Here is a 119022-nt window from a genome sequence, read left to right on the forward strand (position 1 = left end):
AGCACATTTATGAGAGGGGAAGCACATCACATTCTTCCACATCTTCTGGTGGATGAGGGTGCAGACATTGAGGATGGCTTGGGCATGAGAAGTTTGACTTCTGTCACAGTAATGAAGGATTCATTTGTCCTAGCTGATGTGACTATGAGCACAGAGTAGATAGTCAAAAGTCTAAAATCATAAGGTTTTGTCAAAAGGAAAATTCAAGAGAAAGTTGATCACTCAATTTAGCACTTTTCAATCATCTGTTTTCCTTGGCCTTGGATGCACATTATGTCACACACATTGAAGAACAAGAGTTTGATTCATTCAACCTATTTTTCATAAAAAGAGGATCATAGAATGAAATAATTAACATAATAAAATAAAACTTGCAGGTTTCTTTTGCTTGTTCAGAAGAATATTTGGAATAAGTTGCATAAGTTAACAAAAAATGGGTAAACTATTGAATTTGATCATGATAAAATATCTTAAAATGAATCTAATATTAGATTTCGACGAGAGCTCGATTTTGGTTCATATAATCTCCTAAGTGGAAAGATTATAATATCCTTATCGAATCATATTAATAGGAAGAAATCATAATGGATTTTGATGAGTATAAATATGATACATTGACTTGGTGAGGTTAAATTAGGAAGACGGGATTAGATGTGTCTACTACTATAATTCAATCTGTATCAACTCAATGAGTCAATTATTTTCATTGGATTGGATCATATGGCTTTGTATGATTCACAAATTCATTTTCTACAGTGCACAGGATTGGCAATCTGAGGCTAAGCAATTGAAGCACCAGAAGGGAAGATCCTGACCCACAACTCATGCAGGAAAATGAAGAACCTATCGATCAACACAAGAAACGAGAGCAGAAGCATTTGCATTTGCAACTCAATCCATAATTCGATTGGCTTCAGCAAGTACAATGTTCTCAATATCTTAATCGCTCCACCATCAGTCTTTTTGCACAGAAAACTATCATCAGCTCACTCACAGAGAGAGAGAGAGAGAGAGAGAGAGAGAGAGCATGATTTCTCATGATTCACTGTTTCAGAGCATTTGGAACTCCTTCCTTTCCACTGTGCATCATGGAAGGCTCCGCCAGAGCAAGCATGCGCAGAGGAGAAAAGGTGCAAGGCAGCAGCAGCAGCAGTTCCCACACCGCATGCCATGGCATGGCTTTAAGGCTGCATGTGGCGGACAAAGTGGGGCTGTGCCATTCCTTCACGCCTACACCGAAAGCCATAAACAACGGCAGCAGCAAAAGTTCTCAGGATCGCATTTGTGCTCTACAACATGATGAGAGAAAGTATCACGAAAAGGCATGCAACCAGTGAAAAGTTGTGTGAGTCAGTCAGGACCCTCCTCGTCTAATCTAACCCAACCTTTTCTTTTCTTACGGAAAAGGTGTTATCTGTAGAAGCTTGAGTTTAATTAAGATTAGACTATTGTTAGTGTCATTTCTGATCATCCGATATGTCAATACATATACTTAGTTCCGATTACCTTTCGTCACAAGATCACTATTTGAGATGATAAGATGTTTCATACTATCGACCCATAAAAATTTGAGTCGAGATGTCATCGGTAAGATCTCTCGGAATGCTCAAGTTAGAATAATAATTGATGATCAAGTATATGAAAATATAATCTACTCAGTGTTTTCTTTTTTTTTGGATGATTATTTCATTTCATAGTGGATAGTTTAGTAAGATCGTATGCTTTACTCAGTGTTTTTTTTTTCGGATGCTCAAGTTAGAATAATAATCGATGATCAAGTATATCAAAATATAATCTACTCTCGGTGTTTTTTTTTTTTTGTGGATGATTATTTTATAATGGATAGTTTAGTGAGATCGTATGCTCTACTCGGTGTATTTTTTTGTGGATGGATAGTTTAGTAAAATTTGAGTAGGTATTATGCTAACAGTGATATGACATTCGGGCATCGACTTATCATTATCTTTGTATTGAATATAATGTAGAGTTTGAGTTTGGTTAAATAATAAGGTAAACCATAAGTCGATATGTCATTGGTAAGATCTCTCGGATGCTCAAGTTAGAATAATAATCGATGATCAAGTATATCAAAAATATAATCTACTCTCGATGTTTTTTTTTTTTTTTGTGGATGATTATTTTATAATGGATAGTTTAGTATGCTCTACTCGGTGTATTTTTAGTAAGATTTGAGTAGGTATTGTGCTAACAGTGATATGACATCCGGGCATCGGCGTATCATTATCTTTGTATTGAATATAATGTAGAGTTTGAGTTTGGTTAAATAATAGGGTAGAGATAATCAGTAAACCATAAGTATTATAACTATGATTGGTTAGAGCTCTATGAACAGAGATAAAATCCTCTCTCACCATAGTAAGGTTTGAAATTGGCATCTCTATGTAGGGCATGGAAGAATGTGGGTGGCTCTTATTACTGTCAAATTAGGCTTCACAGATCATTCCAAAATTTTGAGACAAGTAGTGAAACAATCTTTGTCTAGATATCTTTTTTTGGGGCTGCAGAAGGCCCAAATCAATCTTCTGTCTGTCAATCGAGTCATTGAGCAACTTTCCTCTGTTTCAGACTGTTCATTCAATAAAGCAACTATTAATTTGACATCGAAACAACATGAACATAAATGAAGTAGATCATGTCTCATCTGTATACTCTTTTAACTTATTATTGATTGGCAATCCTAAATACCTGCAAAAGGCATACTATGCTATCTAAAATACAACTCATTGTCATTTTTCATGTAAAGGGACTCAACCACAACAACTTAGGGTCCACTATTTGACAGCTATCTGCATCAGTTCATAATGGATTATGGTGAAGAGCCAGTCTGTCTTGTGTCTATTGTTTTTTGGATGGAAAAAAGATTTTAGACTGCTCCACTACAGCTTTAGATTTGTGACTGTTCCTCCAGTGCAATGTGGAGCCAGTGGAACTATCAACTGTGGATGTTCTGTATCCATTAGGTGGAGGTAGGTGACTACTGGATAAGACCAGCACTGCTTGCATCTAATTTACATTCAGTGACTGCAATATGATGTTCTCTTCATGTAAGGAGAATCCAAGATTTTTAAAGCTGGTTCAGAATCTTCATTTGTCACACTGGAGATCTTCTCAGTTGCTGCATTTGTTGTCTCCATTCATGTCAAGATAATGCAGCTTTCTAGGGCTGGTTTAGAACCTGCAGTTGGCACACAGTAGAAGGAGAAAGAAAGTCAGACTGCAGGGAGAAGATAAGATGCAGAAAGAACTACTGATCTTGACATGGTCTGTCTTCTTCTTCACTCAATGTTCTGCAACTCACAGATGGAGAGGATAAATTTGTTCATGCATGTGGCTAGGTTGTTAGGTGGAGCTCATCAGCCACTGTGGCTACTATGTCTGTAACCAGTAGCTAAAACTGCTATGCCTTCAAACAAGTTGGACCTTGAGGTAGTTGGTCATATAGAGAATGTCAAGTTGATGATCCAATGCATAATGTAGCCTAAAGGAAGTGGCAGATATGTCTAGTCCTCAAACCATCAGCCACAAAATAATGACAATACAAAGAATCTTTAGTACCAAATTGACATTTTTATCTTCACCAATGGTTGAAGCAACCCATTGCAACAGCTAATATGAATCAAACAGACAGCCTATCTGCTTTGAGCTTAGCCATGGGCTGCTACCATTTGCAACATCCATGAAAAAAGCTCTGAACATCTGAAGGCTGGGTCAGAACCTGCATGTGGTGCAGTGCAATTACATTACAACAACTCAGTTAATACACCTGTACAAAAAGTTGCAGATGCATGTATCCTGTGAAGAATGTTTTAAGTTGCCTCTCATATAAATGGATGTTAATTCAAGGTCGATAATGAAGACTTACACTGGTCTCATTGAGAAATGAATTTGTACAGTTTGTGCAATCTCCAATATTTACAAAACAAAAGGAAATTGTAGAGAGTGTTGGACAAAGTTTGTTGTTTGTATTAGTCAAGTGTTTGGCTCTTCCTTATCCAACAAAAGAAACAAGAGGACCTTGTCTTCTACTTCATCAATGTCCTCCCAACTCCCATATGGACAGAGGACTGTGTGTGCATGTGGTTGTTTAGATGGGTTTGTCACCTAATCACTGCTGGGTTGCACGAGGGGCTGGCAATGTGTGTTCAGTCATGTTGGGAGGTTGAGATTGTTAGGTTTAAACTATGGACACAGTATCAAATAATGCTTGAAAATGTAGCCTAAGGGAAGAGTAAGAATGCCTACTCCTCAAAGAACATTTAAAATCACAACAATAGTGTGTACCTAATTAATCCATCGCAAAAGAAAATAAAAAAAAAATGGAGTTGGCACTTTAATTTAGATTAAAAAGTTCAAGTTGTTAAACTGTTGATTAGAAGAAAACATGTAAACAGAATAAAGGTGATACTCCCAAAATGAACACCCTTTTTTTTCTCTTGAGCTTTTGTTTAGACATCATTGTTTTATGAGTTAGCATGGGTTGCTCCCATAAGATGCTTTTCTTATGCTTTGAATTTTCTCTTTTTAATCAAAAAGCATAAAAGGACAGCAACAATAATAATATCTATGTTCCTTGTTTGAGCTCTCACTCAGAGGCTAGACCATCTCATAAAACAACAAAAGGGCAATATTAATAACTCAAGTATTGCAAAGTATATTGAGAAATATGCTAACCTAAATATATTTATGGAAGGACTTGAAAAATAGAGCTTAAGCAGACATAAATGCATGTGAAGACGAAGAAGCAGAAGCCATGGAGACATATCAAGATCTGCAGCCAAATTTGCTCATCCAAACAACATGATCAATTGCAGAGTAGAAAGCATAAAATAAGATAGCTAAGAAGACATTGATTTAATGTCAACGCAACATTAGTCAAACTGAGATAAAACAAGCATCATCATTCAACAAAGTCTTACATACCCAACACACAGCAATTTTAAGCAGCAGCAGAATTTGGATGACAAACCCAAACAAAAAAACCAGAGTCTTATAACCCAAATCCTCTCCTTTCCCTTCCTCAAACCCTCACACCAAGATCAGATGACAGAGTATGGTGGCATCACCCACCACAACTCTTTACAGATCTACTGCTATTCCCTACCCAATATAATTAATCATTTCAGAACAGGTCAGTCGACAGTGATTAGTACCAAACAGCGCACACAAAACCAGCCACTTTAAGGTGACAGCATGGCCCATTATTTACGGTTTTACCATTATCAGCAAGCGAGAGATTACCTCGCCATGTCCTGCCGCTGCTCGCGCAAGTAGCCGAGAAGCGTCTCCGCCTGCGCAACATCACAACAGTATGTGTTACTTTGAGAGGAAGAGTCGTGGGGGAGGAGGCGGCGGCGGAAAAGGCGTACCTTGAGCTTGGCGCGGGCGGAGCCGCACTGCGAGAGGGCGACGAGCGGTGGGATGGCGCCCTCGCGGACGAGAAGGCCGCGGTTCCGGGGGCTGTCGGCGCAGAGCAGGAGCAGGGCGTGCACGGCGAACTCCCTCCCCCTCGCCGGGCCGGCCTCGATCGCCTCGACAAGTGTCGGGATGCCGCCGGCCTCCACGATCGCCTCACGGCCCTCCGGGATGGCCGCCAGGCTTCCCAGCACGACCATCGCCTTCTCGGCCGTGCCCCCGCCGGGCTCCCCCACCATGCCCACCAGCGGCACCGCAGCCCCTGCGCTCACCGCTCGCTCCTTGTTCCGCCGCGTGGAGCACAGCTTGTAGAGCGTGGTGAGAGCGTCCTTCTTGCCCCGGCTCGACCCACCCACTAGAAGCGCCACCAGCGGCGGGATCGCCCCGCAGGCCCCGATCGTTGCCCGGTTCTCCTCGATCATCGACAGGCTCAGCAGCGCACACGCCGCGTTCTGCTTCGCGGCCGCCGTCCCAGTCCGCATTGCGTAGACCAGCGGTTTGATCGCGCCTGCCGCCGCGATCCGGCCCTTGTTGACCTCCTCCAGCGAGAGGTTCAGCAGTGCCGTCGCCGCGCTCTCTTGCGCCGCCGGATCCGTGCTACGCAGCAGTGGAACCAGCGCCGGGATCGCCCCCGACGCCCCTATGAGCGCCCGGAAGTCGGACCGGTGCTTCGCCAGGAGCCGGATCTTCGACGCCGCCACGCGCTTCGCCTCCGCCGACGGCGACCCCAGGCCTTCCACGCACGCGCGCACCACCGGCTCCACGCCATCCAGCGACGCGCTCTCCAAGATCTCGGGCGACGAGCCGATTCCTGTTCCCCCCAGCGCCTCGATGCCATCGATCTCCGGCGACGCAGTGCTCCGCGGCGCCTCGGATCTGGGGAGGGAGGCCAACCTCTGGAGCTCGCCGGAGATGTCGGAGCCAAAGCTGGAGCAGTCCGAGAACTCCCGAGAGATCTCGAGAAGCTCCTCGGTGGAGGCGGCAGGCTCAGCGACGGAGGACCCTACCCCGACCGCGAGCTCCCGGAGCTTGAAGTCGACGACGGAGTCGGTCAGGTTCTCAGAGACGGCGGCGGAGGAGGAAGGGGGCAGGGCGGGCGGGGCACCGGTGGAGGGACGGTGGTGGAAGAGGTAGGAGCGCACCGTGCGCATGGATCGGCCATGGTGGTAGCGCGGAGCCCTCCCGCACTGGGAGTCAGCGAGCGAGACCATGGCAAAGGCACAATCTTCAGTATCTTACACCGATCAAGAGAGCGCAAAGCGGAGAGAAAGATTAGAGGGGAATGGGATGGTAACTCGAAGGCGAAGTAGAAGAAGCCATGGGAGAGAGGAGGCCGAAGGAGGTCAGTTTGGTAAGTGGGAGCGTTAAAAGGGGGAAGGTGTGGCCTCGAAAACGGTCGACGACAAGTTCGTACGAGTGCCCAATAGAAGGAAGGGCCCACCGCGCCTTAAACTTCAATACAAAAATGCTTCGTGATTTGAGTCGTATCGAGTTCTCAGCGCGGGCCCCGCACCCCCTCTCGTCGCGGTGAGGCTGGTAGTTTTTCGGGGTGTGGGATCGGGTAACTTTGACCGAGGAACGAGGTTAAGAGGTGTAGCTTTGAGTCGGTGGGACCGTCGGATCTGAATCGATCGTCAGATGTGCGACGCGTGTCGGCGGCAGGAGCATTTATTCGCAATGGTTCCCCTCGCCATTTCCACCCGCAAGTTACAGCTGGAAAGACGACAAGCGGTACAGATGGCACGTGTAGTCTTTTCTTAAAGACAGTTTCCACATAAAATAAACTCCGCAGGCTACTTAAGTATAATAACAACGCCTAATCCGACTTAATCTATCGAGCTCGAATGTATAATTTGAACCCAAAACTATCAATTCGACTTGGTTCTCGAACTGGTTCGATCGAGTCAATTGAGTGATGGCCTGCTCAACAGTTGTTGGATAGAACCAAATCTACACAACACGATCGAAATGTACCGCCGTAACAACTGAAATAAATTTGATATATATATATATATATATATATATTGGAATCCGAATCCTAAAGCACCATCATGCCTTGGCTTTGACGACCTGATGATGGCTTTCAACGCCGCCACCGCCACCTTCCCTCGTCACCGCGGCCTTCTCCTCCTCCACCTTCCTGCAGAACACCACCCACGAGTTCACCTCCAGCGCGACGCAGACGCCGACCAACGTCGACAGCGCCAAGCAGTAAGCCAGCTTCCAGTAGGAGCGACCGAGCCCCATCACCTCCATCCCCTGGAACACGTTCACCACCCCCAGCACCGCGCAGCCGTAGCCCACGAAGTGGTGGTACGACTTCCAGTACTTGCGGTACCTGTTCGTCGTCTTCGGCCGGAACAGCAACGCCGCCGACTGCAGCCCACCCGCCACGAACGCCGCCACCCCCAGCCCCCGGTGCAGCCCGTACTCCACGCCCGGCGACCGGCTCCCCAGGATGATCCCCATCGCGAAGCCTGCAGTTCCCAGCAGGAACCCCACGATCTGGGTCGCCGCGTGCGCGTAGAACCACGACGGCCCAAGCGACGTGCGCTGCCTAAGGTAGCGGGCCACCGCGACGCCCGCCGGGAGGAGGAACCCCCACGACGCGGCGTTCAGCGCGGCGTGGGCCGAAGGGAGCGCGTCCGGGGCCGGCGGGGTCACCTCGCTGGCGGTGGACGCAATGTCGATGGTGGCGCGGGAGGCGAGGTCGGAGGGTGCGGTGGGGTGGATCGTCGGCGAGTACCCCTGCACGTAGAGGCCGCGGTTCCACACGTGGTGGAGGCGGGTGCGGTTGGGGGAGAGCTTGATGATGGCGAAGATCTGGACCTCGGCGCCGGCGCGGGCGGATGGGGCGCCGCGGAGGACGGCGGAGGAGGAGAGGAGGTGGAGGCCGAAGGGGCGGGACAGGAGCGGGGCGCGCTGGAGCTTGACGGAGGGGTCGAGGACGAAGGGGAGGAGGAGGAGGCCGCCAGAGGTGGGGTCGGAGAAGGCGACGAGGGCGTGGGCGCCGGTCATGGCGGGGGAGTCGGGGTTGAGGCCCCACGCGATCCAGCCGGAGGGGGAGATGAAGGAGCCGGAGAAGGCGAGGTCGAGGGTGGCGTTGAGGGGGTGATACGTCCACGCCAAGGAGGCTCCTTGAGTGGGGAGAGTGACGCACTTGTTGTAGCTCTTGGCGAAGGTGGTGATGGTGCAGCGGGCGGTGGCGGACGTCACCCACAAGCCAAGGAAGAGGAGGAGGAGGAGGAGAGAGGGAGACATAGTGGATAGAGAGGAGAGTGTGAGATAGAGGAGCGAGGAAAGGTTGGGGGAGTAAGACAATATGGTGGCGGTGGTGCAATGTTCGCTCATGCAAATGTGGTGCTTTAACTTTGAAGGCAAGGAAGAGAGAGGGAAATGTGGAGATGGGGGAATCAAAGTTTGGTGCGTGCAATTGATTTGGAGGTGCAAAAATGATGGGTTTGAGGATTAATGGTGGAGAGAATGATGGGTGTTTGTATGCTTGCAATTTGGACTTGGCTTTGAAGCGAAGGTGGTGGTGGTGGAGATGGACCCCAAAAATGATCGATTAATATGGAGGACACAACTCGCTCAATAAGGAATATTGATGGACGGACCTATTTAGTGGTCCATATGTATGTATGTTGAAAGAAGAAGAAACAATAGAGGAAGAGGATGGACGACGAACGACAAGCATGAGGGTGACGAGCAGTTGTCGACGACTAACGACCATGTGGTCGCGAAGCTATTATGGTGTTTTGACACATGTCCGTAATCCTTGTACGTGAGATGAAATAATAGTACTATTAGTATTTGATTCTACTATTAGTATTTTCATTTTTGTTTTATTTTGATTCTACTATGCAAGCAAAGTTTGAGAAAAATAATATAAATGACTAGTGGTTCTCTTTGAGGCATGTGAGATGCTGAAGATTCAGGCAAATAGAGAACTGGAACGAAGCAGACATCATATGGTGGGTTGGAAAGCTTCATTACAATTGGCAAAGGGAAAGATCTCAAGAGATCCATACATTATTATATTAATTGTGGGCATGATGATGATCACATCCTCTTCATGTGATCTTAAAGTTTGGCTTGATTTTGTTGAACTATATATGTTTCATAATGATGACTTCATCTTGTAATGCATGCTCATGATCTTGGCTGGATTTCATACTTGCTAATAACTTAATTTTCCATTGTTATTGGCTCATCATTTGCTAGTTGGTCTTTTAATTTATCATAGCTACTAATTATACAAAAATAATATCTTATGAAAATTAAATAGTGATTTTAATATAATATACCTCTAATTTTCAAGTTTATGGCATGCATGCAACATGTAAACTCAAAATACATGCATGCTATTTCCAAGGGGTTGAAAAAGAATACACATGTATATAATATACATAGAACAACCTCAAATGAACATATACTTCAAGTTGGATGGGAAAGATCAATAGTTCTCTTTTAATCTATGAATTATGCTAATGAAAGCAAGTGTAGGTTTGGTAATTTTGTTGTCCAAGAATCAGTATATTTCAGAAATTGATTTCTTTTTTGCTGCACAATAACCAGCATATAGAAATTGATGTTTCTATAGGTTGTCCTTTGAGCATTTTCTTGTTGGTGGATAATTAATATGTACAACAATCTATCATACCATGAAGGCGATCATGAAAGCAATATGGTTCAAACCTGAGTTATTAACATCACAAGTAGAGTTTGAAAGATGACACAGCATGTGAAGAACCCTATCAAAAGGTACTCTCTTAGTTAAGAGCTTCTATCTCCCTGATAACTTGAGCTTTGTCTCCTTCAAATTGCTCATCTTCTGCATAAAATGATGTCCAAGAAAAATGATTCAGGAACTGTACCCCAAAAAGTTGCTCCATGTTGATGCTTAGCACACAAAAAGTGAATAATAAATTGTCTACAAAAAAAAAAAATCTTGGAGATGACTGTCATTTGGATTAAAAGTCTTATTAAGGATAAATACAAAAAGATACAGATATACATTTATATACCATAGATATCGGAAACATACGTCTTGTGATGTAATCAAACCAAAAAACAGAACATGTAAAGCCTCCAGCGTACCTTTGTCCAACTTGATATCTTGGAGTAAGCGAAGAAGCTTCTTTTTGTTTGTTGTCAATATGCTTATTATCTCAGGAGGCTTATTTTGATTAGCAACAAATAACTGGAATTTGTGGAACAATAATCGAACAATTAAGAAGATCTTAGTGAAAAGCAACAGGATGCCCACAAGCAAAGGAAGAAAAAGTTAATACCTTAAATACATGGAATGCTTCTATTTGGATATTCTTACTTGATTCCTGACAAAAGGGAGAATTAAAATTAAAAATTTTCAGAAAATAAGGGCTTCTCAAACTGATCTATCTAAAAGCAAAAGATGATGTATGTAGTCATGCAGTTGCAGGTGTATGGTCCTCAGAAGTTTGGTTTACGATAGATCAAAAATAAAATTTCGGTCATGACTGAAAGTATATCCATAAAATTCAAATAAGAAAATACTACTGGATGGTTCTACCAGCACAGCGACAATTTGAATAGCATACACAAAGTATTTAATTCTCCTCAAACTCAAGTAGCAAGAATAAGACGGAACAAACATCGATTACAAGTTAATCACAAGCTTCATGCATAGTATGTCTTGAGTTTTAAGATGAAAAGCAAAATGCTTCATGAATACCGTCTCTCCTAAGGTTTTCCCGCATAACATCATCTCATCTATTTCTAACTTTTAACAGGATCACGGGGATCAGAAAAAGATCAAAGTTTACATTGAAATTGAAGAGACACTAAAACCAGTTGATAAAGTTAAAGGACTACATTCTAATTCCTTGATGTGATAATGTTTAGACTTTTATTTAGCGATGATATATTTATGTTACTGGTTAGTTGGAGTATTTTTTTTTAAATATCACTTATAGTTCTTTTCTGTTCTTAGACAAGGGTGAACAGCGTAGAACTTATATGACAAGTTTATATCACCGTGAATAATTAACTAGTACCATTCCTAGAGTCTTAGACGCTTCAAATAAATTTTTGCTTACTCTGCCTTTTTCTTCTAACCAGTAATCATATTAAGTATAAGAATTTGTAGAGAGAACATTCTCTGGTTGAGTAAACATGCTCAAAATAATATATAGAGAAATATTAGGAGTTATACCAATTTTGTTCAGAAAGAATCAAAATGGACTTACCCTGAGGAGATTCATCAGAATCATAAGATTGTCCTTTGAGCTAACATAGCGGACCATAACTGCAGAATTTGACCGATCCAGTAACATATCACCCAAAAGCTGAGGAAAGAGGACAACAGCAAGTGCTTCAAATATTAGATTGCTGAAAATGCTTCAAGCAAAACATAACTGAAACTAATCATCACGAGTTGGGGCCTTTTGCAGGCCCTCAGAACATCCAATTGAACAGCCATACAACTGTAAAAATCTCTAATGAGAATAAACTAATGCCATACCAAATGTCAAAATGATCCAAGGTAAAGTACTTACCTTGACAGCTTGCCTTCTTGTAATGTAATTGGGAGATGACAGCAATCTTGAGTTAAATTCTGTGAAAAACTGGAACAACAAGAGATAGTTTCAAGTAAAAAATCGTCATCCAAAATAACAGGATGCCTTGCAAATGGAACCTTAAAGGCAACTTCGGTAGGATAATCTATCTTAAACAATCTCAGGATAAAATTCAGACCTAGGAACTAGTGCTTCCACGAATTATCCACCAGCAAAATGGGGAAAAACCTCCAGAACAAAATTTCACTTACCCATTCATAATTTTTAGAGAGATATTCTGCAACAGTTGATTTGTGCCTTGTCATTAGCTCCTGTATTACAAAAACATCGTTGACCAGTTTACTATAAAACAAACAGCATGACAAAAATTTTCATAAAGGACAAGTTGAAGGTCATCTAACAGCTTATGAATCAAGAGACAAAATGAGACATTTTTATGGGGACATGACTAAGAAAATTGAGATAAAAAATTATTAATTGATTTCTGTAAGCAAACATGTTCTATAATTCTCTGGTCAATCCATGTTAGTCTTAACACTCAACTACTAGTGGGATCACCAATATTTGTTTACTAGTAGAAATAAAAGCATAAAGAATAAGTATAGAGTCAGGAGTTGAAATGAAACATCAAAAACTTAATTTTCACTAATAACAGAAGTACAAGAGACATATTTTATTAATATAAATTCACCTGCTAGTTTTATACAACTTATATCATTATTTTATGTACTGAAATTAGTTTATTACTTTTAAACTTCAGATGGGTTGACCCAGACCCAACCTGAACCAGACGGCTTTAGTGCATGTTTTACTAATCCAATTATTTTTTGTCTGCAAGCATTCTGATCCAAAACTTATTGTACAAGAACCCATTCTGATATGTTTGCTCAAATTTGACACATACTAGTATCATGCAGAAAATGGAGGAAAAAAACTATGTTGCTCATGAGCATTTTTATAAATATAATATTAATGTTAAATGTGCCACAATCAACAAAAGTTAGCTAGGAAGTCAATCAAATGGATATCCTTGAATAGTTAACTACCATTAAGAAACATAAAAAAATTTATAGCTTGTATAAGTAAATTGACCTTAAAAGTTGCATAAGCATCCGATGCTATGTCAAAATTCGGAAGCTGGATAAAATCAAAGAATTTCTTCATGTGATCGGACTCCAAAACATACCTGCAACAATAAAATGAGGGATGAAGAGTTTAACTTGCAAGTTATTTTTTTATTGAAAAATTCAAATTTTGAAAAAGAGATTCTAAATCATGTCATAATGATCAATTAGCTCAACAAGCAGATAATCACATCTGAACTACAACAGAGAATAGCACTTCTAAATGCATTGAATGTAGTTGTAAGCCTCATAATATTAAACTTCATCCAACAATTTGAACTAACAAAAGAACTAAAAGCCAATAAACATGGTTGAAACATGATTTTTTTAAAGAAGAATTGTCAGTAAATTTGCAGAGGTGTGAGAGTGCATATGTAATAGCCATGATTTTAAAAACTTAAATGATCATGAAATAGCTCACTAAATCTAGTTCTCATAAGCAGTCCACAATCTTTTATCATTTAAAGACAATACATATCCAAAGCAAAACTATGTTCACCTTACCTCTCGTAAACTCTCTCTCTGTTGCATTAGATAAAAATTTCACATGGTTATCAATAATTTTTTCAGATTTCTTTCAATCTAAACTTCCTAATGTACTTAATCTAGAATTAGAACTTCCCATTTAATATAAAAATTTTAGGCTTATTACTCCAAGTACTCAAAACTGAATACACAAAAATCTAAAAATCCAGTGTTGCTTAAGATTCTATCAGCCAAAACAAATATAACCTTGCTCGAAACTTGGACCAATAACAGAATAGGAGGAACAAAATTGTTTCACCGTTTGTTGAAATTAAGAAATTTCTAACAGTGAACGGATTGTTCTTTTGGCCAGACATTGTTACATTAAATCACATATTCATTGAAACATACAATTGACTTGCACAACCAAGTATGTCTTACAAATTTCATAATGTTACTCACTTGATGGAGATCATTCAATGAAAGTTATGAGAATGAAGAACTAATAGCAATAGAATTCTAGTTGAATACATGACCAACCATAGGTAAGTTCAAGCCTTCACTTCAATCATTCTTGATAACATTCAAAGAAAAATAACAGTACGTTGAAAGTTCATATGGCTAGCAGTACAAATGAAACTAGGTGTCTAATACACTGGTCCAACTGATACATACCAACCAGTATTTATCAATCCAACTAAGCACAAATCACAGACCATATAGCTAGGAACCTCACAGTATACCACTTGAGTCCTGGTACCCAATTGGTCGGACAGATTGTCAAAACCTGTATTGAATTGGTATTGAAGACATAGTATAATACAATCTGTGTGACTTTAAAATGACCAAATCACCTTCTAGTATCAAAAAAACTTGACACTTGGCTCCTTGCTATAACATCCTAGGTGGTGTCGGTTTGAAAAGGTCAAGGACAGAAGGCAAACAGCTAAGAGGAATCTGCTTAAGATTAAAGCTTTATTCTTAAAACTTAGTTCCACAAAACGACATGTCATCCTAGGTATGAAATGGCAAGACACACATATTCAAGAACCTGAGGATAACCAGGTGGCTATTAAAGTCCTTAAATTCATTATTCATGTTTCTTCAACGTTGTAAACAAGATAAATTCAAGTCTTCAACTACAAGCACAAGAAAATGGTTATAAATTAGAAAAAAAAATAATTCAAGTGACAGGAATTTGTAAATATCCAACTCAAGCAAAAGTTCCTGTGAAATGAAGGAAAACTGTCTAAACTTTCTTAAAGTAGATTCCATTTTGTACTTAGAAATGCAACACCTATATGTATGGCTTTACACAGAGCACAACTACTCTATCAGATAAAAAAATTACATTGTTTGATGCAAGGTTCGCTGTACCGTACCGTACCAGTGTTTCGACCCGGGCTCGGTACGGTATGATACCGGTGTATCGGGCGGTACATCAAGGCGTACCGAGCAGTACGCCCTGGTGTACCGAATAATTTTTATTTTTTCATATTGTAGCAGTGCTACAGTATAGTACTGTAGTACTGTAGTGGTACCAGGCGATCCGCATACTGGTAACCTGTCGGACAGGTATGTACCGCCTGGTACGGGCGGTGTGCTTCGGTACGGCAAACCTTGGTTTGATGTGCATAAAGAGTGATACCTGCAACCATCACCTTGAGGTGCAACAATTCAAATGGAATCTTTTGCATGACAAATGAAACATAGAAGTCAAAGCATTCAGGGCATGTACCTTGCTATACTTTGATGCCGAATGCATTCTCTGAGCATGGCTCCATAATGTAAAGCGATGTCCATGTCTTCATACCTGCATAAGTAACATGTTGATGTCTAAGATCATGAAGAAAGCCACAGGAAGAAAACAAAGCCAAAATCCAAAGTTGCCAGAAACTACATAATACTTCATAACAATACGGAAACAAGATTGCTGAACCAAGAATAAATCTGAAGCAAATTTCTAAATTCAACTTATACTACCATAAAAAAATGATACACATAATTCTTGTTTCCTTTGTTGTCATCAAGTTATCTGCCCCATCTCTTGACTGACTTTTGCTACCAAATCATATAAATTTAGAATAAACAAATCTTACAAATTATTATCTAATTAACTTGCCAGTTCAGAGTACTAGCAATAATATATATGTATTGTAAATCAAGAACATAGAGTACAATTTTTTAAATTAGGACAAGATCATTATTACTCATGACCAAGTTCAGGAAAACTTTCTTTCTCTTCACACAAATTTAAATTTTCAAGTTCAAATTAGATATGTAAACATCTTCCGTTTGTTACCATTGTTCAGTCAAACATAAAACTTCATAAAAGAATTTAACTGGAATGCTTGGATTCCTTGCAAGGTTTTTATACATTGCTACCGCTTACACTGTGGCACTGAGAGAAGATAACAGGTACTGAGAAAAGATAAAGTTCATCTGCATATACCTAAATTATCAACATTTGAAATCCAGAGATTTTTCAAAGATATGGATAGGTAAACATATTAATGTATCTAATCAATAACATTATCCACAAACATAGAAACAAGAGAACTCCAACAGAAATAAAGCATAATAAAGCACATAATTGTACGAACAAAATAACAGCAAGTTCCAGTAGGTTAAGGATGTTAAATGATAGGGAAAAGCAATGTTATGTTATATATAACTTTAAATTTACCCAGAAATCAAAAGATCTAAGAGATCTTTGTTAGCTTCCAAATACTCAGATGCAATCAATCGTGAATGGACCTGTTGCCTTTGCAAATTTGCCACAACTTGAGTAGCATCTTTACGACCCTGCAAAATCTCATCAGAAACCAGAATTCAACAGCCAAATTACAATCTTATGAGTATGTTCAAAATGTGTCATTCAACAGACATTAGAAGAAGAAAAAACAGAGAAAAGCTTAACAAGGATAACCCTGGCATCTGTGAAGATTAATAATCAAAGTCGATTTGTGACTGACATACTTCTAAATTGAACTTTGGGAGACAAATTATTAGTAGACGTAGGGTGTTCTCTCTAAAGAACTCCTGAGTTAATTGCGCACAAGCTTCGGCAATTGGCTCCGATTCGCTGTTGCCATAAAGAATAAACTTCAGCTCCCGTAAATTTTTACATAATTCTGCCATCTGCTTAAAAAGAGTTGAATATAAGATCAATATTATATGCCTAAAGATTCAGCAAATAGTAAATGATGATAAGAGTCATTTAAGATGGACAAATACAAATTTTTAAACAAAAAAATATACAATCATTAAAAAGATGGAACTTTATGCAGAAAAAAAAGATACATTCCTTATGAAAAAGGATGTATTTCTATAGAAACTTAACTAATTGTTGTTGGTGAAACTACATTCCTAAAAATGGGATGCGAAGGTAAGTGCTCCAAGCTCATTACTGAAAAGACATTAGAATTCTTTTTCGGTTCATTTCCTCAGTAAAGTCAAAGAGACACCTAAAGCATAAAAGACTTGCTATCTCACTATGTAACTAGGCCGAGATTCCATAAGGCAGTAAAGGTATTTCTTGGCAACTACACTATTTTTGCTGCAAGTATTATCCAACCACTTGGTAAAGAGATCAATTATAGGAGTCCATATTTTTCATACAACTGTTGTACTGTGACATTCCAAGTTTCCTTATCATACACCAAGAGTACATCTTTCTATATTTTTAAATAAAAGGAAAGAAAAAAATATGATCATAAATTAAATAAATTTTAGTGAGAATCAATCATTCCAAACAGAAAGATGCTTCGTTTTGGTTTTGTTTGCAATCCAACTAAGCCATAGTCGCAACGCAAAGGCTGTCTGATTGAGCACATATGTGTGGGTAGGTACGAACAGCACATACTATTCCAGCCAACGAGCCAATGCCTCCACAGGTAAAACCGTAAAATAAATTTCATGTCTATACAAAAGAGGTTTTAGTCCTCTACATCGACAATTGCAAAAAGGCATATAAGTCATATTCTGCTTCTCCATTTGGATAACAGAGATCAGATTGCTCCAGGCATTCCCTTTATACTAATAAGAAATCATCCACATAAAAAGGAAGGGAAAACAGAACAACAAGGCTCAACAGAAACAGTCATAAGTGTTACTTCGGCTTTCTTTCAGCACATCACACGACAAACAACTTACTTTAAATCAAATCACATTCCCCAGTGCCAAAAGTATTCTTGCATTTACCAAAGGATATTCATTTACAACTAAAAAGTCCAAGTTTATAATCACAAGTGGGCCAATGGAAGTCAAATTCCCCACAGAGAGGAAAAAAAGTTTCAAACTTCATCCGAAATCCATCGAATAATCAACAAAACCAATCCGGATCCAAACCATCCAAAAAAAAGCAGAAAGGTTTCGACTCATCACCTTCTCCTGCCGCTTGGCGTCCTGGGAGTTCCAGTTGAGGTCAACGTACACGAGGAGGTCTCGCGCCTGCCGCACGACGTCGGCGGGGGTCCGCGGCTTCGACTTGAAGAGGCCCTTCATGGTTCTCGCGGGAGGCAACGGCGGCCTCCGGAGGAGGCGCGGCCACAAGATTGCGAGGCACCCCCGCTTGAGGGTGCCGCCGCAAGGGCTAGGGTTAGGGATCGTGGGGGTACGCCGGGGGATTCGGGAAGGGGGGCTTCGATCGCACGATGGTTCGGCGGGGGTTTCTCTTCGCTGGCGAACAGTACCAACGGGCAATGACGTCCATCCAAAACCGCAACAAACCCAACAAAATTAAATAACATTAATCTAAATTACACGTACGTCTGTCTTCTCGACGGTTCCTCCGAACTAATTATTATTATTATTATTATTATTATTATTATTATTATTATTATTATTATTATTATTATTATTATTATTATTATTATTATTATTCTTTGATAAATAAATAAGTAAATAATAGGAAAAAAAATGAGAAATACGAAAGCGGCGGAGATTTTAAGAGGATAGCAAGACGGCAACTATTTATTCTGCATATTTTACCACCCATGTTATTGGCAACTACATGGGCTCCACAGTGAACAGTCTCCAGACATGAAACAAGTCACGTGGGTATGGAATGATGGAGGTGCGGGAAGACTTTCCCTTGATGGCCGTTATCGGTCACGTGACGGCGAGGAGATACGCCCGACCTATCGCACCCGCCTCATACCTCTGTTTATACTTAAAAAAAATTAATTTTTTTATAATTATAAAAATAAAATAATTATATTCATTTATTCTGATATCATCGATCTTATTGATAAAAATATAAAAATAATAAATAAAAAATAACCGGGGCTTGAATATCAAATCCATTTCGTCAATACAACAGGGGCAATAATAATTAGAAACTTAGATAATTGTGTCGATATGAATTATTCCAGTTTCACTCGCTAACGTGAGTTCGGCATGGTTTCATAGCATATTTCAAAGACGCTTAAAGGAGTATATTAAACCAAGTCGAGACAAGTGCTTACGGATAAATGAAACACGTGATAATGGCTCAATATTTCAACAAGTGATGACAAACGGTGATACTACTTGGGACTATAAATGGCTGTTATGAATGAGAAGAATAATGATAAGAGATAAGAGTTGATGCAGAGCAAATATAAAACGACTCTCATCTTTCACCATCACTCTCATCCTTAATGCCATCATCGTCTATTATCATTAATTAAAATATTAAAAGTATATTTTTGATCGTTATTTTTTATTTTATTGATAAAATCGATATTGTTAAAATAAATAAATATAGATATATCACTTTTATAATTGTAGAAATTTCAATATAAATTTTTAAAATCTAAAGACTAAAATGAGAAGTCTAACTACGTAAAAATAATTTATAATTAGCCTTGGATTTAACATAAAAATAATCTATAATTGGCCTTGAACTTAACACTAAATTTGTTATAGAAGGAGATATGGATTTAACCATATCTCCTCCAAATTTGTGTGATTCGTGACGAAGAACTAATAACATCAAACATGAACCTAACCAAACACTAAAAAATCCTACAATAAGTGATTTGGTGAAGGAGCCAAACAATGACCAAACCATCATGCCAAGAACAAGCACAATATTGTTTGATTACAGCATGTCTCATCTGAATTTTGGCTAAATTTCATCACACAAATAACCTTAAACCTGTCCTACATAAATGATTTAGCATTTAAAATGTGAATCCACCAATTTGCAAGGACAACCAGCTTTAGTGGCTGACATGCATCAGTAAGCATCTGAACAACAAAATCTAACACTTGAGAGTATACAAAGTGGAAGAAGCAGAAACTCGGTGGAAGGATTTTGGACCATCCTGCTACATTATTAGGTTCTCATCAGCATCTTATAAGATGAGATTTACAATAACTAGCATATTATACATGCCCAAATTTGTAGCAGATAGAATCACACAGACAAAATGCCCATCACACCTATTGATGGATCAAATTACCCGTTTTGTTTCAGAACTTGAATTTCAATTGATTGATATCTTCAGCATGCTCATGAAAATAACAGGTTGATCAATGGACATCCTAAAGCATGATTTGTTGTGCTTTAGAAGCACGTAAAATTGCCTCCAAAGATGAAAGTACAGAGAATGAAAATTATTTGAAAATAATGGCATCACGTCCTGGTCCGACACCAATGTAGTGAATGGGGACACCAACAAGCTCTTCTATCCTCTCAACATACCGCTGAGCAGTTTTGGGAAGGTCATTGTAGTTCCGAATGGATGAAATATCACTTTGCCACCCAGGTAACACTTCATATTCAACCTACATCACCCAATAAAAACAAGCAAGAATGGCAGTTATTGCAATGCTCAGCACCTATTTATTAAATTGAGTACGGTCGATACTTCAAAATGACCTAAATAGAAGACAAAAGTAAATTCAAAACTTGCCTGTATTTGCTCCAGAAGGCGAAGATCTGCAGGGAATGAGGAGACCTTTTCACCACCATTTTGCATATAGGAAACACCAAGCTTGATTTCTGAAAGCTCAGATAGCACATCAAGCTTGGTGAGATTAAGAGACGAAAAACCATTTAGCTGGCAGCAATACTTTAGTGCAACTATATCAAGCCAGCCACAGCGGCGAGGGCGACCAGTAGTTGTTCCAAACTCCATCCCAGTGACCCTAAGAAGGTCACCATCTTTACCTAAAATTTCAGTTGGAAAAGGACCAGAACCAACTCTGGTCGTGTAAGCTTTCACCTGCACAATCATTAAAATATGAAGGATAAAGCAGAAAAGGGAAAACCAATTGGCAAAGGTGAATATATATAATTCTACTTACAACACCAATTATGTCATCCAGGCATCTCGGAGCTATTCCAAGTCCTGTGCATATTCCACCAGCTGAGGGATTTGAGGACGTCACAAATGGGTAAGTCCCAAAATCAATATCCAACATAGTTGCTTGACCACCTTCAACTAATATTTTCTTCTTTTGCAAGATAGACTCATTCAGGACATGTACGGTATCAGCAATAAATGGTTCCAATCTCTCCGCAAATCTCTTGTACCTCTCAACTTCCTCGTTAAACATGTCAACACTGTACTTAAATCCTTCAAACCGAGAAGCAGCATCCCTCAATAAAGTATCAAGCTTCTGAGCAAAAGTATCCATATGTTTGAGGTCACAAACTCTTACTCCATTTCGGATAACCTTGCTTGAATAGCAAGGACCAATTCCTCGCTTTGTTGTTCCAATAAACGAATTAGCAAGCTCTGCTTCTCTAAGTCCATCTACAACTTGATGAAAATCAAACAACAAATGGGCACGATCTGACACCAATATTCTTCCCTTGCAAGAGATTCCATTAGATTCCAAACCATCAATTTCTTGAAATAGCCCAGGAAGATGCACTACCACCCCATTACCAATTACACATAGAGTTTCCTCATTAAGGATTCCTGAAGGAACAAGATGAAGTGCAAATTTTTTGCCCTCAGCATTGTAAATGGTATGTCCAGCATTTGCACCACCCTGATGCCAAAAAAAAAAGGCCATAAGATAATTGCTGAAACAATGAGCAAGCAATTACCATTTGTTGGCTTCAAGGGTTCACTCAATTGATCATGGATAATAAAAAAACTGGATTTAAATTATCTAAAAGTTCAGAAACATGGAACACTTCAGGAGCATATGAAAAAAAAAAGATTAGATTAAACAATTTCTGTATATTACCTAGCCAACTAGATATAATAACTTATTTTCATTTTTGGCTAATCATGATATCCAATTAACATGAAGTTGGATACATGGTCATGCCACGCTTATTAGCACATAATCTAAGCATGAAACCATAAATATGATCCTTAATTAAACTTAGAACATAACATCTTTTAACACCACACAATTAATAGAGTAAAAGGGCTTGAAAAAAAAAATCAGACTGAATCATGTATATCTAAAACCTGACAGCCAAGACATACTGGAAGTATAAAGAACAAAAGTCAGAACTAACAAGGAACAAAGGAAATTGCCAGTTTCTGTTCAGATGATGGCAAAATCGGTATAAAATGAGAATGCCCTGAGTGATCAGTATACGACTGGCTGTTATACGACAATCAACTTAATCTGTTCTCCTTTTTTCCTGGTCATCTTTAAGTCTATTCACCTAACAGTGCTGCTCCTACAGATCTTTAGTCTATTCACCTAACAGCGCTGCTCGTAATTATCTCTGTATATCTCTCTTTATCAATCAACTATACCAATTAATTGGCCCACAAGTAGAACCCATTGCTACATGGAGTATATGACACAGTAAACCTAAAAGCAGGGACATACAAAAAAGAAGCGAGCCTGGATGTTTACCATATTTGATTGTGCACAAAAAATAATTAAATTCTTCACTTAAGACATATGTATCTACTACATTCTAATTATTGAGATATAGGTATATTTAGTTTCCAAGAAATTCCTTCGTATCAGGGGCATCATTGAAAATATTTTCATATGTTAATTGAATGGAGAAAACAAACTGATGTTACCAGTACTGAGAGAGAAAGAAAGAGATACAAAACCAAGTTATATACCAGACTTTTGATGCAGAACCAGTTATACATTATCTAAATGAATTCCAGAATTAATCAACCAACTGTAATGCTAAAAATCTTTAAAGATAGACAAATGTTACACTAAATCAAATTGCATGTCATTTTCTTCAGTTCTCTTGGAAAAACAGCAAGGAAAAAACATATGACAAACAAAAGATAAGAGTACATGGATCAGTTTGAGCAGAGAGAGAAAAGATTCCTTGTGCATGTTATACATACGCACCATTCCACCACTCCATTAATCCCACCTACCAATATGCACTTACTGCCCCATAATGTTAACAAATCAATGAATATCAACAATATTCCTTGATCAAGAAAAGTACTACAAGAAATAACCTAACTTCTTATCATGATGCTATTAGTTTCTATCAGACCCTTATACAATGGGACATTTGCCCCCATTCGATTCACCGGATGGAACAGCTATTCCTCACATCATCCCTCTCTTATCCTCCCCTGCATAATAAATTTACTCCTGCCCCTTGCTTTCTTCATCTTTTCTCTTTCCTTTTCCCTCCCAACTAACAGCATGTTGCAAGCAACCAGGTCAACAGTTCTTAAAAATGATTCTTTAATATTTCATAGTCTATACTTGTTAAGTTATTGATTATATTATTTCCACAGGGCCTAATTTACTGCCAGACTATAATAAAATAATTCTTTAATATCTAGCTTGTATGCTGTGCTGAAAAAGTTATCAGTCATTCTACTTCTATAGGGTCACACAATAATGAGAAAACATATTGGGTTAGATGATTAAGCAGTGTCCAGCTGTTTTGGATCATCTATTTGTTTCTTCCATCCTACTCTCTGCTAGTGTCAGCACCATACTTATTAGACTTATCTATTTGACATGACAAGCAGAATAGAAAAATATCCATGTGAGAACCATCTCTCTCTCTCTCTCTCTCTCTCCCCCTCAAACACACACACACTTTCTTCATACTACTTGTTTATGTAGCTAGAAGATAGATCTCTTGATAATTAATTCAACTCCAACTAAAACCTCCAGACTGAATGATAAAGTTGATCTGGTATCTGATTTGAAGCACGGTTATACAGTGAAAGATGCTCTCTTACCTTTCACCCTGGGTCACTTTTTAGATTCCAATATGGCTGGATGACCAGCATAATTCAGCTGGACACAGTCAACTATCTGAAAGCATGGCCAACCTCGGCTCTTGGCTGACAATGAGTTCAGCTGCCAGTGCAAGGTCAGCAAATGCTCACCAGGTCTCCCACAGTGGCTGCCTCATGTGACATGAACAGAGCACACGCCTGAATTATCTAATGTATCTTATGTCAAGAACAGGTCTGAGTAGGGCTTCTAGGTCAAACAAGCTAAGGCACTCGACCACTAGACAGAAGTATGGATTGAGTGGTAGCAGCCTCAACTAATGCTAATGCAATAGGCTAGGTGCAGAATAAAAGTACCATTCAGGTCAATGACAGTTTAGCAGTATTACACTTCATGGTATTTGACTCAATTGGCATAAAATTTTCTGCGCTCTTTTTCCCTGGATATACCTCAATATACATTACCAATTCCCCACAAAACACCATCTGGCAGTACTTTATGCCATGGCATAATTAAGCCAAGTGTCAGAAACACATTGGAACCTTCAAGAGGCTAGAGATCATAATGATATCCAGATCAACTGTATCTAATGTTTTCGACCAAAAGCTATTATAGACTTGACAAGTTTCATTGTTGTCTTGTAAGTGCAAAGAATCGTCATGAGTCTGTATCAAAAATGCCTTGAGAGATGGATACTGAAGCATTTAGGTACCCTATCACAGATTAGGACCAGGAAATAGCATTTATCAAAAGCACTATTCAAACATTCAGCTACAATAAAAAGTATGAAAAAGGGTCTTTATTGACCAATTGTTTGAGGCATTAATATTGGTTTGAATTAAATTATGGACTACTAATGGAAGGTACAACAGAATAATCCAACTCCACAACCAATAGACCAATGACAAGCCACATATAAATAACACAGAGTGAGCAAGTCAAAGGACCTCATATTTATTTAACATTAACAAGTTAAAATTGGTGCACATGGCATGCAAAAAAAAAGCAACAACAATAAGAATTGCTAGGCATATCATGGCTGCAATCCAACATTAGAAGGATAATGAATCAAATAAACAACCTCGAATTACTAAGGATAATGGCTGCAAGTGCATAGTTTATTCATGATGATTAAAACAATCCCTTTACCATTCTCTGGTCTTCACTAATATATGTTCACCAGGTTTATACCTTTTTTTGATGGGTCTAATTGTGCAAGCGGATCTGTGTCCTTTCTATCTGATTTCAGCAATCTTGTTTCTGCCGTATTAACCAACAAAACATTCATTTGATGATGAAAATACACAAAAGGAAAATGGGGACACCATGAGAGAAATATGGGAAGAAAAATGAACAGGCTTGGGAGATTACTTGGCACGAATGACTGCATTAGTTAAAGAAAAACTTAGTGACATCATTTTCTTGATAGACTCTCGGTGTTAGTTAGTCCAAATCAAATATTAATTTCTGCATGCCTTGTAATCAGAATGAAAAAGGCGAGTAATGATAAAACCCAACAAGACATTTGGCCTAGCCATAATATTTACACCTCAAACAGCGTAGCAATTTCTTTAGCTTGCAATATGCTTGTCTTAGATTCCTGAAACTCACTTGTGATGCATTAATATTTACGCATCAGGACATCTGGAAAATATCCACGAAACTAAACACAAGCAAATCTAAGTACTATAAGACACAAGCAAAAAATAAAGTTCCAACTCTTGCAATAACAGTGCTGCACTGACAAGAACAAAAACGAAAGAAAAACAAGTAAACAATTCAAGCATTTAAGTACATAGATGGAGAAAAAAGACGATTGTTTTCTCTCTTAAAGTGAAAGAGAGCAAAAATTGCCTGACATCGAGCGACGACATCGAAGTTCTTAGCAAGAACATCGACGAGCTTCCCCTTGCCCTCGTCGCCCCACTGCGTGCCGAGCACAGAGGCGACCTGGCTCAGAGACGCGATCCTGTCGACCTGGTCCATCTCCTCCACGGCCGAGAGGGAGGCGGCCGGCGCCACGACCCTGGCGGCGGCCCTCCGGGGCCACTCCAGACCACGCGAAATGCAAAAAGAGGAAGCACCGAGGGGCCTCCAGTTCCGTCCGCCGCCGCTGCAAGGTGGGCAGCGCCGGCCAAGGGCCGGGCTCGCGGGACCGAAGGCGACGGAAGAGATGGTCATGCGAGCTGTGGGCGGGAGACAATGGGTACAAGAACGGATGCCGCCAGGGTTGGGAAAGTTGGGCTCTCTTATTGATACTCGTAGGGCAAAGATATGGTGAAAGCGGAATGGATTCGGCGGACAGCGAGCGGAGATCTCCGTAGTCCGGTACAAGTACGTCTGTATTCAAAATTTAGGTCTTCGTGTGTCGGGAATGAAGGCCCAATTGGGACGTCCACTAGTATTGATGGCCCAACATAAGCCCAACAAAACATAAGGGCTATTTGGGTCCATCACATGAACTCTATTTTTTTTTTAGTTACAATTAATTTTTTTTTATCAAATTATTAGTTTTAATTGACTCATTTAGTATCATAAAATATTTATTTTTTTTAATATATATTAATAATAATATATATAGGTGTATATTTGTATATATGATAAATATTGAGGCTCTTATACACAATATAAAATCAGTGGTTCTAGTTTGAATCATTAAAATTTTATTATAAATAATTTAAATATAAAAATATAAATTTTATTTTTAATTTTTTTAATAAAAAAATTAAAAATTATATTTCAGGAATAAAAATTGAATTATCCAAAGTCAATTTTAAATTCTGAATTTATTTTTTTAAATCTCCCAAAGGTAGGAATCGAAACTGAATCATCCGAGTCAATTCCGGTTCGATTTAGAACTAGTGAATCGCAATGCCGGTTCGATTTCAATTTTAACCCCGGTCGGTTCAGATTCGAACCAAACAATGGTCGGGCCTGTTGCCTTTGTTCTTTCCCTATCCGTTTGTCTCTCTTTATCTCCGTTGAGCACACCTTCTTGGAGAGGATCCCGAGCGGCTTGGCGACCGCGATGCGTAGAGCAATGGCGACGCTACCTCTGCGACTCCCCTGCCTCCCGAAGCTTGTCCATCTAAGAACCCCGTTTCGCTTCCCCTTCCTCCCTCCTCGTCCTCCTCCTCCTCAAGCCTTCTTCATATCGCCTCGGGCTTCCTCGATGTCTCTTGCTTCTTCTCCTTCCTCATCTTCCTCCACTTCTTCTTCTCTTCCGGTCCTCACGTTGCCGCCGCCGCCGCCTCCTCCTTCCGGACATGCTCCGCATCTTCCTAGCGTCTCCTCCGGCGCCGTGGATCTCGAGCCGTACGTTGGATGCTCGATGCCAGGGAGGCGGCTCAGGGTCGCCGTTCTCCTCAGCGGCGGCGTCGACAGCAGCACCGCCCTCCGCCTCCTCCACGCCGCGGGGCACGACTGCACCGCTTTCTATCTCAAAATTTGGTTCCAAGTATGCTTTTTTTGTACCCTTTAGACGCTCTTCTCGAGGAACTAACTTAGGATTTTAGGTGTCTAATTACTTAAGTTTTGAATCTTGTAGTTCCTTTCTAGTTTGCACTTTTCACCTTAGTTTTCTAATAGTACACACCGACATAATCGCAAATCGAGGGCTAGCGATGATTAGATTTCTCAAGCGACAAAATGTCAGTTAAATAGGTGGTCTGGCCATTAATTGCTCATCGACATTCAAAAAAGTAGTCAAATGGTTTTTGATTCTCTTGTCAAACACGGGGCCAGTCAAGTGTTTGTTATCTGATATCCAAAATGTTGCCTATGCAAGCAAGTTTTGTTCTTGTGATGGTTAAAGTCGGTCCAGTTTGGTTTTGTAATCGTAATTTGACAGTACACATTACCAAAGTATTGTAGAAGACAAAATTTTGGCAATTAAGTTTTGCAATTATTATTTTTTATGTAATAGGCATTCTTTAGTCTAAATGAGAAACTCAATAGCGTTACTAATACTTATTTTGTAGGAAGACTTTCAAAACTTTTGGTCTGAATGCCCATGGGATGAGGATTTGAAATATGCAAGAGCTGTTTGTGATCAGGTGAGATGCATTTTGTTATGGAACTTTGTCTATCAAGATCAGCGGTTGTTGGTGTACCCCAAATTTTTATGAAACTTCAGTTTGGTATATTGATGTCGTGCCCATCAACCTGGTGTATTCTCTATATCTTGAATAGTAACAATTCAAGGCTGCCCTTTAGCAGTTCCAAACATTTTCCTTTAAAGAATGCCTATCTATAAAATATATGGATTGCTATGCTTAAGCTGCACTATTTAAATCAATTGAGTGATTTGTACTTGAACTTCCTGTCACCGAATGCTACTTATCTGTTGCTACATACATAATTAATGAATGCTAGAAACCAAATGCTACTTATTGATTGCACCTGAACTGCAACTCTAGTAAACAATCCAGGAAGGTAAGAAGATTTGGTATAGTGAATAACCTTAGTTTTCAACATTGGTGCTTTGCAACTATGATATAGCTAACTTATTGTGGTCACATTTTTAAGGACAAGTCTTGACAAAATATCATAAAATTTGTTTATCCTTTGGTTTCTTTTCTCGATTCAAAGCAAAACTATTCCGCCTATTTGTGCCTCCTTCCTTATTTGGACATGATTCATTCACTTACTGTAATCAAGAACCATGTGATCCTAGGAGTGTATTTTGATTATTTTATAAAGGGCTTGGAATTATATGATATCTTCCTCTTATACAGGTTGATGTGCCTCTGGAAGTGGTCCATTTGTCAGATGAATATTGGAACAATGTGGTAAGATGGCCTCTCCCTGCAGCCATTAGTTAGTATCTATGCTGTTGAGAGTTCATTTTTATGACTATTTATTAAACATGCGGTCAAGGAAAATAATGTTTCAAGATAATGAATTATTTTTCTAGCGAACATTGAAGTGGTGAGGGTCCAAAAGAATATTTGTCTTGTTTATTACCTGAAATGTGATCTTTTTCTCTATTGAAGTTTAATGTTTTTGTTGTCTTACTGTTAGGTATGTCACATTATCAGTGAGTATCGTAGTGGCCGAACCCCAAATCCTGATGTTCTTTGTAACACAAGGATTAAATTTGGTATGTTTCATTTACAACTGACAACTTTTACGCTGTGGAATTTTTAGCCTCATTTACAGAAGCCCTTTTCTAACTGATTGTTTAATTGTATAAAAAAAATTGTTCTATGGTTTAGGTGCTTTTTTGGAGGCCATTGCTAGTATGGAGTTTGATTATGTTGCTTCAGGACATTATGCTCATGTTGTTCACTCATCTTCAGAAGATGGGCCTTCCATTTTGAAGTTGTCAAAAGATTTGGTACCATGCTCAAAATTTTTCTTTCTTCATCTGTTCACTTTTGTCTTTGAACATTTGTATGACAGTATGGCTTCAGTTGATTATCATTTGATCACTAGATAAACATGTCATTGGTATACTAAGGTTATAAGCAACACTTGCTATGCTTCAATTTTTTTTGTTTTGTAACCAGCTATACCACAACCTACAAATGCAAGATTGCAGAGCATAGACACATATCCTAAAGGATATACTGGTTAAGACTAAGAAGTGCTTCTTCTGCAACTTGAAGTGTAGAAGTCTCCACAAACATTAAATGATTGTTTGGCGCAGGACTCTTTGGTTGCAATTGAGCAATTTTAACTAGAAATTTGAGCTAGAAATCCTTTACATTTACGTAGCCTTGGCACCTTTAAGTGTATTTTGTTGTTTAGTGGTCTTTATCATCTTAGAATTGTTAAAAGTTGTTTGATAGAAGTTATTGCACTTTGTTTATTCACATGATTTTTATTGAGATCACATGAATAAGCAAACTATCATATCTGATGGGACTAAAAATAAGGATGTATCTATTTTAGTTTATGATGCAGATGTATCTATCAAAGCTTCAAACTGGTTGATAACTGACTTGTTTATTTGTGTGATAGTCACTAAAAGCTGATTAGGTGTTGCTCAGCTCCACCATAACTAAACCAAGGATGTTGAACATTTGAAATCCAAAAAAAAAAACATAAAATTCAAAATTTTGCTAGTGCAAATGACAATATTAAACATTTGCATTATTGTCTTATTTTAATTATGTTTCACTTGTGCTATTTAAGACAAGGTTAGAAAGTATTGATCGATAGTAGTATATTTAATTTCTCCATTAAAGAATGAAAAAGTTGTGATTAGCAGCATTTAGATTCTTTTTAGTCTCTTTTTCATCCATTTGAATTAATTTGATTACGTACTTAATACTGCAGATTAAGGATCAAACGTATTTTCTCTCCCATCTTTCGCAGTCCCAGCTCAAAAGGCTTCTTTTTCCACTTGGTTGCTTGAGAAAGGTTAGATAGCTCACGTTTTCTTGAGATATGAAATAACAACATCCAACATTTTTTTGTTGATGTCATTGTATAGTATTTACAATTTTCCAATCTGCAATCCCTTAAATGTGTGATGCACCTTCATGGTCAGCATGAAGACTGAACTTTCCCACTTTTACTGTTTTGTAACTTGTATTCTGTTGAATTAAACAGGATGAAGTGCGTAGGATAGCTAATCTTATGGACCTTCCAAACAAAGATAGGAAGGACTCTCAAGGAATATGTTTTCTTGGAAAGGTAACAATGCCATACTTTCATATGCTGTATTAGTGATGAACTTTAGTTTATCTTGAACCGGCATTTATTGACATCATATTTCACGGATTTTTCATAAGAGAAGCTCTAGAATTTGGTGTCTGATTAACCATTTTAAATGTAGGTTAAGTTTAGTGAGTTTGTTGCAAAGCATATAGGGGAGTTGGAGGGTGTATTGCTTGAAGCTGAAACTGGAGATTATCTAGGAAATCATCATGGATTTTGGTTCTATACTATTGGTCAGCGCCAAGGCCTGCGGCTTTCTGGAGGACCCTGGTTTGCAATTTTGCTTAACATACTTTGTTTTGTTGATGACCACTGTGTCAATTTAGTCTCTGGAAAACTTCTGTTGTATGCATTGAACTTATGATAGAAATGTTTGTGGTTCCTGTCTTCCTGACCTTAAGAACTCACTATATTAGGAAATTAAACAAAACTATTTGTCATCAACAAGAATTAGTATGTTTAATTGGATAATCCAATTACCAAGATTACTTACATTGTTGCAGGTTTGTTGTTGAAAAGGATGTGCGGAACAATGTTGTTTTTGTATCAAGAAACTACTTTTCGTTGGATAAAAGACGGCGTACATTTCATGTTGGATCATTGAATTGGTTCAGTGGTGCACCTCTTGAAAACACTGAGCAACTACAGTGCAAGGTAAAAAAAATAAAAGAAACAAACAAGAACTGGTTTCTTACACCTGCATCGTTATATTGTTAGATTTGGTTGCTTCATACATTGTATGCATGTCTTTTCTGTTTGTAGATTGTACAAGAAACTATTGTTAGATGATCAAATATGATGGGTTGCTTTGTGTTCCATAGTATATGGTATTATTTTTGTGAAGTTTTTAATATTTTATCTAGATTCTAGCATGTTAGTGTTCAGTTCCCTGGATGACATGGTATACAAATTCCATGTTGTTTGATTTGATTGGAACCTTTTCTAGGATGGTAGGGAAGAAAACCACGTGGTCTTGTTTAGAAGTATTGATAAATAAAAAACATAGTAATGCAAGTATGACACTTGTTTCCAGATATCCTTTGCTTTATAAGATAGCCTTATGCATGGTACAGGTACATACATAGTCTGCTTTGGGGGTCACAAATTGACCTTTTTGCATTGAGCTGGAAATGCATTTTAGGGGAAAATTAGACAAAATAAGGAAATAAAATCCAGTTTATGTATGCATATTGACCAAGAATCTTAATCATCAGGTTCGACATGGTCCTGGTTTTTATGACTGCAGCATTATGGCAGTGCCAGGGATAGATGGTGATGAAGATAATTTGGTGGTGCATCTATCTGAAGATGACCAGGGCTTGGCTGCCGGTCAGTTTGCAGCTTTCTACCATGGTGATGTCTGCATAGGTTCAGGTGTTATTATGGATTCTTGGGATGAGAAGTGCTTCCCCATTTGTTCAAAGGCTTTGGAGACTGCAAGGATGGAAGATAAGTCAAAACTAGGGAAACCGGTCAGGATAATGAACCTGGATACCAGGTAGAGGTTCTACTGAGTTGATCGATGTTCTATGATCCGGAGATTGCAAGCATATTACAGAATAGCTCAGAATCAGGTATGGACTTTTGAAGCCCAATGTTTTCATGTTTCGTTTGAGCTTGCGTCATCAATACATATCATTATTTCTTAATTTCCTCATATTTCTTCAGCAAGTAGGGAGTTGTGCTCAGGGAGACAAACATAGCCTCTTGTTGTAGCTGTTATATGTCATGTCAGTTGTCCACAAATCATGTGATATCGTGGACTAAATCAACCGTAGATGATGGTAGACTGGAGGCGTGGGAAAGAAGAGGGTGCAGATGATTTGGAAGTATCATTTCTGTCGCCGAAAAATGTCTACTAACGAGTCATGGACCATATCTTGGTTATTTATTGCCTAAACTGGTAATTGCAATCGGAAAATGTGGTATCGGTGACACCTCTTAACTGACCTTGAGAAGAAGTGCTCTATGGAAACTTGCATGTTTTTTATGCAAAAACCAGTCATGCATCCTAGAATGGCTGTTCAAATTGTGTTGGACTCAGTTGAACATTTGATGATGCTATGTGTCAACTAAGATGGAGTCTCTCATCAACAGGAACTGATCGAGGATTGATACCAGCAAGCATCTGAAGCAGTTTGTGACCTTGTTAGAGTCTCTTCACCCAACCAGGAACAGAACCTAACTTTGATCTTCTTTGTTCATATGTACAGTACAATATAGTGAACTCCATGCATTGTTTGTTTATTTAGGGATGACCTGACAATTAAGGCATGCCATTTCTTCTTTGCATCTGTCTGTATACTACAAAGGCCATATGCTGCCTCCTTGTGGTGTGCCACCAAAATAAGAATTTCTATTCACCAATCAGATGCTTTTCAGGTTGAAGAACATTTTTATTTTATTTTATTCTCTAGTTGATGCAAAATGCAGGAGAACAAATAATGCAGCAAGGAGGACAAATTATTGGTCATGACCTGTTCTTTCTCTTCCGAGTAAGACATAAAAGCTGAGATCAAAACCATCAAATCACAAGAAGAATTCAAGTGGATTCATTGATCATTTTATTTGGGGAGGAAGATTCAAATCTTTCTCTCTTTTCTTTTTTTCTTCTTAGTGACCCAATTGCCACAAAGTCAACAAGCATAATCTTTTATTCATTAAAAGACATGTATCTTCAAATAAATTTTGCATCACAGACACACAATCAAGAAGTTCCTCTAAGAAATGACAATCTTTCTTACCAACACCGCATATATTATTCCTTAAAAGACCTTAAAATTATATATATATATATATATATAGGAACACAGTTCTACCGAAGGCAATACGATACAAGAACGAGAATACGACGAACACCGAGCCTGAAACGTAGGTAAGCAGAGGAAGAAGACTCCGCCGCCTCCCTCAGCAGCGCCTCGAAGGCCTCCATGAACGGGCTCAGCCTCCGCAGCGAAGGCACGTACAGCGTCAGCGGCGCCGCTGAGAGCGCCACCGCCAACAGCAGCTGCAGCATCTGATGCTTCAGGTCTCCTCTGCCACAATGCCCGCAGCAGCAGCACAACTACACTGCGAACGAGCGATGGGACTCTCTGTCTCTCTCTCTCTCTCTCTCTCTCTCTCTCTCTCTCTCTCTTATGCGGATCGGCGGAGAGAAAAGGAGGCAGCTTCCGGACGCCCTCAAGTTTGTTAGGTAGAGAAGAGGAGATGCTTGGGGATCAGTGGAACTCACGTAGAGAAGTATGGAGGCGTCCTCAGGTTTGGTAGGTAGGGGTTGACTGGCAGATGCCGCAGCACTGTTGAGGATAACATGTAGCTTTAACTATTGAATGAGGAACTGACAAAGGGTTGACTTCAATGCCTGGAATTCAAGCGCAAATTGTTGCCCAGTATGAGAATGCTGTGTCCAATCATAACAACTTTAATTGTCCTCTTTTTTCTTTTCTTTCGCCATGCACACTAACTAATACTGTCTATTGATAATATAATTATCTGAAACCATGATCATTGACCAAATTAAAAACCTTAATTATAAGTATGATTCATCTTACCAATCCATATGCATGCAATAAATCCAACAGGAAATTTCCAGGATCACATATGCATGAATAAAGATGTGAACATAACCCTGCTTGACTTGTAACTCATACCTGAATCATCTAAATGTGAGAAGGATATCTAAACATGCTGAACAATACTGATATTAACTACATCAGATAAGTCGAATACTCGAGCATAAACAATGTGACTTGTATCAGAGAGGCATATAGAGGCCAAAGTCAACTCTCCTGCAACTTGGTATGCATCCATGAAAATGATTTGTTGGGCCATAAAACATGCTCATAAATAATATGACCTGTGTTCTCCTCTTGAGAGCGAGGTAAATCTACTAATGTCAACTCATCATCCAGCAAAATTCGCTAGCTGCAACACCATTATAATATTCTCAGAGACCAGTCGTCCGCGACGCGAACATTGGGTTTCCTGATAGTGAGTGCAACTGGCGGCGACGCCCTCCGGAGGGTGAGTGGACCAAGTTCGATGTTCGTTTCATGATTCCCTGGTTCGACCACAGCTTTTTTGGCACCGGATGGCAGTCCGAGAAGTATAATTCTCTCCACAGTGCAATCTGTGGAAAATTTCTTGTCACCTACGTTGGAGGGGCGAATGTCTATCGACGTTAGCTTGCGATCAGCGAATATAAAACGCCGATGGATGTATGCCCCCTGCTCAAAGTCATAGCTTTTGCCATCATCGATGTAGAGCTCCCCTTCGGCAGCGAGTGAACCATTAAGGGCTATTACCTGCTCACACAAGATAGCTCCATATATCACTTGCAGAAAATAGATTGAAGAGTGTACTAAGTTGATAAGATCATGATGGCAATACATGAAGCAAAATTTAAACTCAATCATTCCAACTTGAGAATGTTATATTTTCCTTTATGGCATTTACTATAGCAATAGCAAAAAACATCATAGGGACACTAGAAACCTATGCAAAGGAAGCTTGTGGTTTTCAAGCCTTTAAAACTCGTGTAAACTAACCTATTTTTCCATCACAATTTGCAGCCAACCAGATAAAGGACACATAAAGGATTTGGCAGGTAAGAGAGAGCATTTCATTCATAATAAGCATACCAGAGTGTAAGGGTCGTTCACCATCTGGGTGGAACTGCGCCTAAATCTGTCCTTTCTCGGTATAATAGTACCTGCTCTCTGGAAACTGGGTATGCTGTCCTCTGAAACAGCCAGTTTGTGGGAGACACCTCCATCAAACTTGACTCCATTTCTCAAGTTAAACCACGATGCTCCAGCAGGCAAATAAACTGATGCTGACTTTTGATCCTGTCCAGCAACAAAAGAAGATCGATTCTCCTTAAAAACTAATGAAGGAACAAATAAAAGAACTTGTAGGACACATACAGAGATAAAAATCAATAGTACCTTTTCATAAATCCCATGGACTAACAAACTTGAGCCAACCAGAAAAGCTTCACCATTATCATATGTTTCTTTGTCAGAAGGAAATTCCAACCACAAAGGGCGCATAACAGGGATGCCAGTTACAGCAGCCTCTCTGAATAGTGTGTAATAGTATGGCAACAATGAGTATCGAGTGTGTATTGCCTCTCTCATCAAAGCAGTGTTCTGCTCTCTGCATTGATTAGACAGAAAAATCATGCACTTTTGTGTAAATATATTTCCATAACAAACATCATATACTGCACAAATCTATGATACATTACAGATATGTTGCTGAGGTGTCCATTTTAGGATGCTACTAAGAAGACATGAGAAATCATTAGTAAAGAAGTTGTTCCATTTATGAGTTAATTGCCTTTAGAACTAGGAACCAAAACTATGCAAACCATGACTCCAAACTAAGGATAGGCATTATTCCAAACAAGTCTATAGAGAAAAAAAAAGGGAAATCATAACAAAAATCTTTTAACAAAAAAAGTTATGCAATTGGACAGCTTCAGATATGCCACAGGAGCTGGTTACCATGATGTAGGGCATACAAAAGCCCTGAATGTAAAAAATGCTCTTTAACTGCTACTCGTTACAAGAAACAATTAGGTACTACTTAAAGATCCTTAAACCACAATCGAAACTCAAGGAGTCTCCTTGATGTCCACCCTCCAAATTTGGTATAAAATTTCCCAAGACAAATTTAGGTTAAAAAGCAGTTACCATGTAAAGGAAAATTAGCAAAGAGGAAATTCTACCTTTTTGCTTGCAACTTAAACTCATGCAAATAAGAAGATACTCTCTAAAATTCCTCTATAATTAGGCTAGAAGAAGCAAAAAATGACAAGATTTACCACAGGGACCGTGGTTTACTTCAAAGCGCTGACAGAAGTAATACAAACCCCTATCCTACATATTTCTGCAATTAGAGAATTTGTCCTATCTCATTAAATATCTGACAACCGTGTAAGCAAGAGATAGCTTCAATGCCAGGCCAAACCAGAAACAACATTCATCCATCATTCACAGAACAATACAATTTTGTGCATATTATAGTATCTAAATAGCAATGATACATAGTGCACAACTTGATTATAGAAGCCATTTGCACCACCATTTAAGGATGCAGCGATGACAAGACCACCATGGTTCACCTCAAGGCGTACCATTGTGTTATCTTCAAATATCAAGCCATGGGTTAAGCTTTATCCATTGGATGCACCGGACTAATTGAAAAGTGTGGATCTATTATTAGATTCTACATAGTTCAATTTAGCTTTCAAACAACGAACTGTATATTTCTTAGAGGTTTAGAAGTATGGCACATGTAAAAGGGAAAGGAAACCTTAGTCATTTGATTTTCTAATGCTTATAACATATGTTGATCACTCAACTAGCCAACAGAATGAATTTTCATATAATCAGCTGCATTAAGAGTTGAAAATTCATCATTTTCTCTTCTTACCTGCATGTAGTGTATGCTATGTACCACACAACCAACAAAGTGAGTCCAGAAGACCTATATCCCTTCTGTTCTTATTCCCTCCTTCTGCTCTCCCTGTTCTTTTTTTCTTTGTTTCCATCGCTGCTATTTGTGAAAAACATGAATACAAGTTAAACCATAACGAATCGCATTGCCCATTTAGATCATTTTCCTCATCTGCTAATTTTTTTTCTCTCAAATGGTAACAAAGTTAATCCACTGTATATTATAACTAGGATCAACACTCCAATCTATCTGGTTGATATAACAGCAGACCCAATTGACCACTTCCAAAACCATAAAGCATCGACCTCAAAGCCCGTTTTCTAGGATCCGGTGCAGAACCTGCCACACCCGTTTTTTACACTCAGGTCCATTCCTTGATTTTTTCCTTTTATACCCTAATTGAAGACATAGCTTAAACACTTCTGCTGCTTTCCTTGAAGTTTCTAAGCCACTGGATAAGAACCCATTTACTATGGTTTGAACCTGGTTCCATCATTTATCCTCAGTAGACCTGAAGATTAAATCCTGCTTAAAATGTACGTCAAGGCTAGGCTAAGCTAGTGTCATTATTTTACTAAGTATAAAAACAGCATTAAAAGCTAGGCACAAAAGAGCCTTCTACTAAGTCTACCTGAAACTAGCCAAACTGCAGCATACAGCATATTAAGACAAAGGGTTAATAATGAAGGCAAAAGAACACATCACATGAAGTGACAGTGAAAACACCATAAGCATTTGACTCATCAGCTGTATTCATGTTGGCCGAACAAGATAGCGACTCTGAATACTGGAGCCATAAAAGGTCACGAGAATCTCCAAGTAAGTGCAACAGAAAGGAGCATGAAACCCTAGCATTTCAGTTGCTTAGTTAATATCTATAACAGAATGTATAACAAAACTAGCTTAGTTATCACAAATAAATCAAGTATGATCAGCAGACAGAAATCCTGCAATTAATATAGTATCTTGGTTGTAGATGAAGACAGTAATCATGAATACCCAAATAGCCAAGGCTCTCGTCTCTTGGTGTCATGGTGAGCATGAGCTCTAAAGAATGGATAATAAGCACCAAGCTGGTACCATCGGACTAACAAGTCATTTTCTGGGTTGCCAAAAAACCCTCCAACATCAGCACCTGTGACATAAGTTTATTTTAGAAAAGCATCCAGGTAAACATGCAATACACATCCATAACCAACTATGAAAATTTACTCACCAGAAAATGACATGCCAGCAAGACCAAGGTTTAGAATCATTGGAACCGAAACTCTGAGATGGTCCCAATCTGCAGAATTGTCTCCAGTCCAGATTGCACCATACCTTTGGCTTCCAGCAAAAATAGCTCTCGATAAAACAAACGGCCTGTCTTTTCCATTACCTCTCTTTAAGAGACCATTAGATGTAGCCATATGAAAATAGTAACCATATGCATTGTGTAATTCCCTGTGCTCTACGCCTCCCATGTGTATAGCATCCCTGGGCATGGTTACCTGAGAAAAACTGATAATTATTGCTTTTCAAGAGAGTTTAACATACTTGCGAGGGAAAAAAGAACTTACTCTTGAAGGTAGAATTTGAACATTAGTTACTATTTAGAACTGAACAGAAAAGGTCATTTCACAATGATGGTTGATAAATTAATCTTTAATGTGGAACTCAAATGGAAAGGTTATGGATATCCAGTGAAAAAAGTTCTTAGGCCTTGAAAATCTACAATAACACGAAAAGTAAACAATAACATGAGTATTTTGATGTATAGAGCTTCCAAGTAAATGCTCCTTTTTGTTAATTTACATCCTATTTAATCAATCAGCATGAAAATCAAAGCTAGAGTTGAATAAAGACTATGTGGCGCATCATCTGGAAAGGTGAACGTTCCTCTTTCACTGCAATTGCAAATTGAAATTGGTCCTCCAAAGTAAAACTGTGGCTAGATATGTGAACATACAAAATTAATTACTCATGCACAAATAACAACTAAAAGCTACTGAGTTACCAGAATCATATTCTGATTTAAATGTTATAATTTCAATGATCTGTATTCTGTAATCTACGATGCTCCTAATGCATAGCCTAACCTTCCAGAAAATCTCCATAAAGCACTTTGTCAACAGCAGAAACTAGATGTAAATGTTGTATATTTTGGACAGAGTGGCTGATCCCCTTCTAATAAACGTAGAAGGGCCACAAATTGACATTACCTCAGGACCATTGAAGACCGAAGGCTCGTTCATGTCATTCCATATGTACAATGATGGTGTTGAACCTACATATTCCTTCAAAGAGAATTTCTCAGCCCACCACTCTCGTATCTCTGGATTCAACATATCAGGATAAGACGAGGACCCTGGCCAGCACCACCCATCAAAATCCTTCCCTGATGCATCTTTCACATAGTAACCCTTCTCGGTCGCTTCTTTGTGCAAGTAAAATGAATCATCCCGCTTGATATGAGGGTCAACAATCGTTACCATGTGCCTCCCCTTGGCAGCCAACTTGTTCTGCATCTCCTCTGGGTGTGGGAACAACACTCGGTCCCAAGTGAAGTATCGCTTCCCATCAGCATGATCGATATCAAGCCACAAGACATCATAAGGTATATCATGCTCATCGAACCCAGCATCCACAGCTGCAACATCCTCCTCGTCCCTGTAATTCCACCTGCATTGGTGATATGCCACTGCAAACTCCTGCGGCATCGCCTGAGTCCCGGTGACCGAAGCGTACTGCCGCAGCACATCCTTCGGACCTGGACCGACAAAGAAGAATGCATCCACGACTCCAGCCTCGCTCATCCAAAATGTGTCGACCCTCCCTGCGTTTGGCGCGGCCGGATCATCCCACCCGGGGGCGAGAACATCAATTTGCATCTCAGCAGCGTTGAGCCAGAAGAATCCTGACGTCGAGCGGGTGCCGTGCGAGAGCATAAAGGGGATGGATCCGTAGATCCCAAAGGGGGAATCATGGAGGTACTCGAAGACATCGAGGTTGAAGAGACGGTAGGGTTCGGATTCATCGACTCCGGGACCTCTAGTCGGACGGAGGGATAGCGACGTCGAGGCATGCTCCGGGATCCCGTAAACGAAATCTGCGCCGTGAAAGGAAACGTCGAAGCTTATCGACTGAGGACCGTGAGGCCGCGAGTCGGTGTGGCTGCGAAAGTTCTCCTCCCAATTCTCGTCATCTTTCTTGGCCCTCAACTGCTCGAAATCGAACAGCCCGTGAGAGTTGAGCGAGAGGACGGGCTCGCCCCCAGATCCAGCGCGACGGACGACGATCTGGAAGGGATCGTGGCGGAGGACGCCCTCGAAGCCGTCTGCTAGGTAGAAGGAGGTGGCGGACGCGCCATCTGGGGAAAGACGAGAGAGCCAGAGCCGGCGGTCGTCGAGGTTGGAGAGGAGGACGTCGGGGAGGCGGAACCGGCGCTTTGTGGTGGGGGCGGAGGAAGGGTCCTCGTCGATCTCGAGGCGGAGGATGCCGCCGCGGTATACGGAGAGGCGGAGGAGGAGAGACCGCGAGCTGGCGTCGTCGCCGTCGGCGGCGGACGGGTCGTCGTCGGTGACCTGGCGGAGGGTGGGGGCGGGGACGAGGCGGGCGGAGACTGCGCCATCTGAGAGGGAGACGTCGGCCACGGAGAAGGAGGGGAGCGAATTGGGGGCACGGCCGCGGGCGCGCTTGCAGAAGGGGGTCTGGCGGCAGGAGCGGAACTCGTCCTTCTTCCAGGCCGAGGTCAACGAGGCCAAGAAGACTAAGAAGATAAGAAAGATTAAGGCGTCCGGAGATCGGCGATTCAATCTACCCATGGTGGACGGGCAGCGGAGGCGGATGCGGACGCAGAGGCGGCGACGGTGACAACAACGGCGGCGAGACCGGAGGATTTATTCCTCTGAGAAGGGTTAGTAGTCTCGTATTGAAAAATGAGCTTCAGTGGAGATGGGAACTTGGAGAGGAACTGACCGTCCGATGTGCTTAGAAATGTTTCTGATGTGATTCTATGGGATCTACGGGTTCAAACTCTACACGTATGATTCGGGTCGGACCTCTAACCGAATCCAATGATTGCAATACCCGAACCAACCGGTCCTTTTCTATGGGCCGGATTGGGGCTTCGTGTTGCTAGAATTGAATTGAAACCAAACCCAAAGTTGATCTTGATTGAACGCAAATCTAGTCCGACCCAACCCGGCTTGATCGTTTGGTGCACATTACTTGTAATATCAAATATTGCTAGCTAGTTTAAATTTAACGAAATAAAATATAGAAATTTGAAATTTATTTTATATTCTTGTTATCATAATACTAAATATTAATCAAAAAATTAATTGTATGATCTAATAGTCATTATAACGAATATGTACATTATAATTTTTAGAAATAAATGAAAAATACTCATTTTGAAGGGATATATATACAACTTCAGTTTTTATATTAACAATATTTAATTATTTATTCCCTGCTGTTATTGGAGAAGAGTAACGGGCCCCATCTGGGACCCGCGTCTGAAGGACGACTCGGACGCCCTCTTCCCCATCAATAAACGACAAAAGAAAAGCTTGGTGGAGCGCACGAGACTCGTTCGTGTCCGGCTCCCTCGCCATGCAGTAGCCCATGGTGGCGTCCGCCTCGCCCGCTCTCTCCACCACGCCTCATCCTCGCTTCCACACGTCTCACAACAAAAGCGCCCTCCTTCGACCTCCATCTCTCTCGACGCAGACTCTCCTCTCTCTGTCACCTCATCCTCACCCTCGCCGGTTCTGTCATCTTTCTCAGCCCCGTGCTGGTGCCCGCGGCGCTGGTGGTGGCAGACTTCATGAGGACACGCTTCCCCGGCCGCAGCGTGCTGTCGTCGCTGAGGTACACCCTGAAGCGGGCGAGAGGGTGATGCAGTCCAACTAAACCATGCTGAGGATGGCGGACGCCGTCGAGAGCAGGGACGAGACGGAGAGGACACGAGGCAGCGGTGATTAGAGTACATCTGCTGATGTTAATATAGTATCTGGTTGTACATGGTTTGTGCTGAGTAATCTATTTGAACCAAATATTTGTTTAGATTCTTGCAATAATAATGATAAATTTCGTCCAGGAGTGGGTTTTCGGATGATTGTTCATAAAACACACGTAAAAATAAAAATAATAATAATAATATTTATGATGGAAGAGAGATATATTTAAGTGCGATTTCTATATATCTAAACATATATAAATATATATTAATGAATTTGACATATTAAATTGAATTTTCGTCAATGAATAAATATATCGAATATATGTCATAATTCGATTTACATCCGCACCAATCTGAGAGAATTCTCTCAACCGTTGGATTCTCCAGTTCTCACATCTGCATCGTCAACTTCGGATCTGGGCATCGGACTTTAGATGGAAATGATCCGATAAAAACCGGGTCCGTCAATAACTGGAGTCCGGTCACTTCAGCCTCGCATTGGCTAAAGGGCGTCAAGGTCGTTCTGGCACATGCGGCCCACGTGACATCTCCGCTTTGCGCTCTTAAGGGTTTCTTCCGCGCCTCCGCCGCCGTCCCGCACCTCATCGCAGAGCCCATTCCTTCCTCTGCCGACGCGACCGCACCTGCTCCGCCAATGCCGACGGTGAGCGTCGGAAGGGACCGCCTCTTCGCCGCCCTCGGCAAAACCTACAGTAAAATCTCCTCGGATCCGTCCTCTCTCTCTTCCCTCTTTCTTTATCTATCTCGCTTAATTCTCATATCTGGCGATCGCAGCGCAGGAGGAGTTCGAAGCCCTCTGTTTCGAGTTCGGCATCGAGCTCGACGATGTGGTGAGCGACGAGTCTTGATCTTGTCTCGTATAAGTTGGTTCCTTGTGCATTTCGTATCGTTTGTTGCTATAAATGACATCCGTTCCCTTCCTGCAAAGACTACGGAGAAGGCAATTATTAGGAAGGAGAAGCATCTCGAAGATGATGATGCTGACGAAGAGGACGAGGAGGTCATATACAAAATCGAAGTCGCCGCCAATAGGTAACGTTGGACTCATTTTTTGCTGGCTCTGTGTGGTGTCTGGCTTTTGATTTTGGTATGTGGATTAATTGGTATCTGTACTTAATTTGGCTATTTTAGATGGAAAACACGAATTGTTTGGATATCCTGGTTGATAATTTAACTAGATCTTGAATTAATTGACATTCAAGGGGTGAAGATGGTATCATGTTATTGTGCTATCGAAGAACCTTTTGTTGACAGTTATGGTGCATCATATGAAGTGCGTTCAAGATGTTTTTTTTGTTAATACTGTCATGCTTATAACTTGTGCTGTATATAGTATGTAGCCTTTAGCTGATAGCCTGATGCAGTGCATTCAATAAAAATGAGTTGCAAGTGAGTCCAATGTCATAGAAAGTCCTTGACTATAAATGCTTCTCTGATGGAAATAAATGTAGCTTTCTTCTGAAATTTATTTCTGATAATTGATGATTTATTTGTAATATTGAATATAATATAGTTTCCATCTTCTCTTTTTTTTTCTTTTTCTTTTTGACATATGCAGATATGATTTGCTCTGTCTCGAAGGGATTGCTCGAGCTCTCAGAATTTTTATTGGAAGTGAAAAAAGTCCTCTATATACAATCTCTGATGTCCCACCTAAGTCTATGCTTAGAATGCATGTTAAACCTGAGGTAATTACTTAAGTGACTGAAGCTAGCTTCCTAGAGTATATGTGTCATGTTGTTGCACCACATAAAAATGCTTCAATGTCAATGCCTTTTCTCATTCATTTGGCCACAAGAAAAAAACAGGATATTGACATGATGCTCTGGTTTAATAGACCTCATTGATCCGACCATTTGTCGTTTGTGCCATTCTAAGAGGAATAGCCTTTGATGAAGCCAGATACAACAGCTTCATTGATCTTCAAGATAAACTCCACCAAAATATATGTAGGTAATATCTTTGTTTCTTGCTTCGTTTTCTGTTTTTCTTGCTCTTCCTGTTGGTACATGACATCTGCATTGGTTCTCTGGTGAAAAGTTTTTTCTTTTTGTGATACCAGGAGAAGGACCTTAGTTGCTATTGGAACTCATGATTTGGACACAATACAGGGTCCTTTTACATATGAGGTAAATGTTTATAGATATGCATATTTAATCTTTTAGTGTCTTACTAACATTTTGTGCATTGAGAATATGCCATACTGTTGATAATGAGTTTGGATGCATGTGGGGTTATCATAGAGAAAGTGGACTAGGAGCAAAACTAAGTAAAGATGTAAAAATATTAAATTTCCATTGTGTTTAATAGGTCTTGCTAGTAGACTCCACAAGTTATGTGCTAACTGTTGCAGGTTAATATCCTTGTGGTTTATATTAGCCGCTTTGCGATGCTAAATATCTAGTTAGAATTTTATTAGATTGCATGACATGATGGATTTAAATTTAATGAGTTGGACTTCTTTACTGTTCACAGAGAAAAATCAAGTGAGGGTTTTGTTGTGCATCACTGATTTCTCTTCAGTATGGGCACTTCCATTATCTCACAATTTTCTTTCTGCTTCATCTTTTCAGGCTTTGCCACCTCAGGAGATTAATTTTGTGCCTCTAAAGCAGGTAGCATACACATTTATTTATGATCGTTGGTACTAAGAGATGGAAGTATTAGCTGTTGCTTGATTGTAGCTATTTTGGCAAGATCAATATGCAATACATTATAAGTTTTCTTAGCATGACAATTTCTCCCATTTTCTAAATTTGTCAATTATTAAAGAGCCAATAGCCATTGTAGTTATCATTAGGTACTCTGATTTAATACAAAAAACCTTTTAATATTCATGTGCCTTGTGAATACAATGTTCTAGTGCTCAATAACCAGGTTGGCACTGGGTGCTATTGGTATCTGCTGGTGTGAATTGGCCCATTTCACTGCAAAGAACTGCTGAGTTTGCGTCAGATTCATGACTCTCCCCAGACTGCATCAGTATTGCCTTATATCGGTCTTGGAACTTGATATTGGCACTTACAAATGCGAAACTTCCAGACATGTTTTTTGTGTTACACTGTGTAGGCTTGGTTCGTGAGATCTCATTTCTTGCTTTTTGCATTTATGTGATTTGTTTCATGTATCTATTTTTTGTTTTTCTTGTTCCTTGAGAAGAACAACAATATTCAAGGAAGCGAGCAACAGGTCTATAAAGCAAAACATGCCCCTAAAATATAGTTACCATGCAGCTGGTTGATAAGCCATATCTTCGTTGTCATCTTGTGACTAATAGCATCAAACTGCGGGACTTTGAAAGATTAAAATCTAAAGGTTTTCTACCAAGAGGATGCTTGGAGTGTTTTCGTGGACTTGGCAATATTTCTTCTCTTGGCATAAACTCTAGTTTCAATTAGTTTACTTGTCAGCATAAGAATACCATTCCTTTATTCAGCTCTCCTCATTAGGATTGATTTGTGTACTTAAAACTATCCTCACTTCTTTTCTCCAAGTTCTTTTTGCTTCTTTGGTCCTTTAGTGTATTACAAGTATAAAGTACTTTAAATGGTCACCCTTACTAGATCAAGATTTTCTCGTCTATATAATGACAATTGTTTCTAGTGTTTGTGGGGACAAGTTTTAAGTTATATTTGCGGTGTCATCTTACTGCCATACGCAATTTGTCATTTCTAATTTCGTAATCATACCTGAAGCTCTTTATGTTGTCAAATGTAATTTTTCATTTTGAATAATGCAACAGTGCCTGTCATTTTTTTATGCAATACAAGCATTTTTTATCTGCATCCAGCAATAATTTGTTATGCAAGATTTGTGAGTTACACAGTCTTTATTTGTTTCTTTTCCCCTTGGCTATTTTAGGTGAAAAGCTTCAGGGCCGATGACCTGTTAGAATATTACAAAGTAAGTTCTGTTTATCATTGTATTCTCACTTGGTCATATGTCTCAAAGGAAACACAGATCTTCGTTTTGAAATTTTTTTCTTATTATTTTGGCATACCATGTATCAATTGGCTTCCAATTTATGATTTGTTCTCTAAATAAAAAAATTGTTACACCCTGGATGCAAATGCTTTTAGTACCAATAACTTATATCTCCAAACATCTTTGCAGTCAGATTTGAAGCTGAAGAAGTACTTGCACATAATTGAGAATTCTCCTGTATACCCTGTGATATATGACAGTAATAGGTAAGGCAATTATTTTGCTAGGGACTACGCTTCTTTTATAGCTGAGCGGTTATAAACTTGCTCGGTTATTTTTTGTCAGGCGACCAATTCTGCTCATGGCTTTTTGTATTTATCCTTGTTTTTCTCACTCTTTTGATTAACTTCCTTGGTGTAGAATAAATACTACAATGCTATCATTAGCTGGGTTACCGTGGTGATTTTGTGTTTCTGTCTTTTTTTTTTTAACAAGTATTGACCTGCTTCTTACTAGTGCATTATGTTTTCTGCAGAACTGTTCTGTCACTGCCACCAATTATCAATGGTGCACATTCAGCAATCAGCCTAAAGACAAAAAATGTGTTCGTTGAATGTACAGCCACTGATTTGACAAAGGCTAAGATTGTTTTGAACACAATGGTAGGCGGTAAAAAATGATTTAAAAGCTAATGTTCGTTTGTTAATGCATTACAACTTGAAGATGGAATGATTCTGATGATTATGGCTTTCTTGTATTTTTGTAGGTGACGATGTTTTCTGAATATTGTGAAAATAAATTTGAGATCGAACCAATTGAGGTGGTAAACTCTGATGGCAAGTCTAACATCTACCCCGATCTTTCAATTATGAAAATGGAAGTCCCTCTGTCTGACCTTGTTGATCCAATTGGTATCTCACTTGATGCTACGGAGGTATTAATATCTGCTGTTTATAGTGGTATCTACTTTACAAATGTGGTTAATGGTCTTGGTTGGATCTGATCATTTTCCAGTAGTCTTTTCTTGTACATTTTTTTTTTAATAATTTGGTTAATATATTTCTTGTTCACTTTTCTTCAGAATGGTTAAAATGCACCTTGAAAGTATTTTTATCTTGTGTCTGACAACAAAATCATGGTATTTTGTTATGTCACCATACTATTTATATGACACCCTCTTGAATTGTTTTTGCTATAACTTAAAAAATTAGATCAGCTGTTTGTTCAGTCTGTAAGTGCTATGTAGGTGATCCAAGGCAATTTGTTAATCTTTATCTGTTGTCAGATTTTTCTTGGCTTAATTCTTTACAGACCATGTTGGGACTTGAGTTATGGAGAAATTTTTTAACCAATTGCACAGCTTAAAATCAGTTTTGTCTTTGTATAGTAGCTAGTAATTGCTCTTTTTAGCTGCCCACTATCAATTTAACAATCATTCCTATGCTCTAAGTCAGTCTTATAACATATTGTTTATTCTTGGTCAAGAAAGAGTCTTTGTTACTGTACATTTAGATCCACTATTTCAAGAGTATGAGCTAAAGTTTCCAATTTAAATGCACAAGCATTTCTATGGTGTTTCTTTTATTTTCTCAATGTGCTTTTGCCACGAGGATGGCCATGGGCATGTAAGCATCATCATGATTTTAAGTATTCTATATTCATTTTTTGCCTTTCTTCTATGTTACAACATTTTTAATTTGCTTTATTTTTCTTTATGATCATAATGCTGGAACAGGAGTGTGCTAGTATGCGTATGTACTGCTGAGCTTGACAGTTGTCTTCTGTTGAAAAAAAAAAGTTGTCTTTTGGTTTGGCTACTCATGTATGCTCAAGACTAATCAATGAACTTGAGATCCCTGAAATTTAGCTTTCCTTCATTTTAAGGTGCACTATAAACAAACCTTGTAGCTGAAATATTGTCTGATGTCTATACAGCATTTTGTAGATTGCGATAGTAACTTATAGCTTGTCAATTGGCATGTAAGATAGGTGACTCACAAGTTATCTGGCTCTTTCACTTTCTTGTGCCTTTATCACTCAACATCATTAGCCTTAACTCATCTTTGTCCCTTTATTGTTTTGTGATTAGCAAACCAGGGAAGTTCTCCATTATGAGAATGACTCAAATAATTAGACTTAAATATGTGACAATACTCGATAATTATGTGATGTTTACTTTTGGTAACAGCATTCTCATATACAACTTTTGGAGATGTACAATCCTAAACACTTAAATGTGGCAGGTTGTAACCTTATTAAATAAAATGCAATTGCAAGCGGAGAAGTCCTCATTGACTGGTGGAGAATGTAAAATTTTTGTATCTGTACCTCCCACTCGAAGTGATATTCTACATGCCCGTGATGTGATGGAGGTGGGGTTTTACCTAATCTTGTAGTTATTATCAACTTGCTAATAGTATTTGATTGAAGTTTTTTCTTTTTGGTTAATTTTGCTAGTGTTTTTTTTAACTTATAAATCTTTTTCTGTTGTACTTAAAGGATGTTGCTATCGCTTATGGGTACAACAACATTCCAAAATCGAAGCCTAAATGCATGACTACAGGAAGTCGGCAGCCATTGAACCGTTTTTCTGATAAAATCAGAGCTGAGGTATGCATATAACTCATGTTGTAATCTTGTTACTACTTAAAGTAACTAAATATGTGTTTAAGGTTTGTTTAAGACCTATATTAGCTGACTGATTATAGCTGTTATTGCTACCATTATGTGAACGAACTAGTTCTGTGCTTTAACTGCTTCTAACAATGGTCAAATATTCTGATACCACTACAGACAGCATACCTTGCAAATTGCTGATTTAGAATTGAAACAGCATATTATATGGATATATGTACATGGATTCAGTTACTGGTGTATGCCGAGCACATCGACCGATATGTACCAATCAAATCTTGTGCTGCTCTGTGATATACCAACAGTACCCGAATAATATTGATCTTTTGCACATTTTGTATCTTTTCTTCTATCATGGTTTTGTATTGTTCCCATGTAGCATACTGATCCATTAGATATTATACCAATATATGAGTCGTTAGATGATATTCAGGATCTTTGTAACAAGATCTAGAATGTTGTGCTGGTACACCCTGGCCGCTGCTACAGCACATTGATGGCACACTTCATCATTATATTACATGCATTATTGGTCATCTGACTATTTGATAAGTGGCATGTGGTATAATTAAGCACTTTCTGCCAGTGCTGTGCCATATTGTGTACCTGCCAACATTTGTAACTTACCACATTGAACCTTGATATGTGTAATACCTGGACATTTTTAAATAGAAATTGAACAAGTATTATGTATCATTCTTGTTGTCTTTTTTAGCTAGTTGAGGCATTTGTTGCATCCATACTTCTAGGTTATGTTATCACCTCAGATACTTGTAAAGAAATTCTTCACAAGTCTAATAATGTTATTGTGTATTTCATAAACTCAGTGGAATTGGTGTTGATCTTTAGGTTTCTAGGGTTTAAAGAAATTGCTCAAGTATGTGGAACATATCCAGCAGTTGGATTTCTACCTAAAGATGAAGCTACCAGCATTCCAATAATGTACTTTTAAGTTTTAACTGTATCAAATTATCAATAACTTATTAATGAATGCTACATTGTTGCAGCAGGTTTTACGTCAATATGTTTTTGGGGTAGTACACCTTTCATGTAATAGAAAACATCTGCATACTGGTTGATAATTTCTGCTTTTGAGTATGGAAACAATGTGTATAATACAATGGCTTGAACTTGTAAATATCATAACCTAGGTAGTCTAGGTCCTCTAGGACAATTTGTTAAAGTTTCTAGATGGTGATACATACGGATTTACTGCTTTGAGTCATGCATTGATTCTTCTCATTATTATTTGTCTTAAAATAATTGTATTTTTTGGCAAATAATTTTTTATTTAAGCTTACTATTTAAATAATTGTTTCTAGTACATTTCCTATGCTAAGCCACCCATGCAAAGTGATTTGGCTTTCATAACATTAATGTTAAACATATTTCCGTCTTCTGTAGGTTGCCAGGGCAGGTTACATGGAAGTGCTAACTTGGATATTGTGCTCACATGAGGAGAATTTTGCAATGTTAAGGCGGAAGGATGATGGAGATAAAGCAGTTGTCATTTCAAATCCTCGTTCAGCTGACTTTGAGGTTTAACTTATACATTAAGTAACTAATGCTTTGCTTTTAATTGCATTTATTTGTAGAATTTGTCCATATTATGTGAACCTTATGTTCCTTAGAATCTACCGCTGTCTATCTTTTTTGAACCAACCAGTCATATTTCGTAATGTGATTATTATCTACTCTTGTATCAGTGATTTAAAAAGCGCTAGGCGCTAAAAGGCGCCAAGGTCCACAAACGCCCGAGGTGCTAGGCGCTCGCCCAAGCGCTCGCCCGAGCGAAGCGAGGCGCTAAATTATAAAAATATATAATATAATTATAAAAATATATAATATAATTATTTAAAATTATCTAAATTATAAAAATATATAATGTAATTATAACAATAATTTCAAATAAATAAAAATTAACAACATTAAAATCAAAATAATATATTATTAATCTATTAACAGAAAATTAATCATTTCAAAATTCAAATAAACTTAATATTAAGAGTATACTGAGCCTGATGGAGAAACGAGGAAGCAGCGGCGAGCGGCGGCAGCGGGAAAGGGAAAGGGAGCGGAAGGCGTGAGCAGCGGGAGGCCTCGAGGGAGGCGCGAGCAGCGGGAAGGCTCGCGGGAGGCGAGAGGGCTCGCGGGAGGCGCGAGCAGCGGGAGGGCTCGCGAGAGGCGTGAGTAGCGGGAGGGCTCGAGGGAGGCGCGAGCAGCGGGAAGGCTTGCGGGAGGGCGAGCAGCGAGAGGGCTCGCGGGAGGCGCGAGCAGCGGGAGGGCTCGCAGGAGGCGCGAGCAGCGTGAGGGCTCGTGGGAGGCACGAGCAACGGGAGGGCTCGCGAGAGGCGCGAGCAGCGACAGCGGCGAGCAACGGCAGCGAGCGACTAGATCACGATCGGGATCGGGATCGAGAGCGGCAGCGGCAGCAGGTTAGTGTTGGGTTAGGGTTAGGGTTGGGGTTATATCGGTTTAGTTGGTTCGATTGAACCAACTAATAACCGAACCAGGACCGAACCAGACCTAAAATTCTGGTTCGATCGCCTTGGTTTACCCAGGCGCTCGCCCGAAGCGCCCAGCGCCTGGGCTCGGGCGAGCGCCCAGGCGGCGCCTGTTTGAAGCGCACCGCCTGGGACATTAGCGAGGCGCTCGGGCCTCGCCTCGCCTCGCCCGAGCGCCCGAGCGCCTTTTGCAATCACTGTCTTGTATGCATCTTTGAATGGACTCCTTGATACCCAATGCAGCTCACTTGAACCTTAGGGTCTCGTGGATACCTATGTGCTTTTACATCTTTATTTCCTTTTGTCTGAAGAACTCTGCTCTTACATTTATAAAATTCCAAGTTTTGCTACCACCTTTAATATCTGTTTCATCACCAGATAATTTGTCCAAGCTTGTTTTTCTTTTCATCTATAATTGTTGAAGGCTTGAAGCAATCTACCTTTTTTCTACATGAGGTCATGTTTTCTCTTATGTTGATGAAGTCTGTAAGTTAATTCTTCTCTCTTAATTGGTTATTAAAACAATGAATCGATTGTCGCAAGTCTTGGTGAATTTTGCTTTAGCCCCAGGGGCCTTTCAGGTGTATGATACCTGTAACCTGCCTATCGTGGTTCATGTGATTTGCTATTCCACAGTTGACTTTCTGAGCCTATATATCACTTTCTTATTTCTTTACTTCATGAATAAACAAAAAAGTTGCAGGTTTTTCTCCCGGGTAACACGACCATATATCATTTTATATAGTATAAAATAATTCATTGTCATTGGCAAACTAAGACTTTCTGTCACATTCTAGCTTAAGATGTCTAATTAAATCTAGAATAAATTTAAAGATCAACTTTTTTTATTTCTTTATTTTTTTTCTTGATCTTAGGCCTTGATTTTAATGTGTACATAAGAATAAAGATGAGAATTGATGATTTCAGCGGTAGAAAAATATAGGAAAAGGTGCATGAACTTTGAGGTTTTTCTAGAAAAAAGTGGAACATCTTGGAATCACTGTGTATTACTGTCTTGTGAAATTGCAGCAGCATATAGCTACTCTGAATTTATGATAACCTGCAGACCAATGAACAGCTGTGTTATTTTGGTGTGCGCTATGGACTTTTAACTACAGGAGCAATTGGGTTTCATATAGTTGTGAATGCTATTCATGATTGATATCTTACACAATAGTGATGCTGACAAATCACTCATTTTCTCCAATATGTTGATGTACTATTTTCTATACTTTTTTCATCTTTTAATGCATGACATGTCAAAAACCTTTGCAGTGTGGTCTGAGATTACTTTATTAGCTCCTAAGTAGTTACTTTCTTTATAGTTTTGTATCATATTTTGCTTATATATCTGATTGCTAGTTTGGAATTTTTTGCAGGTTGTTCGAACAAGTCTCATGTCATGCTTGCTAAAGACTTTAAAGCATAACATAGATCACCCAAGACCCATAAAGGTACATACTGAAAATTTATTAAAAATTCTGTGTGGCCTAATGTTTTGCTGGACCACCTTTGTCTGAGTTGAATATCCCTCCATTTCAATTATTTCTTTGTAATTTGAGCTGTTAGAATTTGTTAGGTTTTTATATTGTCAAGATACTGGATTAGTGATGATATTGGCTAATTGAATAGAGAAATTCCTTTAGATATAGCATTGTTTCTTGTCAAACTCTCAATTGTGGAATTTTCATTTGGATTAAACATAACTAGCGCATTCTATGTATTTTGTAATTTAAAAGAAGTACCATGGTTCAAACATATCTGACACATGGCAGGATAGAAATTGAAGTCAATTGATTACATCGTGTTTGTTGTATGTCCATCTATGATTACTTTGCTGGCATTTTGACTATTTCTCTTAAAATACCCGTTCACTAACTTTTTGCTGATATTTATTTTCCAGTTTCATGATGAAACACCTCTCATATGACTAGAAGCAAGCTTTTCTTTTTTTGTGATATTCAGTAAATAAAGACTGCTGTATGTGTTCTATATGAATTTTTGCCAATTTGTTGCTGATAATTGTAAAGGATGAAGGTGCCCCATAGCTATTGTAGGATTAGAATTTTATGAAAAATTCCTTTCGACATGTTGTGTTACTAGCCACGAGACTTCACATATATATTATTTAAGATTTGTGCTTGAACTCGTAACCATGGACAATTTATTAATTCTTTTTTTGTGAGTAACTAATCATGTCAAGGCTTAGAAATTTGGCCATTATCCAAGTCTTTTTTTTCTTTACAATATTAGGGGGTAAAATGCTAATTCAGATGTTTGCATCTATGATTTTATTATTCTCGCATTTTGAACAGGAAACAGTTATCCTTTGTAATTGACCGAGTATAGTCTTGGAGAACATCTGCGGATAGAATGTTATATTGTGTTTTTGCATGTAACTAATAACTCTGGTCTCTTTCTTGCATGAACTTGTACATCTTTTGAGTCCGTTATAATCACAAACCATATATATTTGCTGTACTCTGACTGCGAAGCTAAGCTCTGGTTTTGATTTAGATCTTTGAAGTTGGTGATGTTGTTACCTTGGATGGTGATCGTGATGTTGGTGCAGCAAATAACCGTCGACTTGCAGCATTGTATTGCAACGTTTCCTCAGGCTTTGAGGTATATCTCATATAATCAAAAGCATTTCATTGTCAAACCCTTCTGTAAATGGATGAAAGTTTGTCTTGCATATTAATTAAAGTTTTTAGGTTCTTTAGATTAATTTCTTAAATGCTTTTAGTATTTAAATTAGATTTTGCCACTTTAGATGATTGCTTCTTTTGTAAATGAAAAAGATGAAATTTTAATTTATTAAATTTATTTGGAAATATACGTTATGGCATAAATAATCTTTGATGTATGGGATAAGATGTTCTATCCTAATAGTAGTAAATCTAATATGGGCTGGTCTGATGTCTGCCCAGGTTGTAGTTGAATTTATAAGGCAATCTATTAATTTTTTCGTGACCAGTTCTTAACACGAAGCAAAGCTTGATTCATGTCCTGCACAGTACTGCTGGTGTGTTACTGATGCAAGCCTCTGTTTGCAAAATTACGGACCTTCACTTTCATGCATATATAACCTTTTGCATACCATGTAAATACTCTGTTCTACTTCATATTTATTATGAACAAGAAACATACATGTAACCTGCTTCATTAGAATCCACCAGATTTATTGGCTGAATTAAATCAAAGTTCATCCCATCCATCAACATTTGTTTTCTTTAGTTTATAACAATTGCATCACATCTGCAGGTCTCAAATCTATTTATGATTGTGAATAGAAGCCTAAGGTCTGATTTCTGATATCTGCATAACAACATTCTCTTTTGATATGAATGTCCCTTAAAGTTTGAGCTTTTGTCAGCTACACAATATTTTTTTCTTTTTCTGTTCTCTATCACTTGACCTCCTAAGCACTTTTCGGAACCCATAGTCACAAAATCCCTATTTCTTCGTCGCTTGTTTTTCCTTCTTTCATTTTAATGGTAATTAACCAACATATTCTATCCAATATAAGTAGAGTGTATGAATGTTTTCTGAAAAAATGTTGGCAGCGTTATCTCATATTGGAATATTTTTAGTATTTGTTGATAAACTATATAATAAACTTGTAAAGAAAGCCAAAAAACCTGACCCTGATGGGATAACTGACTTGTAACTTGACTCATTAACTTTGTAGCACGTGAACCATTGACTCAGAATACTTAAACCCAAACTATTGGTAGTAGACCCATCTAGCCCTTATAAATCCATTCAGATCGTTTCCTACCTGCAACGTGCACTAAACCGGTGTTATATGTGTTGTTTCCATTCAAGATCTATTGGCTTATCTGAATATCAACTTACTGTAGGCTGAACTCCAGTTTTGGGTTTTGATGGAAGACCAGTGATGTCAGTGTGGACCAAGATAAGCTATTGCCAATTTTAATACACGTGTGCTACATATATTCTTTTGATAGGCCAAATTAAAATATTGCTGTATCGATGTTGCTAACCTTCTCTGGATGGCATATCGAAACCTCGTAATATTCATATAAAAGATCACAAGTAAGAGTTATACAGGCAGTTAATTACAGGACCAAATTGTATGAAGCTAGAAGATTGTATTATAATGTAAAGATATAGTTGACCTCTCATTATTGAAGTACCTCTGATGAAATTGCATGTTAGCTGTATTGCATATAATATAGTAACAGATTTTGTTAATTTTAATGATTTATTTACTTTTCACATTATGAGTTCTCTGTTTGTTTGAGTGACTGTATCTTTATCAAGCATGATTTGGTAAGGAATTATAATGCACACTAACGATGTTAAATTCATTATGCAGGAAATTTTGGGATTGGTGGAAAGAATCATGAAAGTTGTAAGAGCACCTCATCTGCAAATTTCTGAAAATTATATTATTCCTTCAGATGTAAGGATGTGCTTTATGCCCTATCATTCTCATTTTTTGCCATCACTGTGAGATTCTTAATTATATGATTACCTGGTCACTGAAGGAACCGGAATATTTTCCAAATAGACAATGCAGCATCATATTGAATGGAAAACAAATAGGCAATTTTGGGATTGTTCATCCTGAGGTACTTTGCAGAATTCCTACATAGAAAACTGATATCTGCAGTGCGCTATATTCTTTTTACAATTTTCCATTGTGTTATTTATCTTTTTCTTTGTGTGTGGGTTGTGTATATATATTTATTCATACAAAATAGTTTATAGATAATCAGGAAATCATGATTTGTTTACTTCTGCATCTGGCCTTTACATAGATATGAAATTGTTATTAGGATCATCTTAAGCTCTCATTTCTTGCCTTCTAGTTTATGAAAACTCAGATAGTGATGTTATTCTTGTTAACTTTCCCTTGGATAACATAATATGTCAAAAATTTTAGGTTCTCTTCTGGCACCAGCTTATGGTGATTTATTTTTATAAGCAGGACATGCTTTTTAAGTTTAATATTATTGCCATGTGTTTTTTGTTGATGAACCCAATCTAAGCACCATTTAGTGGCTAAGGTCCATGTCTTACTCTAACTGTTCATTTGAGCAGATTGCAGGACTAATCCTCTAGATAAAGAGGCAAAGTGAGTTAAAAGTCATTTTGAGTAAGCTGTACTAAGATCAAAATTATTAAGCACTAAGTAGTAGAGAACACATCATGGACGTAAACAGAGAAGATTTTTAATTAGTGAATGGCAGTTGTGTTGCCTCATTATGTAAATGGCATTACAATGTTCCCATTGTGCATAATGTTCTGATCATGAAACATCACTTTCTCCAAGCCCAGTAAATGGGGAGGGTGCTCTAGGTAGCTGGGGGAGTATTCTTGTGTCAGTGAAATGAATATTAAGCTTTACCATGTTAGCTGGGGGAGTAGTTGATCTTATTTATAATACTGAAATTACTGACAATACCGGCCCTCGATGCATCGATAGTGCTACACTACATTTATCGTACATTATGCTCCAGCAATCACTACTACGTGTGCATTGGCAAATAGCAGGCACACAAAGCATGTGACTATATTCTGTTTGATATTCCTTTCCTGAAGTTACTACAGAGTATGTATGCTTAACATTGATGTATGTGGGTATAATATTTTGCAGGTTTTGAAGAAATTTGGTATTCCAGACCCTTGCTCTTTCTTGGAGATTGACATCCAAGCTTTGTTGTAGGGTAAAGTATTTAAGGTACAAAATGACATGATCCGCTCATTCTTTTTATGATGAGTTATCTCAGTTAATGAATTTGGAGAATGCTAGCAAGAGTCAATACTATTACTTGTGACAAACTCCAGGCTTATTACAGTCGAATGCATGTAATTTGTGTTTAATAGTACTTTCCATGCCAATCTGACTGCTAGCAATTGGTAATTTTTGGATTGCTTTATTGCAGTGTATTTTCAAGCTTTATTGATATTGTCTACGTTACAAACATTTCATGTTACTCTTTTCCACTTATGCATGCCTGCTATGTGGTTTTAGAACTCATGTAGAATGAGTTATGTATATGCTGGTAGATTCGGTTTTATTCTACCAAGGTTTTAAGATACTGGTCTGCATTCAGTTGCTGTAATCTATTAGATTGGTACGGTACCATCTAATATCATTGAATGAAATAATATAAATAAATAAATAAATCATATCATGTATCAATATTGGACTGTACATTTGAATGTCCGCACTTGGTACTTGATTGGGCCGATAAAACTAATAACTACATAGTAGTAGTGCCATTGGTGTTTAAAACTCTACATTTCAGATGAACAATTGTCTCAGTATGTGTTGGGAGTATGCTAAAGGAGAAATAAAATGTTCCATAAAACATTAGCAAGATATATTGCAATCTGTGATCTATGGCACTTTTTATCAGCACAGAATCCAATCTGTTACTTAGAGATTCCATCATCTTTATGGGAGTGGGAATATTGGAATAGCAAAGATTCACATAGCACAGGAACACAAGGTCATGGAACAAAGTCAGATTCCAGGTGGAAGTAACTCCAAATTCATGCATGGTGGAACAAGTAATCTTGGGAAGCCATCCTGAGTACATGAGTTGTCTCATTCCCTACAGTCTCAATCCAGATACTTTATTCTACCATGAGCACCCAAACCCTCAACCATTGGTAGAATCATTCCTTGGCAACTTAGTCTGGTTTTATGTCCACATCCCCTTTAAGAGGGGATGGGGATGATGAATCTTCCAGCAAAAAGAAGCTTTCAATTCAGAACTCAGCTGAACCCGTACGTCAGTGCCATGATTCACAGGGAAACTTTGTCGATGCAAAGCTTTCAATCTCGACTATGGCAATAAAGTTGTGACAAGGAAACTTAATGTGTAATTATAACTATAATTACGACTTAGGAATTATAACCTAATATGTGGAATTATAAGTATAAGTCATGCTCACTTAAAAGAAAGTAATGTTTAAGAACTTTCAGAACTCAAAGGGATCATACCGCAGCTTTGAATAAAATAATGCTCGTAATCCTATCCTAGAAGCTTACCAAGGTCAACTAAGACAGCAACAACAAGCACAATACTTGATGCAGTTTAAATTGTCAACAATTAAGTAATCTCCTCCAAGGCCTTGCAGGAAATTAAGGTACACCACTAAGGTTTTCAATATTTGATTAAGACTTTGCATGCATTTTTCTAAGATGATAGAAAGATAAGGAATCCCAATTATAGAGACAAGCCAGCAAGCATGTTATAAATGCACAAGGACAGCCTTTCAGACAGTGCATAAGAAAGCACGAAAGCAGAAACATACAAAAGAATAATGGATTTGATAATGGCAGCAACAAAGTTCAACCAAATGTTACATCAGATGGAGAAAATATGCACCAGTGGTTTGATCAGAACAAATCACCAAGCATCTTTTCTATTAGTCAAATCCCCAACAGACTCAACCCCACTACTGACCCAATACAGTAGATACCATGACAAACATTCAACAGAAGTTAGATGAGTTCATTGCAAATAAACAATATGAACTTTGTTTTTAGATAATAATACTAGTCAAAGGTGGGAAGTAGAGAAAACTCAAATTGTAGGGGAGAAGTTCACCTGGGCAGATCTGGAATGACACAGAGATGAGCTTTCTTTGATGTTTTGGACCTTTTAGAACTCTGCTATTGTAGTAATAACAAATCCACTTCTAAAAACCAAATGAATCTCTGATGATTAAACCCTTCAACTTCTTTCCTCTGGTTCACCTTCCCAACTAACCAAAAAAATGTTATTTACTTTGGTCGTTAACTACTACTACTACTACTAGCAGTTCAGTGAATAACCAACTCTTGTTGTTAGATTACCATTTGATCGAGCTGCAACTGATCGAGCCAGGATCCAAGGAGCGCAGCTTGATCAAGGTCATCAGATTGACCATCTCGATTCAAACCTTCAATTCCATTAGCATGCGGCGAGCTGGAAAGCCCAGCGGGAGCTCCTGAAGCAGCGACCACGTTCTCGGTTGGGGAGTCTCTCACCAAAGAATGGACCCAAGAGAGATCGGGCTCCTCACCAGTAGCTTGCAGCTCAAACGACGATGGTTGCCTGAGACAGCCAAGCTCTTCGCCGTTCACTTCCCAGTCGAGCGACGAGGTAGGTGATGCCCACTTTAACCACGAATGGTTAACAGGAGAACCAACAACCGGGGACGTTCCGGAACCGGCATCACGAGAGCTCAGGCTTCGCAGCATCAGCTTCTGCTTCTCTCTCTGAGCAAGCAAAGATAGATGAGAGCTCACTGGAGAGATGGACTCCATGTTTCTTGGAGACATCCTGACAGGTGAAGAAGCACCGAGGGAAGCCTGCAGCAACACAGAGTGTCCTGGCACCTGCTGGCCATCCATGGATTTGGGTGAGAAAACTGTGTTTATTGGTGACAGCAGGCTCTGCTGTTGCCGTTGAAATTGATTGAGAGCAGCAGTGATGTGAGATGGCGAAAAGATAGCCCCCTGATCCGAGTTATACTTGGGAGATGAGGTTGGCTCAGCTGAGAAAATGTCATCGAGAGTGAATGCCTTTGCTCGAGCAATTGGACTTCCCAGAGATGAGCTCAGGCGAGAGTGGCACATTTCGTTCAGCAGCTGGTGACCATCGCATTCAGGTATCGCAGAGAACTCATCCACGGGCATGTCCCGTGCACTGAGAGACGCACGCAGCCTGCTTGACTGGAGATTGCTCCCGGGAAGATGCACCGCAGGCATGTTGGAATGTGCCCATGAGAACGAAGAATGACCGATTCCATTGGCGGACGGGGACATGGGTGGCGTAAAAGGCGACATCACAGAAGAGACCGAAGACGACGACCCAGGCATGAGGCTCAGCGCTGCAGCCATCTCCATCGCAGCAGAGGCCGATGACAGTGGCGACGGTAGGGCAGAATCGGTGGCCGTGTGAAGCGGCCGGAGCTCTTCGTTGGTGTGGGCGAAGAAGCAGACACGGCGAGAGCAGCTAGTCCCGTCCTTGCATGGCCTCGTGCGGTACTGCGCCGGGTGAAGCCAACACTCGAACACCCCGTGCGCATACTCGCACATGTCGCCCCTCCTGCACGCGCCCTTCCGGTAATCGGGGCATGGAACACAGCTGTAGTGGTACTTCCTCGGATCACGACGCCGGGCATTCTCGCCGGGGTGGACGAACGGGCACTCGGTCCAGTCATGGGAGTACGCCCGCGAGCATGGCCGGACTTTGAACGAGTACATTCTGAACTCATCGGTGGCGTAGATGCTATTCTTGATGTCGGGAAGCGATGGGTCAACGGGGTACTCTTTCTTCTCCGGCACTGCAGGCGGCTGAAGCTCCGAGGCTTTTGTGGTTATCGACGGCGATCCATCCGAATCGAGGGAGGAAGATAACGGCTGTGAATCCGAGTTCGATGGCCCCGTAATCACGTGAAGGGCAGCACGACGGTGATCTCCATCCGAACCATCACACCTCTTCCCGAGAAGTTCTTCCAGAGCAATCCTCACGTCAGGCAGCTTCGGAGGCACGATGACCACATCAGCGGGCCGGCGGCCGTTGGCATCCACCAAGTCGGGATCGGCGCCAGCGGAAAGCAGCAACCTCACGGCATCAGCAGCGTCGGGAGACCCACCCGAGGCGGCGCAATGCAAAGCCGTGGCTCTGTCACGGCCGGAAGCGCGGTTGACCAAAACGGAGGGCGAGGAGAGGAGGAGACCGAGGACGTCGAGACTGCCATAGGTGGCGGCGACCATCAGCGGGGTGTGGCGCTCCAGGACCATCCTATTGGAGCCCTTCTCGCGGCCATACCAGAGGCAGACCTCGTCGACCGCGGAAGGGTCGCGGTCGAGCGATCGCCTGAACCCACCAGCGTCGTTGTTCGCCGCGAGCTCGAGGAGGCTGGAGAACGAGTCGTCGGTGATGTAGTCCATCACTCCGTTGTCTTCTCGCGAGGCTGGAGACGGCGACGAAGGCCCAACCCGCTCCGGGCCACCGCACATGCTTCAGCCGGACGGAGACCGCCCTGTGACGGGATTATAAGCAGACCGACCACAACCTTACCGTATAGAAAACTGGAATCGAAGAGATAATCTCAATAGCAGAGTTGGAAAGATTAAGATCAGAATGGAAACAGCGAATTCTTGGATCAGAAGAAAACTAATTTCCGATTAGAAAATAGCAGCCAAAACTAGCAAGTTCTCGAAAGCCTTCCAAACCAAGTCCAGATTTGTGGTCACACAAACGCTACTATATGCACCGAAGCCGACGCCATTGACTATAAAGATCACAAGAATAAGCCTCAAAAAGCAGAGAGATTCGTTGAGCTCTCACCGGTCGCTTTGGTGGATGAAGAGCGATCGACTCAGACTCGATCAAGATCAGCCTCAAACAACGGCGGCGGGCCTCCACACCACCGCCAAACCTCCATCGCAACGAGTCAGTTGCGATTCGTCGACGAAGAAGGAGACGGAGGAGGAGAGAGCAGGCTGGTAATTGGAACGAAATGAAACGCTCGTGGGAAGGATGAAATGAGAGCGCTTAAATTTGGGGAGGAGGCATTCACCCCGCCATCTTCTCCTTTCGGTTCCCTTATCTGCTACCGCAGTCGTAACGGACCGCACTCGCCCGGAGATCACCGGATCCGCGTATCTCGTCCCAGGCACCAAAACAAAAAACGCCTCTTCTTATTGGTGAGACATAACGGGCCCCGCCGGAAAGATCAATGAAAACCCTGGTTTTGGCGGATGGTGACTTCCTTGACTCAGGAATTTGCGGTTCCGGACGCGACACAGCGGTCAAATCGGGCTCATAGCGGCTCAATTCCGGCGGAAGTATGTAGACCGGGAATCGTGACAATGCTGATATTTTCACGTCGGATGCAGTATCCTCCATGTACGGGCTCCCCCACCCCGGCGTGACGCGTTGTAGCCGGTACCAGTGTAAGAGGGAGTGAAAATATCAGCCCAGCATGGGGGTTTTATGGCAACTTAAATAAGCGCGTGTCCTTTTTGCTATTCTCGAAATTTCCAACGGGTAGAGTTTCGGGGATATGTTTACATTTCTCTAACCCCAAAACTTGAAATTACATACGAGTCCTCCAAACGAGCTCTCTAGGAGAGCGTAGTAAATGAGTCAAAGTGGAAGGGCTAGCGTGTAATTTCGCCATGCCTTGGCCTCACGATGAGGACTCCGAGATGGAGTTACGCTGTTGCCCTTCTCGTTTCGTAGCGTTGGAGCGGAGGATTTGGGGAGGAAAGCAGGGGCTTGTCGGTCATTTAACATCGCAAAGCACCGTAGGCCTGGGACGAGGCTAGGGAAGCGGATAAAGACGCTTCAACGCCCCCTTTTAAAACGGTACCCGCCGCACGTACCGCTGGGGATGGCGTGGGGCCCACCTGTCCGAAAGCAGAAGAGCGAGGAGGTACGTAACCCGGCAGGATTCGGGGGAGCACTTTAAGGCCAGGATGAACCCGCGAGACAAGGGTACCGCCGGTGGTTTCGCTTGCCGCCGCGGGCATCACCACTCGGCGAATTGGACGGTGATGATGAGTTGTTTCGCGGGACGAAATGCCATGAGATGCGTGCCCACTCACACGATTATTCTAAATCCACCCTCGCTCGGGATTATCCAAATGTCCATCCAATCATCATTTATAATCTCACTAAATTATATTTTTTATGTGAAAACACCAGCATTAACTTGAAAGAATATGATAAGGTTCATACTTAGTTTTCATTTGCTTGATTAGGATTGGTAACGAAGGTCAACAATGTTAGACAACAAATATGTTGACTGTGAGTCAGCACAGCTAAGTTCAGGGGTCAATATCGGAAATTTTCTGCAGGGCAATTCAGATGATGAGGTACCTGAGCTCTTGGGAAGGAGTGCTGATTGACGTTGGTCGGGATCGGGGCTGATTGGCGACTCCTTGATGCCGGGCGGATCGCGCTCCCGTGTCGAGTCCCTCACCGTCGATGAGTGATCGCCCTCCTGCAAAAATGGCCTCTACCGGGTGGTATCCGACCGTGGCTCCTCTGACGAGCAAGTTAGTAACGAGAGATATTACTTTTTTCCTTCTTTTTTTCTTGCATCCTCTTGGCCGAAGGGCGACCGGGGCTACTTGGCGACTCCTTGGTGTCGGGCGGATCGCGCTCTCGTGTCGAGTCCCTCACCATCGATGAGTGATCGTCCTCTTGCAAAAATGGCCTCCGTCGGGCGGTACCCGACCGTGGCCCCTCCGATGAGCAAGTTAATAACGAGAGGGATTACTTTTTTCCTTCTTTTTTCTTACCTCCTCTTGGTCGGAGGCCAACCAAGGGTTTTATACTATGGCGCGAGGGCTGATGGTGCGTCGATTCGACGTCGCTGCTGCTGACCCCCGAGAGATGGGACGACCCTTCTGATCGGCCGTCGTTCCGGGACGCGCAAAGCGACGTCAGACGGCACCGCCCTGAGCTCCCGGGACGGGACATGTGACATATCTTCTTGGTACGAGCTCCCGAGATGGGACGGGTGGCGTAGGGCTCCGATTTGACATGCGGTGTCAGCGGTGAGGTGTCCAGGCCGCCAAAATATATCATATCATACAACATAAACTTTGAGCCTAAATTTCTTTCATATGCCTTTTGTGGATCCATAAGCTTACCAACTTTGAATCCTGGATTCCACCTAAATCTGATATGTTGATGTCGCTACTAACTAATTCATATTCATATATAAAAGTATTTTTGCATATGAATTTTTTGACCTTTTTACGTATGATTTTGACTGACTATGTTTCTGATAAGAGTGTCATTCATGTAAAAAATTATTATTATTACATTCAATAATGTATATATGCTCAGAGACCTATCAATTATACAATAATATACTATGCTTTAACGAAGACATATTATTCATATGTTATGGTGCGAATATAACAGATCAATTTGTTGATCGTAGATGATGATATCAAAAGCCAACCATTGGGCCTATGAAATTGCTAACTTTGAGTTGAACAATTCAATCATTCAAAGTTAGACATTTTAACCATTCAAACATATGACAAAGATAATCTTATGAATAACCAAATTTTAATTGAAATAAGATGTTTAGGAATTAATGGTCAAATTGGGAGACCAAGAATTTTCAATATTTCTTAAAGTCATGAATCAAAGTGAAATCTTTCACTCACATTATTCTTCCTCAAGAACCCTTTTTGAAACTTTTTGATCCTCTAGTTTGAAGTATTCATGTGATTCATGGAGTTCAACTTGGCTCGAAAATAAAATAAATAAAAATTGGATATAAAATAAATGCAAGTGCAGGAACTGCTTACTTTAACTTCCGACAATCTTCTTGTTCCCTTGGTCCACCATTTAGAAGCTTTCCTTGACCTCCACTGTGTTCCTGGAAGAACATCTTTTAATGCTCTTCCTTCCTTTCATAACACCTAAAACTGTTCAGGTAGGATTCTTAACAAAGATAAGAAAAGATGGGTCAGATTGGTATGGTCGTAGCCAACTTATGGTCCCACCTATAGACGTTATTCCATCTCTCTTTCAAACATATGTGAGAACAGTACCTAAAAGGACTAAGAACGTTTGGTCTCAAATGATAGCAATTACCTGTTGGAATAATGACTCCACATGTTTTCTTTGGCAGCAGTCTTCTCACCCTTTGGATGCATTTGACATCACAAGAGACGGTTCCGGTCATTGTTAACAGGATTAGGCTTCGAGATTTCTCCTCCTCCTTGCTTTTATATTCATTTTGTGGTTGGAAAGTAAGCTGATGTACTGCAAAGGAAGGCTACCTGGTCTCTTGCATCATGGTGAGCAATACATGAGCCTTTTGATAAGATGGAGATACCCAAGAAAACAATGATACAGGATAACTATGGAAAATAATGAATTGTTAAAAGAAGCGAAGCTAGATCAAAATGACCGTCATCTGTCTATGACAAGGATGGCATGAAACATAAAGAACAGGGCATAAGTGCTTACCTCAGTCACCCAATCTGTTGATAGGATCTTGATAGGATAACCAAAAGCTGTCCTACAAGAGTTAGGTTGTGATGGCACATTCTGATAAATCAGAGTGTGACTTGTTCCTGCATGAAAGGGAGATTAAACTTTAAGAAAACAGGTAAGACCGAATGGTTTGGAGATTTATATTTAAGAGAACAAAGTCAGATCTTCTTTCCCGTTTGTTTAAAGGGAAAGAAACTTCTTTGTATGCTACTCTGTGGTAGAATATGTGGCATTCATCATCTGAAATGAATTCCTGGTGACTTTTACACACCCATGGTGAACATAAATGACTTCCTTGACCCAGGACTGAAAGGAAAGTTATGAACATGTACCACACTAAATAAAAGTTATTTGTTCTTGTGACCAAGCAATAAATGACTTTAAAAGAGTACCGAGTGCTTCTTGTTTATGAACTTCATTTTAGACAGGATCTGCAAATCATAGCTTCAAATGCTTTTGTTCTGCATTTGAGCCATCTGTCTACAGTTCTTGCAACTCAGGCACACACAAGCCAAGATTGCATTAAGTTCTAATAATAAATTCATTTAGAATACTTGCCGAAAGTTGGAATGCAAAAAAAATATCAATTATACATAAGCATATAAATCAATGTTTGCTGCTGAAAATAAACCACTTTACCAATAATCATCTAGGGGTTTCTCAGTGGCACCTTGCTATTATCTCCTATGTTCATCTCACCTGGTTATGAATAGTAAACCTACAAAATAAAGTTTCTTTTAGAATCAATAAGATTAGGAAGTTCTATTGATTCATGAGAAGATGTTAACTTCGTTTTGGGAGAGAAAAACACAATATTACTTAAGAGGGTAATATACTCAAAACAAAAAGAAAGAGGAACTCGTGAATTCCTCCATTATTCTTTGTGATTTGCACATTTTATATAGTAACATGGACCAAAGATCAAGTAAATCAGAGAGTCCCCAACAGTTCGTTTTTTGGAAGAAAAGTGGTAAATGAACTTAATAAGAGTTCACACAAAATATCAGGAGGTGGATTACCTCTCCAGAATATATCAACTACATTTGTCATAGCAAAATTAGCCAACTTATGGACAGAAACATAAGAATTCCCGGGGACAAAATGCCATCCAGTGACACTCGGGTGCCAAGGAATACTAAATAGAAAAATATCTTGACAGATGTTTCTCGGGTGCCAAGGAATACAGGTGGGACTGAAAGCATGTTGAGGAGAGTCTGTGAGCCAGATCTAACCTGTATTTTGTAGTAACCTTCCTGATGGGGTTTCTGTATAATCCCCAACAGTATGTTATACAACATATGTACTGCGATTTGCATACGTGACACAATACAAATCCCCAACAGTATGTTATACAACATATGTACTGCGATTTGCATACGTGACACAATACATAGACAGCTGGGCTATTGAAGTTGTTTCCTTTGGCTTTTTATTAGACAATAGCCAATAAATTGTGCATTTCAGGTTATCATCAATATCATCTAACCATTTGAGATCTTCGAAATCAAGGTGCACTGAAATAGTTATATGAACCCAAAGACGGTAGAAGATTATACCAATTTCATTTGGAAAAACATTCTGATAGTCGACCGTCTGGCATCAAGTTCATGCATGACCAGATGACATGAAAGGATGCAAAAGGCCTGGAGATTTGAGAAGATTCCAGCAAAAACTTATAGACAAGGTTTGCTGAAAACAGTGGTAATCACCAGGGCCCTGAAGATTTCTGTTGGAATGTGTTCTGTAGAACCTTGTTGAGGGGATTTAGATAAGTTGCCAGATCCTCACACTAACTAATCAGAATCATTCCTTTGCCCAGATCTACACATTATGCCAGATTGAACTTGTATGAGGAATATATCCATTTTCCATTAGCTCGTCCAAAGACAGTTTGAGTTTTGTGTACGACATCTCAAACTGAGAGTCTTGTTTGTTCCCTGCAGTAAAAGATTGGACTTCATTTTTAATGTTTATCCAACTGTTACCTGGAGTCTTTTCTAAACCTTTCTCCTTGATGTCTGCTCTCAAGATAGTGACGTATTCCCAATTTCCAGCTGCAGCATATATATTGGAGAGAAGTATGTAATTTGCAATGTTCATTGGTTCTAATTCAATGAGCTTTTCACCGATTATCCTCGCAAGTTCCATGTTATAAAACATTCTACATGCGCTCAGGAGAGCTCTCCAGAGACTAGCATCTGGTTCCATGGGCATTGAACAGATCAGTTCTTTGGCTTTATCAAGGTTTCCTGCACGGCCAAGAAGGTCGACCATGCAAGCATAATGAACAACCTCAGGTGGTACATTATAGTCCCTATTCATGGAATGGAAAATTTCCCATCCCTTCTCAATCATACCGGAGTGACTGCATGCAGACAGAATAGAAACAAATGTTACACGGGTAGGTCTCTCTCTAGCACTAAGTAATTCACAAAATATCCGAACAGCATCTTCACCTTGGCCATGGATTCCATATGCTGCAATCATGGCATTCCAAGAGATGATGTCCCTCTTCAGTAGGTTTCTGAACATCGATTCAGCACTCCTTATGCTTCCACATTTTGCATACATCGTCAGAAGAGCATTTCCCAAAGAAGTATCAAGTGGCAAGCCGAGCTCCCTTCTTACAATGTATGCATGAAAGCCTTTTACTTGCAGAAGATTCCCCATTTGTGCACATGACGGAAGAACATTGATCATTGTACTTGCATCAGGTTTTGTTTCAAACTGCATTCGATGGAAGAGAGTAAGAGCATCATTCGGTCGTCCATTGTGAATATAGCTAGCAATCATAGCATTCCAAGATACTAAATCTCTGTCAGAGTGATTCCAAAATATATAAAATGCTGCCGATTCTTGTCCACAGTCCATGTACATATCTGCAAGTGCAGTGCACAATGATGAGTTGACATCAAGCCCATGCCTTATCACATAACCATGAATAGACCTGCCAAAATTTAAAAATAAGTTGTTTGTGCATCCTTTAAGAAGAGAGACCATAGTGAATGAGTTTGGTTTAGTTTCGGTTTGTTGCATTTTCCCGAAAAGATCCCAAGCCTTGCATGTCAGCCCATCCTTGATCAAAGCCATGATCAATGCGTTCCAAGAAACTGCATTTGACTTATCCATCCCATTAAAAATCTCTTGAGCAGATGTGACAATATTCAAGTCCGCATACATAGACAGCAATGCATCATCTATTGAGGTATTATCTGTCATCCCACTTTTTATAGCATAGGCATGCAATTGCTTACCTCTTGCTAAGCAGCCACACTGAGCACATACAGAAAGCATTATACCAATGGTGACCATATTTTCTCCTATACAGTCACACTTCATCCTGCTAAACAGAGCAAGTGCTTCATTGAAACACATGCAATTCTTGTATGCAGAGATCATAGCATTCCATGAAGCAACATCCCCTGTTAGCCCTCTTTCAAAAACTAGACTAGCATGTTCACAATATCCACACCTACCATACATATTGATCAGTGCATTCCCCACAAACTTATCTACAGAAAAACCGTATTTAATAACTAGTTGGTGCACTTGCTTCCCAAACTTTAAGCATCCGAATTCCCCACACGATTGCATGACAGCTAAAAATGTCACAGAATCAGGAGCCACATTGTCTACTATCATATGAAGAAAGATCTTTAAAGCTTCAGAACATTTTCCAGTCTGGAAATACCCATCTATGATAGCATTCCAACACACAGTGTTCCTTCTCTCCAATACTTCAAATACATTGTGTGATAACCACATGTCAAACCTCGAATAGAACCCAATCAAGGAAGTCCCAACATGAGGCTCCAGTTGAAGAATCCCACTTCTCAAACTATAGCAATGTGCAGCCTGCCCAAGCCTGAACTCAGACAACTCACGACAGGCTAATATTAGACTAACCAGCGTGACCGAATTCAGCCTCAATCCATCTCTTATCATCCTAAAACACAACAAGATCGCGTATTTGTACTGAAAATTGGCAACACACCCAGAGATCATGGCATTCCATGAAACCAAATCTCTCTGCGTCATTTCCTCAAATACCTCGAGCGCATCATCAACTAATCCGCATTTACAGTACAAATCCACGAGCGCAGTCCGAACGCGCAGGTCGTCAGCTAGTTCTGTCCCAACTATGCACGAATGAACTCGTTTACCGAACTCGACATCCTGCAACCTCGCGCACGCCTTGAGGACGACCGGCAGTGCGACCCTGTCGCGGTGGGCGCCCGAAGCTTCCATCTCGGCGAAGGTTGCGAGGATGGCCCGGTCATTTTTTAGCCTGACGTGGTGCTTGAGGATCGAATTCCAGTTACCGGGGTCTCTGCTTCGGATGGGGGGAGACAAGCGATGTGGGCTTGGGAGGTTCATGAGGAGAGAGCAAACCATCTCTGATGCACGTGTGGCGGGAAGACGAAGGCCGTTAAATAGTTGAGTTGTCACCACTCAATATATATATATATATATATATATATATATATATATATATATATATATATATATATATATGATATTTAGTGAAACACCAACAATGCTTAATTTAGTTTGAAAAATAGCTTAAATAAATAATACTAAGTCAAATAATAGTGATTTTGAAAATATATTTTGTGAGGAGTAGGCTATGGAGAAGTCACCATGCAAAACGTTAATCAAACCTAAAATGCTCGATTTGTTTGCAATTTCACAGCATTTTCCATCACAGGTAGAATGATATCCATTTCTTTATGGGATTTTGGTTTCACTAGCTTTTGAAGATAATGCAAATCCAAATTTATTTTTTTAATGAAATATTAATTGTTTTATGTTTTCGGAAACGGGAAAATTCTCATATTCATCTTTGGGAATTTTGTTAAGGTATTTTTGGCAATTCAATTTATAATCCCTGATGTTGGTTCTATAAGTCCTTGAGGAATTTTTTGAAGTTTTATGTGAATAATGAGGAATTGGCACCATATTGTCTTATAACTAGTAAACAATCTTTCAGTACAAGCTTAAGCAATCTTGAACAAAGAGGAAAGGAGAGAGAGGAGACTGGATGCAGTTGCAGAGAAGTAGAGGAAGAGTGTGTGTGAGATTGACTGGGAGTGATGTACCAACTAAAGCTTGTGAGTAGGAATCTTCATCCACATTATTGCAGTTTTTCTCAAGAAAGAAAAAAATCTAAAGCCATCATACATTGGATAGTTTTGTGAATGCAGTTGTAAGACAAACTTAGCCTGTGATACACAGAACAATTGGGAGTCTTCAGGTAGCAAAAAGCCTTGGTTCTTCCATAAACAAGTCATAAGCTCAAGTTGCATATGTGATTCAATGATATTGTGGTGCACTTCAGCTTGCAGATATAGCAATTGCTCAGCTGCACTCTGAGATGCCACATGCAAGACATTGACACTCGTACAGTTCCATTCAGATAAACGTTGCAGCTTCAGATATTGGAAGATCTTTTAACTCTACCAACATTTTTACAGTAGAGTCAATTCATTTAAAAAATAAATGCGGAAAACAGTTTGAACTTCATTTGGCTCTATCGATAGCGAGCCAGAGAAATGATCATTGGTTTGCATCGGTGAGCTCATTCACCTTTTCCATTCTGCTGAGCAGCAACATAATTGCGGATGACCTCCATGGCCAGCTGGTGGGCACTCTTGTTCTGCAGCTTTGCAAGATTCGCCATGGCTTCATACGTTTGCCTGTCCGAGAAGATTTTGAGATTGAATCTTGATGATGATGATTCCCCAGGACCTTCCCACTTCTCGACCAGCTCTTGAAGTGTATCAAAGCCCTAACGGAAAGACAGAAGGTCAACCATGTTCATCACCGAGTGTTGTTAGAGCTGACATTCATATATTATCAACCATGCTCACCATCCGAGTCGTGAAGTCACCAAATGATTCATGCCGTTGGCGTTCTATCCTCCAGTTGTAAAATAGCGGCTCAAGAACCTTCTCTAAATCTTGGACCTTCACCTTATTCATGAAGCTTTTTGCCAGTCTGGTCTGATTAGGTGTGCCACCAAGCCAGATCTGATGTCACAAGTAAAAAGCATCAATAAGCATTTGGTTGAGCACAAATAAAATTTATTTAGACAGCTGCTAAGGCCTGTAAGTTCTATTATATCTCAATATCAATATTTCGTTGCAAAGGGTCAGTTTAACTCCCAAGATCATGCATTTACAGACTATTAAAGTGAAGATCTTGCATGTATTTGTGCACTTGAGGATGTCAGGCTATGGAAACCACAAGTACATAAAAGGTTGAATGTGCTTTATTCTAAATCTCACCCTAGGTGATTGCTAGTTATATAATTTTCCATAAATTGATTCTTCAATCTATGATTCCAAGCACTGCTGGTTGAAAGAAGCTTCAATCCACATTATTACTACCATTCATAAAGGACTTAAATCACCTGGTAGCTGTTGGGACCATCTCCGACAAGTCCTAGCTCGGCCATGTAGGGTCTGGCACAGCCATTAGGGCAACCAGTCACCCTTATCACAACTGAATCATTGTACTTGAGGCCAACCTGCAATAAAATGTTTCTGAATCACAGTTCACTCAGAAAATTTTCAAATATAGCAGTTTGCACATTATTACAACAAATTGGATAATAAACAATGTGGTGACCTTGTCAAAAACAGCTCGAACCCTTCTGAGAATATCTGGAATCCCTCTCTCAGCTTCTGTAATTGCTAGTGGGCAAAGTGGAAGAGCAGGACAGGCCATGGCAGTTAAATTGAGACGATCAATATATCTGGGTAGCTGTCAGTATGATAATACTTAGATTAATCAGGACACCCAACTAACAGTAGGATCAGAAATCATCTTTTGCATAACAACCAGAAACACAAGTCATTTAGAAAGTCAGGCATTGAGACCTCATATCAGATTTAGCGCATTAGATTTCAATTCGGTTTAAACACCAAACACAGGGGGTCTCACTAAAGAAAGAAATAAGCTATACAGTAGATCAGCCATTTTGGTTATTCTTTTGGTTATACAAGGTACTAGATAAGTATAACCTAATTTTTGAAGCTGCAGAAACAAACAAGCTATACCAGTAGACCAGCCTGGGCAAGAGCTATGGAGATGGGCCGTCTCCATGAACACCGGATGTCACACAAAATCAAGTTCTGGTTAGGTGTAATGCGAACATTCAGATTGTACTTCTCAATTACTTCTCTCAAAGTTTTCTTCATTTTCCCTCCTATACGGCCATTATCAACACTGAGTCCACAAAACATAGCACCATTACCCTGCCATGAAATGCTCCAAAAGATCATAACATTTTCATTAAAAGACAAAGCTGAAAACACATACATATGGCCAAAAATGATATTGCAATTGTTTAGAACATATCAAAACTAACAAGAACTAAGCAAAAGAATGAGTACAAATCCATTAGATGTCTGAAAGCAACCTGTTCATGCCATCCAAGGTAACTCTTAAATTCCCACTCCGGTAATTCTCTGAATGGTTCAAACTTCTTACCATAATACTGCTCAACAACACTACGGAACTTTTCAATTCCCCATGCACTAATCAAATACTTCATTCTACTATATTTCCTGTCATCCCTCCTCCCATTTTCTCTTTGAGTAACAACAATAGCCTTTATAGCAAACAAAATATCTGCTTTTGGAACATAACCCAGTGGCTCCCCTAGACGAGGGAATGTGGTCTCAACCCGATGAGTCCTTCCCATGCCTCCTCCCACCTACAAATGTAAATTTTTTGAACAAATCAAAATTTCTAATCAAGAAACTTATAAACTAACACTTGAACATAAAAACTTTTTACATAGATGTTAAAGCCTCGAGGTTCTCCATCATCATCAGAAACTAGTACAACACCAATGTCATTTGTTAGGATATCAACTGAGTTATCTTTTGGTACAGTCACTGCAATCTTGAACTTCCGAGGCAAGAATTGGGTGCCGTAAATGGGCTCTGGTAAGTCTGGGAAATTTGTTCCATGGGAATTGTCATTACGAGCTTTTACTACCTCTGGAGGCTCTGCTGACATAACTTTTTCACCATCTACCCATAAATCATAATATGCACCAGACTGAGGTGTCAAAAGGGTAGCAATATTTTCAGCAGTCTCCTGCGCAAAGACATACTCTTTTTTGGCATATGGTGCTGCAGGAGCTAATACATTTCTGTTCAAATCACCACATGCACCAAGAGTTGATCCCATATTCTTGATGATGGTACTCATTACAGTTTTTAGGTCTTTCTTCAGGATGCCATGCAACTGAAATGTCTGCCTAGTGGTCAAGCGAAGAGTACCAATTCCAAACTCATCAGCAAGATCATCCATAACCAGGTAGAGCTTATTTGGGACTTTCCCACATGGATTTTTTGTACGAAGCATAAACTGGTAAGACTTTACACCACGTTCATCCCTATTTGTCTGTTGATAACTTCCGTGAAACTTGATCAATTGTGTAGCAGCTTCATTTATGTTTGGAGCTTCTGAGAGCAATTCCTCATTTAAAGGAAATCTAAGAAAGTTGCTTTGCTCCTTAAACAATTCAACCTTGCTTCGCTTGACCGCAGTATCTGGTTTTGTAGGCTATAAAAAAACCAAAAAGGATTGGCATTATTTAAATGAGAAATTAAGTACAGGTAATATACTCTAAATTTACATTAATCAAATATCATATCTGCAGATGAATTAATGGCAGGTAGATTACATTGGAGAAAATGTACCAAATCTCCCAGGTCAAAGCATCGAATGATTTTGTACTAGAAAGAGATAAAGAGATACCTAAAAATTACAAAAAAACAGTTGCAGAGTTGAGAATTATATACATACTGCTTATTCAAATTGTAGCCCAGCTCGCAGGTCGAAATATCGAATAATTTTCTTTACTAGAAACTAGCAAGAGTTAAAAGATAATTTCAAAATTAGAAAAAAACCAGTTACAGTGTTGAGCATCATGTATATACTTCTTATTCTACAAGACACTGCATTTCTTTTTAGTTATTTCAAAACAACTGCTACTTAACAATATTTACATACTTTTTTATTTTTCCGTCATGCATAGTCTTGTAGGACACTAACTGAAATGCCCATGATTTTTTCCTTGTGATGTTATAGAGTTCCATCATTAGGCAATGCTAAAAACAAGCTACCTTTTAGCCATCATATTAACATCAAAGCACTAACAACTTTGCAAAACTAAACCATTTGAAGCTGCATCTATATCTGCCTCATTCAACATGTCCTTTTTGACTCTAATGGCCTTGCCTAAATTCTTTTAGAATGAGGAAAAAGAGGACTCATACAGCTTGCAGATGTGTTTCACAGAAATTAAGATCAGATTTGGGATTGGCCCGATCATACATTAAGGCAAACTTGCAAGATATCCAATCACTCAGCATGCATATGGACCGTGAAATACGACAGATGTAAAATACGGCAGCATCATGATAGCTGATGATAAGCAGTTGAAGAACTTTACAGCAGGTTTAGTTAATGGTTGATTATAGGAAAATTAAAGAAAGTAGAAAAAAGAGTAAGATTAATCATCTACAGAGCTTCAACAACATTGAAGAAGCTTCAGGTAAAAAACTCTGCTTCACAAGTTTCCTTTTCTCTTCTCCCAGTTCCCTCTCTCCGTCTCCCAGATCCCACATTGATACAAAAAAATCGCTGCCCTAGCTACCAGGTCAATTACCAACCGAAAATACCTACACGAAAAATTTAAACCAGAAGCCTGTTACAGATAAGATGGGCATTCAGGAACCTGACATCACTTTCTTAATTGCTATGTAAAAGACTAGTTCATGTCAGAAAACACGAACATTTAAAGATGCAATTTGCTATCCTACGATAAAGGGGGAAAATGCTTGTTTCTTAAGAACGAAACATAAACGTGATATGGCATCACCATAATTTCCCCCTATTGGTTATTCAAACCAACTAAAACGGACAAAAGACAACCAACATCCCACCTTTGGGTTACCACATCAGGAAGCAGAAATAGATAAAATGCAAGAAGCAAATAGAGCTCACCGTGGAGACGGCTCTTATAATGGAAGAAAAGCCCGACGAGGACCCGATGGGCAGAGCCGGGAGCGGTCTCCCGAAGGGAATCAGTCCGGAGGACCTGAGCCCCCGAAATCCACGTATCTGGACCCTCCGATCGGCCCCGGCTCCGATCCCCCCCGCCGCTGCCGAGGCCGCCATGGCCGCCGATTGGCAATTCAAATCCTCTAAAAGACAGCGCTTTCGGGACGAGGAAAAACCGAGCCGAACAAGGAAGTGGACCGAGAGCAGTGTGGCGCTAGCCGGGATTTGACGCCGTCGAGCTTAGACGCACCGCCACCCGCCCACCTTAGGGAAGCCGAGTCCAGCGGTAGCCACACGTAGAGCGGCGGATTATTCTCGAAAGCCCACAGGCGCTGATATTTTCACGCGCTGTCGCTGTCGCTCGTGAGCTGCGAACTGTTCGATATCGATCTGTAAGCCTCCATCTGAGCTGGTAATTCGGAGTGACAATATCATAATCCGAATCTGACTGTTCGATAATTTAGGATTTATTAACTAAAAAGTACTTTTTCTTACCCTGTTTGGTACTTCCCAAACATTACCTTTCTCCTTATTGGAAGGAGATTGGGCCCCTCTATTTCCGCTGACCAAGGCAAGTAGGAGAAGAAACTCGTGTGTCTTCCACCAAATAAGAACACCGTTTTAACTATTGAATATAATTATGTGGTTCATAGTGCCAAAAAAAAAAGTTATTTAACCTCTTAAAGAACATAATCTAAAAATATAGTTTATATAACGATGGATGACAGAAAAAATCTAGCTCATCTTTCTTTTTATTCCATAATAATTTTTTTAATGAAGCATTCTATTAGGATTAGTTGTAGATTATCTTATATAATTAATTATATTTAATAATCTTATTTTTATACTTAATTCTTATATTTATAATATTTAATATTATTTCTTCTCATATCGTGAATTCTACTGGCGAAAATACTATATGTGTTCAGAACCTTTTAATATTTTTATTAATAGAGTCTATCATGTGAAGCGAAACGAGGTTAAATATTTTATAATTTTTAAAAATATAAAGATTAAAATGTTAAATATAATTTTTTATACTTGTTACAGTATTTTTTAATAATATCATAAACTAAATAAAATACTAATTTATATAAATTTTGTAATGTCATATTTTTTATAATATTAGAAAAATATTGTAATATAGTATAAAATATTATAAAATAATGTTTTTATTTTCAGCAATACTAAGAAGATACTGTAACTCATATTATAAAATAAATTTTTATACTATAAATAAATCATGATTATAAAGAATATTTACTATATTAAATTTGATTCAGAGTATATCGTCCATTAAAATTTTATGATACGGTGGTAAGCGATATCGCTTATCTATGATTGGCAAAAACTACTTACCGAATCAAAAATATGTTTTATTTCAGTTGTTTCTTTGTGTTGGATCGTCACAGGACACACTGGTGCATGGAAGGACTGGTCGATGGGGAATGTCAGGAAGAACAGGAGCATTGGGATCACTTGCATGTCAAAGCAGTGTTGTTCTCCGTGGTGTGATCCTGTTCCCCGATGGTAGGGTCTCCCATGACACCCCAAACACAATCATCCACGTTGAAACCAAAAGATCTCCTTTTGTCACGCCTGCAGGAGTGGCCTTTAACCTGCAGATCCTCTCTCCCCTTCCTGTCCAATGAACTGGCGACCACGATGATGAGAACCTGCACAATGTCATGAGTATATGCAGACACGTTGCTGTGAACGCCAGGGAATCCAATTCAAAATCTAAAGCAGAGCCCGGCACCACCTTCCAAAGTTAAAGGAGGTCAAGAAAGCCAGCACTAGTAGACATGGAAGATGAAGAAGACGAATGAGGAACAACAAGCAGCATTCTCTTCACAACCAGATCGATACTGCACACAGGGAACTGAAAAGATGCACAAACTCGGGCTTCTCAGCTATAAAAAGTAGCTGTGAAGCATAAAACAAGCTCACCAAACCCTAGAAAACCAACCTCAGCAACAAAGACAGAAGGGAAAGATCAATGGCGATGCAGTGTTTCGGCCTGAGAAGGGTCTACAGTGAGATCTCCCGTAGGGCGTAGAGGAAGAAGAGATCGAGGTCCGGCGAGGTGAAGAAGGGGACGGGAGGTGTGTTCTCGGACCAGCGCATGGCGGTGACCCGTCGCTTTTTAGGCGCCGGTGGGCAGCTGAGGTGCTCCGGTATCCGGGAGGTCTTGGCCTTTGGGGTTGAGGATCCTGCAGCTGCGATGTCGATTGCTCTCTTCTCTTCCAAATCCGACATGGCTTGTTTCGAGGAGACATCATCCGTGGGGCGTCGTGATGGCTCCGAGTTCTTCTGCTGACGTCGAAGTCGAGGTCGCCAGCAAGCCTTTCTTCTTCCTCTGAAGGCTGGAGCCATTCGAGAGCTGGCCGAAGCCAAATGACATAAGATCCAAAAGAGGAAACCTTCATTTCCGAGATGATCAAACCTCAAGAAGACAAAGTTCAAAAAACCATGCTTGAAGAATAGAAACACAAATCAATGATTGTGGGTTTGAGATGAGTAGAACATCAGCTAAATCTTGCTACAGTTCATTAAGAAACATATCCTCCAACTTTTCAGAAGCTAAGAAAAGAATTGTTGACACAAAGTACTTCCTACAGAGCGAGAGAGAAGTTAGTAAAGACAATCACAGTGAAGATAGATCTTGAAGAGCTCCTGTCAACAAAACTCGACATCTGTCTTCTGTATCCAAAGAAATTGCACAGAGAGAAGAGTACACACACAACTCAGAAGCTAGCATACCTCTGAAGGACTCGGGCGCAGCACACTGTCAAAGAAGAGATCTCAATTGATAGCCTCGGAGTAGTTGATCTCAAGAAGATACCCAAAGCCTAACAAGCTTTGGGTGAGCTTGTGAAGGATGTGTTCATGGAAATGGCATCTTTTTGTGGACGGGGAGGGAAGGATGCCAAGTGTGGCAGCGGTCTCCTCCACCGCAGGTGAAGTTACCTCAAAGAGATTCGATTTGAGCTAATATATAAAATATGTATTTAAAATTACAAAAAATAATATTACCTTTTTTGTCTGATTTTAATTCCGTGCCTTAAATATATACATATCTATAATATTGTTGGTATATATATTTTTGTCCTTGATTATTATTTAAAGATTCCATCTCGTTGCTTGATCGAAGTTGATGGGTCCAATATACTATCAGTCACATGCAAAATTATTATATGGGTCCCCCAAAAACAGTGAAATGGAAGTCAAAGTCAAAGTAGATGACGTCGATCAAAGCTGTAACTCCATTTTATTTTTTTTCTTTATTCTTATAATACGTCGAAGGGCCCACAATAAGATGGTTAAAATAGTGTCGGTGGGCGTAATCGATTACTAATTTAACGGATGATTAATGCATGATTGCATCCACCCGTTTGTGCGTGTCGCGACAAGTGATCAATACCCAGTTGTCATCTCTTCGTAACACACGGGCATTGCGATTCAAAGATACCCGCGATGCTCGTTGCTGGAGCAAGCAATCGGGTCCCATTCCACCACCACAAGAAAGAAGGGTACGGCGAGCGGGGTTTCGAACGTGGTGTGGTTCGAAGTATTTACTGATATCGTGGCGGATCGTCTCCAACGCTGGCTTCATCGGTCAGATCCGATGCCGGCATCAGAGCCATCGGTGATTCTAGCTTCGGTGGGACCCACACCACTTCGAACGCCCAGGACCGTCCGATCGATTGGTGGAGTTGAAGACGCGTCCGCGTGATAGCAAACGTATTCTAATAATTCATCAGCGTTATTGCTGGATCGAGCGGCCCGGGTCCCACGCATTTCACCAAAGGAAAGAAGGGTAGGCCGACGGGGTTTAAACGTGGGGTCGTCGTCGCGGATCATCTCCAACTCGATGTTTTCGTCGGTGACATCCCATCCCGGCATCAGAACCGTCCATCCTCTTACCTGGAGTTTGGCCCAACGGCAAAGACCGTCCGATCGATTCCTTTTCCGTTCCACTGCTTCTTTCACCGCAGTGGGTGGGAGTAGCAGCAACGTCCTTTTCATAGTAAACATATCAAATCAACTCGGCGTTGTTAAAGCGTCGCTTTCGCCCCCTTTCTCTTCTCTCCTTAATTGCTCGATTACTAGTCGGTGGTGATAGGGTTCCTTCTTGAGATATCTCCCCTCACTCCCCTTCTCTTCGTGTCGGCAGTGTGAGGGAAGACCGATTTGGTGGCTCTTCGGAGCAATCCGTTCTCAAAGGTGAGTCCTCTTTCTTTTGTTCTCGACGAAATGCCAGTTTTTGATGTGAATGGCTCGTTCCACCTATAGATCTACTGATGTATTGTTGGTGTACGTTTAAGATTTATGAGATCTGGATGTTTCATGCGGACATTTCTATGGGTGATAAATTCCATGTGGTTTTGATAGGGGCAAGTTGTGGATCGGAATCCATGCGGTGCATTAAGCTTCGATCTGTTAATATTTGAGCTGTTTCTTCTCGATTCGATTAAAGTTTGCACTTTTTGGTTGAGAAGCCTGCCATGGAGGTCGATGGAGAGAAGGGGGTACGTTTCTGCATCAGAAACATGATTGGTTCAAATTGTTTTTTCTTTTTTGACCGAAATGTAGCTTGTTCTTGAAAAGGTCTCCATCTTTAGATTCAAAACATAATATTTTTTCGCAATCCATGGTTGAAACTGTGTTAATTTTGACTCGTCTTGACTTGGATGAAGAAGCCTGTGAAGCACTCCGGTGGCCAGGTGTGCCAGATCTGTGGCGACAGTGTTGGTACAACAGTGGACGGCGATCTATTTGTCGCCTGTGATGTTTGTGGGTTTCCCGTCTGCCGTCCCTGCTACGAGTACGAGAGGAAGGATGGAAACCAGTCGTGTCCCCAGTGCAAGACGAAGTACAAGAGACACAAAGGTTTTGCTTTGGATCCCGATCTGCATTAATGTGTCACAGTTATTTAAATAAAGACCAGATTAAGGATTTTGGTTGGCTCTTTTGTTTTTATTGCGACATGTAGGAAGCCCACCTGTTCGCCAAGAGGAGGGGGACGATGGCGATGCTGATGATGTTAGCGATTTCAATTATCCAACTAGCCATCAGGATCAGAAGCCAAAGATCGCTGAACGCATGCTGGGTTGGCACATGGGTCATGAGCAAGGGGAAGATGTCGGTGCTCCAAAGTATGACAGTGGGGAGATCCCTCGGAATCACATCCCTTTGCTCACTCACAGCCAGGGGGTATGCCTTTTTGATTTAATTCTCTTAAGATCAGTGTCTCTGTTCCCCTTACGTGAAGATATGTTACTATTTTCTTTATTTTCTGCAGCTCTCTGGAGAACTGCCAATGTCATCACCTGATCATATGATGTCCCCAGGAGGTGGTGGAAAGCGTGTGCATCCACTCCCTTACCGCTCTCGTATGTCACTTATCCTAGGTTTTGTGGTTGTTATGTTGAGTTTAATATTTGTTTATGCATTGCTAGTCCTGATTCAGATGTTAAATTGTTGTCCTTTCTTATTTGATCAGCTAACTCGTCCAGAGAATTTGGCAATGTTGCCTGGAAAGAGAGAGTTGATGGATGGAAGATGAAACAGGAGAAAAATGTTGTGCCAATGACTAATGGTACCAGTCATGCCCCTTCAGAAGGCAGGGGAGGAGGTGATATTGATGCGACTACTGATTACAATATGGATGATGCTTTACTGTGAGTTATTCTCCTGTTAAAGTTTCTTTGTTGAGTGCATATGAGCTTAATATTTTCTTTCTGAATATTGTAGTTGACTTGTTTACTAGCAGATTGATGCTTTGAATATTTTTGTTGGAATCCTTGGTAAGAAACAGAAGAAATGTTCTCAAATATCGTAAATGTTATTGTAATGAGATCTGTCTTGGTTCTTTTCTGTCTAAGTATATTTTGCATCCTATGAAAATACTCATTGCACTTCTCTTTTCTTATTGACTAATGGGTGACTAACAAAAAAAATGACCCATGAACAACTATGTTGGTGTAAAGGCATAAGAATTAGTCCTAAATACTGCATTCTTTAGTAACTGCAATAATAATTTTTCCTCTCTCCAGGTGTCCAGGTGGCATTATATGGTAATTAGCTAAATATTCATCCAGTTTATCTGTGTGGTCCATGTAAAATAAAGTGATTTTTTTTACTGATTTAGCTTTCTGAATTTCACAATCAACACACACTTCCAGGCTTCCAGCTTTATCCTTGTCAGCTTGTTCATTTTGGACTTGTATGACTGTTTTTCCTTTACTACCATCGTGAGTCTGATTATAACACCAGCTCTGTTGTGAAATAGTGATCTTCTATCTTCTTTGACATTCTAATCCTAGTTCAACTTAAATCATCTTAAAGGGGATCCTTATGAACATTTTGGTGGAAATGTCTAGCACACAATGTGCAACATCATTTGATGCTGTTCTGTATTCTTTATTTGAAAATAAATCATTTGCATTGAAAGTTGGAAATGAATCCAAATAATTTTTGGAAAGGAAACAAAGCCCTTTGTTTTTCTAAAATGTTAAAAAGTTTACTTGCTTTCGGTTCTGTAGGCTCTAGTTCCAGAGACTATTCTACTTTCTATTGTTTTTTTTTCTACTTTCTGTAGTTTAAATGTATAATAATTTAACAATATTCTTGACTCTGTTTATAGGGCCACTGAAATTACCTGAAACTTTTTTATTTTAACTGTAAGCTGTCATTGCTTTTATTATGCAGGAATGATGAAGCCCGACAGCCTCTTTCCAGGAAAGTATCTGTTCCATCTTCCAGGATAAACCCATACAGGATGGTTATTGTGTTACGGCTTGTTATTCTCTGTATTTTCCTCCACTATCGTATCACAAATCCTGTCACCAATGCCATTCCTTTATGGTTGTTATCTGTAATCTGTGAGATATGGTTTGCTATATCTTGGATATTGGATCAGTTTCCCAAATGGTTTCCTGTAAATCGTGAAACTTATCTCGACAGACTATCAATTAGGTAATTGCTTCATGGTTTCTTAAATTTTCTTGTGTAGTTTAAGTACTCAGACCAGTTGTTTGCTAAACATCACTTGAAACAACAGATATGACAGAGAAGGTGAACCGTCTGAGCTGGCTGCTGTCGACATTTTTGTCAGTACTGTCGATCCATTGAAAGAGCCTCCCCTTGTCACAGCCAACACTGTGTTATCAATTCTTGCCGTGGATTACCCTGTTGACAAGGTCTCTTGCTATGTCTCTGATGATGGTGCTGCTATGCTGACATTTGAAGCACTGGCTGAAACTTCAGAGTTTGCAAGAAAATGGGTTCCTTTCTGCAAGAAATACATTATTGAACCTCGAGCTCCTGAATGGTACTTCTCACAGAAGATTGATTACCTCAAGGATAAAGTTCAACCTTCATTTGTTAAAGATCGCAGAGCAATGAAGGTGTCTAGTCTTGCATAGTTTCAAACTTGGATTTTTTTTTTTTCTGTTATCCTTTTGCATGTCTTCTGACCAGCAATTACTTCAATCCAGAGAGAATATGAAGAATTTAAGGTCCGCATCAATGGCCTTGTTGCAAAGGCACAAAAAGTTCCAGATGAGGGATGGATCATGCAAGATGGCACACCATGGCCTGGGAATAACACCAGAGATCATCCTGGAATGATCCAGGTTGGTGGATTTCTGTAACAAAGAACATTTACAAATCTAGATAGTAGACATCTTAGATATTTGGCATGTGGAAACACATTTTCACATTTTGTGCATATTAATTTCAAATACATCTTGACATTGCCCATTGTGATTTGTTAACATTTACTAAATTGGTTGACTGCTGTTGCAACATGTTCTTTTAAGATAATTTTTCTTATCAGAATCATCTTATGTCACTCAAATTATCAGGTTTTCTTGGGTCACAGTGGAGGGCTTGATACCGAGGGTAATGAACTACCACGATTAGTCTATGTATCTCGTGAGAAACGTCCAGGTTTCCAACACCACAAGAAGGCTGGTGCCATGAATGCTCTTGTGAGTAATAAATGATTCAGCATATTATGTGAATCTGGCGTTTATTTATTCTACTAAATATTTGTGTAGCTGGACAAGGACATCTTTGTCCATTGTTAATCTTTAAAACTACTGTGTAGGTGCGTGTGTCGGCTGTCCTTACAAATGGACCCTTCATGTTGAATCTTGATTGTGATCACTACATAAACAACAGCAAGGCTCTGAGGGAGGCTATGTGCTTTCTTATGGATCCAAATCTTGGAAAGCAAGTTTGTTATGTACAGTTTCCACAGAGGTTTGATGGTATTGATAGGAATGATCGATATGCCAACCGTAATACAGTGTTTTTTGATGTAAGTGCAGATATATTTCAAAGCTTATAACATTTCTTACAGCTTGTTGTTGATAAGCCTTAGCATCAACTGGGCAATTTAGTCTTTACAATGATGATTCTAGTGAATATAACCAAACATTAGAGATAACACTTGATAATATACAACATTATGATGTGGCTGTATAAAATGCTTCCCTAATTGGCTGCATAATAAATGGCATTTTTCTGCACTTTAATCTATTCCTGAAAGTCATTCTGATCCAAGTAATTGGTCCAAGATTAATTTTAATGCTTCAGGTCATGGTTAACTGTCTTAACTCATGCGATGCTTCTGAATATCTGAAAGCAGAACTGCATGAATGTTAGTGTTATCTATCCTAACCATTGGCTTCGTCTGTCCAGATACTTTTTGTATTGAAACTCAACTCTTCTCTTGCAAATACTATTTTAACAGACATGTCATGGAGATGCCCCAAAACATGGTTGTTCCATACTTTTTGAAAACATGAAACATGTTAACTCACATTGGAGGTCAGAAATTGGTTAAAAAGTTTTAGTGTTACTAATAAGAAAACCCTTTAGTAGTTTTGGTGTCATCAAAAGGGAAAAGATACTCTACATTTTGGACCATGGTTGTGACCATTTGGATCCATGTACTCTTACCCTAGAGTCCAAGACATTACCTTTGTTCTTTTGTTGTTCAAACTTTTAGCATCATTTTGATATTCTTGTAAGTAGTTGACATTGCGGAATTGATAACTGAAGATATTGAAAATTATGCAATTTTAAATCAAGATAAATATGACTTCAGAATCAGCCTCAGTGTCTTCTGGCTGACTTATTTTCTGTCTCTTTTTATTGTAATTCTTATTTCCAATGTTCTTTATTTATTATAGATCAACTTAAGAGGTCTCGATGGTATCCAAGGCCCTGTCTATGTGGGTACGGGATGTGTCTTCAACCGAACTGCATTATATGGCTATGAACCTCCTATCAAGAATAAGCATAAAAAGAAGGGCTTCTTCTCTCTCTGCTGTGGTGACTCTCGTAAGAAGAACTCTAAATCAAGCAAGAAAAGTTCAGAAAAGAAAAAGTCAAGCAAACATGTGGATAATACAGTGCCAATATTTAATCTAGAAGATATAGAAGAGGGTGTTGAAGGTAACTCGTTTTGTTATTGCTGTTTTGAAGAATACATGAAACTTAATAATTAGCATTATTTAATATCTGACTTTGGAGATCTTGGGACCCTTGTTTGTAGCAATTTTATTTAGCCCTTCGGTTGTTTGATTTCAGAGCCATGAGATAAACTTTTGGTTTAGGAGGGAAATGAAAAGCTATCTAATTTGTCTCTCTGCTTAGTAGCAGCACAAGGCAAAGAATATTTTTCAATATTCTTATAGTTTATTTATAGTTATTTTTCAACTAACATTAGCACACAGTGGTGACAAAATTCCCAGCACCAAACTGCTGGCCTATACGTGATATATGGTGTACGTTGAATGTTGAGGATTCATATTGTGGTCCATGACAGCAATTTATCAATATATATTGTTAGTGTAGAAAGGATAGTATAGAAAGGTTTCGTTATATTAAGAGACCAAACAATCATACCTTTTATTTGGCAGTTCCACAATATTTTAATAAAATACTGCTGAATAGCGACTATGAGCACATTGATCTATCATGGTAGGGTATAAGGACAAAGGGAAACATGTATTAATGTGAGATCTCGGTACCCGACTAGTGATATTGCTCTCAAAAGAGCATAAATGCAGGAAAAAGGTTCATGTAGCTGATCCCAAGTGGCTGGATCCTTATTTGTTTTTGTTTTATGAGATCTCAATACCTAGACTTAAATCAGAAGCAACATTATATATTCCATGTTACCCTCTTTGCAAGCTAAATAAGTCATCTATCTGCTGACACTAAACTCATGGCATTCTGTTTATTCTGAAGAGTATTGCATAATTCATGAGTTTATTGTATGCAATAGCCTTATTCTAGTGGACAAAGTACATCTTCGAAATGTTCTTTATCTGCTGAAACTAAGCTTCTTGTTTTCTTTTTAAATAGGTGCTGGATTTGATGATGAAAAATCACTGCTCATGTCACAAATGAGCCTGGAGAAAAGATTTGGCCAATCAGCTGTATTTGTTGCCTCAACATTAATGGAAAATGGTGGTGTTCCTCAATCTGCAACTCCTGAGTCTCTTTTGAAAGAAGCCATCCATGTCATCAGCTGTGGCTATGAGGATAAGACAGACTGGGGTAGCGAGGTCTGCATATGGCTCTTCTTTATATGTGCTTTTCTTTTACCCTTCAGATACACTATTGTGCCTTACCTTCTTCTGAATGCCAAAGTTTACACACATTAGTCAGTCAAAAGTATTTAAAGTTCGATCAGGAATAATCTCTTCACATGAATGAGACCTTTAGAAAACAGGAGTTCTGAAAAATAAGCATTGACATCATTTTGGTAATTGAAACTGACAATTTAAATGGGCATTAGCTAGATTACTATGACTTGGCAAATCCATTCCCTTTTAACATCGAAAATCTAACAGTTTGGAGCATAATCACAAGAAGTTGAACTTGGCATTAAGATAACGGTTGCATCTTCCACAAAATACAAATAACTTTTAACACACAACACCTTGATAGCTGGCTTGAAGTAGATGCACTGTTTATCGAGGCTGCTGCTTGTACAAAGTAATGGACTTTCCCTGAACATAGTCTGCAACAAGATCTCAAGGTGGTGTGGCTGAAGATTTGGATAGAACCTGAACATAGTCCCCACAAGGACAAAGTATTTGGATATAACCTTTAAGATATCTTTTATTTCTGAATTTTTGTGGTGTGGCTTAGGAATGCTATAATTTATGTAAGTGCTAAGGTGGCATGGGCTTCTGCATTATTTGGGGACTTAGTCAAAAGAATCAAGTTACTGCTTTCAACCAAAAGAAGCCACCTGCAGAGCATATAGGATGCTTGTTTTCCAGTGTACAATGAAATGAAATTCATAGATTTTAAGAGGCCATCAAAACTTTGTTGTTTAATTGTATTTTACTCCACAAAAATTGGGAACTAATGTAGACCCTGACATTCTTTAAGTTTGGCACCTGGTTTCCCCCCTTATCCATACCAGTGATGGCTATAGGCATAACTTAAGTGATTGTTCTCTTGTCATAACAAGTTATTTCTATGAGCTCTGCAGTTTAGTCTTATGTCCTTGTATTTTTTTTATTTTTTTTATTATGTCCTTGTATTAAGATGCTGGATTTTTATCTGGTACCGCAGATAGGGTGGATTTATGGTTCTGTGACAGAAGATATCCTGACTGGATTCAAGATGCATGCTCGTGGTTGGAAGTCAATCTATTGCATGCCTAAGCGTCCAGCATTCAAAGGTTCTGCTCCAATCAATCTTTCAGATCGTCTGAACCAAGTGCTTCGATGGGCCCTGGGATCCGTTGAGATTCTCTTTAGCCGTCACTGCCCAATATGGTATGGCTATGGAGGGCGATTAAAGTTTTTGGAAAGATTTGCATACATCAACACCACCATTTATCCACTCACTTCGCTTCCCCTCCTTTTGTATTGTACGCTGCCGGCCATTTGTTTACTTACTGGAAAATTCATTATCCCTCAGGTAAAAACATCTCCTCGTTTAAGTTTTTGCTAATTCTAAAGATCAATAGGTCCATCACCCTCGAGCCATCTTTTGCGGCTGGCACTAATGTTTGAATAAGATCCATCATTGAATAGCATTATGCAGTATGCACATAAAGTCACCTGCATGTTCTCAGACATTTCATGAACTTTTTCTCTTTTGGGATAATATTTTTTGCTATAGGCACAATTTTTCTCTTGTTCAGATTCTTAAAATTTGAAACTATTGAAAATTAAGATTCTTCTGATAATAGCCAGATGAAGCTAAGCATGCGTGGTATCAATATCAACTGGGCACTAACCAACTTTATTTGATTGCAGATTAGCAACATTGCAAGTATCTGGTTCATCTCTCTCTTCCTTTCCATTTTTGCCACTGGTATTCTGGAAATGAGGTGGAGTGGTGTTGGGATTGATGAATGGTGGAGGAATGAGCAGTTCTGGGTCATCGGTGGTGTCTCAGCCCATCTCTTTGCAGTGTTCCAAGGTCTACTCAAGGTTCTCGCTGGTATCGACACCAATTTCACTGTTACTTCCAAAGCTTCCGATGAAGATGGTGACTTTGCTGAGCTCTACATGTTCAAGTGGACCACCCTCTTGATACCACCAACCACACTTCTTATCGTGAATCTGGTCGGTGTGGTCGCTGGTATCTCCTATGCCATAAACAGTGGATATCAGTCATGGGGTCCCCTCTTTGGGAAGCTCTTTTTCGCCTTCTGGGTGATTGTTCACCTGTACCCCTTCCTCAAGGGTCTTATGGGAAGACAAAACCGCACGCCTACAATCGTCGTGGTCTGGTCCATTCTCCTTGCTTCAATCTTCTCCTTGTTATGGGTGCGAGTTGATCCTTTCACCACTCGGGTAACTGGACCAGATGTGCTGCAATGTGGTATCAACTGCTAGAACGTCGATCATGATGTTCACTTATATCTCTTTTATCCGGAGACTGTTATTACTGTACAAGTATGCATGTCAAATATCTGAAGATGTATGCCTTGTTTGACCTATTAAGTTATCACTTTCATTTTTTTTAGTTTACTACTTTTCTTTTTGTTGGTGGCTGTCTCAGCTGTTGAGATAAGTTTGTATTTGGCATCGATATAAAAATCCACTGTTTGCTAAATTAAGCATTACAATTGAAATGGATTGAAAGGCCTAATGTAGCTAAAGCTTGTGTATGGTCTAAATATTTATTTTCCTTTACCCCATTTTGTGCTAATCTTTGTCATAGTGTTACAGATCTTTGTCATAGTCTAATCACTATCTGGTATCATGGTCCTCACTCTTGTCTTTTCCTTGAATGTTGCATTGTGTCAGATTGGGCTTCACTGATTCATTTAAGTTTTTATTTTTTTAATGCTTCATGCAAGTATTGTTCTGAGAAATGTCATAGGTTTTCTGTATGCATATTCTGATGGTAAATCAGACAAAGTTACTCCATCCTCACAGCCTGAAAAATCAAATGCAGAACCCAAATGGTTTTGTGTTCTTGCATCACCTTTCCAATCTTCTCAGCCAACCCTACTAGGTGACTCTGGAAGTTATCAAGCATCTGTCTAAAAGTTGGTTCTCATGGATTACACAGGACCAACATGTCCAACAAGTTTGACAACCATAACACATCAATCACCATAAATTATGTATTAATCCTTTCTTTGGTTTTTAAGTTTTTCCTCTCTCTCTCTCTCTCTCTCTCTCTCTCTCTCTCTCAGATGGGAGAGGCCAACTTTGTCCATTCTGGTACTCAATCCAACCATAACATATCAGCAAGTGGAAGACTGAGAAAGCAAGAAACATGTACTTGACCCTATCTTGAAAATTTTCTATCAATTAGTATTTTGTTATATTAGGTTATGTTCATATAATACTTTGTTACTTATACAAAATTTATTGCATATTTCATGAAATGCAAACATCTCTTTGTAATCTCCCATCACATCACATACCCTCAGTTAGCTGTATATTTCCTCATGGAACATATCAGAAATAGCAATATATATATGTATATATATATATATATATATATGTATATATATATATTTATGTATATATACATAGCCTGTCATATATATAGTACATACTGTTACCCATTGAAGTAACAGTAGGCTTTAATCCATTGAACTACAAACTTGTAATGCTTAAATGACATTGTAATGCTATTTACTTGTGGCATGTAAGTTTCCAGGTTCTGAGCATTTAATCTCTCACAGCAGCAGCAGCAGCAGCAGCACCAACAACATTGCTTCCTGGAACAAACATATGGCAGGCTAATTCTGAAGCCCTTGCCAACTAAGAGTAGGAGAAAAGCCACAAGAACTGTGCATCTTCTTCCCTCCCTGAAACTTGTACCTAAAGAAGAACAAGAGGCAAGCAATAAATGAGATATGGGTTGGCAAGTAACCCAAACACACTTGCGTTTCTTTCTCCTGTTTCTCATCTCCATACCCATGATCATGATTCTGATGATGATGATGGAGGGAGGCCAAACTTATGGGTTGAGTGAAAACTAATCCTTCTCTCTCTCTCTCTCTCTCTCTCTCTCTCTCTCTCTCTCTCTCTCTCTCTCGCTATCTCTTCACCTAGACAAGCAATCCTCTATTTGGCGCACATTATAAGTACATCTTCAGAGCTCTCAAAGCACCGAAGTGATTTTTCTTCTGTTCCTACTCCAAAAGCTACAAATGAGCGAAGGAAAGCTTCTTTGGCTCCTCACTCTCACCATCTTCTTCCACAGCCTCTCTCTCCATGGCAATTCAGAAGGCAGACTTGCTTCTCCATCAAACTCTTGCTTCGTCGATGATGCTGAAGAGTGTGATGCCACTATACATGGCTTCAATGGATCGATCGTGGGGTTCCCTGGCTCACTCTTTAGACCTTTGCCTTCTCGCGGCGTCTTCAACGTGGAGGACTACGGCGCCAAAGGTGATGGAACGGATGACAGCCAGGTATCAGAATTCTATAAGATCTCTTCCCGAATTCTTGATTCCAAGAGGCCATCTTTGGAGTGTCGCACTTGTGGTAGGCATTTGGAGAGGCCTGGAGAGCAGCTTGCAACTCCTCTTCCTCGGCTGTTCTGCTGGTGCCGGAGAACAACAAGTACATCCTAAAGCCAGTCGCCTTCTCCGGCCCCTGCAGAGCTCATATGACGGTCATGGTATCTCCATAACGATGCACCTCCTCTTCCATCCACAGGCATGTCTCTGTCTCTCTCTCTCTCTCTCTCTCTCACCGTCGCTAATTCGTGTCAGATCAAGGGAACACTCGAAGCTTCTTCGAACCGATCGGACTGGAACGTAGACAACATCAGACACTGGATCCTGTTCGACGGCATTAGGAACCTTGTGGTACGAGGCGGCGGAACCGTCGACGGCAACGGACACGTTTGGTGGCAGCACTCCTGCAAGCGAAACACGTCTCTGGTAATCACGGTTCCAACTTGATAAGCTAAAGCTCATCCGAAGAAGATGACTCGCTGACTTGGGTTCTTCTTCTCTTCTTCTTCCAGCCTTGCATTGATGCGCCGACGGTAAGTAGATGATCCAACACAGCGGTGTGTCGACAGCTGGTCTTCCTATGGGCATCGAACTCATACTTGTGTTGGGATTACAGGCCTTGTTCTTTAGTTCCTGCAAGAACTTGGTAGTCGAGGACCTCGTGGTGAAAGATAGCCAGCAAATGCATGTTGCGTTCCGGAGATGCACCAACGTGAAAGCTTCCAAGCTGACCATCTCCGCCCCTGAATCCAGTCCTAACACCGATGGAATTCATGTCAGTGGCACCAAAAGCATCCTCATAAAAGATACCATCATCGAAACAGGTAGAGAACCTGCAGACCCATACCAATCTACAGAGACAGGTCAAAGATCATCGTCGTCATCATCTTAGCACAAAACTAATCCGCAAAATGGTGCAGGGGATGACTGCATATCGATCGTATCGGGGTCGCGAAGAGTGATCGCGACGAGAATAGTGTGTGGACCAGGCCATGGAATCAGGTGTGTGAGACTCTTAACTTCAACCTGTACAGTGTTCATCATCTTCACATGAGCACCACCACCACCTACTTAGCTTGCTTTAAGCTTGGAGGAGGGGGTGCCATCTAACACAGGCTCTGCTGCTGCTTGATCTGGTGACCAGCATTGGTAGTTTGGGAGCTAACAACACCAGGGCACACGTATCCAAGGTGTTGGTGGACAAGGTCATATTGAAGGGCACCACAAATGGTGTCAGGATCAAGACATGGCAGGTAAGAAGAAGAGGGAGAGCCATAGCTTAGAGATAGATATGTTACCTGCATCCTCCTGGCATGCACTCATCTCTGTTGCTTGTCTTCTGCATCACATCATCCGACCTCTGAAGCTTAACATCCATGATCAGTGACAAGGTATATATGTGTTGCCTGTTATATGCACATCTTTAAGCTTGCAAGTGCAGCTCTCTACTCTCTCTGTTCTTGGAACTGCTTGAAAGGAAAAAATACATACAAAACAACTTAAAATAAAAGGCAGAAATTTATGATAATGATGGAAAACATATTGGTAATAGGGATTTTTATTCCATCAGCAATGAATTATGCTGCATTTTGATTAACCAGAAATACAAAGGTGAAAACATCTCATGTCAAATGATGGGAAACTTTTTTGTATGGTGATATATAGGGAGGGCATGGTTATGCCAAGCACATCATCTTCCAGAATGTATTCATGCATGATGTCCAAAATCCTATAATCATCAACCAGAACTACTGTGACTCCAGAATTCCTTGCCATGAACAGGTAGGTACTTGTACAACTCGACATGTATATAGATGCACATCAGGTAGCAAAAGAATAGCTGATCATTTGGTTTAATGCAGAACTCGGCTGTGGCAGTGAGCCGTGTGCTTTATAGGAATATTAAAGGAACGAGTGCTTCGGAGTTGGCCATGGAATTCGACTGTAGCAGAAGTCATCCCTGTCGTCACATAGTGTTGCAGGAGATCGAGTTGGTGGGAGAAGGTGGAGGTCCTGCAGCAAGCTTATGTAGGTATTTCAAGTGGGAAGAGATTGGGAAGATCATTCCTGCTCCATGTGCCTGAAACATGCAACAAGCAACATCAACTTGACATTCTAATTTGGCTAACCTTATTGTAGAAGAAACATTTGAGAAATCATTGAAACATATAGTCAATAATACATGCTATTTTTTCCCAGAATCGAGGGGAAAATGAGCTTCTTTCTTAAACCAAGTTTCCTGTTTCTTCCATCTGATATACGCGCCCAGTAGACTTTTAGAGAGAGCCATGCTAACAGTATCAGTAACATGGATGAGAAAAATCATACAATCAATTCTGTGTCTCATAATATCATATCCATATGATAATATCACGATAAGATTGTTCCTCTGCAAGAGGAATATGAAGACACAGACATCTTGGAATATAATGAGAAGTGGCCAAACATGTTTAGCAAATACAGGAGGAGAGCATCAGTTGCAGTGTTTTGCATGTTTGAACAAAAAGATAATATGCTCAGAAAAATTGACTATATAAAAGTAAGGATATCATGAATCACAAAATTGTCGCAAGAAGTCCTCAGACCACCAATAAGGAAAATTCAGCAAAAAATAATAGCACAGTACACCGAGTCCTTAACACTACTATAAAGCATCCTACGACGCCTCAGCTCTCTGTGTTTTCAATAAGTATTGCTTTGGTGGGCTTCGCAAGCAAGTCCGTGTACTCCTGGAAGGGAGATTTGCTGAAACGAGTCTCCATCCAGAAATCTGGTGTCAGGAATCCGTAGGTCTTCATGAGACACTCAAAGGTGGCCTGCGTAGAAGTAAGAAAGCTTCAGATTACTTATATAGAATGTGCAATGTGCATACATACAAACATCAGTAGTTACTGATAAAATCTATAAAGACCAACTCATCAACATATATAGTCCATTTGATCCCAGAACATCAGGAGATTCCAGCCCCGATACATCATTTATGATAAGACGCCAAGCATAGAAAAGAAAGAAAAATCACTGAACAAGCCAGAAGACTTATTGTATTCCTGTAGTTTTCCATATCTAACTAAGTTTAGCACTTCCAGGAACAACATCAATCACCAAAAGTAAATCTTTAACACCACAATGAAAACAAGCATATTAACCCATTATATATATACATGATACCAAACAGAAAGTGAATAGTAAACATACAAATAACTAAATAAAAATAGGAATATCAAATTGAGATTTCAGGAACATTACTAGAAATTATAATTTCTATCCTTTTGGTGCATTTTGATTACTATTATTGATCCGATAAAAATCTTCAAACTAAGGGAAGGTGCTCGGTACAGTAGGATCGCCACGAGCAATAAGACCAAAACACATGCATCTCAATCTACGTCAGTTTAACAGTATTCTTGTTAATCCTAGTATCCTACTAAATTCAATCAACAAGCCTAAGCCCCTCTGCTCCCAGCATTTCTTATGAAATCCTAAATTTAGCTAAACACCATCAGAATCAAAATCCCACCTGAGACTTCAATTATAATTTATATCCTTATGGTGCATTTTGATTAGCTATTATTGATTCGATAAAAATCTTCAAACTAAGGGAAGGTGCTCGGTACAGTAGGTTCACCACAAGCAATAAAACCAAACACACATAGATCTCAATCTACATCAATTAACAGTATTCTTGTTGATCCTAGTATCCTACTAAATTCCATCAACAATCCTAACCCCCTCTGGTCCCAGCATTTCCTATGAAATCCTAAATTTAACTAAACACCATCAGAATCAGAATCCCACCTGAGACTTAACACTCTCAAATCTAATTATCCAAATTTCATTCCTCAATATCCTACAACTAAAGTTCCAAGACCCCCCATATGGTGTGAAGACTTAGTAAGCACTTGAACCAAACACACTCAAAACCACAAATTACAAGTGCATTCATGAAATTTCCAAATATAGAGTGTTATATAAAACCCTAACTACATATCTCATGCTTGAAATATTCTTTCTTGGAACTTGGGCCCTTTTTGAATCTTTTGAGAAAATCATATGATTTTAGAACCTCATAGCAAACGAGGCCTAAAAATTATAGAATTTTACTTAAAAATCAAAATCATCATTTAGATTCGAACAATGATGAAGAAGATACAAGATGCACAGATGAAATTTACATTATTGTTTAACATCGAAGATATCAATACAACTAAATCAAGAGCAACCAAAAAATCATTTTTTTTCACTTATGGAATAAAAGGGGACTAAGAAATGATGAGTACAGTAAAAGCAAGAGAGTAGAAATACAAGTGAAAAGAATACATTCACACACAGATCATGTAAAACGTAAAAGGGGTTAATCAATTCTTGGTTCATATTGCCGTTCAAACGAATGGCCACAACCATAATTCTTCCCATGAAATAAAGTATATTAATAGTGAAGGAGAAACACTGACCTTGACAAAGTTTCCAAGAGTCTTGGTCGAACCACGAGACGAGGTGAAGACGTCCTCAATCCCAGCAAATTGGAGAACCTTCTTTGGCACACGAGCGGCCACGATCCCCGCACCCCTCGGCGCCGGTACCATTCGGACGGTGACCGACCCGCACTTGCCGGTGACCTTGCAGGGCACAGTGTGGGGCTTCCCAATCTTGTTCCCCCAGTACCCCCTCCTGACGGGGATTACCGAGAGCTTGGCCAGGATGATGGCGCCACGGATGGCGGTGGCGACCTCCTTGGCGCACTTGACGCCGAGGCCGACGTGGCCGTCGGTGTCGCCGACGACGACGAAGGCCTTGAAGCGGGTGCGCTGCCCGGCGCGGGTCTGCTTCTGGACGGGCATGATCTTCATGACCTCGTCCTTGAGGCGGCCGCCGAGGAGGGTGTCGATGATCTGGTGCTCCTTGACGGGGAGAGAATGGAGGTAGATCTGCTCGAGGCTGGTGATCTTGCTTTCCTTCACGAGGCGACCGAGCTTGGTGACGGGCACCCACTTCTCCTCCTCGTCGCGCCGGCCGCCGCGCCGCCCTCCGCGACCGCGGTCGCCTCGGCCCCGGTCACCCCGGCCGCGGCCGAACCCGCGCCCGAACCCGCGCCCGAAGCCGGCACGATCTCCGGCCCCGCGCTCCGCCATGAGGGATGTGGAAGAGTGGTGGGGAAGAGAGAGGATGAACCGAGGAGACGAAAGACGGTGAGACGATACAGCGGCTTTTATAGTGCAGACGGACGCCAACCCTAAGGGTTCCTTCGGGGGTGATGTCACCGGTGGTGTGGTTGTTCCGGTCTAACCCTTTGGGTTTGGTTCGAGTTCGAAAAATATTACCAGCTTTAGATCTCACCCAAGTCAAGCCAGACCGAGTCGGCGGCCTACACAGCACCTGGCCCGGCCCGATGCGGAACCGACCCAGACGGCGGCTCGGTCCGGCGTAGTCCCAACCTATGTGACCAACAGCTATCTATCTATTGTCCCAAATGTTTGCTATGGCATGGCATATTCGCTTGTAAACGGTTCTCCACATTGTATTGACGTTACAAAAGTCTTCTTAGATCGCAAAGACGAGTAAATAATTAGGAAAAAAAAGTAAATAACTCGACGAACACCAGTCGAATTATTTATTATCATGCCCTCGTAAGATTGTGCTCCTATCAAGGACACTAATCTTGGATCGATGTAATGTAAAAAGTTGACGAGCGAGAGGCTTCATGAATGAGTTAGCTAACTGATCAACCGAATGGACATGAGAAACTCGTAGTTGACGGCAAACAACTTGATCTTGCACAAAGTGGTAGTTGATAGCAATATGTTTCATGAGGGAGTAGAACACCGGATTAGCGCACAGATAGATAGCTCCGACATTATCATAACATATTGTAGGAGTAGAGTTGATGTTGAGTTCTTTGAGCAGATTTGTGACCCAATTGAGTTCTACAGTAGCAATGGTGATGATACGGTATTCAGCTTCAGTTGTAGACCGTGCGATTGTCTTTTGTTTCTTAGAACTCCAACCGATTGTATTAGTACCAAAGAAGATAATATATCCTGATGTGGATGTTCTATCATCAAAGTTGTCTGCTCAATCAACATCGGTAAAGGCATGAAGTTGAAGTGGAGAGTGTTTACGAAGAAAGAAGCCATGATTGAGGGTCCCCTTAAGATATCGCAGGATTCGTTTGATTGTAGACCAGTGCATAGTAGACAGCCTCTGCATAAAATGTAATAATTTGTTGACTGCAAATGAGATGTCGGGACGGGTAAGAGTTAAGTACTGTAGGGAACCAACGACTTGTCGATATTGAGTAGGTTCTATAGCAGGACTTCCATCAGATAATTTGAGAGAGCCACTAGCAGAGAGAGGAGTTGTAACCACATTTACATCCTGCATGTTTGTTTTGGATAATAAATCTTGAATGTATTTTCTTTGTGATAGAAAGAGACCGGAAGATGTGAATGTAGCCTCTACATCCAGAAAGTAGTTCAAGGGTCCTAGATCTTTGAGCGAGAATCGATCTGCCAACTTTTTGATGAACGCTTGGATTTCTATGGGGTTGTTGCCTGTGACAATGATGACATCCACATATACCAGAATATATATTGTGTCGTCATGGTGTTATCGTAAAAATAATGAAGAATCAGATTTGGAGTTGAGAAAGCCAACTGAAGTTAGAAAAGAGCCAAGTTCAGTGTACTAAGCTCTTGGAGCCTGACGGAGTCCATAAATAGCTTTTCAAAGTTTGCAAACATGCCTTAGATATTGAGGATGAGTGAAACCAAGAGGTTGTTACATAAAAACATCTTCAGTTAAAGTCCCCTGTAAAAAGGCATTATTAACATCTAATTGTCATAATTGTCAGCCCTTAGTGGTAGCTAGACTCAAGATAAGTCTAATTGTAGTGGGCTTAACAACGAGACTAAATATTTAAATAAAATCAACTCTAGGTCTTTGATGAAATCCTTTGGCGACGAGGCGTGCCGTATATCAGGCAACAAAGCTATTGGAGTTCTGCTTAATTCGAAAAACCTACTCACACCTGATGATGTTTTGTGTATGATGAAATGGTACTAGATCCCATGTTGAGTTATGGAGGAGGGCATTATATTCCTCACACATAGCGGTATGTCAATGCATAGATTTTTGGGCTTAAGTGAAGGTGGTGGGTTCAACAATAATGGATGAGGAATCCATGATAGTATGTAGATCAAGGACCTAACGTGGTTTGAAAATACTACTTTTAGAGCGTGTTGTCATGAACGGTCGTCGTGCACCCGCAACAACTCCGTTCAACGAACCGTTCATCGCTCTCATCTAGATGTACAGTTGCTTGGTAGCCTATTTTGGCTTTGTTTTAAGTCCTTTTTGCTTGTAAAAATATAAATTCGAACAAGTTACAGCGCTACAGTGTGACCGCTCACCGAATTGAGCAAAACAGCCCCAAAATTGCCCAAAACAGCTCCATTTTCGTATGCCACGGGCTGTTTTCTGTAGCCCACTGCTGCACGTGAAACGTCAACCATCTTAGCACCTTGAAACCACCCGGGTGGCACCATGGGGGATGGGGCATCGATATAGTATCGGGCGTTGAGCAACCTTTCGCAAGTTCGCATGTTACCTTGACGGGAACTTATTGTCGCGCCCGGCACCCGGTGAGCAGCTGTCTGTGGACTTGCAGCTATTCATTCAACCCTTTAAAGTCCTTGTTTTCCTCCTCTCCCTCTTTTCTCCTGTGCACACAAGGTGCTCACTGAATTTCTTATAAAGCTTCCTCTTTTCGTGAGACGTCGGGACTTGTCTGTCGCTCGTTCTTTGAACTAATCAACTTTCTCTTTTATAGGTCCTTTGGGACCTACGAGAGGTTGCAAGTGGGCTGATCTTTGTGGATGCAAATTGTAAGGGCGACGCGCGACTTAGGCAATGCAAGCTAAGTTCGCGTCTTTGCCGCAAAGGTGCCTCGCGACTTAGGTGATGCAAGCTAAATTCGCATCTTTGCCGCAAGGGTGCCTCATGACTTAGGCAATTCCAGCTAAGTCCGTGATTTTATAGTATCAGAGCAGGCAAGCACTTCGAGTGAGCAACGAAGGAACTTCGCAACTTTGCTATGGCAAAGCATCGTGGCGAATCAAGCAAGACGGGACAAGCCGGACCCTTGCCCCAAGCAGCCGCATGTGGGCTGCAAGTGCACACTCACTCTCATGCTGTTGGAGCTACTCAGGAGGAGCGCGACAGTGAATATGATGAGCAAAAAGTTGGCTACTCTCTGCGAGCGGAGGAAGCACAATCTGGAGCGCCAACTGGGAAAAAGAGTCATACGGAGAGACTAACGGCGGAAACCCGCTTGGATGTTCTTGAAGTGAGCTTGGAGAAACTCTACCTTGGCCAACGAAGGCTTGTTGGGGTAGAAAGCTTGCAAGAAGAAGCGAAGTCTAGGATCGATAAGGTTGAGGCCCTAGTCGACCGATTGTTAGATGACACCAAAGACTCCATGCAACACCTGCAGAAAGTTGTGACGAAACTCACTTCAAGGGTGACCATGCTCACAAGAGCACTAAATACGGGAGGGAGCAACACTCGTGTTATGCCGCCACAAAACTTGAGGGCACCCGAGCCTCATGGTTATGGAGGGGCCAGAGACGCCAAAGAGCTCGAGAATTTTTTATTCGACATGTAACAAGTACTTTCGAGCTACGAGGCCTGATTCTTAAGAAACCAAAGTTTCTATAGCGACAATGTATCTGAACGGAGATGCAAAACTTTGTTAGTGAACCCATTGGGAGGAGATCCAATAGGGTCGGTATCGAGTTGACACATGGAATGACCTGAAACGAGAGTTGAGAACCCGGTTTCTACTAGAGAACACAGAGTTCGTCGCAAGAAGGAAGTTGAGACAACTCCGCTAAAATACTTCCATTCGAGACTATGTGAAGCAATTTTCTATGCTAATGTTGGACATTCAAGACATGTCCGAAAGGATAAGCTGTTTAGCTTCCTCGATGGTTTGAAGCCATGGGCTCAACAAGAACTACATTGAAGGAATATCGCCGACGTGATCGAGGCAATTGCTACCGCAGAAAGGCTCACCGACTTTATTTCCTCTGAAGACCCGGGAAAAAGGAAACAATCTTCAGGCAATCGCCCTTCAAAATATTCTCGAGGGAAGGAGCTCGGGGGCGAACAAAGGAAGAAGAGTTCCTACAAAGGGCCAAGCCTGAAAGGCAAGGCCCCGAAACCTGGAGGATGCTTCTTATGCGGAGGACCACACATGGTGAGAGAGTGCCCATGAAAATAAGCACTCAATGCTTTAACAGCTTCCATCCACCCCCCCCCCCCCCAATCGGACAAGGGCAAGGTTGTTGCTCTTAGTTCAAGTAGTTCTGAATCCAGCAGCGACGATGAGGAGTCGCAAGGACCCCGAATGGGAGTAATGCATTTGCTGAATGCCATGCGGGGTCAAGTGAGGGAGAACAAGAAAACAAGGCTACAAAAAGCAGAAAGTGATGAGCTGATGTATGTAGACATTAAGCTCAATAGCCAAATGACCCATGCAATAGTGGACACGGGCGCTACCCACAACTTCATTGTCGATCAAGAAGCAAAGCGCCTTGGGCTGATCTTGGAGAAGAGCCCAAGTCAAATGAAGGCGATGAACTCGGAGGCTAGGTGAATCTCCGAGTTGGCAAACGAAGTTCCCATCAAGATCGGAACATGGAGTGGGAGCACAAACATGATGGCGGTGCCACTGGATGACTTCCAAGTGATTCTTGGAATGGAATTTATGCACGCGGTGAAGTTGGTGCCAATGTCGTTCCTTAACTCCTTATGTGTGATGGGAGGTGATGACCCTTGTGTGGTTCCCGTCTCTTGGAGAGGAACCAGAGAACCGCAACATATATCGGCATTACAATTGAAGAAAGGGATACGAAAAGGTGAACTAACATTCGTGGCTGCTATGAAGCTAGGCCACTCATGAACCTATTGTGGTGGCAAACATCTTGAAGGAGTTCACGGATGTTATGCCACCCGAGATGCCGAAGACTCTACTGCCATGCAGAGGCGTGGATTACAACATCGAGCTAGAGATATGAGTGAAGACTCCAACGAGACCACCCTACCGCATGCCCCCGCCAAACCGCCCTACCACATGCCCCTGCCAAAGTTGGAAGAACTCAGAAAAGTAGTTAGGTGAACTGCTAAACGGTGGTCTTATCCGCAGTTCTAAAACACCCTTCGGAGCTCCAGTTCTCTTCCAGAAGAAACAAGATGGGAGCCTACGACTATGCATTGATTACTGAGCCATTAACAAAGTGACGGTGAAGAACAAGTATCCCATCCCGCACATCGTGGACTTGTTCGATCAGTTAGGCAAAGCCAAGTATTTCTCAAAACTCGACCTTCGGTCGGGGTATTGGCAAGTGCGCATTGCTGAAGGTGATGAAGCGAAGACTACCTGTGTGACCATGTATGGAGCATTTAAGTTCTTGGTGATGCCTTTCGGTTTAACCAACACTCCAGCCACGTTCTGCACTCTCATGAACCAGCTATTCAAGAAATATTTGGATAAGTTTGTGGTCGTCTACTTATACGATATTGTCGTCTACAGTCAAATGCTCGAGGAGCATGTCAAGCACCTTCGGACAATTTTTAAGGTTCTCAGGGAGAACACTTTATTTGTGAAAAGGGAGAAATGCTACTTTGCTCAAACAAATATCTTATTCTTGAGGCATTGAATCGGTGATGGCTCCATTCGGATGGACAAATCGAAGGTGCACGTGGTTGCGGAATGACGAACTCCAAAGAAGGTGCCAGAGTTGAGATCCTTCCTTGGCTTCGTCAATTACTATCGATGCTTCATAGCGGGGTATTCGAAGCGTGCAACTCCACTGACAGAGTTGCTGAAGAAGGAGCAGCCTTGGAGGTGGTTTGATAAATGTGAGATTGTAATACAAGATCTAAAGGCCGTTGTATTGGAAGAACCGGTGCTTAAATTGTCGGACTATGAGGAGCCCTTCGAAGTCCATACAGATGCTTCAGACTTCACTATTGGGGGAGTACTCATGTAGGAGGGTCATCCGGTAGCCTACGAGAGCCGCAAACTCAATGAGACCGAGCGACGGTATCCGGTGCACGAGAAGGAGATGACAACGGTGATCCACTGTCTACGAGTTTGGCGACACTACCTTCTTAGATCGTGATTTGTACTAAGGACAGACAATATCGCTTTGAGCTATTTCCAAACTTAGAAGAAACTCTCCCCAAAGCAAGCACGATGGTAGGACTTCCTGGCTGAGTTTGATATGGCAATGGAATACAAGTCCGGAAAGGCGAATGTCATAGCCGATGCATTGAGTCGGAAAGTGGAGCGTGTGAATGTCGTACAATTAGAGGACAGAGGCCAAGCAAGTCAGTTGCACTCCAACTTCCTTTCTAGGATCAGGGATGGACTGTATAGTGATCCCCAGGCAGAAGCCCTGATACAGCTCATTAAAGAAGGTAAGGCACGACGGTTTTGGGTCCAGGAGGGACTCGTTTACACTAAAGGGAATAGAGTTTATGTTCCTCGAGTGGACAATATGAGACGTGAACTCTTAAGTGTCACGATTCCCTTTAGGCTGGACACCTAGACATTCACAGAACCTTAGTCTCGTGTAGAGGGCCTTCTATTGACCGAAGATGGGGACTGATGTGGAGGAATATGTTCGAACGTGCCTCACTTGCTAACAAGATAAGGTGGAGCAACGGAAGCCGATGGGACTTTTGGAGTCGTTGCCCGTACCAGAAAGGCCGTGGGAGAGCATTTCCTTAGACTTCATATCAAGCTTGCCAGCAGTAGGGAGACTCGGATCGATACTCGTGGTGGTCGATCGATTTTCAAAGTATACAACTTTCATTGCTGCTCCCCTACACTGTTCAACAAAGGAGGCGGCCAAGCTGATGATGAAGGATGTGGTGAACTACTGGGGAGTCCCACACTATATCATTAGTGATCGATACGCTCAGTTCCTGGGATGATTATGGACCGAGCTATTCAAATTATTGGGGTCCAAGTTATACTTCTCCATAAGCCTCCACCCCTAGACGGATGGTCAAACTGAGAGGATAAACTCGCTCCTAGAGTAATATCTTCGGCACTACGTGAGTGCCAACCAATGAGATTGGATGAAGTTGTTGGACATTGCCCAATTCTCCTACAACTTGCAGCAGAGCTCTACATTCAACAAGAGCCCCTTCGAGATCATTACAGGACAACAATCGTCAACTCCTCACACCATGGCAATCGGGTATACCGGGAGTAGTCTATCAGCCTACCACTTCGCAAAGGAGTAGCATCAAAATGCAGATATTGCGCGGGCTTACTTGGAGAAGGCGACAAAAAGAATGAAGAAGTGGGCAGACTTGGGAAGGAAATCGCAAGAGTTCAAGGTCGGTGATTTGGTGTTGGTAAAGCTCTAATCAACATCACTCCAATTCTTTAGGAACAAAGTACACAAAGGATTGATGCACAAGTATGAAGGGCCCTTCCCAATTATCAGTAGGGTGGGCAACATCTCCTACGAGTTACAACTGCCGGCATGGTTCAAAATTCACAATGTTCTTCACACCAGCAACCTAAAAGCCTACCACTCGGATCCACAAGATGTTTCCCGAAGTGTTCCAACTCGGCTACCCCCCACCAGAGTCTCCTACGAGAAGCGAATTGAAACTATTTTAGTGGATCGTAAGATAAAGCTACCCAATGGAGCTGAGTAGACCGAGTACTTGGTGAAGTGACGAAAGTTTTCCTGAACTGAAGCCAGTTGGGAGCCTGAAGATGCTCTGCGACATGAAGAAACAATTATCAACAACTACCAATAAGTATCGATGAGGGCGTCGACAGTTTAAGTGGAGGAGAATGTCACGAACGGTCGTCATGCACCCGCAACAACTATGTTCAACGAACCGTTCGTCGCTCTCATCTACATGTACAGCTGCTTAGCAGCTTGTTTTGGCTTGGTTTTAAGTCTTTTTTGCTTGTAAAAATGTAAGTTCGAATAAGTTGTAGCGCTACAATGCGACCGCTCATCGAACCGAGTAAAATGTCCCAAAACAGCTCCATTTTCGTGTGCCACGGGCTATTTTCTGTAGCCCGCTGCTGCACGCAAAATGTTAGCCATCTCAGCACCCTAGAACCACCCAGGTGGCACCATGGGGGATGGGGCTTCGGTATAGTGTCGAGCGTTGAACAACCTTTTGTAAGTTCACACGTTACCTTGACATGAACTTATTGTCGTGCCTGGCACCCAGTGAGCAACTGTTTGTGGACTTACAGCTGTTCGTTTAACCTTCTAAAGTCCTTATTTTCCTCCTCTCCCTCTTTTCTCCTGTGCACGCAAGGTGCTCGCTGAATTGCTTGTAAAGCTTCCTCCTTTCGTGAGACGTCGGGACTTGTCCGCCGCTCGTTCTTTGAATTAATCAACTTTCTCTTTTACAGGTCCTTCGGGACCTGCGAGAGGTTGCAAGTGGGCTGATATTTACGGACGTAAATCGCAAGAGCGAAGCGCGACTTAGGCAACACAAGCTAAGTTCGCATCTTTGCCACAATGGTGCCTCGCGACTTAGGCAACGCAAACTAAGTTCGTGCCTTTGCCACAAGGGTGCCTCACGACTTAGACAATTCCAGCTAAGTCTATAACATTGTGGTCAAAGGATGGTTGGAGACTACAGGACCGGGAGGTTGTGTTGTTGGAAGAAGTGGTTGAGAGTCAGGTGAAGGTATGTCAAGGTCACTTGGTCGAGAAGGAGGTAAAGAATAACGGTTGTGATCTTGAACTAATTACCCCAATATTTGGAGAAGAAAGAAGTGGAGTAGGAATGGAAGGAATAGGCAATTACTGAACCGGAGGAGTGGAATAGTATGGATCATGAGAGGAGGAACTGGACGATGTCATAGGAGGCTCGTTCGATTGAATCGGAGGCATACTCCAATGAGGAATGGTTAATGAGGTGGTCTGCATGATAGGATAGGTATAGTTTTGAAAAGGAAAGACAGACTCAACAAAAATAACATGACGTGATATAAAAACTTTGTGAGTGTGGAGATTATAGTAGTGGAAAGCATTATATTCAAAAGAGTAACCTATAAAAACGTAAGGATTAGATCGTGATGTTAACTTATGAGAGGCATAGGGACGCAACCATGGATAACATAGACAACCGAATACTTTGAGTTTATGAAGGTTTTGAGGTTTGTGAAATATTGTGTCAAAGGGGGACTGGTATTTTAGGACTGGAGTAAGTATTCTATTAATAAGGTAGACGATAGTTTTAAAGGTTGTTGTCCAAAAGTTTGAAGGCATGGAGGCCTGATAGAGAAGTGTGAGCCTAGTTTCTACAATATGTCGATGTTTGCGTTCGATAGATCCAACAAGTTGAGGAGTATGCAAGGGAGACTTGAGGTGTTGGATACCACAAGCTGAGAGATAGGACGTCAGGGCTTGATATTCATCGCTACCATTAGAGTAAATCGTTTTGATGGTAGACTGAAAGTGGTTTTTGACCAACTTTCGAAAAGTGGGAAAGATGATCGAAACTTCAGATTTACGGTGAAGAAGATATAACCATATGTACTTAGTGAAGTGATCTACAAAAATGACATAAAATCTGAATTTATCAAAAGACAGGATTGGGGCAGGGCCCCAAACATCTGTATAAATAATTTTAAATGGTTTAGAGAAGGAAATGGAAGATGAGCCAAAGGGCTGTCGATGACTTTTATTACTAAGACATGTATCACAATGCGTTATAGAATTATGCGATTTAAAAATAAAAAGAGAGAAACGAGAAAATAATTTCTGCTGAATAAAGGACGAGAGATTACCAAGACGACGATGCCACATATCAACTGGAGTCGTAACAAAAGAATGAATAGTGGGCTGAGTTATTTGTAGAGCTGACGGTCATTCGTAAATATTACCTCTATTCGGGCCTTGGACCAAGGATGCCCCCGTGCTCAAGTCTTTAACAAGAAAGGAATTAGGAAAGAATTCAATTGAAGTATTGTTATGTTTGCAAAACTAAGAAACAAAAAAGAGGTTGCGTTTAATATTAGGGGTGCATAAAACATCATCGAGTATAAATGTGGTAGTATCAGAAGTAAGCGTTGTGGAACCAGTATGAGTTATAGGAAGGCCTTTACCGTCACCAATGATAAAATCTTCATCGCCACCATAGGGATTGTGGAGAGACAAATTTTGAAGATCAGAAGTGATGTGATGGGAGGCGCTAGAGTCCACATTCCAGTTGGGCTAGCTAGTCGTCAGAGTAGTGAGGAGATTTGTTTGAGACCAATGTGACGGAGCAGAAAGGTGAGGTCGAGACCAATAAACTTTAGCGGAGTGTTCGATTTTATCACATAGTTGGCAGATGACCCGTCGTTGTTAGCTTGGAGGGGCAGGATGCTAAGGCGGACAAGTATTGAAGTTGCCACTTTACGAGAAGTTATGATTAAGAGGATAGGGGAGGTGTTGCATGAGACCCATAGGATCAAGAATACCTTTGGTGATGTTCGGAGGGTATGAGTGTTCTTCCTCTTAGACGTATGACTGACTTGAGCTGTGATAGTCGGTCCGGGCAATTTGTCCGCACACTTCAAATACATCTTATAGTCAGTCAACTTGTCATAGAGTTCTTCAAAGGAGACTAGCGAGTCGCGTGCCCGAATTGCAACCACCAATTCCTTATAGTCGTCTCCAAGACCATTTAGGATATGGATGATGATCTCCTCATCACATAGGGAATGACCTATCAAAGCCAAGTCATCGATGATAACTTTGATATTTTGTAGATAATCAGTGATAGTACTTCCCTCTTGTTTGGTCACCATCAGTTTGGATAGAAGACTGAGCTTGCGAGTACATGAATGATTCACCAAGGTTATTTGCAGTTTAGACCACGCATTGGTAACAGTCACACATGCATAAATCAATGGAGCGACGGATCCAACAACTAAGACTTGAATAGCTTGGAGGATGAGACGATCTTGATGCAACCATAGTTTATGAGCTGGATTAGATACTGGACTAGGTTCTCTAGGGATGTTGAGCATGGATGGAGGATAACTGAAAGAGCCGTCCATGTAGTCTAGCAAGTCGTATCCAAATAAGAGATTAGAAAATTGAGTCCGTCAGAACGTATAGTTACCACGTTTTGATAATTTAAAAAGGATTAGTCTAATAGCATTGATGGAGATAAGCTATTTAGGAGAAGAACTACGAGTCCCGAAGAAATAAGAATTATAATATTAGAAGAAGATGCCGAAGACATCCCGGACCTTTTTTTTTTTTTTTTTTTTTTTTTTTGCGCCAGATGAACTTGATGGAAGATGGAGGAAATGGTTGAAGAAGTATGGGAGAGAGAGAGGCTTCTCAGGATGTGAAATTGGGAGAAGAAGAGAGGAAGCAGATCTCTACCGCTGCAGCTACTGCAGAGCTCTACTGGAAGGCTTCATACCGTCAGCATGCGTAAGGAGATCAACGAGCTTCTTCTAAGCTCCAGGAGAAAGGCTGCTGCCCGATCCCCGCCGAGCGAGGGTGTCCAGGCTGGAGAATGCCAAGTGGTCGGCGAGTCCGGATCAGGGGCGGCGCTCGAAGGGAGAGGTAAGCAGCGGCGCTGCCCTTTCCAGCCGGAGGAGGAGGCGACAGGGGATGGGCAGGTCTTCTATCCGCAGGGAGCAGTCCTTCTAAAGATGTTCTTCCCAGTATAGGTGGGCGGACGGAGGAGATCTTCCCGATGGCGAAGAATTCTCGCAGCAGGAAAGGCAGCGGCGAAATGTAGATTCCACTAGCTCCTTTGCCAGAAGAAGCAGTCGCAAAGCCACCAACGGATGTCCTAGCAGCGAGGTCGGCGAGGACGCGGTCGATGTTGGACTGGGTTTGCTTGCTCTTAAAGCTCTTACTGCACTACTGCAGCGCAGATGTACACAGCGGCGCAGCGGTGCTGCCCTGCACGTTAGCATATCTCTGCTGTTGCTGACGACGGCAGCGGTTCGGGTTGTGCGCCAGCAGCTGCTGTTGTTGGCCGGGATGCGGCCGCGGAGTTGCGTCAAGGCAGAGAGGTTGGCGTCGGCTGCTGCTGGCCGAGGGAGCTTCGGTTCTTGCTTTTCTTGTGAGAGAAACAGACGTCGCAGCCGGCGGCGGTGGCGAAGGTGACCTGCGAAGGAAAAGATGGGCCGGAAGGGGAGAAAGAAGGGGAGGAACTGCAGCGGAGGAAGGAAGTCAACACCAGTCGAAAAATACGGGCCGGAAGGAGAGAAAGATGGGGAGGAACTATAGCGGAGTAAGGAAGTCAACACTAGTCCTTCCGACTTCCACACCGACACCCAGATGACCAGCGAATGGTTCAAGCAGAACTGCCTGCATCCGCAAAAGATAGCTGTTCAGGAAGAAATGCTCTCATACTATGTTAGAAAATGGATAGTGACAGAAATTACAAAAAAATTATATTTTATGAATATATTCTTTTTCTTATTTATACGAAGAAGGATTTCCGTAGATAAATTTCCTCATATAATATTAGATAAATCTCTCTGCTACACTGTAGATGGACCCTCTTGTCGACCCTTCTCTCACGCCCGTGCGACAGACCCTCCGGCCACATCTGACGGCCGACATTCTTCGTCACGCCGATCACTGGGTGCTGGCAAAGATTGGAATCCTGACAGACCCACTGTGTTACTGCCACATCTGACGTCCGACATTAGATCTACTTCTTCCTCACCCCAGATCACACGGTGCTGGCAAAGATTGAAATCCCGTAAACCACCAACCTTATGATGATAAGTCTTATTATTATGAATCTCACACAATACTAATCTCACATAGTACTTACTACTTATAGTACTTTATCTTTCACATATTCAGACATCTTATTTGCAGTCAACAAATCATCATAACTTATGCATTAGCCCTTTATTATGTATTGGTGTACAGTAAAATGAGTCTTGTGATATTTAAAAGGGAGTCTCAATGGACTTCTTCTTTATAAACATTCATTACTTCATCTCAATATCTTCGTCAATGATGATTGGGTAAGTAAAATTGATGATACAATGTTTACATCAACCTATATTATCTTCCTTTGAGCAAATCCAATCAATTGAAATTCTAAAAAATAAAAAACAATCGCAAGATCTACCATTGAAATTGAATACCGAGCTATCACCACCATCACTTAGAATTCAACTAAGTCACTAATCTACTATAGGAATTTGACATCATCTCAAAATCTATTCCTATAATATACTGTGATAATGTCGATGTTGATGAAAAGAAAAGAATAGAAGATAACAATTATTGAAGAAGCTTTATTGAAATAACTTTAGCTTGAATATATTAATATGTCCCTCGATGGTGCTCCTATCAAGGATACCAATCTTAGATCGATGCAAAGAATGGTTTACGAGCCAGAAGCTTCGTGAGTAGAGCAAGAGCAGATTGCTGCTGCTGTTGTTGCTGTTGCTGTTGTTACGGCTGCGACGGTGACAGCTGCAGTAGAGGAGAAAACTATAGCAATAGAAAAAGCCATAGCAATGCTGTAGCAGAGGAATAAGCTACGGTAGAAGAGGAAGTTGCAGCGATGCTATAGCAGAGGAGGAAGCTGCAACAGAGAAGGAAGCTACAACGATGCTATAATAAAGAAGAAGGCTATAGCACTAGAGAAGCAATGAGTCGACAACGAGAAGAGAGCTTGCTCTAGGCAAGTTTCCCTCAACAGAGTAGAGAGATTTCCTCATATAGTTGGGGAAATCTTATCTTCTATCAGATGCCACCTACCTATGCATCAACCCAGTATTCCACTCACATGAAACACATTATCATTGATTTACACTTCGTCGAAGATCAAATTGTCAGTCATTAACTATGTATTTCTCACATACATATTTTTAAGCAACTAGTAAACACCCTTACAAAACCTCTCACCCATAAGATATTTCAATAACATCAATCCAAGAATGATATTCTTGACAGAAACTCAATCTTGTGATGGCATAATAAAAGATCATGATAAAGATACACATACAATAACATTCTTGTTTTCTTATATCCTCAATCAATCTATGATTTGAGAATCAATCATGGACTTTAATAATTGATTTCATTGTATGATTTGAATATATGATTAAAAAAATCTGTTACTCAAAATATATAAGTACTTTATCTCCTTACGAATGATCAATATCTCTTTCATAATATGTTATTTAGTTCTACGCATCGCACTAATATGTACTTTCCAAGCTGGTTTCCCATGTGCCCATTACACATATCTTTTATATGTGAAAAAGGTACACGTTAGGTGATACGTAACCTTTGAGGATGGAGTGGGGAAATTTGCCTACACGAATCGATTATGAAAAGGTTTAATGCATTCTACAGAAAAAGCCCAAAGTGACGCATATCGCCGTACGTAATCTGACAAGTTTATGCACCACAATAGAGAGTGAGACAGACATCGCGTGGGGTATGAATTAGCACTATGTTGGGTGTGTTAATGCATCCAACAGACACGCAAGACACGTTTATGCACCACAACACAGAGAATGAAATTGTGGGGTATGAATTATTACCTTCTTGCGTTGGTTCATGCATTCACAACTTCTTGCGTTGGTTCATGCATTCACACGTTTATGCACCACAACTTCTTGCGTTGGTTCATGCATTCAACAGATAAGCACCACGAGAGAGAGAGAGAGAGAGAGAGAGAGAGAGGGAGAATGTGTGTGTTCATGTAGGCTATGATTGACTCCATTGCAACCACAGAGAGAGAGAGAGAGAGAGTTCATGTAGAGTATGAATGACTCCATCATTGCAATCACAGAGAGAGAGAGAAAGAGAGAGAGAGAGAGAGAGAGAGAGAGAGAGATCACGTAGGGTCTGAATGACTCCATCATTGCAATCAGAGAGAGAGAGAGAGAGAGAGAGAGAGAGAGAGAGTACATGTGGGTTATGAATGATGTGGGGGCACGAATGACTCCATCATTGCAATCAAACAAAAAAACCAAGTTGGATGGGTCCAATGGGAGAACAACGTGAGTCACGCACCAAACCAGTTAGCATTTCTGAGACAATTATACCATTTTGTTTAGGTTGGATCATCTTAAGTGTCACTCTCTAATTTAAACTAAATTAAATTTGTTTTATTTTTTCATGAGGATTCATTTTCGTCTCTAATCTTAATGTGACGTTTAATAATGATAAATGATGAAGATGAAATTTAGTGTTATTAGACTCTGTTCCAACTACATTTTTACGACGGCCATCACATCCAACAACATTGCACTACGTTCATCACTCGTCTTAAATCGACATCATTGAGCTGCCGACAAGCTCAGCTCCTGTGTGGGTCTCACAACACAGGCTGCCCTAATCCCTCATGTTTCCATTGTTTTCACCTCTACAGTATATGAAGAAGCTACTTCTGAAGTTGTGGAATCAATGACGAGAGAGAGAGAGAGAGAGAGAGAGAGAGAGAGAGAGGCTGATGACTCATCTAATAAGGAGAGCCGATGACCAATCGATCCGGAAATCTTCTCAATTTAGATGGACCGAATCATATCAAACCATCATCATAGATAATTTTTTCGAATGATTTTATTGTTCTTAATATCGAATACAATAATGATTAATACCAACTTTGATCATCGATCTATGTTGCATAATCAAGTCAATGTAGTTCAATTTCTAAAGTTATTACATTATAGTTCGTCAATTCTCTAAGACGGATCTTATTACACGAGTTTCTAAATATTGTTGGGTATATCTAATATGATCGTTCTAATGTTGAAGTCAGTAATCATTTATGAAATAAAGAATAATCTTTCCTCTCACATTATGTATTGGATTGATTAGGTTCTATAACTTGACTTATGATTGATTTGAAATATTGATAGGTATTGCTTGTTATATGTTATGAATGAGGGTTAAGTTTGAGAGAGACGTGTTTGTACAAAATTTAATGAAAGTTGTTAATGCAAGAGATGAAGAGCAGAGAGATGGATAAGAACATCATCCCCTCTCAAGCCAGGAAGGAGGAAGATGGAAGAAGATATCTCAACACCTCATCATCGAGCAATACATGTAAAAGAATCATATCAGAGCCAAGTGGTGCCAAAAGGGTCACTGTCTATACGTCACATTGTGTACTGCAACACAAGATTCTCATGATAAGGCATTTTATATCTAATTTAATTGGATAGTAATTTTAATTATATTAAAACTCTTCAAAATAATCTTTTTATTTGAATATAGAGTTTAATTTAATATTCCAATAAGAGATACTAAATCTTTAGTCTAGGTATATTCGTTGAGTTTGAATCGAGACCTTCGTACTAAATCGAGAAGATAATTAATCTATTAATTTATTGATCAAAATATTTAAGTTGGGATTGATAATAATAATATTCTTATCAAATTTTTATAGATCGATCTTAACTTTATAATAATCGAAATGTTACAATCTCATCTACCCATTGACAGGAGATAATATTTTAGGAAACTACTGATTGGGATTTGAAAAGATCTTCCTAAATATTATTTTTGTTCCTCTCATGCTGGTCAATTATTGTTTAGTGTCATCCTCACCTAATATTATCCTCATCAACTTTTCTTAAAGAATATGTGAGCCATTGCAATAATTGCTAAGGGACCAACTTGTAGTACATTATTCCTTGTCTCCTTATTTAATCTCCTCTTGCCTATCCCATATGACAATCTCCATTTATTTTTATGAATTTTCTATTAAAAATAAACTACATTTAATGTTTTCTTAGTTTAGAAATAGAGTTTATGGTGTTGAGTGTTTGGAGGAAAACTATATTACATGGAAAAAATATATATATAATTATGTATGACGAAAGATGTCTTTAATCTCTCTTTCAATAAAATCCCATCACTCTTCCTCTCTCTTTCAAAACTTATGGGGTCATCATCCTACATGAGCTGTCAGATTAAAAAAAGAGGCACAGGCAGTCTAGTGGTGCAACTTTTTCCACATCTTCTTTTATATTCCAAGCAAACTTGCACACTTGAGCTTTCATTTTTTTTGTTTTGCAACCTTTCTTATCAAGACATTAGAAGATCATTACATCCTTTTCCACTCAAATCCTATGAGATATTGTGTGTTTGGTACTGAGAAAGAGATGATTACTTCCCTGTTTTTTGGTCCAAATGATAAAGCAAATTCATCAGAATCATGAAATATAATTCAGAAATGTAAACCAAAATCTGAAAGCAAATCATGTCCATCAGCTGAATCAAGAAAGACCAAGAAGCAAACAGCACTCCCCATTCAATTCAGGGACCATCTACTGGGCTTGGGAACAAGAACAGTAGAGGAGTGATGCAGGAAGCTACGAAGCTCTGAAAGCTCATAGCAGGTTGAAGAAGACTCAGCAGGAGACGACGTCACGTGGTTCACATGGTAGAAGTGGGTCCACCATGGGGTCCATATGATGTGGCCATCTGATGCGTCGCCTCCAACATGGCATGTGACTTGGGACAGAAACATAGATCGTTCGACGCTTTGGCTCCCCATTTGCCTCTATAAGTACCTCCCTATAGCCTCCAACACATCCTCATCTCAAGCAGTGCATCTGCTACTTGTTACTTCCTCTCTTCCTCTCTCGCTTGGGTTGGTGTATCGGGAGGCAAGATGTTGCACGGCTTCTTTGACGCCATCACCGGGAAGCACCATGAACACCATGAAGCCCCGAAGTCGTCGACGACGGTGAAAGGCTCGGTGTTGCTGATGAAGAAGAACGTGCTGGACTTCAACGACTTCAACGCCTCGTTGCTCGACGGCCTGCACGAGTTCCTGGGGAAGGGCGTCAGCTTCCAGCTCGTCAGCGCCACCGTCGCCGACCCCCGTGAGTTCCTCTTCCTCCCTCATCTCTCTCCACCGTGGCTTTTGGCAGGCTCGACTCGGGGAGACCACCCTTGGTTGTGTAGACTCAATCAAGGTTAGGTTAGTTGGTCGGTGAGTTGACGCCACCCCTCGAGTCAATGTGAAGGCCGTGACTTCCACTGGCTCCTTAAACGTGAAGGGACGGAAAGCTCGATGGGCATTTATGGTGATCGCCATGAACATTTATAGCCAATATAATTAATTGCCCCCCAAAAAAAAAGGTAATTTTTAGACATAATAATTATATGTGGACCCCTTATAGATCCTTAAATATCTATTTATCCTTTAAAAAACCTTTTTTTTCCAATTTAATAACAAATAAATTTACTCCACCAAAGCAAAATCCAACGTCTGTATTCTTCCGTGAGTTGTGGAGATTAACGCTGAGTACCCAACTTGATCTGAGTTTTGTTTAGTCTGCCATTCCAAACCACCGTTCAACATCACAATCTATGGGCCCAAAAGTGGTGGGAATAGTACAATTATTATTCCGATGATGCCTTTGGATGTGACACAGAGACAGAGATGCCATGTTTCTTTCTCTTGACAAACCCATAATGCAAACATTTAAGATCAATAGCGGTGCTAATCCTCATCTCGGATGTAAATGATGATGATGATGATGGAGCAGACAATGGAAACAAGGGGAAGATAGGCCCACCGGCATACTTGGAGGAATGGATCACGACGATGACGTCGGTGGCCACCGGCGAGACCAAGTTCACCGTGCACTTCAGCTGGGACGAGAGTCAGGGCGTCCCCGGAGCCATCATCGTCAAGAACAACCACCACTCGGCGTTCTACCTCAAGACCATAACCTTGGAGGGCGTCCCTAACAAGGAGCATATCCATTTCGTCTGCAACTCTTGGGTGTACCCCGTCGACAAGTACAAATACGACCGTATCTTCTTCGCCAACGACGTACGTATTACGTATCCGATCTTGCATGTGTCATACTCTGTTTCATTCCATGTTTGATTGATGTTTATGCCGCACAATACGATTTTAATTTACTGCAGACATATCTTCCGAGCAAAACGCCGGAGCCACTGAAGCGATACAGGGAGGAAGAGCTCGTCCACCTCCGGGGCGACGACGTGACCGGGGAGCTCAAGGAACACGACCGCATCTACAACTATGCCTACTACAACGACCTCGGCAACCCCGACAAGGGCCACGACTACGCCCGCCCCATCCTCGGCGGATCCCAGGAGCAACCTTACCCACGCCGCGGCCGCACCGGCCGCCACCCCACCAAGACTGGTACGTCTGCTCGCTCGCTCCCGTGGTGTGGCCCGATGTGGATGCGCGTGACCATGGCAGCTTGGTTGTTGCAGACCCCAATTACGAGAGTAGGCTGCCGCTTCTCAGCCTGGACATATACGTTCCGAGGGACGAGCGATTTGGGCACCTCAAGATGTCTGATTTCCTCGCGTATGCCCTCAAGTCATTGACGCAGTCCCTTCTCCCGACTCTCAGCGCCGTGTTTGATACGACTCCGATGGAGTTCGACTCGTTCAAGGATGTGCTGCAGCTGTACGAAGGCGGGCTGCCGATTCCTCAGAGCCCCGAGCTCGACGAGATCCGCAGCCACCTGCCCTTCGAGATGCTCAAGGAGCTCGTCCGCACCGACGGGGAGCGAGTTCTCAAGCTCCCGCTTCCCCAGGTCATCCAAGGTAGTCGCGACTCGCTGCTCATCAGTTGACGTCGCAGGTGTGTGATATATGCACTGGTCATGCTGCAGAGGATAGAAATGCGTGGAGGACCGATGAAGAGTTCGGAAGGGAGATGCTCGCTGGCGTCAACCCTGTCATCATCAGCCGTGTCCAGGTAATCCACGGCTTCGTACGTGTTCCCTCTCTAAGAGGGAAGAATCGCTAATGAGCTCTAAATTTGCAGGAGTTTCCTCCGGTTAGCAAGCTTGATCCGAAAGTATATGGCGATCATACCAGCTCGATCAACGCATCTCACATCGAGAAGAATCTTGAAGGCCTTACTGTGCAGAAGGTTGGTGGAATCCATGCGCTCGCTCGAAGGTTGTCGATGCGACGGGATGGATGATCCTGACATGGATTGCTGCTGTCTTAATTACAGGCAATGAAGGAGAACAAGCTCTTCATTTTGGATCACCATGATGCCTTGATGCCGTACCTGAGGCGCATCAACTCTGGTTCCAACAAGATCTACGCCAGTAGGACCCTGCTGCTGCTCAAGGATGATGGCACTCTGAAGCCACTTGTCATCGAGCTGAGTTTGCCGCACCCTGATGGAGATCAGCACGGCGCCGTCAACCGTGTCTTCACACCGGCCGAGCAGGGCGTGGAGGGGTCGATTTGGCAGTTGGCCAAGGCTTATGCTTGCGTCAACGATTCCGGCTATCACCAACTCATCAGCCACTGGTATATGTGCACATATATATGCTCGTAATGCGATGGAGGAGTTTTCTTCTTCTACTTGCAAGGATGAGGAGATTCATTCATGGTGGGAGCTTGATTACTTGCAGGTTGAACACGCACGCGGTCATTGAGCCTTTCGTGATCGCCACCAACCGGCAGCTCAGCGCCGTCCACCCAGTCTACAAGCTTCTCGGCCCCCACTACCGTGACACCATGAACATTAACGCATTGGCGCGTCAGACCCTCATCAATGCCGGAGGCGTCCTGGAATCGACCGTCTTCCCGGGAAAGTACGCCATGGAGATGTCGTCCGTGGTTTACAAGAGCTGGAAACTGACAGAGCAGGGGCTACCAGATGATCTCCTCAAGCGGTAAATGTTCATGTGGATTTGGTCTCCTCAGCCCACGCAAGCGTTGGCTTCGTGCTTACGGATGAGTTGGTGATGTGATTGCAGAGGAGTTGCGGTGGAAGACCCGGCGAGCCCGAACAAGCTCCGCCTACTGATCAAGGACTACCCCTTCGCCGTCGACGGCCTGGCAATCTGGTCTGCGATCGAGACGTGGGTCACCGAGTACTGCTCCATCTACTACAGCAACGACGCGGCGATCCGCGCCGATGTCGAGCTGCAGGCCTGGTGGAAGGAGGTCCGCGAGGTCGGCCACGGCGACAAGAAGGACGAGGATTGGTGGCCCAAGATGCAGACCCTGGCGGAGCTGGCCAAGACCTGTACCACCATCATCTGGGTGGCCTCCGCCCTGCACGCGGCGGTCAACTTCGGGCAGTACCCCTACGCTGGCTACCTCCCCAACCGGCCCACCATCAGTCGGCGGTTCATGCCCGAGCCGGGCACGCCGGAGTACCACGAGCTGGAGAAGAACCCGGACCTAGCGTTCCTGAAGACCATCACCAGCCAGTTCCAGACCATCCTCGGCGTGTCACTCATCGAGGTCCTGTCGCGCCACTCCTCCGACGAGGTGTACCTTGGGCAAAGGGACTCGCCGGAGTGGACCACGGACCGCAGCGCGCTCGAGGCGTTCGAGCGATTTAGCCATAAGTTGATCGAGATCGAGAATCGGATCATAAGCATGAACCAGGACGCGAGCCTGAGGAATCGCACCGGCCCGGTTAAGATGCCCTACACGCTGCTCTACCCCAACGTCTCCGACTTGACCGGCGTCGGCGGGCTCACTGGACGGGGAATCCCCAACAGCGTCTCCATCTGAGCTCGGGGATTCGATGTGCGTTTGGTTTGGCCAGTGCGGCAGTATCGAATGTCACAATAAGAGTGTGCTTCCGGTGTGAGGAACTCTCGAGAAAGTGAATCTGAAGAGGGATTGCATGTGTATTTTGTGTGTGTGTGTGTGTGGTTTACATCTCAATCTCTTGCATAGGATGAAACACAATTAGGATAGTAAATAAAATCCATCTCGTATATTGTAAGATTTAGACGGATTTAGGGAACATCAAATCCAATCTTACGATAAGAATCGTCATAATGAACATGATGAGGATAATAATGGCGACAAGACTCGGACTGACGTCAGCTGCCCCAGATGACGTCTCACGCCTCGATCGATCCGACAGCACCTGGTCAAACGGACCAGAACACCGGCCGAGGCGCATTAACGTTCTGCTCAGGCTCGGTCGTCCACGCCACGCCAACACCAGTGTCGGACGCTACCAGGAGTACGAGCCTGCCCCCTGCAAGCGGGCACATCAGGAAACATGAAGCTTCCCTATAAATACCCTCGTGTCCTGAACGGGGAGGGAAAGAAAGAGAGGAAGACACAACTTAGCTAAAGAAACCCTCTGCAACTATCTACTAACTTGATCGTCGGAGGGGTTAGGTCAAGCTCCCCGATCCGACCTTTGTGCAGGTGCGAAGCCGGAGGTCCCCGCTGAACGCGCAGGCGAGGAGTTCTCCCCCGACGGAAACGACTGCCCGTTCCGATCGGACACCGCAACCGACCACCTCAGTAGCCTCGAGGAACGTCCATGGGAGATCCCCCACCATCCGGACCTGAACCAAGTCGCGTCGGCCCTGAAGCCACGGCTCGAAGTTGTTTACACCAACAAAAGAACATAATAAACTTTTTTATATAATAACATTGACACATTCCTACCTTCTATAGAAATTAGTTTTAGTTTGAAAACTAGCAAAGTAATTCACTTGTGCTAATTGCACAAAGTGACAAATTGTTGCATTGAAAGTGATATCATATAAAACAACAATAAGTCCCAATATGTTTGTTTTCTATTGTAGACATCGAATAAAACTCCCAAAATCTTGAAGTAACAATTATAATCAAACTAATATTTTATCAATAAGAGCATGATATTCTCCCTCCCTCGTACCTAAGTGACCAACAATGTGTTATTTCTTTTTTCTTCAAAAAAATCTTAGAATCATTCTTTAAAAAGAGCATTTGCCTACTATAAAATTATTTACCTCCAAGCTAAGTAGAGTTATATCATCATGCTATACAAGAGTCCTCGACAAACTCACCTACCTTAATCACTCGATAAGATATAGATTGAATCTTCTCAATTACCTGATGTGATCATTCCTAGTCCGAATATCTTTCCACGTTTCTAAAGGACCAGATCTCCCAACCCATCGAGGACTAATTCATCAATTACAAAGTCTCGTCATTGTCTTCCTTTTTTTTTTGTACTTTAATATTCTTAGGTGTACACTTGTCTTATTGATGATATCTAGGTTTGGCTCAAGTACTTATTTGGATATTTCTTCCTTGAAGTTTTCTGATCTAGATGTAGGAAAAACAACTTTTGGTGGAATGAAAGGATTACATTCGTGTCACAAGTGTCGGGGAAAAATTTGTTAAAGCGAAATATTCTTTTTCCTCTTTATGTATCAAAATGAGTTTCTCATCAAAATGCCAACTTGATATCCAAATAAAAATATCAACCAGCACAGCGTAAACAATAGAGCAAAAAATCAATCATCCAATATGGAAAAAATCACGAGACCATAGTCCACCTCAAACTTCCACTATCAATAATAATAATAACAGATTTACAATAGGTATTCTCTAGAATAACTAAAGGATCATAATAATATCAAGATCATATATCTTGGCTTAAATAACATATCTTCATAGGGTAGATCTCCTCAAAGAGAATTCTAGGTCTCACAAAATAGGTATAGCAAGAAAGTATCTCAGAGAGGGTAAAATATAGATAACACCATTAGGATTGTAGAGCTTACTATAAGGAAGCTTCATATAAAATTTGGACTAAAACTGACAACGTTTGACTACCGATCATCAAGCAGAAATCTCAAAAACCTTATTTTTTTTCTATATTTCTCTCTCCTCTTTTCTTTACACGCCATCGCACACGTTCACTGTGCACTCTCACACTGCACTCATTCACAACCTTATCTCTCTATCTTTTTAATTTCTGCCTTCAATTAGTGATTTGAGCTCAATAGGTCCAATTGGACTCCAAGCCACATATGAGCTAGACCCAACAATAAGTAAGGTTTATCTAACCATAAGATATCTAGAAGTTTATTAAACAAGTTCCCTTTGCACTTTTGATATGCTTCGAGGATGGTTTAATAGTCATCTCAGTCAATTTATTTTCTACTGAACTAAATTTTAGGGTGATTCCATAAGCTTAATAGAACTTATTGACCTAATATTACTAAATTATGTTTTATTATTTTATTATTAGTAATGATGGATCTTAGGATCCCAAATGTAAGTGATGATATTTTTCTAAGCAAAGCTTAT

General features: G+C 40.9%; 13 protein-coding genes, 1 long non-coding RNA gene and 1 pseudogene across 25 annotated transcripts; 5 read left to right on the forward strand and 10 right to left on the reverse strand.

Moving 5' to 3' along the window:
• Window positions 1-5065: 5065 nt before the first annotated feature.
• LOC135586862 (U-box domain-containing protein 4-like) lies at window positions 5066-6780 on the reverse strand. Its single transcript, XM_065093225.1, has 2 exons — window positions 5388-6780; window positions 5066-5309 (listed from the first exon to the last, which is right to left on the reverse strand). The coding sequence occupies exons 1-2, from the start codon at window positions 6642-6644 to the stop codon at window positions 5256-5258; spliced, it is 1311 nt and encodes a 436-aa protein (XP_064949297.1). The 5' UTR covers window positions 6645-6780; the 3' UTR covers window positions 5066-5255.
• A 568-nt stretch (window positions 6781-7348) lies between these two features.
• On the reverse strand, window positions 7349-8800 carry LOC135598840 (cytochrome b561 and DOMON domain-containing protein At2g04850-like). The gene has a single exon (XM_065093226.1). The coding sequence runs from the start codon at window positions 8782-8784 to the stop codon at window positions 7483-7485; it is 1302 nt and encodes a 433-aa protein (XP_064949298.1). The 5' UTR covers window positions 8785-8800; the 3' UTR covers window positions 7349-7482.
• A 1310-nt stretch (window positions 8801-10110) lies between these two features.
• On the reverse strand, window positions 10111-18301 carry LOC103990343 (putative MO25-like protein At5g47540). The gene is made up of 11 exons (XM_009409449.3): window positions 17969-18301; window positions 16562-16723; window positions 16269-16387; window positions 15321-15395; window positions 13086-13179; window positions 12245-12304; window positions 11973-12041; window positions 11664-11762; window positions 10728-10772; window positions 10534-10636; window positions 10111-10267 (listed from the first exon to the last, which is right to left on the reverse strand). The coding sequence occupies exons 1-11, from the start codon at window positions 18086-18088 to the stop codon at window positions 10206-10208; spliced, it is 1008 nt and encodes a 335-aa protein (XP_009407724.1). The 5' UTR covers window positions 18089-18301; the 3' UTR covers window positions 10111-10205.
• A 1568-nt stretch (window positions 18302-19869) lies between these two features.
• Window positions 19870-26026, reverse strand: LOC135598841 (adenylosuccinate synthetase, chloroplastic-like). Its single transcript, XM_065093227.1, has 4 exons — window positions 25580-26026; window positions 20879-21571; window positions 20485-20796; window positions 19870-20356 (listed from the first exon to the last, which is right to left on the reverse strand). The coding sequence occupies exons 1-4, from the start codon at window positions 25904-25906 to the stop codon at window positions 20186-20188; spliced, it is 1503 nt and encodes a 500-aa protein (XP_064949299.1). The 5' UTR covers window positions 25907-26026; the 3' UTR covers window positions 19870-20185.
• A 664-nt stretch (window positions 26027-26690) lies between these two features.
• LOC135598842 (uncharacterized) lies at window positions 26691-32758 on the forward strand. Of its 6 annotated transcripts, none has more exons than XM_065093228.1 (11): window positions 26692-27182; window positions 27706-27780; window positions 28462-28515; window positions 28748-28826; window positions 28942-29063; window positions 30008-30091; window positions 30284-30367; window positions 30510-30661; window positions 30895-31045; window positions 31606-31965; window positions 32060-32758. In XM_065093228.1, the coding sequence occupies exons 1-10, from the start codon at window positions 26754-26756 to the stop codon at window positions 31891-31893; spliced, it is 1518 nt and encodes a 505-aa protein (XP_064949300.1). In that variant the 5' UTR covers window positions 26692-26753; the 3' UTR covers window positions 31894-31965; window positions 32060-32758. The 6 variants fall into 6 exon arrangements, with proteins under 6 accessions (XP_064949303.1, XP_064949304.1, XP_064949300.1 ...); XM_065093229.1 differs by having other exon boundaries at window positions 32489-32683; XM_065093230.1 differs by having other exon boundaries at window positions 32067-32202.
• Window positions 32759-34008: 1250 nt separating this feature from the next.
• LOC135598844 (probable glucan 1,3-alpha-glucosidase) lies at window positions 34009-40764 on the reverse strand. The gene is made up of 6 exons (XM_065093234.1): window positions 39055-40764; window positions 38070-38343; window positions 37853-37988; window positions 35338-35548; window positions 35032-35238; window positions 34009-34695 (listed from the first exon to the last, which is right to left on the reverse strand). Exons 1-6 carry the CDS (start codon window positions 40654-40656, stop codon window positions 34327-34329), a joined length of 2799 nt encoding a protein of 932 aa, XP_064949306.1. The 5' UTR covers window positions 40657-40764; the 3' UTR covers window positions 34009-34326.
• Window positions 40765-42306: 1542 nt separating this feature from the next.
• LOC135598846 (phenylalanine--tRNA ligase beta subunit, cytoplasmic-like) lies at window positions 42307-56837 on the forward strand. Its single transcript, XM_065093239.1, has 19 exons — window positions 42307-42511; window positions 42594-42649; window positions 42748-42851; window positions 43378-43507; window positions 43657-43772; window positions 43882-43948; window positions 44393-44434; window positions 45681-45722; window positions 45933-46009; window positions 46279-46405; window positions 46510-46677; window positions 47987-48115; window positions 48243-48353; window positions 49782-49916; window positions 52261-52335; window positions 53399-53506; window positions 55224-55310; window positions 55396-55479; window positions 56508-56837. The coding sequence occupies exons 1-19, from the start codon at window positions 42454-42456 to the stop codon at window positions 56574-56576; spliced, it is 1785 nt and encodes a 594-aa protein (XP_064949311.1). The 5' UTR covers window positions 42307-42453; the 3' UTR covers window positions 56577-56837.
• Window positions 56838-58483: 1646 nt separating this feature from the next.
• LOC135598845 (zinc finger CCCH domain-containing protein 24-like) lies at window positions 58484-61347 on the reverse strand. Of its 3 annotated transcripts, none has more exons than XM_065093236.1 (3): window positions 61207-61347; window positions 58722-60898; window positions 58484-58630 (listed from the first exon to the last, which is right to left on the reverse strand). In XM_065093236.1, exons 2-3 carry the CDS (start codon window positions 60873-60875, stop codon window positions 58619-58621), a joined length of 2166 nt encoding a protein of 721 aa, XP_064949308.1. In that variant the 5' UTR covers window positions 60876-60898; window positions 61207-61347; the 3' UTR covers window positions 58484-58618. The 3 variants fall into 3 exon arrangements, with proteins under 3 accessions (XP_064949308.1, XP_064949309.1, XP_064949310.1); XM_065093237.1 differs by having other exon boundaries at window positions 58722-60966; window positions 61207-61345; XM_065093238.1 differs by having other exon boundaries at window positions 58722-60947; window positions 61207-61344.
• Window positions 61348-63836: 2489 nt separating this feature from the next.
• On the reverse strand, window positions 63837-69302 carry LOC103990275 (pentatricopeptide repeat-containing protein At1g06140, mitochondrial-like; annotated as a pseudogene).
• A 996-nt stretch (window positions 69303-70298) lies between these two features.
• On the reverse strand, window positions 70299-75261 carry LOC135598847 (sulfite reductase [ferredoxin], chloroplastic-like). Its single transcript, XM_065093240.1, has 8 exons — window positions 74914-75261; window positions 72691-73467; window positions 72311-72607; window positions 71949-72146; window positions 71518-71652; window positions 71300-71416; window positions 70758-70916; window positions 70299-70675 (listed from the first exon to the last, which is right to left on the reverse strand). The coding sequence occupies exons 1-8, from the start codon at window positions 75085-75087 to the stop codon at window positions 70466-70468; spliced, it is 2067 nt and encodes a 688-aa protein (XP_064949312.1). The 5' UTR covers window positions 75088-75261; the 3' UTR covers window positions 70299-70465.
• Window positions 75262-76631: 1370 nt separating this feature from the next.
• On the reverse strand, window positions 76632-77932 carry LOC135585684 (uncharacterized). Of its 2 annotated transcripts, XR_001978323.2 has the most exons (3): window positions 77734-77923; window positions 76733-77353; window positions 76632-76646 (listed from the first exon to the last, which is right to left on the reverse strand). It is a non-coding gene; the product is annotated as an uncharacterized LOC135585684 (long non-coding RNA). The 2 variants fall into 2 exon arrangements; XR_010481487.1 differs by lacking the exon at window positions 76632-76646 and having other exon boundaries at window positions 76797-77353; window positions 77734-77932.
• A 1107-nt stretch (window positions 77933-79039) lies between these two features.
• LOC135585127 (probable cellulose synthase A catalytic subunit 8 [UDP-forming]) lies at window positions 79040-88157 on the forward strand. Of its 2 annotated transcripts, none has more exons than XM_065093241.1 (15): window positions 79040-79197; window positions 79366-79502; window positions 79671-79863; window positions 79967-80187; window positions 80276-80366; window positions 80477-80654; window positions 81685-81951; window positions 82037-82382; window positions 82473-82610; window positions 82842-82967; window positions 83087-83299; window positions 84177-84441; window positions 85357-85559; window positions 86581-86931; window positions 87273-88157. In XM_065093241.1, exons 2-15 carry the CDS (start codon window positions 79479-79481, stop codon window positions 87855-87857), a joined length of 3201 nt encoding a protein of 1066 aa, XP_064949313.1. In that variant the 5' UTR covers window positions 79040-79197; window positions 79366-79478; the 3' UTR covers window positions 87858-88157. The 2 variants fall into 2 exon arrangements, with proteins under 2 accessions (XP_064949313.1, XP_009407595.1); XM_009409320.3 differs by having other exon boundaries at window positions 79674-79863.
• A 1406-nt stretch (window positions 88158-89563) lies between these two features.
• Window positions 89564-92066, forward strand: LOC103994869 (polygalacturonase-like). The gene is made up of 9 exons (XM_009415320.3): window positions 89564-89899; window positions 89977-90108; window positions 90203-90373; window positions 90460-90480; window positions 90564-90771; window positions 90868-90949; window positions 91092-91200; window positions 91613-91729; window positions 91810-92066. The coding sequence occupies exons 1-9, from the start codon at window positions 89636-89638 to the stop codon at window positions 92029-92031; spliced, it is 1326 nt and encodes a 441-aa protein (XP_009413595.2). The 5' UTR covers window positions 89564-89635; the 3' UTR covers window positions 92032-92066.
• LOC103990209 (small ribosomal subunit protein uS5y/uS5u/uS5v) lies at window positions 91490-95133 on the reverse strand. 3 transcript variants are annotated; one of them, XM_065093243.1, is made up of 3 exons: window positions 94399-95133; window positions 92611-92763; window positions 91490-92027 (listed from the first exon to the last, which is right to left on the reverse strand). In XM_065093243.1, exons 1-2 carry the CDS (start codon window positions 95074-95076, stop codon window positions 92614-92616), a joined length of 828 nt encoding a protein of 275 aa, XP_064949315.1. In that variant the 5' UTR covers window positions 95077-95133; the 3' UTR covers window positions 91490-92027; window positions 92611-92613. The 3 variants fall into 3 exon arrangements, with proteins under 3 accessions (XP_064949315.1, XP_064949314.1, XP_009407563.2); XM_065093242.1 differs by having other exon boundaries at window positions 92588-92763; XM_009409288.3 differs by lacking the exon at window positions 91490-92027 and having other exon boundaries at window positions 92461-92763.
• Window positions 95134-112529: 17396 nt separating this feature from the next.
• Window positions 112530-116609, forward strand: LOC103990202 (probable linoleate 9S-lipoxygenase 5). The gene is made up of 9 exons (XM_009409276.2): window positions 112530-112829; window positions 113499-113788; window positions 113887-114130; window positions 114205-114543; window positions 114612-114697; window positions 114767-114874; window positions 114962-115266; window positions 115371-115634; window positions 115719-116609. Exons 1-9 carry the CDS (start codon window positions 112616-112618, stop codon window positions 116485-116487), a joined length of 2619 nt encoding a protein of 872 aa, XP_009407551.2. The 5' UTR covers window positions 112530-112615; the 3' UTR covers window positions 116488-116609.
• Window positions 116610-119022: the final 2413 nt, after the last annotated feature.

This window comes from Musa acuminata, chromosome BXJ2-1 (genome assembly GCF_036884655.1).
Source record: "Musa acuminata AAA Group cultivar baxijiao chromosome BXJ2-1, Cavendish_Baxijiao_AAA, whole genome shotgun sequence".
In the NCBI taxonomy this organism is placed as follows: Eukaryota; Viridiplantae; Streptophyta; class Magnoliopsida; order Zingiberales; family Musaceae; genus Musa; species Musa acuminata.

What these genes read in the sequence shown, in the direction of transcription:
- LOC135586862 (XM_065093225.1), bottom strand. Translation starts at nt 6,644, where the DNA reads ATGGTCTCGCTCGCTGACTCCCAGTGCGGGAGGGCTCCGCGCTACCAC. An exon ending in CCGCCCGCGCCAAGCTCAAG is followed by an intron (nt 5,310 to 5,387) that starts GTACGCCTTTTC and finishes GATGTTGCGCAG; the next exon opens with GCGGAGACGCTTCTCGGCTA.
- LOC135598840 (XM_065093226.1), bottom strand. Translation starts at nt 8,784, where the DNA reads ATGAGCGAACATTGCACCACCGCCACCATATTGTCTTACTCCCCCAAC.
- LOC103990343 (XM_009409449.3), bottom strand. Translation starts at nt 18,088, where the DNA reads ATGAAGGGCCTCTTCAAGTCGAAGCCGCGGACCCCCGCCGACGTCGTG. An exon ending in CGGCATCAAAGTATAGCAAG is followed by an intron (nt 13,180 to 15,320) that starts GTACATGCCCTG and finishes TTATTGTTGCAG; the next exon opens with GTATGTTTTGGAGTCCGATC. An exon ending in CAAGAAGGCAAGCTGTCAAG is followed by an intron (nt 11,763 to 11,972) that starts GTAAGTACTTTA and finishes CTCTTTCCTCAG; the next exon opens with CTTTTGGGTGATATGTTACT.
- LOC135598841 (XM_065093227.1), bottom strand. Translation starts at nt 25,906, where the DNA reads ATGACCATCTCTTCCGTCGCCTTCGGTCCCGCGAGCCCGGCCCTTGGC. An exon ending in TGGATGACATAATTGGTGTT is followed by an intron (nt 20,797 to 20,878) that starts GTAAGTAGAATT and finishes ATGATTGTGCAG; the next exon opens with GTGAAAGCTTACACGACCAG. An exon ending in GCCTTCTGGAGCAAATACAG is followed by an intron (nt 20,357 to 20,484) that starts GCAAGTTTTGAA and finishes TGGGTGATGTAG; the next exon opens with GTTGAATATGAAGTGTTACC.
- LOC135598842 (XM_065093228.1), top strand. Translation starts at nt 26,754, where the DNA reads ATGCGTAGAGCAATGGCGACGCTACCTCTGCGACTCCCCTGCCTCCCG. An exon ending in GAATATGTTTTCTTGGAAAG is followed by an intron (nt 30,368 to 30,509) that starts GTAACAATGCCA and finishes TTTTAAATGTAG; the next exon opens with GTTAAGTTTAGTGAGTTTGT. An exon ending in CTGAGCAACTACAGTGCAAG is followed by an intron (nt 31,046 to 31,605) that starts GTAAAAAAAATA and finishes CTTAATCATCAG; the next exon opens with GTTCGACATGGTCCTGGTTT.
- LOC135598844 (XM_065093234.1), bottom strand. Translation starts at nt 40,656, where the DNA reads ATGGGTAGATTGAATCGCCGATCTCCGGACGCCTTAATCTTTCTTATC. An exon ending in CGAGAGCCTTGGCTATTTGG is followed by an intron (nt 35,549 to 37,852) that starts GTATTCATGATT and finishes TAATCAATGCAG; the next exon opens with AGAGCAGAACACTGCTTTGA. An exon ending in TCCATGGGATTTATGAAAAG is followed by an intron (nt 35,239 to 35,337) that starts GTACTATTGATT and finishes GTTGCTGGACAG; the next exon opens with GATCAAAAGTCAGCATCAGT.
- LOC135598846 (XM_065093239.1), top strand. Translation starts at nt 42,454, where the DNA reads ATGCCGACGGTGAGCGTCGGAAGGGACCGCCTCTTCGCCGCCCTCGGC. An exon ending in ATTATATTATTCCTTCAGAT is followed by an intron (nt 55,311 to 55,395) that starts GTAAGGATGTGC and finishes TGGTCACTGAAG; the next exon opens with GAACCGGAATATTTTCCAAA. An exon ending in TTGGGATTGTTCATCCTGAG is followed by an intron (nt 55,480 to 56,507) that starts GTACTTTGCAGA and finishes AATATTTTGCAG; the next exon opens with GTTTTGAAGAAATTTGGTAT.
- LOC135598845 (XM_065093236.1), bottom strand. Translation starts at nt 60,875, where the DNA reads ATGTGCGGTGGCCCGGAGCGGGTTGGGCCTTCGTCGCCGTCTCCAGCC.
- LOC135598847 (XM_065093240.1), bottom strand. Translation starts at nt 75,087, where the DNA reads ATGGCGGCCTCGGCAGCGGCGGGGGGGATCGGAGCCGGGGCCGATCGG. An exon ending in TTATAAGAGCCGTCTCCACG is followed by an intron (nt 73,468 to 74,913) that starts GTGAGCTCTATT and finishes GTTTTTTTATAG; the next exon opens with CCTACAAAACCAGATACTGC. An exon ending in ATGGTCCCAACAGCTACCAG is followed by an intron (nt 70,917 to 71,299) that starts GTGATTTAAGTC and finishes TTGTGACATCAG; the next exon opens with ATCTGGCTTGGTGGCACACC.
- LOC135585127 (XM_065093241.1), top strand. Translation starts at nt 79,479, where the DNA reads ATGGAGGTCGATGGAGAGAAGGGG. An exon ending in CTCGACAGACTATCAATTAG is followed by an intron (nt 81,952 to 82,036) that starts GTAATTGCTTCA and finishes TTGAAACAACAG; the next exon opens with ATATGACAGAGAAGGTGAAC. An exon ending in GAAAATTCATTATCCCTCAG is followed by an intron (nt 86,932 to 87,272) that starts GTAAAAACATCT and finishes ATTTGATTGCAG; the next exon opens with ATTAGCAACATTGCAAGTAT.
- LOC103994869 (XM_009415320.3), top strand. Translation starts at nt 89,636, where the DNA reads ATGAGCGAAGGAAAGCTTCTTTGGCTCCTCACTCTCACCATCTTCTTC. An exon ending in GCAAGCGAAACACGTCTCTG is followed by an intron (nt 90,374 to 90,459) that starts GTAATCACGGTT and finishes TTCTTCTTCCAG; the next exon opens with CCTTGCATTGATGCGCCGAC. An exon ending in CTTGCATTGATGCGCCGACG is followed by an intron (nt 90,481 to 90,563) that starts GTAAGTAGATGA and finishes TTGGGATTACAG; the next exon opens with GCCTTGTTCTTTAGTTCCTG.
- LOC103990209 (XM_065093243.1), bottom strand. Translation starts at nt 95,076, where the DNA reads ATGGCGGAGCGCGGGGCCGGAGATCGTGCCGGCTTCGGGCGCGGGTTC. An exon ending in CTCTTGGAAACTTTGTCAAG is followed by an intron (nt 92,764 to 94,398) that starts GTCAGTGTTTCT and finishes ACTTCTACGCAG; the next exon opens with GCCACCTTTGAGTGTCTCAT.
- LOC103990202 (XM_009409276.2), top strand. Translation starts at nt 112,616, where the DNA reads ATGTTGCACGGCTTCTTTGACGCCATCACCGGGAAGCACCATGAACAC. An exon ending in CACCAACTCATCAGCCACTG is followed by an intron (nt 115,267 to 115,370) that starts GTATATGTGCAC and finishes GATTACTTGCAG; the next exon opens with GTTGAACACGCACGCGGTCA. An exon ending in CCAGATGATCTCCTCAAGCG is followed by an intron (nt 115,635 to 115,718) that starts GTAAATGTTCAT and finishes ATGTGATTGCAG; the next exon opens with AGGAGTTGCGGTGGAAGACC.